At 49.5% G+C, this 141,441-nt stretch overlaps 5 protein-coding genes, 1 long non-coding RNA gene and 1 other non-coding gene across 8 annotated transcripts; 4 read left to right on the top strand and 3 right to left on the bottom strand.

The window, feature by feature from the left end:
* Positions 1-8,684: 8,684 nt before the first annotated feature.
* Positions 8,685-8,822, top strand: LOC119931227. The gene has a single exon (XR_005452081.1). It is a non-coding gene; the product is annotated as a small nucleolar RNA SNORA7 (small nucleolar RNA).
* A 23,970-nt stretch (positions 8,823-32,792) lies between these two features.
* ADORA3 (adenosine A3 receptor) lies at positions 32,793-35,900 on the top strand. The gene is made up of 2 exons (XM_038749543.1): positions 32,793-33,411; positions 35,185-35,900. Exons 1-2 carry the CDS (start codon positions 33,062-33,064, stop codon positions 35,879-35,881), a joined length of 1,047 nt encoding a protein of 348 aa, XP_038605471.1. The 5' UTR covers positions 32,793-33,061; the 3' UTR covers positions 35,882-35,900.
* Positions 35,901-55,742: 19,842 nt separating this feature from the next.
* LOC119930398 lies at positions 55,743-59,180 on the bottom strand. Its single transcript, XR_005451827.1, has 3 exons — positions 59,106-59,180; positions 58,448-58,512; positions 55,743-55,792 (listed from the first exon to the last, which is right to left on the bottom strand). It is a non-coding gene; the product is annotated as an uncharacterized LOC119930398 (long non-coding RNA).
* Positions 59,181-67,852: 8,672 nt separating this feature from the next.
* ATP5PB (ATP synthase peripheral stalk-membrane subunit b) lies at positions 67,853-77,408 on the bottom strand. 2 transcript variants are annotated; one of them, XM_038749653.1, is made up of 7 exons: positions 77,318-77,408; positions 74,803-74,839; positions 73,127-73,272; positions 70,963-71,126; positions 70,445-70,570; positions 69,221-69,400; positions 67,853-68,024 (listed from the first exon to the last, which is right to left on the bottom strand). In XM_038749653.1, exons 1-7 carry the CDS (start codon positions 77,355-77,357, stop codon positions 67,947-67,949), a joined length of 771 nt encoding a protein of 256 aa, XP_038605581.1. In that variant the 5' UTR covers positions 77,358-77,408; the 3' UTR covers positions 67,853-67,946. The 2 variants fall into 2 exon arrangements, with proteins under 2 accessions (XP_038605581.1, XP_038605582.1); XM_038749654.1 differs by having other exon boundaries at positions 74,803-74,840; positions 77,322-77,394.
* Positions 77,409-77,651: 243 nt separating this feature from the next.
* WDR77 (WD repeat domain 77) lies at positions 77,652-91,613 on the top strand. Its single transcript, XM_038749757.1, has 10 exons — positions 77,652-77,823; positions 82,917-83,102; positions 84,819-84,960; positions 85,347-85,396; positions 85,905-85,975; positions 86,790-86,844; positions 87,307-87,378; positions 87,606-87,714; positions 89,782-89,850; positions 90,441-91,613. Exons 1-10 carry the CDS (start codon positions 77,652-77,654, stop codon positions 90,604-90,606), a joined length of 1,092 nt encoding a protein of 363 aa, XP_038605685.1. The 3' UTR covers positions 90,607-91,613.
* A 7,216-nt stretch (positions 91,614-98,829) lies between these two features.
* C7H6orf132 (chromosome 7 C6orf132 homolog) lies at positions 98,830-124,749 on the bottom strand. Its single transcript, XM_038748774.1, has 7 exons — positions 124,408-124,749; positions 113,727-113,833; positions 104,366-104,444; positions 102,850-103,697; positions 102,606-102,735; positions 100,517-102,563; positions 98,830-100,089 (listed from the first exon to the last, which is right to left on the bottom strand). Exons 1-7 carry the CDS (start codon positions 124,553-124,555, stop codon positions 99,972-99,974), a joined length of 3,477 nt encoding a protein of 1,158 aa, XP_038604702.1. The 5' UTR covers positions 124,556-124,749; the 3' UTR covers positions 98,830-99,971.
* A 10,017-nt stretch (positions 124,750-134,766) lies between these two features.
* GUCA1ANB (GUCA1A neighbor) lies at positions 134,767-139,697 on the top strand. The gene is made up of 2 exons (XM_038749818.1): positions 134,767-134,847; positions 139,222-139,697. The coding sequence occupies exons 1-2, from the start codon at positions 134,836-134,838 to the stop codon at positions 139,513-139,515; spliced, it is 306 nt and encodes a 101-aa protein (XP_038605746.1). The 5' UTR covers positions 134,767-134,835; the 3' UTR covers positions 139,516-139,697.
* Positions 139,698-141,441: the final 1,744 nt, after the last annotated feature.

Here is a 141,441-nt window from a genome sequence, read left to right as displayed (position 1 = left end):
TGCATCTTCCAGCTCTGTTATGTTGTACTCTCCCAAGCCCTTAGTATGGTGCTCTGCACACAGTAAGTGCTCAATAAATGTGATTGATTGGCTGATTGATTCTACAGGAACACAACTCCTGCATTCCAGCAGAAGTGACTGTATGTCAATCAGTCGATCAATGGTATTTATTTGAGCATTTCCCTTTTTCAGAGAACTGTACCAAGTTCTTGGTAAAGTACAATACAAGAGTTGGTAGATGTGATGCCTAGCCACAGGGAGCTTACAGTTTTGAGGGGGAGACAGCTATTAAAATTGATTTGGGGTAGAGGAAATAGTGGGAGAGTATGTGTGGGAAAAGAAGAAGAAGAAGAAGGAAGGGAGAGGGTGTTGAAGTGTGTGGTTGCCATCATGCATATCGGAGGCCTGGATCCTCAGTTCCTGCAGCGTACTTCTGGCTATGGCTGTTGGCAGATGTAATCACAGACGGACTTAGCCATTAGACCTAAAATAGCAAATCGACAGGTGAATGGACAAACAGGCCCCAGAATCAATCAATTGTATTTATTGAACTCTTAGTATGTGCAAAGCCCTGTATTAGGTGCTTGGGAGAGTACAGTACAGTGGAGTTGGTAGGTACAAGCAGCATGGCTCAGTGGAAAGAGCACGGGCTTTGGAGTCAGAGTTCATGGGTTCAAATCCCAGCTCCACCAGTTGTCAGCTGTGTGACTTTGGGCAAGTCACCTAACTTCTCAGTGCCTCTCATCTGTAAAATGGGGATTAAGACTGTGAGCGCCCCATAGGACAACCTGATCACCTTGTAACAGCCTCAGCACTTAGAACAGCGCTTTGCACATAGTAAGTGCTTAATACATGCCATCATTATAATCCCTGCCCTCGTGGAGCTTTAATGATTAAAAAATGAACCTTAAATGTTTTGATTAATAATATAAGGTATCTATATATCTATATATATATCTATATATATATATATTTTCAATTTCAAAATACATGAGCACACTGCAGCCCAGAAAGCAACTGGGCAGGATTCCCTTTAGCTCCTCAACACCCCGGAGGTAAACTCATGTCAGCCGGGACACGGCCACCTGTGTGACAGGATGTTTATTTTTATTTTTAATAAAATAATTTTGATAATGACTGTTGGAAGAAAAAGCCAATCGATCAATCAATTATATTTATTGACAGCTTATTGTGTACTAAGTAAGCCCTTGGGAGAGTACAACACAACAGAGTTGGTTAACATGTTCCCAGCCCACAGGGAGCTTACAGTCTAGAGAAAGGTTATGGTTAGGTTATGGGGAGTGCAAAATAACATGAGCTAGGTGAAAAAAGATAGGCAGGATTTGTGGTAGGTAGGTGGGACGTGATGCTGGGTAAGTTTCAAACCAAGTTCAGAGTGAATTAATCATAACACAGTTTAGGATTCCTTATGTAATGTTCAAAAGTTTATCATGTAGAAATTTATCATTCATATAGTTTAGTGCCGATGGGAGGTTCAAACCCCCTAAATACATCTAAGCAGAAATAGAGAAGTTTGCAGGATCTGTTGCATTTGTGATTTCAGTTCTGAACCTGTGAGCCTGTTGTTGGGTAGGGACTGTCTCTATATGTTGCCAACTTGTACTTCCCAAGCGCTTAGTACAGTGCTCTGAGCAAAGTAAGTGCTCAATAAATACGATTGATTGAATGAATGAGCCCTGTACTCTCGGGGAGACAAAGGGAACAATCAGAAGTTTATTCCATGTATAAATTTGACCCATGTCAAATGGATATTTTCTAAGGCTGAAAGGAAGCTCTAGGGAGAGTCATCAACATTTCCTGCCTTCTGAGAGCAAAACCCTTTCTGGACTGAATGCTCAGACGTATCATGGAGAATTTCCAGAGAATGCTGCAACATGAAGAATGGCTGCTGTTAATTGGCCATTTCTCCCCCTCACGCCTCAGTGAGATCCTGAAACCAGCATCCTAGCTCATGGTGGTCCTAAGGAGATGGGGCTGGAAACAAAGAACTGAAATCTAATCTCTTGGCAGATCACACTGGGTCCCAGTTGCCTTGACTACAGAGAATCAAAGAGTGTTGACGATGAGGGGACTGGAGATTGGTCACTGACTCTCCTAGGGAAATAATAACTTTGAAATTTGTTAAGCGCTTTCTATGTGTCAAGCACTGTTCTAAGTGCGGAGGTAAATACACATGCGGCAGTTTGAACATGTTCCCCATCCCTCATGAGACTCATAGTCTAGCAGAAGGAGAAGCAGCAGTGGAAAGAGCAAGGGACTTGGAGTCAGAAGGAGCTGAGTTCTAGTCCCAGCTCTGCCACATGTCTACTGTGTGACCTCGGGCAAGCCGCTTCACTTCTCTGTGCCTCAGTTCCCTCATCTGTAAAATGGAGATTAAGGCTGTGAGACAGGGACTGTGCCAACCTGATTAACTCTTACCTACCCCAGTGTTTAGAACAGTGCATGGCACAGAGTAAGCACTTAACAAGTATCATAATTATTATTAACAGGAATTCAATCCCCATTTTACAGAGGAAGACACTGAAGCTCAGAGAAGTAAAGTGACTTGCTCAAGGTCACCCAACAGGCAAATGGTGAAGCCTGGATTGGAATCCAGGTCCCAGGCCCATGTGCTTTCCACTAGGCCAAAATGGAAGACATTGCTTTCCAGAACCTTAGTCACTTGTCCCTCTGCTTAAGACTTAGTACAGTGCTCAGCACACAGTAAGTACTCTATAAATACTATTGATTGATTGATTGATCCTGGAAAGGATCTGTATACTTGGCCAAGGAGTGAGTCCTGGACAACAGTGAGTGTCCCCTCAGTATCCGGAAGGTTCAAGATAGAAGCTGCCTGTTGGGTTGTGGGAAAAAATTAGGATGGCTTGACCTGGGGGTTTGATGGAAGGGACATGGGATGGTGGGTAAGGGGTGAAAGGGGGTGGGGATCAGCCACTGGCCTTGGCCCCTAACTCTGACCTTACCCCTGCAAAGGAGACCATAACTACATTCAAACATGTGGTGCTTCGATTGAATGAATGATTGCATGAACCCTGAAAACAGGAGGTGTACAAAACTGAAACTGAGCACACTAAAGACTCAAGATATAGTGGCTTTCCACTTGCTCCAAAAGGAAGGAATTCCTTGTTATCATCTATAGCTGCTCCTCCCAGATAGTCTCCATCATAGTGTGTGGAGGCAGCTGCAGCTGGATCCTTAACAATGGTCTTATGGAAGGAGGGTGTGACTAGATAATTTAGTGTCTGAGTCACTGAGTGAGTGAGTGAATGAATGAATGAATACGTTAGTCAGTAATTCAGCCAGAGAGTCAGACAGTTAGTCAGTCAGTCAGTGTCAGCCAGTGGGTCAATCGGTCAGTCAGTCAGCCAGTCAGCCAGTGAGTCAGTCAGTCAATCTGTCAGTGAGTTAATCTGTCAGTCAGTGAGTCAGTCAGTCTTCCAGTCAGTCAATAAGTCAGCAGGTCAGTCAGACAGTGAGTCACTCAGTCAGTCATAGTCAGTCAGTCAGTGAGTCAATCTGTCAGTGACTCAGTCTGTCAGACATTGAATCAGAGAGTCAGGCAGAGAGTTAGTCAGTGAGTCAGTCTGTCGAACCGTCAGTCATTCAGTTAGTGGTCAGAGTGTTGAGGTGGTCGAGTGAACAGTTTGAAGATGTCCCCAGACAGAGGACCCAGGAGGTGCAGGAGGACCCAGAGGACCCTGGGGCTTCAAAGCCAAGAGAACACCACCAGACATGTTAGAAAGGCCCTCTGTTATCCTTTCAGTTGGATCCTCCCATTCTCCTGTCTCCCTGTAAACTAACTGCTCTGTTCTAAGAAAAGTGGAGCTAGGACCTATTGCCTTCTAGACTGGCCAGCTTAAGAGGTTTCCTGCCCTCCGCTATGGAAAATGGACTGAGTAGCTCAAACCCCGATCTGAATGATGGGCCTTCCACTAGCACTTCCTGCAGCCTTAGTGAGGAGAGTCAGTCATCAGAGCCCACGGAAAAGCCCGCTGTCTCCCCCCTCCCCAAATAATAATAATAATAATGGCATTTATTAAGCGCTTACTATGTGCAAAGCACTGTTCTAAGCGCTGGGGAGGATACAAGGTGATCAGCTTGTCCCACGGGGGGCTCACAGTCTTCATCCCCATTTTACAGATGAGGGATCTGAGGCACAGAGAAGTGAAGTGACTTGCCCAAAGTCACACAGCTGACAGTTGGCGGAGCCGGGATTTGGACCCATGACCTCGGACTCCAAAGCCTGTGCTCTTTCCATTGAGCCATGCTGCTTCTCCAAAAGATAGCAGCCCACAGCCTGACTTCTGCTTTGCCCCTACTGCATCAGGACTGTGGCTTTTAATGACTTCCCAAATGCACTAGTCCTACCCATTCACCCATTGTTCCTTCCCTCCCAATGCCTCCTACAGAGGGAGGGAGGGAAGGAAGGAGGGGCGATAGCAGGACCCCCTTACTCTGCAGGAAGCAAGACTCAGACAAGCAGGACAGTGAATTGATGCCTAGGGATCAGCCAGTTTCAGTTAAGTGGGGCAGTCCCGGGCCAAAGACTAGGAGTTCATGCTGTAGTTTTTTGAGAAGATCTTGTTCCATAGATGTCTGAAAGGCGCTCCCAAGTTCACTAACCTGAGGGTTTAAATTTAGAACAGGAAACAGATGCTGGCCCAATGCGGAAGCTCTGCTGAACAAGGCGGGGGCAGTTTCACGGGGACTTGCCAAAGCCGATAAGTGAGTGACAGTTGGGCTGAACTCAAAAAGAGGGGTGGGATTTTCTACACAGTTTTTTCTGGGTGGACCCGGCCTGTTGCTCGATTGCCTGAATTTGGCTCTTCGGATGGCTCCTCCTTTTGATGAGTGGGAGGCGGGGGTGAGGCATTCATTTGATCTTTTTGGTTTCCTATTGGCCTCTGTACTTTCCAGACATAGAAAGAGAGCAGCTTCCTGGAAAGACCAGCTTTATCAGGCAGGCACAAGAGATAATTTTATTGTGGGTGGGATGGGGGCTGACTGGGGCCTCCAGCCAGGGGAAGGATGGGGAGAGGGGAACGGGAAGAAGTGAAAAGTTGGCCTGACCTATCAGCATCAGTAACAGCATCAACGTCTATTGCACCTTATTGGATGAGGTGCCCATATGCTGGAAAATAATTATGGTACTTGTTAAGTGTTTACTATAAGCCGAGCACTGCCCTGAGTGCTAGGGTAGATAAAAGATTATCAAGTCTCAACTCATCATGCCCCATTTAGTCTCCACACCCAAACTATCTTCTCCTGATGACCAAATTGATGTTCTCAACACCACCCTCTCTACTGAACTCAACTCACTAGCACCCCTATTCATTCATTCAATCATATTTATTGACCACTTACTGTATACAGAGCACTGTACTAAGCGCTTTGGAAGTACAAGTTGACAATATATAGAGACGGTCCCTACCCAACAGTGGGCTCACAGTTTAGAAGGGGGAGACGGACAACAAAACAAAACATATTAACAAAATAAAATAAATAGAATAAATATGTACAAATAAAATAGAGTAATAAATATGTACAAACATATATACATATATACAGGTGCTGTGGGGAGGGGAAGGAGGTAAGGCGGGGGGATGGGGAGGGGGAGGAAGGAGAAAGGAAGGAGGGGGTTCAGTCTGGGAAGGCCTCCTGGAGGAGGTGATCCTTTCGTCGTTCTCGTACCACTAACCCACAGCCCGGGATCACCTGCACGGTCCACCTCCTTCACTCTTGTGCTCGTGCCACAGAGAGCTGCAGGAGGAAATCTAAATATCAGGCGGACTTGTCGACTTCAAGTTTATTCTTGTGTGCTTTAACTCTGCCCAGCAAAATTATTTCTCCAACCTTATTGACAACCATTTAACTCCTTCCTCAGGTCCCCTGTCCCCCTGCCTTCCCCAACCCTTGGCCCCAAATTACCTGGCCACCTACTTCATTAAGAAAATTGACATTATCAGGCGTGAGCTCCCTAAAATCGCCCCGCCGCTCCTCAGTCCCTCCCCTTCCGCCCTTTTCTTCAACTCTCCCATCCTTCACAGCAGTATCTCTAGAGATCTCCTGCCTCCTCTCAAAATCGACCCCCTCCAACTTTGCATCTGACCCCATTCCTTCACATCTTATCAAAACTCTTGCTCCCTCCCTTCTTCCCTCCCTAATAGTCGACTTCAACTGTTTTCTCTCCAATGGCTTCTTCCCCACTGCTTTCAAACATGCTCATGTTTCCCCTACCTTAAAAAAACCCACCTTGATCCCATGGCTCCCTCCAGTTATCAATCAATCAATCAATCAATCAATCAATCAATCGTATTTATTGAGCACTTACTGTGTGCAGAGCACTGTACTAAGCGCTTGGGAAGTACAAGTTGACAACATATAGAGATGGTCCCTACCCAACAGTGGGCTCACAGCCATCCTCTCCAAACTCCTTGAGTGAGTTGTCCACACCTGCTGTCTCAAATTCCTCTCCCCCAATTCTCTCCTTGGGGAGAGGACCCCCTCCAAACTGACTTCCATCCCCCTCACTCCACAGAAACCGCTGTTTCAAAGGTCACCAATGATCTCCTTCTTGCCAAATCCAATGTGTCCAAAACAGAACTCTTTGTCTTCCCACCCTGTTCTTCCCTTGACTTTTCTACCACTGTAGATGGCATCACCATCCTTCCTGTCTCAAAGGTCTATAACCTTGGCATTATCCTTGACTCCTCTCTCTTATTGAATCCACATATTCAATCCATCACTAAATCCTGTCAGTCCCATCTTCACAATATTACTAAAGTCCACCCTTTCCTCTCCATCCAAACTGCTACCACATTGATACAATCACTTACCATCTGGATTACTGCCTCCATGCTGACCTCCCAGCCTCCTGTCTTTCCCCACTCCAGTCCATACTTCACCCTGCTGCCCAGATTATTTTTCAGGACATGTCACCCCACTCCTCAGAAAACTCCAGTGGTTGTCCATCCACCTCCACATCAAATAAAAACTCCTCACCATTGACTTTAAAGCACTCCATCACCTTGCCCCCTCCTCCCTCACCTCACTACTCTCCTACTACAACGCAGCCCTCACATTTCACTCTTCTAACTTTCTCACTGTGCCTCGATCTCGCCCATCTCACCACTGACACCTTGCCCAAGTTCTGCCTCTAGCCTGGAACTCCATCCCTCCTCAAATACAACAAATTACTCTCTCCCTCTTCGAAGCCTTATTGAAGGCACATCTCCTCCAAGAGGCCTTCCCTGTCTAAGCACCCCCTTTCCTCTTCTCCCACTCCCTTCTGCATCTCCCTGACTTGCTCCTTTCATTCTCCCCCCCAGCCCTGCAGCACTTATGTACACATTTGTAATTGATTTATTTATATTAATGTCTGCCTCCCCAACTCTAGACTGTAAGCTCGTTGTGGGTAGGGAATGTGTCTGTTTATGGTTGTATTGTACTCTCCCATGCTCTTAGTACAGGGCTCTGCACACGATAAGTGCTCAAGACATACGATTGAATGAATGAATGAAGTTGGACACAGTCTCTCTCCACTTGGGGCTCTCAATCTAAGTAGGAAAGAAAGTAGGTAATGAATTCTCATTTTACAGATGAGGAAATTGAGGCACAGAGTAGTTAAGTGACTTGTCCAAGGTCACACAAGAGACAGACCTGGGATTAGAACCCAGGTCCTCTGATTCCCAGGCCCCTGCTCCTTCCACTTGGTCAACTTGGGAACAGGAAGAAGTAAAGGCATAGTTCCTGCTCTCAAGAGGAGGTATAAATTCTCAAAGATACCACAGTTTACAATGAGGGAAGAGATATAAAGAATTTAGACACATGGCAAAAAAACCTAATAAACAGATGTCTCCATGACTGCTGAGAAGGCTGAGGGGATGATCAGACTGGGAGGGTGGGGGAAACCAATGCCTTGGAATTGCAAGGAATGCCTCCTGGAGAAGAGGGGACCTTTTACGGGACTTTGAAAGAAAGGGGGCTATGGTTTGACCATACTATATTAGGGAGAGGTCCCAAAGAAAGGAAAAGGTGTGTATAGTCTCTAAACCATTAGCTTGTGGTGGGTATCTGTTTTATTGTCATATTATACTCTCCCGAGCACTTAGTACAGTACTCTACACATAGTAAGCACTCAATAAATACAACTGACTGACTGACTGACAATGTCAGAGATGATAAAAGTTGAGGACAAGGGACGCTTCTTAGGGGGTTTGCTCCAGAGGCTCAAAGAGCATGTGCTCGGGTGTAGTGGGAGAATCAATCAACCAATTAATGATATCAAAAAATATCATTATATTTAAATATATGCAGAGTACTGTACTAAGCACTACATATATATATGTTTATATATATACTTATACATAATATCATTATAGTTAGATGTATGCAGAGCACTGTACTAAGCACTATGGAGGGTACAATACAACCGAGTTGGTAGATATGTTTCCTGCCCACAAGCATCTTCCAGTGTAGAGGGGGAGGCAGACATTAAAATAAATTGTGGTTATGTACATTGGTGCTGTGTGGTGTGTGGTTTGGAGTGAATAGACAAGAGAGTGGATAGGTAAGGAGGAACTGGTCAATGGTCAAGAGTTTTTGTTTTATGCAAGAAGCAATGGGGAGCCACTGGAGAATTTTGAGGAGGGTAGTGATGCTAGCCCCTCTCACAGTCACATCTGGAGAGTTTCCGGTATTCTACCAGTCACAACTTTGGGAGGGAGAGTCAAGCAGAGACATACCCATTCCATTCCTAGCTTGGGCAGTGACTAGTAAGTGGAAGGCAATCTGCTACAAGTCAAAATCTACCTGTGCTGGGCAGCAGCGGCATGGGGGAGAGTCAAGGGTGAATACTCAAGTTTATTGCCTGGAAGGAGGCAATGATAAACCATTTCCATATTTTTACCAAGAAAGCTCTGGATACACTGCAGAATGATCGTAGATGGAGTTGGGGTGTTCAGGGAAAGATGTGTCCATTGCATCACTATGGGTTGGAGATGACAGCAAAAGACAAGTGATGTTGAGCATGAAATAAAAATGATAGAAACAGCTTTATGTAAAGAGGGCCCTGCTCCCCAAGACATGTGAGGAGAATGGGCATCAGCAGGACACCCAAACAGCTGCTTCAGGGTGAGCTGAAATATAGCAATAATCGGGGGAACAGAAGAAAAGTTATGTCACACTGAAGCCAAATCTCAAATGTCATGGTGGAGCAGTGATGGGAAAGAGCAGCAGATGAAGATAAATCAGCCTTAGCTTACAGCCATTGGAAATGGGGGGTTTGTCCTGGAGAAGACTCTTCAGAGAGTTTGAGATTCGGAATGAGAGAAACAAGCGTTGCACCAGGCATTCTGGGCAGTGGAGAAATGCAACGGCAGCAAGGAGACACCTATTGCTACATACGATGTTGTGGGAAGGCTTGTCAGCCACACGTTGATTTTGTCAGTCCCACACAAGCAAATCTCATTCTCCACATCATGTGTTTTAACCCATTGTGTGTTATAGCCCAAAAGATAACTAGAGTTGTGAGCTAGGATGGGGAGAGGAGAAGCTAGAGGCTGGAGACCAACAAGGAGCCTGTTATTCTAGTTCATCTGGGAGGTGATGAGGTCATGTATGAAGATGGTGGTGACTGTAAGAGTGGAGAGGAAATATCTCGTTTGATCAGCTGGTAAACATTTGGGAGACTTTCTTCCTGACCTCATCCCCCTTTGTGAGAGGAAGATGAGTGTCATAGGGGAAGAAATCTCTCAATCAGAGACCTCTGCAGAGACTTTGGCCCAAGTGCTGACCTGCTGCTCAGAAGAACGGTCCCCCATCCCCATTAAAAGCAGCATGGCCTCGCGAAAAGAGCTCTGGAAGTCAGAAGACTTGGATTCTAAAATCCGGCTTCATCACTTACTACTACTACTACTAATAATAATAGTAATAATAATTATGGTATTTGTTAAGCACTTAACTATGTGCCAGGCACTGTACCCTAATACGGTACACCTTACACTGGGGTGGAGACAAGCAGATCGGGCTGGACACAGTCCCTGTCTCATGTGGGGCTCACAGTCTCAATCCCCATTTTATGGATGAGGTAACTGAGGGACAGGCCCAAGTGACTTGCCCAAGGCCACATAGTAGACAAGTGGTGGAGCTGGGATTAGAACCCATGACCTTTACCTTCTGTGCCTTAGTTTCCTCATCTGTCAAATGGGAAGTCACTTCCTGATCTCCCTCCCCCTTGGACTGTGTCTGTCCTGCTTACCTTGCATCTACCCAGTGCTTAGTACAGTGCTTGGCACAATCAATCAATCAATCAATCAATCAATCAATCATATTTACTGAGCGCTTACTATGTGCAGAGTACTGTACTAAGCGCTTGGGAAGTACAAATTGGCAACTTATAGAGACAGTCCCTACCCAACATTGGGCTCACAGTCTAAAAGGGGGAGACAGAGAACAAAACCAAACCTACTAACAAAATAAAATAAATAGAATAGATATGTACAAGTAAAATATGTACAAGTAAAATACAGTCTCACACAGTGAGACTGTAAATTCATTGTGGGCAGGTAATATGTCTGTTATATTGTTGCATTCCAAAGCTTTCAGTACTGTGCTCTGCACGCAGTGAGCACTCAATAAATACGACTGACTGACCTTAACAAATACCACAGTTCTAATAAAAGACTGGCAGTGTCTTCTCGGCAGGCCAGAGCAGAGGAAACAAATTCTAGTCAGTGTGTGGTGGGCAACTGCTCTTGGCCAGAGGCTTGGCCTCCTATAGACAGCAGTCCGGGCCAAGTTCCTCAATGAGGGGGAGCACCCTGCCCAGGGACATGCTGAATGGCCGAGGCTCCAGCCCCATCCAGTCCAGGAAGGGTCGGGCAGGGCGTGCACTCAGTATCCTCAAATTGTGTGTGTGAGGATGAATCATGCATTCATCACGTTCTGTTCTCCCCGCGCCAGTGTCCGAGCAGAGTCGGGGGAGGGACTGAGACAGGGAGTAGGAAAACAGGGGGAGGAGGAGGGGGGCTGCCGCCTCTGTGCCCGCCACAGGCATGTAGGCGTTTCCTCTGTTTCCCAAGGGCAAGCACCACCCCCAACCCCTCACCGGCCTGGGCCGATGAAGCCCCCAGGAGAGGCCCCAGAAGGACTTGTCGGCAGATTTCAGTTCCCCGCAGCAGCGAACACTCTGGGCCCAGTTCCCGAGCAGGGCCGCCGAAATGAGGTCAACGGCACCCAACCCTGCCCCACCAGACCCAGCTAGCCTCAGAGACATCTCCTTCAGAGAACTCTCATTCTAAGAAGCTTCCCCACTAAGGGGGAAGCTGGCCAGGAGAGCTGGATTGCCCGCTGCCGAAAACCAAGACGCGATTCTCTGCCTTCACTTTTGGCATAGGCCACAGCCCGGGTTTGGCGGATGTGGTTGGCATTCTTTTCCCCGCCTGGTCTCTGGAGACTAGGGCAGGATAATAAGGCCTTCGGTCAGCGGGTGTCTTCCTGGGCTTCCTTGGCTGGATCCCTGAGAGCCTGGGAGTATTCATAGTTTAAAGGAGGCAAAATGTGAAAGCAGCTGGAAGAGTCAGTTTTTGTGTTAAGGTGGAAATGGGCAGTTGTCCTCGGGCTGCATCCATTATCCTTGGCCAGGCGGGTCCTCCGTTGGAGGGGCCAATGTTAGAGAGGCTTGGGCTCTGGACAGCAGCCCTGTTCCCCGTCTCCGGGTCAGACCTTAAGGAGACTCTTGTCGGTGCTCCTCCAGCGGGTGGATCGGCAGCGGCACGGTTTCTCTGGACTGGTCAGGAGCTGACCTCCCCGGAGAGAACTAGAGGCATCCAGGCTACAGAGAGCCCAGCCCAGCCATGCTCTCACCAGGGCAGGGAGCTAAAAGGTGGAAATCTTGAGACAGAGCATGTATGCATGCACACACACCCACACATGGTCCTCCTCATGCCTCTTATTGCACTCTACCAAGTGCTTAGCACAGTGCCCTGCACACAGTAGGGGTTCAATAAATACCACTGATTGATTGATCGAAGAGTTAATGTGATAACCTGCGTTCACCAGGCAGAGGGAACTGTGGGATGGAAATTAGCACCAACCCCCCAGAAGGCAGGGAAACTGAGCACCAGCCCCCAGGGATGGAGGAGTCTGTGAGCACTGGCCTCCAGGGAGGCAAGGAGACTGTGGGCACCAGCTCCCCAGCAGGCAGGGAGACCGTAAACACCTGACCCCCCAATTGGGGAGGTAGGGAGACTGTTAGCACCAGCTCCCCTGGAGAGATGGGGAGACTCTAAGCATTAGCCTCTGGGAAAGCAGGGAGACTGTGAGCACTGGACTCCTGGGACACTGAGCTCCAGCCCCTTAGAAGGTGGGGAGACTGTGAACACCAGCCCCCAAGAAAGAGGGGAGACTGCGTACTGGCCCCCTGGGAAGGCAGAAAGACTGCACTCTTTGGAACAGATGTCAGAAGGCCTGCCTCCCCAGAAGCCCTGTCCCACTTTGGCTCTGTGGGGGATACACTTTGCCCTCCTCACTGAGCTTCTCAGACTGCCCACTTTGCCTGGCCCAGGCCAGGGAGCCCCCCACGCCCCTCCTCTACCCCCCACCTCCCCCTCACAACCAGGTTTCTGGCAGATGTTTCTGATTTGCAGATCCAGTGGAGTTCACAGCAGTCATTTGTTCCACTCCCTCATCAACAACAGGCGGCATTATGTGCAGGAAGCAGTGGGGGTGCCAACTCCGGGGACAGCACAGAGAGCCCTAGTCATGGGCACGGGGGGATGAGGAGGGGGTGGCCCAACAGCCTCTCGTGGTGCCCGGTGCTGAAGCCCTCAGCTGCAGTCAGGGTCATGGCGTTACTGGCCTCCTCCATCCCAGGGCTGCCCAGGCCCAGGGCACCCAGAGTCATCCTGCCGGCCTGGGAAAGGCAGGGTGAGAAGTGGGCAGCGCCCAAAGCAGGGAGCGGAAATCAGGAAACTTGGTTCTGGGTCTTAACATTGGCATTGACTCATCAAACCTCCGAAAGAACCTTTCCCGCTCTGTGCCTCAGTTTTCCTCTCTGTGAAATGGGAAGAATAATCTTTGTCTCTCGCTGAGACAGGAAAGAGGCTCTCCCCCCTCACTCCCCAAAGACCACCATTAGGGGGTGATACCATCTCTTAATAAATAAAGATGGCAATTGTTAAGCGCTTACTATGTGCAAAGCACTGTTCTAAGCGCTGGGGAGGATACAAGGTGATCAGGTTGTCCCACATGGGGCTCACAGTCTTAATCCCCATTTTACAGATGAGGTAACAGACACAGTGCTGGGGAGGATACAAGGTGATCAGGTTGTCCCACATCGAGCTCACAGTCTTAATAATAATAATAATAATAATGTCATTTATTAAGCACTTACTATGTGCAAACACATGAGGTAACTGAGGCACAGAGAAGTTAAGTGACTTTCCCAAAGTCACACAGCTGACAGGCAGAGGAGCCAGGATTAGAACCCATGACCTCTGACTCCCAAGCCCGTGCTCTTTCCACTGAGCCACGCTGCTTCCCCCAAGCACTTATCTATAGTAACTTCCTGTTGCCAGCCAATCTGGATGCTGGCACAGGTGCCTGTGACTTTACAGAAAAGTATCAGTAAGGGTGAGCAAGCCTGGCTCCTTCATTCTACTCTTGCTCTGATGAGCCCCATCAAATGGGTCTGGGGTCCCCAAAGCCCAAGAATAGGGAGAACTGGCTGAGTCCATTTCCTCCTTTGTCCTCCCCGCCTCCCCAGGACCTGCAGCTTCTCCCACCCGGCTCCCCAAAGCATACTGGCAGCACCAAGATTGTGGGGAGAGAAACCTTTGACAGTCTTCCCCTCACCCATTTCCTAACTTCCAACTGCTCTCTTGAGCCAAAGAGCCCAGACCTGCTGGCACCATCCATTCCTGGCCCCCAGCCCCTGGCCCCCAGCCCACTGGACCAAGGTCAGATGAGTTGATGGGGGGAGGGTTGAGAAGGTCAGTTACTGAGGAAGATGGAGTCAAGGTGGTCAGCTTCCCTCTCCCTAGCCCTGTGGGCTCAGGGCTTGGGATCTGGCAGGTCTGTGCACTGGCTGTGTAATTATAATAATAACAATAATAATATTTGTTAAGCACTTACTGTGTGTCAAGCACCGTTCTAAGCACTGGAGTACATACAAGCTAATCAGGTTGGACACAGTTCCTGTCCCACATGAGGCTCACAGTCTTGATCCCCATTTAATAGATGAGGTAACAGAGGCACAGAGGAGTGAAGTGACTTGCCCAAAGTCACAAAGCAGACAAGAGACCACACAGCAGACAAGTGGCAGAGCTGGGGTTAGAACCCAGGTCCTTCTCACTCCCAGGCCTGTGGTCTATCCTCTAGGCAGGGTCCAGCAGAACCAGGGTTGGAGGAGGGACCCCAAACACCGTAATCTTCCCTCATGCCATGGTGTAGATGGGCTCTGTTTACTCTCCTGATCTTAGATGCTGCTGGACCCTGGAGCCTCTGGGGTTCTGCTCAGTATAGTGAGCACTTAACAAATACCATAATTGTTCATTATTATTATCAACAGGATCAGGAGCGCATACAGGGTTTGGGCTCCTCCATCAGGCCCAGGAATCTCCCCAGCCCCAGCCCCTCTCCTCCATCCTTGGCACCCTACAGCTCCAATACTACCCCCCACATCCCCAACCAACCTCAGCCCCTTCCCCAGTCCCGGTCGCTCCTCCAGCCCTGGGGCTGCCAGGCCTCCATCCCGAGGATGACGAGGGACTTCTGTCTTGCTTCCTCTTCTGAGCCCCACTTGGGACAGGGACTGTGTCCAACCCGATTTGCTTGTATCCACCCGAGCACTCAGTTCAGTGCCCGGCACATAGTAAGTGCTTAACAAATACCATAATTATCATTATTCCTCTTCTCCAATTCCCAAATCCTGACTTTCCCCTGACTGGCCCTGAGCCAGCCATTGTCCAGGCAGCCTCGGGTTGCGGGCGGGCTTTGGAATGGGGCTGGGTTCTGGGCCCCAGGCTCCGGGCTCGGTGGATAGATGAAGACTGAGAAGGTCAGGGTCTGATCTGTGGATCAGGATCTGATCAGAGTCTGTGGAGAAGCAGCGTGGCTCAATGGAAAGAGCATGGGCTTTGGAGTCAGAGGTCATGGGTTCAAATCCTGGCTCCGCCAACTGTCAGCTGGGTGACTTTGGGCAAGTCTGGGCCTCAGTTACCTAATCTGTAAAATGGGGATTAAAATTGTGAGCCCCCCATGTGACAACCTGATCACCTTGTAACCTCCCCAGCGCTTAGAACAGTGCTTTGCACATAGTAAGCGCTTAACAAATACCATCATCATTATTCTTATCTCCTCAACTCAACCTGCTTCTTGCCATCCCTCATCCATTCAGCCTTGCTCTGGGGTAGTAAGATGGGGTCATGGCCAGGGGTTGGGGAGGGCTATGTGGGCGAGAAACCAAGACTTTGGGCAGGTAGGAAATAAGATAATCTTCCCTGACCCCTGGGTCTGACCTACACCAAACATCAGAGTTGGGTACTTACCCTCAAACCTTCCCTCAATCCCCCAGGCAACTGGACACTATTCTATCCCCTTAGCTGTCTCCAGCCAATCCAGGTCTTTCATTCATTCAATCGTATTTATTGAGCTCTTAGTATGTTTAGAGCACTGTACTAAGCCCCAGGGAGGTACAAGTCGGCAACATATAGAGACGGTCCCTACCCAACTACGGGCTCACAGTCTAGAGGGGGAGACAGACAACAAAACAAAACATGTAGACAGGTGTTAAAATCGTCAGAACAAATAGAACTAAAGCTATATGCACATTAACAAAATAAACAGAATAGTAAATATGTACAAGTAAAATAAATAGAGTAATAAATCTGTACAAATATATACAGGTGCTGTGGGGAGGGGAAGGAGGTAGGGCCCGGGGATGGGGAGGAGAAGAGGAAAAAGGGGGCTCAGACTGGGACCTTGCCTCCAGCTTCCCGCTCAGGAATACTGGGATCGAGGAAGGTGTGGCCGGAACGTGATTAAGAGTCACGGTCAGGGAAGGGGACCCGATCAGAAGCTCCTCCCAACTCACAGCGTGGTCAATAAATGGTCATTCAATGGTCATTCATGAATGAGTGGTCCATTAGAAAGGGCATTGGCCCGGGAATCGGAGGACCTGGGTTCTTATCCTGTCTCCACCACTTGTCTGCTTTGTGACCCTGGGCAAGTCACTTCACTTCTCTGTGCCTCAGTTACTTCATCTGTAAAATGGGGATTAAGACTGTGAGCTCCACATAGGACAGGGACTGGGTCCAATCTGATTAGCTACTCTAGTGTTTAGCTGGGCATGTAAAAACTTAAAATATACCAGAATTATTAATTATTATTCTAGTTGGCTGTAATGAGGTCACCTTCTTCAAAAACAGAGCAGGAGGAGACTGAAGTTCTCCCCCAAACCCTGGGGAAAAGGGGACTGTCCTTGTGGATAGAGCATGGGCTAGGAGTCAGAAGGACCTGGGTTCTAATCCCAGCTCCTCTACTTGTCTGCTGTGTGACCTTAAGCAAGTCAGTTCACTTCCCTGGGCCTCAGTTACCTCATCTGTAAAGTGAGGGTTAAAACTGTGAGCCCCATGAGGGACATGGACTGTGTCCAACCTGATAACCTTGTATGTACTGCAGCGTTTAGAACAGTGTTGGACACATTGTAAACCCTAAAGAAATACCGTAGTCATCATCATCATTCATAGTCCCAGTGACTGCCCTGAAGCCCTTCTTGCTGGGGTTTACTGCAAGTCCCTCATTCCCAAACCCCCTCTTCTCACTGATTGAGGCACTGCTGTGTTCCCCCTGCCCAGAGAGGCCACAGAAAGACTAGCTGATAGCTGAGGCTGAAAGGGGCCCGCAACTGGGGCTGGGTGGGCTGCCCCACAAGGGAATTGATAATAATAATAATAATAATGGCATTTATTAAGCGCTTACTATGTGCAAAGCACTGTTCTAAGCGCTGAATTGATGACAGAAGTAGAAACAAAGATAACTGCTCTTGCAGTGTTTCTTCCTTCTTGTTCCACCAAAACTGGCCTGCTGGGTGACCTTGGGCAAATCACTTAACTTTTCTGTGTCTCAGTTTCCTCATCCGTTCAATTAATATCCGTTCTCCCTCCCCATTAGACTGAAAGCCCCTTTAGAGACGGAGACTGGATCTGACTTGATTGCCTCATATCCACGCCAGTGGTTGGTACATTGCTTGGCAAATAGTAAGCACTTAACAGATACCACAACTATTATTAAAGCTGGCAGGAACTGATAACGGAAGGGCTGGTGATAACAAGCTACTCTTTGGCCCCAGTTACCTGGCGGGAATGTCATGTGATAGGAAGATTATCATGCCCAAAGGGGGTTCTGGGGAGGGGCCCCTTCTGCCCACAAGGAGTTCTCAGAGGGTTCCTTCCAACCCCTGCCAGCCACTCTGCCTTTTCTTTCTTGCCTCCAATGGCAACCACTTACTGCCCACCTGCTGAGCAGGGAGAGGGAGAGATCACCGAGTCTCGAATGAACCCTCGAGCGCAGAGCAGTGCAAGGATGGCCTCGTCACCATGAAGGCACTAAACACTTGGCTCCCACACTCCCTCTGCATAGTCAGTGCTGCCTGTTCCTGCTCCATTTTCTGCTCCATCTGGCCTAGGCTTAGCCAACCGCTGGAGGACTGGGCCTTTCTGCCTCCCGCCGCTTTCGTGCAGGGAACTGGAGCAGATCTCAGGGGACCCCAAACAAACCAGAGCTGCCTTTCCCATCAGAGCATTTCTGCGAGCCAGAAAATAGGGTCCTCCTGCCCTAGAAAACACAAGCCACAGATTCTGCGCACCAAGGCCCGGTAGGGCCCAAGAGGGTAGCTCCCCATTTCCAGAGGGCCCCTTCACTTGGTTGGCATGAAGGACTGGTCATCTGCCAGGGCCAGCGGGAGTTCCACATTCCAGGCTCAGGCTGGGAATAGTGCAGGCTCCAGGTGCCACTCTGCAAACCCCTACCAGGAGGCTGGCAGCCTCAGAAACAATCAACAACTTCAAATGGAGAAGCAGCATGGCCCAGTGGGCCTCGGAGTCAGAAGGACCTGGGTTCTAATACCTGCTCTGCCACTTGTCTGCAGTGTGACTTTGGGCCACTCACTTAAATTCTCTATGCCTCAGTTACCTCATCTGTAAAATGGGGATTAAAACTGTGAGCTCCATGTGGGACAGGAACTATGCCCAACCTGAGTAACTTGTATCTACCCAGAGTTTGTACAGTGCCTGGCACATAGTAAGTGCTTAACAAGTACCATCAAAATATATATATATATATAGACTGGGAACCCCTACTGGGATGGAGACTGTGTCTGGACTGATTATCTTGTATCTATCCCAGTGCTTAGTACAGTGCTTGGCACATAGGAAGTGCTTAATAAATTGGTGCCTCAATTGCCCATTGGTGTTGAGATCTCTTCCTAGGACAGTGTCTCCAAATATAGATCAGGGCCAAGCAGCTAGACACCAATCAATCAATCAGTGGTATTTATTGAGAGCTTACTGCACGTAGAGCACTGTAATAATAATAATGATAGTATTTGTTAAGCGCTTACTATGTGCCAAGCACTGTTCTAAGCACTGGGGTAGATACAAGGTAATCAGGTTGTCCCACATGGGGCTCACAGTACTCACTGTACTAAGCACTTGGGAGAGCACACTATAACAGAAGTGGTAAAAACGTTCCTTGCCCACAAGGAGCTTACAGTGCAGAAGGGGAGACAGATATTAATGTAAATAAATAAACTATGGCTCTATCCACAAGTTCTGTGGGGTGGGCAGGGGGAGTAAAGGGTGCTGTTGGAGCAATTCAGTATTTAGCTTTAGCTGCCTCATCCTACACCCAAGTTTCAAGTTGGAGAAATAGCAGGATCCCTGAAAAGTTGGGAATCCAAGTGGTTCAGCTGCAAGCTGCCAAGGGGGGCTCGCAGGCACCCTCACTAAGCAGAAGGGTAAAGGCCCCAAACGGAGGGTAGGAGAAGGTTTGGTAGAGCAGGGTTGCCACGGATCTGCCAAACGACGCAGGGGAAACTGCCCAATCAGCCTCAGATGCTTGAAGAAATGGGGCCAAGTTGGTCCAGGGAGCCCAACTGGTCCAGAGCCATGACCGAGACCCAGCATTGTCCCCGCAGCTCCGCCCACTCAGTTCTGTCCACCCAGAACAGCCCACTCACCATTGCTTACTCAGAACAACATAACAGCAATAGCAATAATCGTAATTGTGGTATTTGTGAAACACTTACTATGTGCCAAGCGCTGTACTAAGCACTGGGGTAAATACAAGCAAATCGGTTGGACACAGTCCCTGTCCCATGTGGGGTTCACAGTCTCCCTCCCCATTTTACAGATGAGGTAACTGAGGCCCAGAGAAGTGAAGTGACTTGCCCAAGGCCACAGAGCAGACAAGTGACGGATCCGAGATTAGAACCCGTAACCATCTGACTCTCAGCCCTGTGCTCTATCCACTACTCTATGCCGCTTCCCCATAATAATAATTATGGTACTCGTTAAGCGCTTACTACTTGCCAAGCAGTGTTCTAATGCAAGTTAGATTGGACACAGCCCCTGTCCCACATGGGGCTCACACTCTTAAACTCATTTTACAAATGAGGGAACTGAGGCCCAGAGAAGTTAAGTGACTTGCCCAAGGTCACACAGCAGACATGAGGCAGAGCCAGGATTAGAACCCGTGACCTTCTGACTCTCAGGCCCAGAATGGCGCATGGCGCACCCAGTTCTGGCCACCCAACTCTGCCCATCTAGCTCTTCCCACTTACTTCTGCTCACCTGGTACTGCCTGCCCAGAACAGCCCACCCCGAAAAGCCCACTCAGCATTGCCCACCCAACACTACTCACCCAGTTCTGTTCACCCGGCACAGCCTGCCCAGAACAGCCCACCCAGAACAGCACATCTGGTTCTGCCCACTCAACTATGCCACCCACAATGGCCCACCCAACTCTGCTCACCAGAACTGCCCACCCAGGTCTGCCTCAGTCTCTTTGTCTGGCTGAAAACTGACTGACTTCAGACAGAGGACTCCAACTGAGAGTCAGTGGAAGTGATTACAGAATTCTGGAGTAAAAGCCGCCCTTCCCTGGGATTGAATTTAGAGTCAGGATGCCCATCATCCCACTCTACTCAACTCTGTGAGTAACTTTCTCCTTCTCGTGCCCAATCAGTCCATCAATCAGTGATATTTATTATGTGCTGAGCACTGTACTAAGCACTTGGAAGAGTACCACAGGATTAGGATGGGATCCTAGATACAAATTAATCAGGTTGGCACAGTCCCTGTCCCACACAGGGCTCACAGACTTAATCCCCACTTCATTCATTCATTCATTCAATCACATTTATTGAGCACTTACTGTGTGCAGAGCGCTGTACTAAGTGCTTGGGAAGTACAAGTTGGCAACATAATAATAATGGCATTTATTAAGTGCTTACTATGTGCAAAGCACTGTTCTAAGCGCTGGGGAGGATACAAGGTAATCAGGTTGTCCCACATGGAGCTCACAGTCTTAACCCCCATTTTACAGATGAGGTAACCGAGGCCCAGAGAAGTGAAGTGACTTGCCCAAAGTCACACAGCTGACAAGTGGCAGAGCCGGGATTTGAACCCATGACCTCTGACTCCAAAGCCCGGGCTCTTTCCACTGAGCCACGCTGCTTCGCTAACATAGAGGGACGGTCCCTACCCAACAGTGGGCACACAGTCTAGAAGGGGGAGACAGACAACAACAAAAAAAACATGTTAACAAAATAAAATAAATAGAATAGTAAATATGTACAAGTGAAATAGAGTAATAAATATGTACAAACATATATACAGGTGCTGTGGGGAGGGGAAGGAGGTAGGGCGAGGGGGATGAGGAGGGGGCGGGGGGAGGGGAAGGAGGGGGCTCAGTCTGGGAAGGCCTCCTGGAGGAGGTGAGCTCTCAGTAGGGCTTTGAAAGGAGGAAGAGAGCTAGCTTGGCAGATGTGTGGAGGGAGGGCATTCCAGGCCAGGGGAAGGACGTGGGCCGGGGGTCGATGGTGGGACAGGCGAGAACGAGGCCCAGTGAGGAGGTGAGCGGCAGAGGAGCGGAGGGTGCGGGCTGGGCTGTAGAAGGAGAGAAGGGAGGTGAGGTAGGAGGAGGCGAGGTGATGGACAGCCTTGAAGCCAAGAGTGAGGAATTTTTGTCTGATGCGTAGGGACGAGGTACAGACAAGGTAACTGAGACACAGAGAAGTAAAGTGACTTGCCCAAGGTCACACAGAAGACAAGTAGCAGACCTGGGATTAGAACCCAGCTCCTTATGACTCCAGTTCCAATTTGATTGATTTCCAATTTGCACTTGGGTTTGCTCCTTTTATTCACCCCTCCCTTTCACCCCTCCTTCAGCCACACAACACTTATGTACATATCTATAATCTATTTATTTATATTAATGTCTGTCTCTCCCTCTAGATTGTAAGCCCATGAGGGCAGAAAACATGCCTACCAACTGTGTTATGTTGTTATATCACACTCCCCCAAGTGCTTAGTACTGTGCTCTGCACACAGTAATTGCACATTAAACACGACTGATTGATTGAATTTGTAGTGGATAGAGAACGGGCCTGGGAATCAAAAGGTCATGGGTTCTAAAGCCGGTTCTGCCATTTGTCTGCTGTGTGACCTTGGTAAGTCACTTAACTTCTCTGTGCCTTAGTTCCCTCATCTGTAAAATGGGGTTTGAGCCTGTGAGTCCCACAGGGGACAGGGACTGTGTCTAACCTGATTTGCTTGTATCCACCCCAGCGCTTAGTACAGTGTCTGGCACATAGTAAGTGCTTAACAAATACCATATTATTATTATTATTATTGTTAATGAATTAGTAAACACATCAGCCCGGTGTAGCGCTAGCCCATGACACTAGCTAATTCCGCTCCTCACTTCTAAGCTGCAAAATTTCAGTGTTTCCCTTTCCTCTGAGCCATCCTCACTTCCCCCAACCCAGATTCTCTCACATAAACCAACCTTCTCCAAGCTACGTGGGAGGGCACCTCTCCCCTCCCCACCTGTCCCCAGAGTCATGCCACACTTCATAATGGAATTCATTTTGCTGGAAAAAGTCACTTCAGCTGGCTCAAGCATGAGGATGGGCACCTAGACATAATAATCACACCCCTGGTTGACCTGGAGGTAGTAGGCCTCTCTGTTTCTGAGTTTCTAGACATTAAGGAAAAACAGTGATGGGTCACACAGCCCCTGAGGCTCCTGGGAGAGGTCGCAGACAAACTTGGAAGCTACAATGAAAACAGATGGGTCATCTTGAACTACCCTTCCTCTGCCCCTTACTCAGCACTTTACTGGTGCCACCCTCCTCTCTGCCCTTTTCAGCGCTTAGAACAGTGTCTGGCATATTGTAAGCACTTAACAAATACCATTATTATCATTCAAGTTTCAAGTATCATTCAATCTCACCGCGCCTCATTCTCGCCTGTCCCGCCGTCGACCCCCGGCCCATGTCATCCCCCTGGCCTGGAATGCCCTCCCTCCTCACATCCACCAAGCTATCTCTCTTCCTCCCTTCAAGACCCTACTGAGAGCTCACCTCCTCCAGGAGGCCTTCCCAGACTGAGCCCCCTCCTTCCTCTCCCCCTCCCCATCCTCCCCACCTTACCTCCTTCCCCTCCCCACAGCACCTGTATATATATATATATGTTTGTACATATTTATTACTCTATTTTATTTGTACATATTTATTCTATCCATTTTGTTAATACGTTTTGTTTTGTTTTCTGTCTCCCCCTTCTAGACTGTGAGCCCACTTTGGGGTAGGGACCATCTCTATATGTTGCCAACTTGTACTTCCCAAGAGCTTAGTACAGTGCTCTGCACACAGTAAGTGCTCAATAAATGCGATTGAATGAATGAATGACGGGATGCTCAAAACCCTCCACTTGTACTTCTCAAGCGCTTAGTACAGTGCTCTGCACACAGTAAGCGCTCAATAAATGCGATTGAATGAATGAACGACGGGATGCTCAAACCCCTCCAGGCTTGCTTCCAATTCCAGAGTTTTGGGACGTTAGAAAACGGACAGCATTTCTGCAACTAATCAAAACATTTCCCCTTAGCTTCCTCCTAGTTCAACCCCTTCGTCAGTCCCGCTGCCCGGGCTAAACAAATACAAAATGTTTTCAGTATGCGGTGTTTTTCAGGGAAAGAGCTGTATGGGTGGAGGTGGAAATGTAGGAGTTCTCTCCCATCTGGTGGCTGATAGCATGCATAGCATTTCTGTTATATCGAGAGATTAGCCTGCAGACTGAAGTTGCCTGTGTTGACAAAGGACGCAGGTACTCTGATGATAACTGTGATATTTGTTAAGTGCTTACTATGGGTCAAGAGCTGTATTAAGCACCAGGGTAGATACAAGGTCGGACCCAGTCCCTGTTTCACCTGGAACTCACAGTTTGAGTAGAAGGGACACCCCCAGCCCACGTCATCCCCCGGGCCTGGAATGCCCTCCCTCCCAACATCCGCCAAGCTAGCTCTCTTCCTCCCTTCAAGGCCCTGCTGAGAGCTCACCTCCTCCAGGAGGCCTTCCCAGACTGAGCCCCTTCCTTCCTCTCCCCCTCGTCCCCCTCTCCATCCCCACCATCTTACCTCCTTCCCTTCCCCACAGCACCTGTATATATGTATATATGTTTGTACATATTTATTACTCTATTTATTTATTTATTTATTTTACTTGTACATATCTATCCTATTTATTTTATTTTGTTAGTATGTTTGGTTTTGTTCTCTGTCTCCCCCTTTTAGACTGTGAGCCCACTGTTGGGTAGAGACTGTTTCTATATGTTGCCAATTTGTACTTCCCAAGCGCTTAGTACAGTGCTCTGCACATAGTAAGCGCTCAATAAATACGATTGATGATGATGATCGTCATCCGTAAAATCCCCATTTTACAGATGAAGGAACTGAAGCACAGAGAAGTGAAGTGACTTGCACAAGGTCATACAATAGGAAAGGGGTGGGATCAGGATTAGAACCCAGGTCCTCTGACTCTTAGATCCGTGCTCTTTCCCCTAAGCCACACAGCTTCTCTAGTTCCCTCGAGCCCTTTCTACAGATGAGGAAATGGAATGTGACCCCCACAGGAAATTCTGCCTTCTGCCTGGGTTTATCAGGGCCAGTGTGTCAATCAATCATTCGTATTAATTGAACACTTACTGTGTGCAGAGCACAGTTCTGAGCACTTGACCTTGAGTCCTTGGTCTCCCGTACCCCGTCCCAATTGACTCTGGGAGTAGCACTGAATCCTTCCAGTAATGTCTGGCTTCTCATTTCACATCCCTTCCTTAATTGTGTCCCATCCTGTCAAACCACTCATAATGGAGGACACCAGTCTCCCCCACCTGCTCCTTCTTCCCCCATTTTCTCCCCTCTCCTGATAATAATAATAATAATAATAATAATAATAATTGGCATTTGTTAAGTGCTTACTATGTGCAAAGCACTGTTCTAAGCGCTGGGGAGGATACAGCGTGATCAGGTTGTCCCACGTGGGGCTCACAGCCTTCATCCCCATTTTACAGATGAGGTAACTGAGGCTCAGAGAAGTTAAGTGACTTGCCCAAGATCACACAGCAGACATGTGGCAGAGCTGGGATTCGAACCCATGACCTCTGACTCCAAAGCCCGGGCTCTTTCCACTGAGCCACGCTGCTTCTCTCAATGGTACTAGTTAAGCGCTTACTATGTGCCAGGCACTATACTAAGCACTGAGGTGGATACAAGCAAATCACGTTGGACACTAAGCACTGAGGTGGATACAAGCAGATCGTGTTGGACACAGTCCCTGTCCCGCATAGGGCTCAAAGTCTTAATCCCCATTTTATAGATGAGGTAACTGAGGCACAGAGAAGTGAAGTGATTCTCTCAAGGCCATACAGCCGACAAGTGACGGAGCCAGAATTAGAACCCATGAACCTCTGACTGCTAGGCCCGTTCTCTATCCAATATGCCTTGATGAGGCCCAGATCTGGGATTCAGCATCTATGAGGAAAGTCCCCCAAAGAGGATGACCCGAAGAGCAGAGTGGCAGCTCTGAGACAGTAGAGGTTCAGCCCTTCCCACTCCCCAGCCATCCTCCAACCTCTTGTTGACATCATGCCTCCCTTCTCTCAGCGACCTGGGCAGTTTGAGTGGGACTCTGACAGAATGAGAAATTACAGGTGCATTTTGCGCTTGTGGGATGACCTTACTCACCCACTCAGCACCCGAAGACATCCTCACATCTACACCCACCCCGCTCCCTTACCGTGGCTTATTTTGCCTCTGCACATTTTTCTCTGAATGCGCAAACTGGGGTGTTGTACAAGTCCAAGGCCTGGGGGAAGCAGAGGTGTGGCAAAGAGGAAGTGAGCAAAATAACCTCTTGCAAATTGCCTCCCATAGATCTGGCAACAAGAGAGTGCAGAGTAATCACTCCCAGGAGCCTCCTGTTGTCACTGGCCAATCTCAGTCCTACTCTTATCTCTGCTGCTCTCTAGAATCTGTCCCCTCTAGGCTGTAAACACCCTCTAGATTCCCATACCCTCTCCCCCGACCAGCTGATCCTGACATTTAACTCCCTTCTCAAACCTCCTGTCCCCCACCCTATCTTTCCCCTAATGACCTGGCTGCCTACTTCTTCAACAAAATTGAAACCATCAGGCGTAATCTCCCTAAAATCTCCCCTGCTCCTCTCAAATCCTTCCCCTCCACCACTCTCTTCGACTCTCCCTATGTTCCCTGCAGTAACTCAAGATGAAATATCTCACCTCCTCTCTAATCTACTCCCTCCACCTGTGATTCTGACCCCATCCCTTCATACCTTTTTAAAACACTCGCCCCCTCCCTTCTTCCCTCCTTGACTGCCACCTCCAACTGTTCACTTTCTAATAACTTCTTCCCCACTGCTTTCAAACATGCCTATGTATCCCCTATTCTAAAAAAAAAAACCAACCTCCCTTGACCCCACGGCTACCTCCAGTTATTGCTCCATCTCCTTCCTATCATTTCTCTCCAAACTTTTTGAAAGAATTGTTTATACTCACTGTCTCCTCTTCCTACCCTCCAATTCTCTCCTAGATCCCCTCCAATCTGGCTTCTGCCCCCTTCACTCCACAGAAACAGAATTCTTCTTTTCACCAAATCTGGGTGCCTCTACTCCATCCTAATCCTCCTCGACCTCTCAGCCTCTCTGACACTGTAGACCATGGTAGAAAAGTTATTCAATTTTGGATTCGCTGACACTGTCCACTCTTGGTTCTCCTCCTAACTCTCTGACAATGCCTTCTCAGTGTCTTTTGCTGGTTTCTTCTCTGCCTCCCACCCTCTGACAGTAGGGGTCCCTTAAGGATCAGTTCTGGTCCCCTTCTTTTCTCCCTCTAAACGCACTCCCGAGGCTTCAGTTACCATCTCTAGGCAGATGATTCCAAATCTACATCTCCAGCCCTGAACTCTCTCCTTCCCTGCAATCTCACATTTCCTCCTCCCTTCAAGACATATCTGCTGGGATGTCCCACCAACACCTCAAACTGTACCCTCCCAAGCACTTAGTACAGCACACAGTAAAGGCTTGATAAATACAATTGATTGATTAAACATGTCCAAAGCTGAACTCCTTAACTTTCCAACCAAACTCTGTCAGCCCTCTGTCTTTCCCATCCCTCTAGACAACACCACTATCCTCTCTACCTCACAAGCCCGTAACCTTGGACTCAATATGTCCAAGACTGAACTCTTTATCTTCCTTCCCAAACCCTGCCCTCTCCCTGACTTTCCCATCACTGTTGACGGCACTACCATCCTTCCCGTCTCACAAGCCTGCAACCTTGGTGTCATCCTCGACTCCGCTCTCTCGTTCACCCCTCACATCCAATCCGTCACCAAAACCTGCCGGTCTCACCTCCGCAACATCACCCAGATCCGCTCTTTCCTCTCCATCCAAACTGCTACCCTGCTGGTTCAATCTCTCATCCTATCCCGACTGGATTACTGCATCAGCCTCCTCTCTGATCTCCCATCCTCCTCTCTCTCCCCACTTCAATCTATACTTCATGCTGCTGCCCGGATTATCTTTGTGCAGAAAGGCTCTGGGCATGTTACTCCCCTCCTCAAAAACCTCCAGTGGCTACCAATCAACCCATGCATCAAGCAAAAACTCCTCACTCTCGGCTTCCAGGCTCACCATCACCTCACCCCCTCCTACCTCTCCTCCCTTCTTTCCTTCTACAGCCCAGCCTGCACCCTCCGCTCCTCTGCCACTAACCTCCTCACTGTGCCTCGTTCTCGCCTGTCCCACCGTCGGCCCCAGCTCACGTCCTCCCCCTGGCTTGGAATGTCCTCCTTCCGCACATCCACCAAGCTAGCTCTCTTCCTCCCTTCAAAGCCCTACTGAGAGCTCACCGCCTCCAGGAGGCCTTCCCAGACTGTGCCCCCTCCTTCCTCTCCCCCTCCTTCCCCTCCCCATCCCCCTCACCCTACCTCCTTCCCCTCCCCACAGCACCTGTATATATGTTTGTACATATTTATTACTCTATTTATTTTACTTGTACATATTTACTATTCTATTTATTTTATTTTGTTAACCTATTTTGTTTTGTTGTCTGTCTCCCCCTTCTAGACTGTGAGCCCACTGTTGGGTAGGGACCGTCTCCATATGTTGCCAACTTGTACTTCCCAAGCGCTTAGTACAGTGCTCTGCACACAGTAAGCGCTCAATAAATATGATTGAATGAATGAATGAATGAACCTTGGTGTTATTCTCAACTCATCTCTCTCATTCACCCCACATGCTCAGTCTGTCACCAAATCCTGCCAGTTCTACCTTCACGGCATTGCTAAAGCCTGCCTTTTCCTCTCCATCCAAACTGCTACCATGCTGAGCCAAGCATTTATCCTATTCCACTTTGACTGCTACCTCTGCCTCCTCAAAGAGCTCCTGGACTCCTCTCTCTCCCAACTTCAATCCATACTTCACTTTGCTGCATGAATCAACAAAAATGCTCAGTTTATGTCTCTCCACTCCTCAAGAACCTCCAATGGCTACCCATCCACCTCTGCAGAAAGTTCTTACCATTGGCTTTAAAGCACTCAATTAGGTCTCCCCACCCTACCTCACCTCACCAATCTCCTACTACAGCCCAGCCCACACACTCTGCCCCTCCAGCACCAATTTACTCACTGATCTCACACCAGATCTCACGACCCCTTTCTCACGTAATCCTGATTGCCAGGAACTCCCTCCTCCTGCATATATGCCAGACCACCACTCTCTCCATCTTCAAAGCATTACAAAGGTCACATCTCTTCCAAGAGGCCTTCCCAGTTAAGCCCTCTTTTCCCTGGCTCACTTTCCCTTCTGCATAATCTATGCACTTAAATCTGTGATCTTTGGACACTTTTTCTCCACTTCATTCATTCAATCGTATTTATTTATTCATTCATTCATTCAATTGTATTTATTGAGCGCTTACTGTGTGCAGAGCCCTGTACTAAGTGCTTGGGAAGTACAAGTCGGCAACATATAGAGACGGTCCCTACGCAACAGCGGGCTCACACTTCCAACCCTACAGCACTTATGTACACATATTTAAATTATACATTATAACATTTATTAATATTAATGTCTGTCACTCCATCTAGATTGTCAGTTTGACCTTCATGACATTGCTAGACTCTGCTGTTTTCTCTCCATCCAAATTGCTACCACGTTAATCCAATCTCTTATCCTATCCCGTCCATCTTGATTACTGTATCAGCCTCCTTGCTGACCTCCCAGCCTCCTGTCGCTTCCCACTCCAGCCCATACATCACTCTGCTGTCTGGATCATTTTTCTACAAAAACATTCAGGTCACGTTTCTCCTCTCCTCAAGAACCTCTGGTGGTTACCCATTCACCTCTCTGCACCAAACAGAAATACCTCACTATTGGCTTAAAGCAATCAATCACCTTGCCCCTCCCTAGGTCACCTCACTACTCTCCTACTACAACCCAGCCTGTACACCTGACTCCTCTAATGCACCTTGAGCTCATCTATCTCGCTGCCAACGTCTCGCCACATCCTGCCTCTGGCCTGGAATACCCTTCCTCCTCATATCTGATAGACAATTAGTCTTCCCCGCTTCAAAGCCTTATTGAAGGCACTGCTCCTCCAGGAGGCCTTCCCTAAGCCCTCATTTCCTTTTCTCCCATTCCCTTCTGCATCACTCTGACTTGTTCCCTTTATTCATCCCTCGTCCCAGTCCCACAGCACTTATGTACACATCTGTAACATTTATATTAATGTCTTTCTCCCCCTCTAGAGTGTAAGTTTGTTGTGGGCAGGGAATGTGTCTGTTTATTGGTTATGTCGTACTCTCCCAAGCACTTAATACAGTGCTCTGCACGCAGTAAACACTCAATAAATACAGTTCATTGACTAACTAGACTGCAAGCTCATTATGGCCGGGAACGTATCTGCTACTTCTGTTATATTGTACTCTCCCTCCCAAGTGCTTAGTACAGCGCTCTGCACTAAGTGCTAAATAAACACAATTGATTGATTGATTGTAATTTTCTTTTAGCCAGGGTTCATGTCTACCTGCTTTGTTAAATTGTATGCTCCTAAGGGGTTAACATGGTGCTCTGCACACAGTAAGTGCCCAGTAATTATCATCGATTTTTTGATTGTCCCCCAAGTCCCCAGCTAGCCTCCTTCCCTTCAGCCCACCCTCCTGCCTGCCCACAGTCCTATGGGCTCTTTGCCAGGGCTTGGGAGCTTCTGCATGGTTACTTTCAATCTGACCACACACTATTTCCTAACCGCTCTGTAACCCTCTGCCAGCAGAGAGGAAACACGCCAGAAGACGGTAGCAGCTCCAGCAGTGAATGGCGAAGGTCCAGTTGGAGCAGATTCAAGGGACAAAGGCCCTGCCTCAGTCCAGAAAGTGCTGGTGGTGGGGGAAGGCCCTGCCTCAGTTGGGACAAGGGTTGGTTGGTGGGGGAACCTGCACAATTCGCTCCTATAGTTCCAGACTTGTTCACTGTGCCTCGATCTCATCTAGCTCACTACCGATCCCTCTCCCACATCCTTCTTCTGGCTCGGAATGCCCCCTCCAAAATCGCCAGACAACCACTCTCCCCACCTTCAAAGCCTTATTAAGGTCACAATTCCTCCAAAAGGCCTAACCCAATTAATCCCTCTTTTTGGCTCTCTCTCCCTTCTGCATTGCCTATGTGCTACACTTAAAACAGTTGACATTCAGCTCACCCTCAGCCCCACAGCATTTATGTACATATCTGTAATTTATTGTATTAATAATAATAATAATGGCATTTGCTAAGCACTTACTATGTGTGAAGCACTGTTCTAAGTGCTGGGGAGGATACAAGGTGATCAGGTTGTCCCACATGGGGCTCACAGTCTTAATCCCCATTTTACAGATGAGGTCACTGAGGCACAGAGAAGTTAAGTGACTTGCCCAAAGTCACACAGCTGACAAGTGGTGGAGCCGGGATTAGAACCCATGACCTCTGGCTCCCAAGCCCGTGCTCTTTCCATTGAGCCATGCTGCTTAGTGTCTGTCTTCACCTCTAAGCTCCCTGTGGGCAGGGAATGTGTCTACCAATTCTGCTATATTGTACTCTCCCAAGCACTTAGTTCAGTGCACTACACACCTAGTAAGCAATCAGTAAATACCATTACTTGATTGATTGATCCTTTTCAAACTGCTCACATGGATTGTAGAGATTGACTGTCTCCACTTCCTCTCCTCCAGCTCCCTTCTTGACCTTATGCAATCTGATTTTCCCCTCTTGCCTTTACTCGCTCTCCAAGGTCACCGATGGCTTCCTCCTCACCAAATCTATGGGTCTGTACTCCATCATAATCCTCCTCTACCTCTTGACTGTTTTTAACGGCACGGACCACCCTCTTCTCCCAGGTTTACTGTCTAACTTTATTATTCTTCACCTCTTTTGCTGGCTTTTCCTCTGTTTGCCAATCCCTGACTAGCTGTATCTTAAAGTTCTGCTCTGAGTCCCCTTTTCTTCTCAAATTACACTCACTCCCTTGGGAGCTTCATTTGCCTCCATGGCTTCAACTACCACCTCTATTCCATGACTCCAAGTTCCACCTCTCCAGTTCTGACCCCTCTCTTTTTCTGCAATCTCACATTTCCTCTGGCCCCTCAGGAAGCCTCTCTTCCTGTATGTCCAATTGGTACCTCAATAAATAAAAATTATTATTATGATATTTGTAAGTGATTACTATGTGTCAAGCACTGTTCTAAGCGCTGGGGTAAATTCAAGTTAATCAGATCAGACACAGTCCCTATTCCACATGGGGTTCACAGTCTTAAGTAGAGCGAATTGGTACTGAATCCCTATTTTATGGGTGAGGAAACTGAGGCCTGGAACAGTTAAGTGACATCTCCAAGGAAGGTCACATAGCAAGCAAGTGGCAGAGACAGTGGTCCTCTGTCTCCCATGACCGTGATCTTTCCACTAAGCCATGCTTCTCCTCATTATGTCCAAAACTGAACTCATCTTCCCTTAATCAATCAACCAGTTAATGGTATTTATTGAGATACCATTCCAGACTTCCCAGACTGAGCCCCTCCTGCCTCTCCCCCTCCCCATCCCCCCTGCCCTACCTCCTTCCCTTCCCCACGCACCTGCATACATGTTTGTACAGATTTATTACTCTATTTTACTTGTGCGTATTTACTATTCTATTTACTTTATTTTGTTAATATGTTTTGTTTCGTTGTCTGTCTCCCCCTTCTAGACTGTGAGCCTGTTGTTGGGTAGGGACCGTCTCTGTATGTTGCCAACTTGTACTTCCCAAGAGCTTAGTACAGTGCTATGAACACAGTAAGTGCTCAATAAATACGACTGAATGAAGTAATCAATGAATTGAGAGCTTACTGTGTACAGAACACTATATTAAGAGCTTGAGAGAATACAAAAGAGTTGGTAGTACCTGCTCTTGGGAGCTTACAAGCTAAATCCCCTGCTCCATCCATCTTTCCCACTATAGTTGACAATGCTACCATCTTCCCCTTTCCGAGGCCTGCAAATTCATCATTATCCTTGACTCTTTCTTCTCTTTCATCTTCCGCATTGTCTGCTACGAAATCCTGTCCAATCTTCCTCCACCACACTTTCAGAATCCGTTCCCCTCTTCTCCATCCAAAGTTATGACACAAGTTTGCGTCATAATTCAGCTTCACTACTGCATCGGCCTTCTTGCCGATTTCTGCCTCCAGCTTCTCCCCCTCTCCAGGCCATACTTCACTCTCCTGTCTGGATTATTTTTCTAAAATGTCATTTTGTGCACGTCTCCCTGTTCCCTAAAAACCTTCAATAGTTGCTTATTTTTCGACTTGGAAAGTCCTGACCATAATGCTTTAAGGCCCTCAACCAGCTCTCTCCCTCCTATTTATGCACTCTCTTCTCCACGCCATTTTTTCCCTCCCCTTTGGCTCTTCCTTCTGAGAACTTACTCAGCTCTGAACTTCCTCTCAGCCATCTCACTTCCTGAAAACCATATACAGAGTCTGAGTATGTAGCTTATCTCGATGATAGAGGGCTCAGGAAAGAGCAGGGGACTGCTGAAGGCAGAAGCCTTGAGACCAGGAAGTGGACAGCAGTGCCTTGGATTCTCCAGGCCCTTTGGTTGTTTGGGGTTTGGCCTTTCACTTCTAAGCAGAATCTCTGGGCTCCAACTGTGGAACAGCACAGAGATCGGATGAGTTCAGGAAGTGGTTTCTTGGCATGGGTACGTTTTGAATCGATGGGGACTCTTTGAGCTAGGAACTAATACCCTCCGGTCGGAGGAAACCTCACCGGAGAAGGGACGAACTGACCCTCAGGGCGATCTTTGCAGAACCAACGCTCACCGGCAGACAGAGACCAGAACGACTGCCCCGGCTCCTCCGTCATCTCCCCGCTCCCTTCCTGAGCCTTTGAAGGATGTCTGAGAACAGCACAGCCCTGAGTGTCCAAGATGCTGTGTACATTGCTGTGGAGACTGCCATCGGCTTCTGCTCCATCGTGGGCAATGCCTTAGTCATCTGGGTGGTGTGGCTGAACCCGAGCCTGCAGAACTCCACTTTTTACTTCATCATCTCCTTGGCCTTGGCTGACATCGCCGTGGGTATCCTGGTCATTCCTCTGGCTATCGTGGTTAGCCTCGGGGTCCCCAGCTACTTCTACAACTGCCTCTTCATGTCCTGCCTTCTGCTGGTCTTCACCCATGCCTCCATCATGTCCCTGCTGGCCATCGCCGTGGACCGCTACCTGAGGGTCAAGCTTACTATCAGGTAACCCCACCTTCCCTCCTGCCCGTCTGCATGGCTGTCTAAAGAGGGATGGGCAAGGGGCAGGGGTGGCATCCCTGAGGAGCTCTGATCCAGAATTAGCTTCCCCTTTCCATAAATTATTTTAATGCTTGTCTCTCCCACTAAACCGTAGACTCCTTGAGGGCAGTGATTGTGGTTACAAACTCTAATGTATTTAGAACAGGCTTTGGCACACAGTAAGCCATCAATAAATACTATGGGTTGATTGATTAATTGATTGATTGATTTAGAGAGGAGGAGTCTGAGAGATGTCTCCCAAACTGGGGGCAGGGAGTGTCCCATTGAATTTTAGCCCTGAGCCTTTCCAGAAAAGGCTGGACAGGAAAATAACCCATATCCTAGGGAAACGGAACTAACAGAAACTGATGGCCACCACAAAGGAACTTTGATTTATTTTTATGGTATTTGTTAAGCACTTATTTTGTGTCCAACACTGTTCTAAGCACTGGGTAGATACAAATTAATTAGGTCGGGCACAATCCCTGTCCTGCATGGGGTTCACAGTCTAAGTAGGAAGGAGAACAGGTATCCTCATTTTACAGTTAAGGAAACTGAGGCTCAGAGAAGTTAAGTGACCTGCTTAAGGTCACACAGCAAGCAATTGGCAGAACTGGGGTTAGAAGCCAGGTTGTTTTGACTCCCAGGCTCAGGATCTCTTTACTAGGTCACATTGCCTGATACCTCTGAAGTAGCACCTAATAAAACCCAGACTATTAGAGCAAAATTATCTTGATATTTGAAAGCCAAAGGCAGGAAAGCACCTTAGGGGTGAGGGGCTCAGGATCAGAGAGGGGGTCCACCTTGTAATTTTTTAGTCACTATGTGGCCAAATTCAGCGTCAAATAAAGAAATGGGTTTAGGCTGAAGTCTTACCTCAGCAGTGTCTTCAAGATGTTTTTTGGGTAAAGAGGTAAGTTTTCCTCCTGGCAGGTACTTGCTGCAGCTGAACGGGCACACCCAGTGAAGAGAAGAGGCCACGAACAGGAAGTCACCGGAGCTGCTGTTATCGGATCCCATCTCCTCCTTTCCCCCTTCCTCCCTGATGCTTCTGACAGTCTGACCAGGCCTCTGCAGCCTCCTTCTGCAGATGAAACCAGAGAGGAGGGAGGAGAAACCTCCTGGCAACGTCTTTTCAATCATACGTCCAGCCCAGATTAGCAGATCTGGAGGTCCTTGAGGTGCCCATTCCACCAAATGAGAGCCACCTTGGGCTACGACCTAGAAAAGTCACCTCACGACTCCTCTGCTGCTAGGCAGGTCTGGACTTAAGTCATCCCAGACTGCCTGAAATCAGAGACCTACAGGGAAAGAAGTTTCTGAGTCCTTACCCAATCGCCACCTGCCTCAAATCCTGAAGAGAAGCAATGCTCTTCCTATTCTTTTCCCCACACTGCTCAATCCAGTGGAGGCAACAGAGAAGTGGCTCTGATGCTTGCCCACTGTGTGACCTTGGGCAAATCGATTAACTTATCTGGGCTTCAGTTTCCTCATCTGTCGAATGGGGATTCAATACCTGTTATCCGTCCCCCTTTGACGCTGTCTACTGTGTGAGGCAGGGACTGGGCCCAACCTGAAGATCTTCTATATACCCCAGTACTTGGCACAGAGTAAGCACTTAACAAATACCACAATTTCTTCCTAGGCAGAGAAGGAGTGTTCCTTTTTCCTTTCCCTTTCCCTCTTCATCTCACACATCCTGAACTGAAACTATTTTATTTTTTCCCCTCCAAACAGGTATAAAAGAATCACCACTCACAAACGAATCTGGATGGCTTTGATATTTTGCTGGCTGATATCTTTCCTGGTGGGCTTGGTCCCCATGTTTGGCTGGAACATGAAACTTTCCCCAGGTGGCCCAGGAAACTCGAGCCACCTGCCATGCAAATTCCTCAGTGTCGTGAGCATGGATTACATGGTATATTTCAGCTTTTTTGCCTGGATCCTCATTCCCTTGATCATCATGTGCGTTATCTACATGGATATCTTTTACATCATCCGGACCAAGCTAAGTCAGAACATGTCTGGTTCCAAGGAGGCAGGCACTTTCTACAGGAAAGAGTTCAAGACAGCCAAATCCCTGGCTTTGATACTGTTCTTGTTTGCTGTGTCCTGGCTGCCGCTGTCCATCATCAACTGTGTTTTGTATTTCTTCCCCCAGAGCAAGCCACCCACTCAGGTGATCTACCTGGGCATCCTGCTGTCCCATGCCAACTCCATGATGAACCCCATTGTTTATGCTTGCAAGATCAAGAAGTTCAAGGAAACCTACCTCCTGATCTTAAGATCCTACATCCTATGCCAGTCTTCCAAATCCACAGTGCCCAGTGTGTACCCCACAGCCTATCGGCCCCCTCGGGAGCTAACAGTGCTGCAGAGGTCAAGCACGACGACCGTTACACCTGCTTCCCTTAATGGACACTGCAGACAATAGCTCCTTTAGTTCTGTGCCCTACCCGAACAGCAGTTTCCCACCTCCGCTCTGGAAAGTGATGGAATTATCCAAGGAACCTGGAAGCGTTCTCTGATTTCAGTCAGTTTCCACTGGTTTCAAATGGCCCTGCCTTGGGTTGAATGTGTGAGGACAGCGGTTGGAGTGAGGAGATTGCCTTAGTTGACTCACCTCAAAATGGGAGAGACTCCAGCTGGTCACTGACACAAGCCTGGCACCAATCAGGCTCTGCTCTGTGGCCCCTTCCCGGCCTGAGTCCCTGGGGTCTGATGAGCGAGAATGGAGAATGAATTGGATGTAGCCATTGCTTGAACTGTTGCTGCATTGGCATGTGAATGCAACTGAGCAAATAAAAAGGTGACACCTACTCATGGCCAGCCACTTCCTGCCAGGGTCTGGGTCCCTGTGGACATACACATACCTAGCCTGGGATCCTGGTGGTCCTGGGTGGTTTCCTGCAGGGGGCTGTGTAGAATTGCCCCCTGCACCCATGTGACACATCTTGCCCTCCTCTAGCAGGCACCATATTGCTCAAGTTCGACCTTTTAGACTGTGAGCCCACTGTTGGGTAGGAACTGTCTCTATATGTTGCCAATTTGTACTTCTCAAGTGCTTAGTACAGTGCTCTGCACATAGTAAGCGCTCAATAAATACGACTGATGATGATGATGACCTGCCCATAACCTCACTGACCTCTGCAGAGCCAAAGAAGGGTAACGGTCAGGGAAGGGCAGGAACCTGAGAGAATGTAGACTTGTAAACTCCTCCTGGACAGGGAATGTGTCTGCTCTCCTAAGTGCTGAGTAGCGTGCTTTGCACACAGTAAGTGCTCAATAAATACAATTGAATGAATGAATAGGAACAGAGCAGAGCATGGAAGGGAAGAAGGGAAGGGCGGGAAGTTTCTTCTACTCTCCCCTTCAAGGACAGCTGCATCAGCGCGACTCCTGAAGGAAACTGTGCCTTTGAAAGGGCTGAATGGCCAGACAATATTTATTCCTTGAGAACTTATCCCTGGGTGGTGTGGTGTGACTGTTAGAGAATCCTTGAAAGCAAGGTTGCTCAAGAGGAATGATTTATAACCCAGAGTGCTAGCACAAAAGGAGCCAGAAAGGGAGAATGGTTGGCAAGGGCCCTAAAACAGGTCTGACTCAGATTAGAAAAATGAAGTGAGAGCCCGAGGTGAGAAAACGAAAGCATTCAGGTGCTAATCTTTCCAATCCAGCATCCCTCCCCAGTATCCAATTCATACCTCCCGGGCAACTCAATTAGTGAATGAGGCCACGCAGTCAAATCCACCAACGCAAGCACTTTCATGGTGGGACAATTCTTAAAGAAAAAAATATTAAACATTCAAGGAGACAGAGTTAAACAGGGAGCCATAACTTACTCAGCAAGCAGAAGTTTTTTCCAGTTTCATTATGGCCATGCCCTGGAAAGAAACAGAGATTTGTTTCACGTGGCTCCTGAACGGTTTGCAAGCCATCAAAGTTCTTTGGAAACTTCTCTGCCTTTCCAGGAGGGTTTTGTTTCTGTATAATGATGAAGCTTTTTGTGGTGATTAGGTTGACCATCTTCATAGGTAAAGAGACCGAGCCTCAGTATTCCCAACCCAACCTTGCCCCATCACCTTGCCCTCTCCTATTTCACCTCGCTTCTCTTCTTGTACAACCCAGCCCCCACACTTTGCTCCTCTGGTGCTAACCTTCTCTCTGTCCCTCGATTTCACCTGTCTCGCTGCCGACTCCTTGCCCATGTCCACCTCCGGCCTGGAACGCCATCCCTCCTCAAATCCGCCAGACAACTACTCTCCCCCACTTCAAAGCCGTACTGGAGGCATATCTCCTCCAAGAGGCCTTCCCAGACTAAGTCCCACTTTTCCTCATCTCCCATTCCCTTGTGAGTCATCCTGACATGCTCCCTTTGCTTTCCCCCCCATCCCTGCCCCACAGCACTTATGTACATATCTGCAATTTAATGATTGATATTAACATCTGCCTTCCCACTCTAGACCGTAAGCTCGTTGTGAGTAGGGAACGTGTCTACCAATTCTGATGTACTGTACTTTCCCAAGCGCTTAGTACAGTGCTCTGCACGCAGTAAGCACTTAATAAATATGATTGAATGAATGAACCTTACCCAGCCCAACTGTAGATTATACTGTGGCTGATTATCCAGGGTGTGGATCATGCAGATCCCTGCCTTCTGCTTCTCCTTCTCCTGCTCATTGTTGGTCTCTTCTCTTTTGCAAAGCCACATGAGGGTGATGTAGCTACCTAAACAGAAGCAGCAGCATGAGAAGCAGTGTGGCTCAGTGGAAAGAGGATGGGCTTTGAAGTCAGAGGTCATGGGTTCAAATCCCAGCTCCACCACTTGTCAGCTGTGTGACTCTGGGCAAGTCACTTAACTCCTCTGGACCTCAGTTACCTCATCTGTAAAATGGGGATTATGATTGTGAGTCCCCTTGGGACAACCTGATCACCTTGTAACCTCCCCAGCACTTAGAACAGTGCTTTGCACATAGTAAGCACTTAATAAATGCCATTATTATTATCATTATTATTATTATTATTATTAAACAAGAGGAGCCCAAATTCCATTGAAATCTATTGGCTAAAGTGAAAGCTTTAGACTCTCTGTTGATCTCAATTATCCAGGCTCCCCCTGACAAATGACCAATTAATAAATCAATCAATGCTATTTGATTGGCATCTGCACACTGAAGAATGCTATACCATGTGCTTGGGAGAGTTCAATACATCAAAATCGTTCCCTGTTCACAAAGAGCTTACAGTCTAGAGTGGGAAGGAAGATATTAATATCAATCATTAAATTACAGATATGTGCATAAGTGCTGTGGGGCTGAGAGTTGGGTGAATACCAACTACTCAAAGGGTAGGGATCCAAATACGTAGACAACACAGAAGGGAATTATGGAAAGGAGGGCTTACATCAGGGAAGGCCTCTTGAAGATGTGACCTAAATCACGCTTGGAAGATGGGGAGAGTGGTGGTCTGGCATATGTGGAGGAGGAGGGAGTTGCACGCGGAGAAAGGAAGTGGGAAAGGGATTGGATGCCTGTCTACTTGTTTTGTTTTGTTGTCTGTTTCCACCTTCTAGACTGTGAGCCCGTTGTTGGGTAGGGATTGTCTCTGTTGCTGAATTGTACTTTCCCAGTGCTTAGTATAGTGCTTTGCACACAGTTAGCGCTCAATAAATACGATTGAATGAATGAAAGAATGACAAGATCTAAGTACACTGAGCAAGCTGGTACTAGGGAAAGCAAGTGAGAAGGCAGGGCTATAGTAGGAGATCAATGAGGTAAGGTAGGAGGGAACAAGGTGATTGAATGCTTTAAAGCCCAAGGTAAGGAGTTTCTATTTGATAAGGAGGTGGATGGGCAATGACTGGAAGTTGTAAGGAATGGGGAGATGTGGACTGAAAGCTTTTTTTTTTATAAAAATAATCTGGGCAGCAGTGGGATGTATGTACTGGAGTGGGGAGAGACAGGAGGCAGGGGGTTTCAATGAGGAGGCAGATACAGTAGTCAAGGCATAAATGCTTGGATCAGCATGGTAGCAGTTTGGATAGAGGAAAGGGTGGATTTCAGCGATGTTGCGAAGGTATAACAGACAAGATTTGCTGACGGAGTGGGTATGTGGGTTGTATGAGTTGAGGGTAATGCCTATGGTGTGGGTTTGTGAGATATGGTATGGGAGGATAGTGGTATTGTCCAGAGTGATGAAAAAGACAGGGAGAAGACAGGATTTGGGTGGGAAGATGAGTAGTTCTGTTATGAAAAAGACAGGGAGGGGACAGGATTTGGGTGGGAAGATGAGTAGTTCTGTTTTGGACTTGTTTAGTTTAAGGTGTCAGCAGAACATACAGATAGCGATGTCCTGAAGGCAGGATAAAATGTGAGACTGCAAAGGAGAGAGATCAGGACTGAAGAGGAAAATTTGGGAGTCATCAGCAGAGAGATGGTAGTTGAAGCCATGGGATCAAATGAGTTGTCCAATGGAAATGAACCCCAAAAACTGGGGAAGAGGAGCAATAGCTGTAGTAGCAGTTTAGGAAAGGAGTGGAGTAGTAGAAAGAGGAGTAATAGTAGAACTATAGTAGTAATAGAGGTAACGGTGATAGAAACAGTAGCAATAGTGATAATAATAGTAATGATGGTATTTGTTAATAAGCGCTTATTATGTGCCAATGACTGTTCTAAGTGCTAGGGCAGATACAAGGTAATCAAGTTGTCCCATGTGGGGCTCACAGTCTTAATCCCCTTTTTACATATGAGGTAACTGAGGCACAGAGAAGTTAAGTGACTTGCCCAAAATCACACAGCTGACAAGTGGCAGAGCTGGGATTAGAACCCACGACGTTTGACTCCCAAGCCCATGCTCTTTCCACTAACCATGCTGCTTCTCTTAAATAACAATGATGGTATTTGTTAAGCACTTACCATGTGCCAAGCACTGTTCTAAGCACTGGGGTAGATACAAGGTAATCAGGTAGTCCCACGTGGGGCTCACAGTCTTAATCCCCCTTTTACAGATGAGGTAACTGAGGCAAAGAGAAGTTAAGTGGCTTGCCCCAAATCACCCATCTGACAAGTGGCAGAGCTGGGATTAGACTTCTGACTAATGAGTCCTTCTGACTCATTTCTGAAGGAAATGGTTTTTTTATGGTATTTGTTATGGTATTTGTTATGCTCTTTCCACTAAACCACACCACTTAGAAGAAATGTGGTAGTAATAGTAGTAGCAGAAATAGCAACAGTAGTAATAGTTGTAGTATAAATGTAGAAGTAATAGTAATAGCAGAAATACTAACATTAGTAATAGAAGTAGAAATGTAGTAGTAATAGTAGGAGCAACAATAGTAGGTGTAGTAGAAATGTAGTAATAATGCAATTAGTAGTAATAGCAGCAATATTCATTAATTCGTTCAATTCATTCAATCGCATTTACTGAGCGCTTACTGTGTGCAGAGCACTGTACTAAGTGCTTGGAAAGTACAATTTGGCAACAGATAGAGACAATCCCTACCAAACAACGGGCTCACAGTCTAGAAGGGGGAGACAGACAGCTAAACAAAACAAGTAGACAGACATCCATCTCCAGCAGGTTGCACCAATTCTGGCAAAGGCAGACCTCCTGAGGAGGGAGTTGGGGTCCATAGTGGGGAAAGGAGGGCTTCAGAGCTAAAGCAGAGGTCCTGGGCCCCTGATGGGGAGAGTGGGTTAATGGACCTGGAATCAGGAGTCAAAAGACACCTGATCAAGGGCTGGCACTCCTGGAGAGCTGCCTGGAAGAAAAGGAGGGCTCCAATAGGAGGCTCTTTTCTTCAGCTCTTCTTTCCTGTCCACTCGAGAGCAAGGGGGCCTTGAATATGAATGGAGAAAAACATCATGGGAGCTGGAAACCATAGCCATCTGAGGAGACCCACTGAAAAGGTGGAATGGAGGGACATTTTCTGCCCCCTGGGATCTTGAAGCAAGGTCCTGGAAATGTTTTTTTTTATGGTATTTGTTAAGCGCTTACCATGTGCCCGGCACTGTTCTAAGCCCTGGGGTAGATACAAGGTAACCAGGTTGGACACAGTCCACGTCCTACATGGGGCTCAGAGTCTTAATCCTCACTTTACAGATGAGGTAACTGAGGCCCAGAGAAGTTAAGTGACTTGCCCAAGGTGTCACAGCAGACAAATGGCAGAACTCGAATTAGAACCCAGGTCCTCCGTCCCCCAGGCCTGTGGGGGAGTTGAAGCCCAAGCAGTGGAGGCCAGACTAGAGAGAGGGTGAAGGCTGCTGAGTCAGAGACCCACGGCAGCCCACAGAGGGATAGAGGAGGACGAACGACACACCAAAACCATGGAAGGAGTAATTTAAGGGCCAGAGCTGCACTAACCTGACTTAGCCAATGGTCCTGCCACTGGGTGGTAGGAGTCAGAAACACATTAAAAATGCAAAGTATATATATGGTATTTATTAAGTGATTACTGTGTGCAGAGCACTGTACCAAGTTCTTGAGAGAGTACAATTCAACAGAATTGGTGCATTCAAGGAGCTTACAATCTCACTCTCTAGATATAGATACATGTACATATACAAATATACAAGTGTACACACACACACACACACTAGTGCATACACTACTACTAAACACGGTCCTTTAAACACTTTCAATTGTTGAAATGGTTGGTTATGCTGCCTGTCCCATCTACAGGCTCTAGGTTTTGTTGGCAACCAATTTTTTCTAAGTTTAATTCTCTGTACTGATCAACTTTAAAGCCTTACATTTATACTTAATTTTCTTTTCTAGAGATGAATTTCAGCTATTACCCATAAGTAAAATATCCTATAACGGAAAGTTACTGGTACAGTGGTTATTGTACTGCCACACAAGCTGAAGGAATAGTTTTGCTCAGTGTACCCCCAATCTGAGAAAAGTGGGTCTCTGTTCCTTCCCCTTCACTCAAGCAAAGCAAAATGTAACTCTGGCATTTCCCTTTCCGGAAAAAAAAATGATGTTTGTTAATTTAGCAAACTGCTTCAGATTGGCCAATTGAGGCTACTAGTACTTAAGCTAGTAACAGGAGTAGAAAAGTATGACTGCATTTACTGAGCTCCCACAAGGTGCAGTGCACTATGCTAAGTGCTTCCCAGAAGGAAGTCCCAGGAGTCCTGAAGAAAAATGCTCCAGGAGTAAATACATTTTTGGGGGGTTTGGGGTTCTTTTTTTGGTATTTGTTAAGCATTTACTATGTTCCAGGCACTGTACTAAGTGCCGGGGTAGATACAGGCTAATCAGGTTGGATGGAGTCCATGTCCCACATAGGGCTCACAGTTTTAAACCCCCATTTTACAGATGAGGTAACCGAGGCTCAGAGAAGTGAAGAAGTGATTTGCCCAAGGTCACACAGCAGGCAATTGGTGGAGCAGGGAATAGAACCCAAATCCTGACTCCCAGCCCTATTCTCTATCCACTATGTGATGCTTCTACAAAATCTGGACCCCGTTTCTCAGAAACTTTAAGGACAATGGTACTTAAAAATACAAGGGACTAGAAAAAGAAGTAGGAATAATAACAATGATAATATAAGGGCTTACTATAATAATAATGGTATTTGTTCAGCACTTACTATGTGCCAAGCACTGTTCTAAGCACTGGAGTAGATACAAGCTAATCAGGTTGTCCCACATGGGGCTCACAGTCTTAATCCCCATTTTACAGATGAGGTAACTGAGGCACTGAGAAGCTAAGTGACTTGTCCAAAATCACACAGCTATGTAGCAAACAATGTACTAAGTGTTGAGGTTACCAGTTAATCAGGTTGGACACAGTCCTGGTCCCATAGGTGGCTCACAGTTTAAGTAAGAGGGAGTAGGATTTAATTTCCATTTTACAGATGAGGTAATTGGGGCCCAGAGAACCTAAGTGACTTGCCCAAGGTCACACAGCAGACTAGAGGCAGAGCTGGGATTGGAACCCAGGTCCTCTGATTCCCAGGCCGGTGCTCTTTCCAGTAGATCATGCAGTTTCTCTAAAAAGAGAGTCATGGCTGAGGGGGGAAACAGAAATCAGTTCTAGAAAGAAAATTCCAAGCTGAGTCAGTAGAAAACAAGGCCTTCCTAATTTCACTTTCTTTAGTCATCCAATAGCTACCATTAAAAAAAGTCATTTCAAGAACTGGAATCTGCCCTTATCTCTTGTTTCCCTGAAGCAAATGTAAATGTAACTACAGATACCCAGGAGAGTTAAGGTTTCTTTTCTGAACCTCAGCACCCTTCAATAAGTCCCAGAACAGCACTGATTTCAAGTAAGTTTGGGGCTCATGCATATTTAGGACTCTTTCAATGATACTAGAAACTAGGGGTGCCCAAAATGAGTTTGTTAGAGGAAGTGGAGGCTAGCAGTAATTATTATTATTATTATCATCATCATCGTATTTGTTAATAATAATAATAATAATAATGGCATTTATTAAGTGCTTACTCTGTGCAAAGCACTGTTCTAAGCGCTGGGGAGTTTACAAGGTGATCAGGTTGTCCCACGTGGGGCTTACAGTCTTAATCCCCATTTTACAGATGAGGGAACTGAGGCACAGAGAAGTTAAGTGACTTGCCCAAAGTCACACAGCTGACAAGTGGCGGAGCCGGGATTTGAACCCATGGCTTCTGACTTCAAAGCCCAAGCTCTTTCCACTGAGCCACACTGCTTCCCCATTACACTTGGATCTGTGACCTTTGGGTATTAGATGTTCACCCCATCTTCAACCCCACAGCTGTTATGTACATACTTTAAAATTATATATGATAAATCACTTATTTATACTAACCTCTGTCTCCCCCTCTAGACTGTAGGCTTGTTATGGCCAGGGGAGGTATCTGCTCTAGAATCTGCCCTTTCCTCTTCAAACTGCAACTATGCCTTGACTATTGCATCAGTCTCCTTGCTGTCCTTCCTGCCTCCTGCCTCTTCCCATTCCACTCCATACTTCACTCTGCTGCCCAGATCATTTTTCTAGAAAACTGTTTAGTCCATGTTTCTGCACTTCTCAAGAACCTCCAGTGGTTGTCCATCCACTTCCACTTCAAAAAGACGCTCACTCTTCTCTCCCCGACCTACCTTTCACTTATCTCCTACAACCAAACCAGCACACTTTGTTCCTCTAACACCAACTTATACTCTGTACTTCTATCTCGTCTAACTCACCTTTGACCCACTTGTCCATGTCGTCCTTCTGGCCCAGAACTCCTTTTCCCTTCAGCTTAGTACAGTGCTCTGCACATAGTAAGCGCTCAATAAATGCGATTGATGATGATATCCAACAGATCTCCACTTTCCTCATCTTCAAAGCCCTCCAAAAATCACATCTCCTCCAAGAGACCTTCCATGACTAGACCCTTATTTTCCCTACCCTTTCTCCCCTCTGTGTCCACTTAGTTCTGGACCCCTTAAGTACTTGGTAGTCACACCACCCTCAGCCCCACAGCACTTTGTATATATTCTTACACTCTGGCATTTCCCATATCTGTAATTTATTTTAATGCCTGTGTCCTCCTGCTAGACTGTAACCAACTTGTAGGCAGGGATCATGTGTTTCAATCAGTGGTATTTATTGAGTACTTACTGTGTGCAGGGCACTGTATCAAGCTCTTGGGAGAGTACAACACAACAGAGTTGATATACACATTCCCTGCCTACAAGGAGGTTACAGCCTAGACTCTATTGTCTTCTACTCTCCCAAGGGCTTAATAGAGTGCTCTGCACACATTAAGCAGTCAATAAATACCATTGCCCACTCGACTCCTGAGCATGGTTGGTGGCATTTCTCTCTCTCATCCTGAGGATATTGTCCTGCTTGGGAGCTCCCCAGGCCCTTTTACCCCCAGGGACCAAAGACCCATTGAAATAAATGATTTACATTTGACCCCATGGCCATTAGGGTCATCTTTCCCCCTAGGTCCCACCCTATTATCTGGAAGAAGAACTGACATCCATCTCACTTCTCTATTCTACAGCAGGATGTGAAAGAGGCAATGTTATTTTAAATTGCTGAAGCAGAGGGAGTGAAAGATGTTGGGAGAGGAGGGCAGACCCGAAAAGAATCCACTCTTCTCAGAACGTTCAGCAAATCTTGATTTGGGGAGCATCCCAAGCCCAGTCTTGATAGAAACTCATTTTACAATTGGGAAAATTCAGGTCCTGACCCAGGCCCACAAGCCGGTGACTAAGTGCAAGAGAATCCTCCATTTCTGACCCCTTGTTTTCAGTGAGGAAAGACTCATCCTAGACAACAGCTAACAAGCCCTAGGATCATCTGGAATCTCAGAGCCTTTGTAACCTGCAGGCGCAATCATTGTGGACCAAAGAGTCAAGGAAGTATTTGGTCTAGACAATTGGGTCACTGCAATTATGATCCATATTACAAAGACTTGACCAAGTACTGGGGCAAAGACTACTAACGTGCCTACTGCTGTATTACTTCCACCACACCGCACAGCACTGGGAGAAAATGGGAGTAGATCACAGTTACTCTAAGATGTTTGACCAAGGAGGTTGCCGGTTGATCCTGGTAGGGCATTCAGGGAGACAAGGCCAGGGGTCTCACGGATTTCATGAAGCTGCCTGTGTCTGTTGGGAGAGTCACACCAGGAGGCAAAAGAGGGAACAGCTGAGGGCTGGATTGACAATCCTGGAAGAATGTTGCCTGAAAGACCCTCATTGCTGCTGATGCACTAAGGGGAGTTATAACCATCATAGATTCTGATGTGGCAGTATCTTTCAGAGTTCAACTCACCTGTCTCTCTGCCTCAAGTCAGGATGGCCCTTTCCCAGTCTGGGAATTGACTGAGGGAAGGGATAGAATCATCCTTGCCAAGTTTTGGAGCATGGAAGAAAAACATTTACTGGACACTGGGGCCTCCAACTCTTTGGGAGTCTGTAAACTTTTTCTTACACCAAGCTTGGATAGTCATGGATCTGTGAAAGTTGTTCACTAAATGGAAGAAGATGGGGAACTAGAGAGTCAATCCAGAGGCCTCTAGGGGAAAGATTGAAAAGAAAACTTTCTCAAGGCTCAGCTTCTCAAGGGAGCCTTTTTCAGGTAGGGAGAAGGGACCCACAACCACATCCAAGACTGCCAGATCTCCCAGTTCTGACAGCTCCCTGTTCTGCCTGAGATTCCTTCTAGAGTGGCCACTGTGCCTTTCTTCAACCTGTCAGCAGGAAGAGAGTTCGCTGTTGAGGCTGTGCTGTTTCTCAGAAAGAAGAGGAACTAAAAATTCAGCAGGGATAAGTCTCAGTGAGATGAGAGGGGAGGGGAGTAGAGCGAAAACAGCAGTGAAAACAAAGAGCCGGGCAGGCATCAGCCCCATTGCAGCCTGGATATGTAGATCAGATCCAGCCTGTCCAAAGTTGGGAAACAGGGGAAGCATCAGTGAGGAGACTATCCTCCAGGGTCTTCAGATGAGGGAATGGCACAATCCTAGCCAGGCTTTAGGTACAAGATTCCCCCAGGTGACAGGCCTTCTTGGTGCAGAGGCTGCTGAGGGAATCGGTGTCTTGGGTATGAGAGGCTGCTGAGGGAATACGCACCCTGGGTCTGACAGAGACTGATGAGAGAATCCACACTGGGTCTGACAGGATGCTTAGAAAGTCTGCAGCCTGGGTCCGACAGGGGCTGCTGAGAGAATCAGTGTCCTGGGTCGACAGAAGCTGCTGAGGGAATCTGCGGCCTGGGTATGATAGAGACTGCTGAGGGAATCTGCGGCCTGGGTATGATAGAGACTGCTGAGGGAATCTGCGGCCTGGGTCAGGCAGAGGCTACTGAGGAAATTGGTGCCCCAGGTCAGGCAGAGGCTGCTGAGAGAATCAGTGCTCTGGGAAAGGCAGAAGCTGCTGAGGAAGTCGGTGGCCCGGGTCAGGCAGAGGCTGCTGAGGGAATCTGTGCCTTAGGTCAGGCAGAGGCTGCTGAGGGAATCCACATCATGGGTCAGACAGAGGGAATTCCTGCTGAGGAAATCTGCGCTGCTGAGGAAATCTGTGCCCTGGGTCCAACAGAGCCTCCTGAGGGAATCTGTACGCTGGGTCAGGCAGAGGCTGCTGAGGGAATCTGTTCCCTAAGTCTTACAGAGCCTATTGAGATAATCCTGCATCCTGGGTCTAAAAAACTGCTGAGGGAATCTGTTCCCTGAGTTAGGCAGAGGCCTTGTTCTTAATCTTCAGAGATAAGGTTATAGGCGCAGAGGTCTTTCCAGCTCTGGGAGCTTTGGGGTTTCCTGACAAACCAACCCAGCAGGAGGTTGGTCATTGTAAGCTTCCTAAAGAGGCTGGTCAAGGGTGACACAGGAGAAGATGTCTACAAATTGCTGCAATTCACATATCCATGACCAATGGTGACCTAGAAGCTAAGGCAAACTCTTCAGAGTTGTTGTCCCCAGGACCCCTGAGTCTTCAAGCTCCCTTGGACTGGCTGCTTCTATAGAAACAGGCCCAATCAGAGGCTAGGAATGTCACCTGGGAGCTTCCCCTGGGATTGCCCATGTGGCTGATCAGTTTCCTGGTTGGTCGCGCCCAGCTCCAGGGTCCTCAGTTACTCTACCTTGCAGCAGAGTGTAGGTATGGCTGTAAACATTCTTGCCTTCCCCTGCTCTCTCCACCAGGACCTGGGCAAAGACCAGGTTAGACCCCCAAAGGCCTTATATAGTTCATCATTCTTTTCTCCCCACACTATGGACAGGACACACAACAGTGTGTTACAATGGTGTGCTCAGCCAAGAAAGGGCAGGACTAGCAACAGAACCCTAGAGAACCGATTCCCTGCCCAGAACCCCTCAAAGGGAGTGTGAGGGATGGAACCCAGTGAAGTTTCCTCATGAGACCCCAGGAGGGAAGGCAGAAGCTATCTCCCTGGGCCAGGCCGGGTTAAACCAGATACGACAAACCGGAAGGAGATAAAGGGAAAATAAAACAGCCACATTGCAGGACCTGTTTACAAAAAAACAGGACGCAGCTAACCGAAAAACAGGATGCAGGTTAAACCGCAAGGCCACTGTCAGCCTTGTATGTGAGCGCGTGTTGGGTGCTAGCTGTCGCGATTAAATTGTACGCCCTAAGTATCCAGACAATGGAGAAAAGGGATAGTCGGTGGGAGGAAGAGGATGCGTTAGGGCTACAAAAATCGGCTTCGTACAATCAACAAGCGCACTCCCCGGCTGATGCTGTTTGAGCGACGGGGGTAGTGCCCTTTCTCATGAGAAAGAATAAAGACTCTTTCTGATCCTGACCCGGACTCTGATTTGGTGGGTAGAGGGAGCCGCTATCCCACACAGGAGTACACTGGATAACACTGGAACTGTAGAATCTGGTGGGGAAGGATCAAAAATTTCCCTGCTGGTTCAAGCTTCTTTTCCCTGTATGCTCCTCTGTAGATTGTAAACTCCTTATGGACAGGGAACATGCCTTCTGACTCTGTTGTATAGTACTCTCCCAAATGCTTAGTAGTGTACTCTGCACACAGTAAATGCTCAATAAATACCATTGATTGATTGAGTGACTGAGGTGTGGTTTTTGGTTCCCCTCACCTACTCCAAGTTGTGCCTCAGTTCCCTTTTCTGCCCTCCCTCTGGTTTTAAACCCTCAAACAGCCAGCTCTCTTGGGCTAGGAGATCTGGATGGAGGGAAAAGACTATTGTAGTCCCAACACTTTTCCCAGGAGGATGTAAGGATTACCTATAGATTACCCCGGCCCACGTCATCCCCCTGGCCTGGAATGCCCTCCCTCTACCCATCTGCCAAGTTAGCTCTCTTCCTCCAAGGCCCTACAGAGAGCTCACCTCCTCCAGGAGGCCTTCCCAGACTGAGCCCCCTCCTTCCTCTCCCCCTCGTCCCCCTCTCCATCCCTCTCGTCTTACCTCCTTCCCTTCCCCACAGCACCTGTATATATGTATATATGTTTATACATATTTATTACTCTATTTATTTATTTTACTTGTACATATCTATTCTATTTATTTTATTTTGTTAATATGTTTGGTTTTGTTCTCTGTCTCCCCCTTCTAGACTGTGAGCCCACTGTTGTGTAGGGACTGTCTCTATATGTTGCCAACTTGTACTTCCCAAGCGCTTAGTACAGTGCTCGGCACACAGTAAGCATTCAATAAATATGATTGATTGATTGATTGATTGATTTAGAGAAACACTCCTGCATGAGGCCCCCAAGCTAGGAGTTGCTGTGGTTCCAATCTTGGTTTAGAAAAGCCCTGTACATGGTTCTCTTTATTCAGATTAGCATCTTCCAAACTCTCAATAAATACTATTCATTGACTGATTGATACTCTCCCAAGCACTTAATAGCAGTGTGTCCTAGAGGAAAGAGCTCAGGCCTGGGAGTCAGAGGACCTGGGTGCTAATCCTGGCTCTGCCACTTACCTGCTGTGTGACCTTGGGCAAGTCACTTAACTTTTCTGAGCCTCAGTTACCTCATCTGCAAAATGGGGATTCAAACCTTTTCTTCCTCTTACTTAGCTACTAAGCCCCATGTGGAACCTGATTATCTTGTATCTACCTCAGTGCTTAGTACGGTGCTTGGGACATAGTAAGCATTTAACAGATACCATTATTATTACAATACTCTACATGTAGTAAGTGCTCAATAAATACCACTGTTTAATATTTTGATCAATTGATTAAGTGCATGGGAGAGGCAATAGGGAGGGAAAATTGCCCTAGCTTTCCAGCCCAAGGCTCCTGTCCTACAGATTTTTTAAAGTACTCAGTCACTTTGGCCCCCTCCTACCTCCCCTCGCTACTCTTCTACTACAACCCAGCCCACGCACTTTGCTCCTCAAATGCTAACCTTCTCACTGTATCTTAATCTCACCTATGTCGCCATAGACCTCTCGCCCACATCCTGCCTCTGGCCCGGAAAGTCCTCCCTCCTCATGTCCAACAGACAATGTCTCTCCCCAACTTCAAAGCCTTATTGAAGGCACATCTCCTCCAATAGGTCCTCCCTAAGTCCTCCTTTCTTCTTCTCCCACTCTTCTGTCACACTCGCTTCCTTTATTAATCCTCCACCCCAGTCCCACATACACATCTGTAATTCATTTATTTAATATTAATGTCTGTCTTCCCCTCTAGACTGCAAGCTCATTGTGGGCAGGGAATGTGTCTGTTTATTTTTGTACTGTATTCGCCCAAGCACTTAGTACATTGTTCTGCTCACAGTAAGTGCTCAATAAATATGATTGACTGACTGACTGATTGGCGAGGAAGCCAACTGACTCCACATAACCAAACTCACCTTCTGTCCTGACTTTTCCAGGGAGGCCTCAAGGGACAGTGCAAGAGCTGGATGCATGCAGTCTCACACAAACCCTAATTGGCCAGGGGTAATCTCTCTAGGCTTTCAACTGGCCCCCAGTTTTTCCTCTTCAACACAGGAGGTGTCTCTGTGAACCTTGCGTGGACTGTCAGACTCTACAGGAAAAGGTCTGTAAACAGATGGTAATCTGAGACTTTCTTTACACAACCCTTCCACCCTCGCCCAAAGTTAAGGGGCAGATATTGATCTTGGTTCTTTTATGGGTGCCTGCAGGCAGTTAGGACCGGAGGGGTGAGGAAGTGCTCCTGTCCAGCCTGACCCAGAGAAGTAAAATGACTTGCCCAAGGTCACACGGCAGATAGGTGGAGAAACCAGGATTAAAACCCAGGTCCTTCTGGCTCCCAGGCCTGTGTTCTTTCCAGCGTGTTGCTAGAGAGAAAGAGGGAGGAAGGGAGGGAAGGATGGAGGAAGGAGAGAAGGAGGGAGGGAGGAATGGAAGGAGGGGAGAAGGGGGAAAGATGGATGGATGGGTAGATGGATGAAGAAAAGAGGAATGGAGGGAGGGAGAGGCAAAGGGAGGGAGGGAGAGAAGGGGTGGGGGAAGGGGCTTCAAGGCTGTCCATCACCTCTCCCCCTCCTACCTCACCTCCCTTCTCTCCTTCTACAGCCCAGCCCGCACCCTCCGCTCCTCCGCCGCTAATCTCCTCACCGTACCTTGTTCTCGCCTGTCCCGCCATCGACCCCCGGCCCACGTCATCCCCCGGGCCTGGAATGCCCTCCCTCTGCCCATCCGCCAAGCTAGCTCTCTTCCTCCCTTCAAGGCCCTATTGAGAGCTCACCTCCTCCAGGAGGCCTTCCCAGACTGAGCCCCTTCCTTCCTCTCCCCCTCATCCCCCTCTCCATCCCCCGCTTCTTTCCTCTTTCCCTTCCCCACAGCACCTGCACCTGTATATATGTATATATGTTTGTACATATTTATTACTCTATTTATTTATTTATTTATTTTACTTGTACATATCTATTCTATTTATTTTATTTTGTTAGTATGTTTGGTTTTGTTCTCTGTCTTCCCCTTTTAGACTGTGAGCCCACTGTTGGGTAGGGACTGTCTCTATATGTTGTCAATTTGTACTTCCCAAGCGCTTAGTACAGTGCTCTGCACATAGTAAGCGCTCAATAAATACGATTGATGATGATGATGATGACAGGTGAAAGGAGGAAGGGATGGATGGGAGGGAGGGAAAAGCCATTGAAGGCCAGTGGCAGCCAGGGGGATAGACAGATGGACAGACTGATAGGCTGGAGCTGGGCTGCTGATGCTGACTGACACACGTATGGAGGTGGCTGGGGCTCACACCCCCACCCCAAGTGGCCCCCCGGGGGTCTCTGCCACACTGCCTGGGGGCCCCGTCAAGGTCCTGACTCTACTCCCCCTCCCCACTCCTGAGTTCTGTCGTCCACCCCAGAGAAACGGAGTCCCTACCTATGTGGGAAAGAGATTGTGTCCAACCTGCTTATCTTGTGTCAACCCCAGCGCTTAGTACAGTGCTTGACACAGAGTAAGGGCTTAACAAATATCACTATTATTATTTAAAGTGCTTACTCTGTGCCACGCACTGTACTAAGCACAGGAGTGGATACAAGCAAATTGGGTTGGATGTAGTCCCTATCCCATGTGGGGCTCACAGTTCGTTTCGTAGTTCTTCAAGAGCTGTCTCCAAGGCTCTGTCCCGGAATAGTTAAGCCATCATGGATTCCAGCCCAAGTGATCCAGCGGTGGCCGAGGAACCTGAAAACATCTGTGGGAAACCTTGCAACTACTGTGCAGAGAACCCTATCGAGGCTTGTGGTGGGGACAGAATAAACCACCTACCACAAAAGCAACTCAAGGGGAAGGTCTTCCAACCCTCTATACTCTAAACTCCCTCTAGACTGTAAGCTCCTTGATGATGATGATGGTATTTGTTAAGCACTTACTATGTGCCAAGCACTGTTCTAAACACTGGGGGAGATACAAGGTAATCAGGTTGCCCCACTTGGGGCTCACGGTCTTAATCCCCATTTTCCAGATGAGGTAACTGAGGCACAGAGAATTGAAGTGACTTGCCCAAAGTCACACAGCTGACAAGTGGCGGAGCCAGGATTAGAACCCACGACCGCTGACTCCCAAGCCCGCGGTCTTTCCACTGAGCCATGTATGCTCACAGTGGGCAGGAAACATGACTACCAACTCTGTTACAGTGTACTCTCCAAACTCTTGGTACGGTACTCTGCACGTAGTAAGCACTCAATAAACATGATTAATTGATGCTAAGATATACCTTTTCTCCCTATCTGTTGGAGTCTGAACCATACTGCAAATTAGAACAATTATGGTCTTTGTTAAACTCTTACTATGTGCCAAGCACTGTACTAAGCACTGGGGTAGATACAAGATAATCAGGTCCCACATTGGACTCGCAGCCTCAACAGAAGGGAGAACAGTTATTGAATCCTCATCTTGCAGATGAGGTAACCGAGGCACAGAGAAGTCAAATGACTTTACCCAACTCACGCAGCAGACAAGTGGTGGAGTCGCCATTAGAACCCAGGTCCTCTGATTCCCAGCCTGAGCTCTTTCCACTAGGCTACGCTGCCTCTCTACTCCCCCAAGATGGCAAGGGCCTGGACAGGGGCCTCAGTGAATTTCTGCATCCCCCACCCAGCCTCACGGCACTCATATACATATCTGTAATTTATTTATATTAATGTCTGCCTCCTCCTCTAGACCATAAGCTCGCTGAGGGCAGGCAATGTATCTGTTATATTGTTATATCGTAGTCTCCAAAGAGCTTAATACAGTGCTCTGCACACAATAAGCGCTCAACAAAAACGACTGACTCTCCCAACAGCCCTCCCACACCCAGCTATAATCCCTCTGCCCCTAGTCTCTCCAAGCTCTTCAATTATTTAACAGAGGGCTCTTTCCAATTCTCTGCTGACATCAAGGGGCCAGCTGGGCTACCTAATGCAAAAGGAAGCAATGTGGTTTAGTGGATAGAGCATGGGCGTAGGAGTCAGAAGGATCTGGGTTCTAATCCCCGCTCCACCGTTTGTCTTTGGGAAGTCACTTCACTTCTCTGTGTCTCAGTTACCTCACCTGTAAAATGGGGATTAAGACCGTGAACCCCACGTGGGACGGGGACTGTGTCCAACCTGATTAACTTGTACCTACCCCAGCGCTTAGTAGAGTGCCTGGCACATAGTAAGCATGTAACAATTACCATAAAAAAGGAGGGCTTGCCTCTTTAGTGACTCCTTTCCTTAGCTGACTGTCTCAGTTAAGGGTTGGGCAGGAATGAGGATGGCATTTGAGTGAAAAGGCCAGGGGTTGGGTTGGGGAGGAGGGTGGTGAGAGGCCAGGACTGCAAGGGGTTTGGCTAAAGGATTTCTGGGGACACCAAACACTCTCCCAAGTGCTTAGTATAGTGCTCTTAACACAGTAACTGCAAATAAATACCATAAATTGATTGGACCGAGGAATTATGGCGACAATGGGGGAAAGTAGGAGGAATTTGGAGCCCTCTGGAGAAGTCAATGGTCAGAGACTGAAGGGGGCAGGGGGCAAGAGGCAGGCTCTTTAGAGGTGCTCCAAACCTGATTTCCCTGAGACAGCTTCATCTCCCCACCTGCTGAGTGATGGTGGAGCAAGACGATCCAAACTTCTCTCCCCTCTCAATCTCCAGTTTGTTCTCCTTTTCTTTCTCTCTCTCTCCTCCCCCTGCCCCTCTATGCCCTTCCCCCTCTACCTCCTTCCCAGGTTGGCTTCTGGTTCTCCTTTCAAGCCAGCAGCAGCTTTGGCCAGGATGGCTAATCCCCTTTGGTTCCTCGGGAAAAGAGTGCTGGGCTCACGACCCTACCAGATGGCGATCAGGGGTCAGGTATATGTGAAGCACTTCGTTCAGTGCTCTGCACAAACTGAGTGCTCAGTAATTTCCTTTGGTCAATTGATTTGATAGTTGGAAACTAAGGCAGAGACAAGTTGGACAAAGGTTTCTTTATTGAAAGGCCACTGACAGCCTCTCAGCCCTCCATTCCCTGGGTTCAGGACCACCTGTCCAGTCACTTTCACTGACAGCTTATGAAGTCCACACTTCAGTCCACTGCCCAGATCGTCTTTCTACAAAAACATTCAGGACATGTCACCCTTCTCCTCAAAAATATCCAGCGGTTGCCTAGCCACCTCCATATCAAACAAAAACTCTTCACCATTGGCTTTAAAGCATTCCATCACCTTGCCTCCTCCTATCTCACCTCGCTTCTCTCCTTCCACAACTCAGCCCACACATTTCACTTCTCTAGTGCTAACCTTCTCACCATGCCTCGATCTCGCCTGTCTCGCCGATGACCCCTGGCCCACATCCTGCCTCTGGCCTGAAACGTCCTCCCTCCTCAAATCCGATAGACAATTACTCTTCCCCACTTTCAAAACCTTATCGAAGGCACATCTCCTTCAAGAAGCCTTGCCAGACTAAGCCCCACTTTTATTCTTCTCCCACGCCCTCCTGCCTCACCTTGACTTGCTCCCTTTTCTCTCCCCGCCAGCCCCATAGCACTTATGTGTATAGCTGTAATTTTATTTATTTGTATTGATATATATCTCCCCCTCTCTAGACTTCAAGCTCATTGTGGGCAGGGATGGTCACTATTTATTGTTGTATTGTTCTTTCCCAAGCGCTTAGTACAGTACACAGTAAGTGCTTAATAAAAATGATTGAATGAATGAATGAAGGAGCCATCAGGCTTATGGGGGGCAAGCAGCAGGGTCCCCTACACACCTCTTCATAGCGAAGGGACCAGAAATCTGGGCCAGGGAAGACATAGGTTGCCGGTGGGATAAGGCTGGAGGTGGCTGGGATGGTGCTTCTTCTCTCCCAAGGGAATGTGGGGTCAGGATCTTGCTCCAACTTCTGTGTACACCACAGAGTCCAGATCTTTAGAATTGTGGGGCTGGCTTTCTCCCAGAGGGAATCTGGGTGTTACAGTGGAATAGGTCGGGGCATCGTCAGGGCTGGGAGAAAGCTGAGGAGAGACAGAACGGGAAGTTGCAGCACAAGGTGATTTCCATTTCAGCTCTGGAGTCTGCTCCCACCACTCAAAAAAAACCTTCTGGAAAGCAGGGCGAGGAGCAAGAGCCGACCCAAAAGTAGAGTTCTGGTTTGGGGAGTTGGGGTGACCGATGAGAGCCAGGGAAGATATTCTTTTTAACTTCTGTCTTCAACCACTCACTCTACACTGGTTCCTTCCCCTCTGCCTTCAAATATGCCCACATCTCCCCATCCTAAAAAAACTCTCTCTTGACCCCACTGCCCTTTCTAATTATTGCCCTGTCTCCCTCCTACCCTTCCTTTCCAAACTCCTAGAACGAGTTGTCTACACTCGCTGCCTCGAATTCAACTCCAACTCTCTCCTAGACCCCCTCCAATCTGGCTTTTGTTCCCTACACTCCACCGAAACTGCCCTCTCACAGGTCACCAATGACCTCCTTCTTGCCAAATCCAATGGATTCTACTCTATCCTAATCCTCCTCGACCTCTCAGCTGCTTTCGACACTGTGGACCACCCCCTTCTCCTCAACACGCTATCCAAACTTGGCTTCACAGATTACATCCCCTCCTGGTTCTCCTCTTATCTCTCTGGCCGTTCATTCTCAGTCTCCTTCGCGGGCTCTTCCTCCCCCTCCCATCCCCTTACTGTAAGGGTTCCTCAAGGGTCAGTTCTCTATCTATACTCACTCCCATGGTGAACTCATTCACTCCCATGGCTTCAACTAGCATTTCTACACTGATGACACCCAACTCTGCATCTCCGCTCCTGCTCCGTCTCTCTCCCTCCAGGCTCGCATCTCCTCTTGACTTCAGGACATCTCCATCTGGATGTCTGCCCGCCATCTAAAACTCAATATGTCCAAGACTGAGCTCCTTATCTTCCCTCCCAAACCCTGTCCTCTCCCGGACTTTCCCATCATTGTAGACGGCACTACCATCATTCCCATCTCACAAGCCTGCAAACTTGGTGTCATCCTCGACTCCGCTCTCTCATTCACCCCACACATCCAATCCATCGCCAAAACCTGCCGGTCTCACCTCTACAACATCGCCAAGATCCGCACTTTCATCTCCATCCAAACCTCTACCTTGTTGATTCAATCTCTCATCCTATCCCGACTAGATTACTGCATCGGCCTCCTCTCTGATCTCCCATCCTTCTGTCTCTCCCTGCTTCAGTCTATACTTCACTCTGCTGCCTGGATTATCTTTGTACAGAAACGCTCTGGGCACATCACTGCCCTCCACAAAAATCACCAGTGGTTGCCCACCAACCTTCACATGACACAAAAACTCCTCACTATTGGCTTCAAAGCTCTCCATCACCTTGCCCCCTCCTACCTCACCTCCCTTCTCTCCTTCTTCAGCCCAGCCTGCACCCTCCACTCCTCTGCCGCTAACCTCCTCACTGTGCCTTGTTCTCGCCTGTTCCACTGTCGACCCCCGGCCCACATCCTTCCTCTGGCCTGGACTGCCCTCCCTCCACACATTCACCAAACTAGCTCTCTTCCTCCCTTCGAAGCCCTACTGAGAGCTCACCTCCTCCAGGAGGCCTTCCCAGACAGAGCCCCCTTTTTCCTCTCCTCCTCCCCATCGCCCCCCCGCCATACCTCCTTCCCCTACCCCTAGCACTTGTATACATTTGTACAGATTTATTACTCCATTTTACTTGTACATATTTACTACTGTATTTATTTTTTTAAGGATGTGCATATACCTTTAATTCTATTTATTCTGACGGCTTTGACACCTGTCTACATTTTTTGTTGTCTGCCTCCCCCTTTTAGACTGTAAGCCCATTGTTGGGTAGGGACCATCTCTATATGTTGCCGACTTGTACTTCCCAAGTACTTAGTAGTAATAATAATAATAATAATAGTATTTGTTAAGCGCTATGTGCCAAGCACTGTTCTAAACACTGGGGGAGTTATAAGGTAATCAGGTTGTCCCGAGTGGGGCTCACAGTCTTCATCCCCATTTGACAGATGAGGGAACTGAGGCACAGAGAAGTGAAGTGACTTGCCCAAAGTCATACAGCTGATAAGTGGCGGAGCCGGGATTAGAACCCATGACCTCTGACTCCCAAGCCCGGCTCTTTCCGTTGAGCCACACTGCTTCTCTAGTGCTCTGCATACAGTAAGCTTTCAATAGAGAAGCAGCGTGGCTCAGTGGAGAAGAGCCCGGGCTTTGGAGTCAGAGGTCATGGGTTCAAATCCCGGCTCTGCCAAATGTCAGCTGTGTGACTTTGGGCAAGTCACTTAACTTCTCTGGGCCTCAGTTCCCTCATCTGTAAAATGGGGATGAAGACTGTGAGCCCCCTGTGGGGCAACCTGATCACCTTGTAACCTCCCCAGCACTTAGAACAGTGCTTTGCACATAGTAAGCGCTTAATAAATGCCATTATTATTATTATTATTAATAATAATAAATATGACTGAATGAATGAATATTCAGTTTCTGTTCCCTCTGAGCAAAATGGAGCAAGAGAAGGAACTGCTGGCCATTACCCAAAGCTCCCCAGAGCTGGCTAGTGGGATGCAGATTTGAGTGTTTGGTGAAATCTACGGAGTGATTTGGAAGTGGCCTGAAAGTATCAAAGGAATGTCAGAGAGAGGAGAACGGTCCTTACCTTGGGAGAAGCAGGTGGGAGAAGATCCAAGGCCTGGGCAGCCACTCTTTTGGAGTCTGGGTGGTCTGTAGCCATCACAAAGGCAGAAGGATATGTCACAGGGAGAGCCTGGGGGTAGTGGGGGAATGGGAGGGGATTCCCTTCATTCTGCGGGGAAAAGGGATCCCAAATGTGGAAATGACTCCAGGCTAAGCGGAGGGTTTCAAGTCTGAGGTCTGTGGAATGACCCTGGGAAGCAGCATTTCCTAGTGGATAGAGCACGGGCCTGGGGGTCAGAAGGACCTGGGTTCTAATCCCAGCTCCGCCACTGGTCTGTTGTGTGACCCTGGGCAGTCACTTCACATCTCTGTGCCTGTTACCTCATCTGTAAAATGAGGATTAAGACTGGGAGCCCCATGTGGGACAGGGACTGTATTCGACCTGCTTAACTTGTAATCTACCTCAGCACTTAGAACAGGGTTTGACCCATAGTAAGTGCTTAACAAATACCATCATTAGTAAATGAGAATTATCTTTGGGAGGTGGATACGTACACCACTCCCCCCGCCCCCCCCGCCCATACACACACATCACTACCATCACTCTCCCCACCCCCAACAGACTCTCTGGTTTGAGGAGGAAACAGGGCACCTACACAACTCTTTTGGGAGCTACTTACATTTCCTCATCCTCCTCCTGATAAGATAGATGATGGCAACTGTTAGAAGAGTCAGCAACACACCAGTAACGAAGGCCAGTGATAAATAGAGGACCATGGAGCTGTTTGGGCAGAGGGAAGAGAGAAGAGGCAAATGATCCCTTGATACACAGGCTTGGGAAAGATGATGATGATGATATTTGTTAAGTGCTTACTACCCCACTTTTCTAAGCACTGGGGTAGATACAGGGTAATCAGGTTGCCCCACATGGGGCTCACAGTTAATCCCCATTTTACAGATGAGGTAACTGAGGCCCAGAGAAGTGAAGTGACTTGCCCAAAGTCACACAGCCGATAAGTGGCGGAGCCGGGGTTAGAACTCACGACCTCTGACTCCCAAGCCCGGGATCTTTCCACTGAGCCAGGCTGCTTCTTAATGCCTGTTGAGCTCTTGTCTGCTCTGATATTTCAAAAGTCAGAAATGGTTTTCCCCTTTGTCTTTTGGCCTCACCCCAATCAGCTTGAAGCGGTGTGGCCTAGGGGATAGAGCACAGGCCTAGGAGTCAGGACCTGGGTTCTAATGCCAGCTCTGCCTCTTGTCTGCTGGCTTGCCTTGGGCAAGTCACTGAACTTCTCTGTGCCTCAGTGACCTCATCTGCAAACTGGGGATGAAGTCTGTGAAGCCCCACGTGGTACAGGGACTGCATCAAACCTGATAACTTTGTATCTACCCTAGCGCTTAGAACAGCGCTTGGCACAGAGTAAGCACTTAAACACCATCATCATCAAAGTCATCGATCATCACGAACCTTAGATTTTCAAACCGTAAAATACTCAAATCCAAAAATTAACTTAGAGATCGTTCTAAGGCGTCCAGGGTTGGGTAGCAGCAGTAACACTTTGGCTCACGTAAGAGGCTATAAGATCTCCTGGATTCAAAAATGAATATCCAACTCCATTACACCCTGGTCTTCCAAAATGTAGGTTTTTACCACGGGTTTTGAGAGGGAACATTAGGAACATTCTCCCAACCCAGCGCGTCCATCTGGGTAGCGCCTGATTGCGGTGTTGGAAGACTGAGTTGGATGCACAGGTGCGTACTACAATGTGGGATTTCCTATATGTAGGTTTCATCGAGAACATACGTCCACATTGCAGGGGACCTAAGCATATTAAGATAAAGATTCATTCATCCCAAACATAGTCCCTCCGGCTGCCAGTGCAAACCGCAGGCTATTCAGAAACAGCACAGAATCACTACTGCAAAGTTTAGAAAATAAAATAAAAATAATGTCTCTGCCTGAAATACCTGGGAAATTAAATTTCCACTCTCAGGTGAATAATAATAATAATAATAATAATAATAATAATAATAATAATGATAATAATAATTGTGGCATTTGTTAAGCGCTATGTGCCAAGCCCTGTTCTAAGCACTGGGGTAGATTTCTAGACTGTGAGCCCATTGTTGGGTAGGGACCATCTCTATATGTTTCCAACTTGTACTTCCCAAGCGCTTAGTACAGTGCTCTGCAAAAAGAACCGCTCAATAAATATGACTGACTGAATGAATGAATGAATACAGGGTAATCAGGTTGTCGCAAGTGGGGCTCACACTTTTAATCCCCATTTTACATGAGGTAACTGAGGCACAGAGAAGTTAAGTGACTTGCCTGAGGTCACACAGAAGACCAGCGGTGGAGCCAGGATTAGAATCCACGTCCTCTGACTCCCAAGCCCGTGCTCTTTCCACTACGCCATGCCGCTTCTCTAATGATAATAAAAATAATAATAATGGCATGTGTTTAGCACTTACTATGTGTCAAGCACTGTAGTATGCACTGCGGGCCAGGGTAGGCACAAAATAATCAGGTCGGACACAGTCCCACAGTCTAAGTAGGAGGAGCAACAGGTATTGAATCCCCATTTTACAGATGAGGAAACTGAGGCACAGAGAATTAAGTGATTTGCCCGAGGTCACACAACAGGCAAGTGGCAGAGGCGGGATTAAAAAAAAAAAACCAGGTCCTGACACCCAGGCTTGTGAGCTTTCCATTAGGCCATGCAGAAATCAACAGTACCAAGTTCTGAAGGCACTACCCCTCCAGACAGTGGCTTAATAGTGACCGCTCCCTCCCTCTCTCCCTCCACCTCTCCCACTGCTGCCAACACAAAATTAAAATCAAGCTGGCATAAGGTATGGCAGGCCCTGTAGTTCGCATTTGTACTTCCCAAGCGCTTAGTACGGTGCTCTGCACACAGTAAGCGCTCAATAAATACGATTGATTGATTGATTTACTTCTCAAGATGAGGCGAGACACAGTTTGGGGAGCCAGGAGCTGGGCTTTGTGAAGTCTTGGGGTCCGCTGCTTCTACAATGAAAACCAAAAGGAGGATGAATGCATCTGCCAATGTGAAAGACCCCTCTTTAAAAAAAAATGCTATTAAGCACTTACTATGTGCCAGACATTGCTCTAAGTGCTGGGGCAGATACAAACTAACTTGGATGCAGTCCATGTCCTACATGGGGCTCACAGTCTTAATCCCCATTTTACAGATGAGGTAACTGAGAAACGGAGAAGTTAAGTGACTTGTTCAAGGTCACCCAGCAGATCAGTTCTTAATTGGCACCAATATCAATCTCCTCATCCTGCTACTGGAACACTGACATTGTACTCCCCCAAGCCCTTAGTACAGTGCTTTGCACACAGTAAGTGCTCAAGAAATTTGGTTGAATAAATGTATGAATGAACTGAGAAGCTTTAGAGTTCAACACTTGAGACGAGCATCAATTCACCCTGTTTGAACACAGGCGCTGACATCTGGAAAGTCCCGATGTTATTACCGTATTACGCAAAATAGGGAGACGAATTAGCCAACCATTCCCTCCACTTCCCCCTACCCCTCCTGGCAACTGAGGAAAGGATATTCCGGATAGCATCCAAGGTCAGTGGACAAGGAAGGTCCACCCCTTGGTTTTCGGACCACACTTCGTCGTGGGGCTGAACTATTTCCCATTCAGAGGCAGAAATCATAGAGTCTCCCACCCCACTTTTTGATCAAGAGTTAAACACTGCAGCTAATGCCGGAGGTTGCAGAAGAGCCATGATTGGCTAAAAATAACCCATTTCAGGCACCAAACTCACCGGAGGTCTTTGTGGGACTGGGGGCGTTATTTCCCATTCTCTTCTCTGGGAATAAAGAAATATTCCAATTAGAAAAATAGTCAGGTGTGGCAGCCTGAGCCACTGGGATACAGGATGATGACATCTATTTAGGAATTATTGTTGTTATTATGGTATTTGTGAAGTGCTTATTTTGTGCCAAGCACTGTTCTAAGCTCTGGGGTAGATTCAGGTTAATCAGGTTGGACAGTCTCTGTCCCACATGGAGGTTTGTACATATTTGTTACTCTATTTATTTATTTATTTATTTTACTTGTACATATCTATTCTATTTTATTTTGTTAGTATGTTTGGTTTTGTTCTCTGTCCCCCCTTTTAGACTGTGAGCCCACTGTTGGGTAGGGACTGTCTCTATATGTTGCCAACTTGCACTTCCCAAGCGCTTAGTACAGTGCTCTGCACACAGTAAGCGCTCAATAAATACGATTGATGTTGATGATGTAGAAGGGAAAACAGGCATTAAATCCCCATTTTAATATTAATAATAGCAACAATAATAATTGTGGTATTTGTTAATGAATACTATGTGCCAGGCACTGTACTAAGCGCTGCGGTAGATGAAAGATAATCGGGTTGGACTCAGTCCCTGTCCCACATAGGGCTTCCAGTCTCAAGCCCCATTTTACAGAGGAGATAACTGAGGCATAGAAGTGAAACGACTTGCCCAAGGTCACACAGCAGATAAGTGGAGGAGCTGGGATTAGAACTCAGGTCTTTTGATTCCCAGGCCCACACTCTTTCCACTTGGGACTGGAACCATAAAACACTCACAGACTTCGGGGGCTAAGCCCCAGCACTTACTCTAAGTCTTGACACAATGAGCATTTACCAAATGCTACTACTATTATTTTTTAATGGTATTTAGGCACTTACTATGTGCTACATGCTGCATTAAGCACTGCACTATTATTATTATTATTATTAAGTAAATTAGGAGTGGAGTCCTAGTCTAGATCTGACCCTCATCTTACTCAGGTTAGGCTCAAGTGAACAAAAGATTCTTAGAAAGCATGTAGGAGTAACAGGAGATCATCAATGGTATTTACTGAGCCCTTCCTAGATGAAGAGCACTGTACTAAGCACTTGGGAAAGTACAATGTACAAAGTACAACGAAAGAACAGTGCTTGGCACCTAGTAAGCACTTAACAAATACCATCATTATTCTTATTATTACACTACAAAAGAACTGGCAGACACATTCCCTGCCCACAATGAGTCCAGTCTAGAGGGAGAACACAAAATGGAGGTAATCTCTGTTGCATTCACTGGCCGAAAAAGGATTGGGAATATATTTGGTGAGCAAAAAATAGGGATGTTACTAAAATCTTAACATTTTAATCTAATCCTGAAGCACAAATGCAACTATTTTAATGTCTTAGAAACTCATCCAAAGTACAGACTAGCTACCAAAGTGCCACTCTCTTCCCTATAAAAGCTAGTTTAATATCACTGAAAATCTTCACCCACCTGAACCTGAAACTACCAATTAGCTATTTTCTTTGGAAACATGCATTTAGGACAAGAAAAAAAGAAAAACAATTTACCTTTAACAACAGGCACTCCAGTAAGCTTGAGCGTTTGTAGAGACGTTTAGACTTCTTTATTCTTGTAGTCTATGTGACTCATTTTTGCAGCAGTGATGAAATTCAGGACATTGCTAATTTTAACATAAAGCTATGTGTCGTAAAGGGTTCCTGATGAGGGAACTTGGGCAAGTCGCAACTTCTTTGGGCCTCAAATTTCAACTATAAAATGGGGATGTAATATTTGTCCTCCTTCCTACTTCTGTCCTACACAGTTATCTTGTATCTACACCAGCGCTTTGCCCATTGTAACTGCTAAATACAATTATTTGTCTGTAGTAGTGCTACTGTTGGTCAAGTGGAAAGAAGACTGTTCTGGGACTTGAAGGAGAGCAGTGGTTACCGTCCAAATAATAATAATAATAATAATAATAATAATGATAATAATAATAATAATACCTCCTGAGGATTCACAGTTGAGGAGGCTCAGCCAAGAAGCCCGCTATGGCTTCCTACCTCAGGAAACAGGTTCCTTGCAGCAATCCTGAAAAATAGCTGGCTATTGTGGGCAACCAAGACTGAAGTGGCTACCAAGGCAACTGGCTGCCAGGTCACATTTATTCATATTAATACGTTCCCCTTTCTAGACTGTATAAAACTCATTATGAGCAGGCAACGTAACTGCTAATTCTGTTGTCTGTTGTACTGTACTCTCCCAAGCACTTAGTACAGTGCTCTGCGCACAGTAAGTGCTCAATAAAGCCCATAGAGGTGCTGCAGAAAGTCAGGAAGCTGACCAAGGTGACTGATCCACCTGCCCCCGTATCCTCAGAATCCAGCAGAATCGCCTCCGTACAACCTCGTCTTCCAAACCAGCGCGCAGAGATGCTTCTCCTGCATTCTCAGGGTATCCCCACATCTGGGGGCTCCTTGGGCCGGGGTCTCCCACCCCCACAGAGGGACCGCCTAGCAGGCCGGAAACCGGACAAGTGGCCTCCGGACTAAACCCAGTGCTCCCGGTTTGGCATCCCGGTCTTCACCAGAAAGGTGATTTAAGCAGTTCAGCCCTGCTGTGAGACAGGTGCTCAGCTAGGTCTAGTTCATCATCATCATCATCAATCGTATTTATTGAGCGCTTACTATGTGCAGAGCACTGTACTAAGCGCTTGGGAAGTACAAATTTGCAACATATAGAGACAGTCCCTACCCAACAGTGGGCTCGCAGTCTAAAAGGGGGAGACAGAGAACAAAACCAAACATACTAACAAAATAAAATAAATAGAATAGATATGTACAAATAAAATATAGTTCCCAGCGCTTCGTTCAGTGCTTGGCACACGCCCAGCCCGCACACTCCGCTCTTCTGGCACTAACCTTCTCACCGTGCCTCGATTTTGCCTGTCCTATTGTCGACCCCTGGCCCACACCCTACCTCTGTCCCAGAATGCTCTCCCTCCCCAAATCCATCAAAAGATCACTCTTCCCCCCTTCAAAGCTCTGCTGAAGGCTCACCTCCTCCGAGAGGCCTTCCCAGACTAAGCCCCCCTTTCCCTCAGCTAGCCCTCCAGTCCGCATCACCTCAACACACTCCCTTTGCTCGTCCCCCCCCACCACACAGCACTTACGCATTTATGTATATATGTATAATTCTACTTATTTATGCTTGTTTTGATGTGTACGTATCTATAATTTTATTTATTTATATTGATGCCTGCTTACTTGTTTTGTCCGTCTTCCCCCTTCTAGACTGTAAGCCCTCTGTGGGCAGGGATTGTCTCTCCTAAATGCTGAATTGTAGTTTCCAAGCGCTTAGTACAGTGCTCTGCACACAATAAGCGCTCAATAAATATGATTGACATAGTCACTGCATTGGCGATCTTATTCTGACATAAACCGACCTGGCTCCTAAAAGGCCTTTGTGTGCACTTTGCAACATGCTACATCCTTCCCTGCTTTCAAACTTTCCCTACTAGGAAAAGTGGCCAGCAGAGAGGAGAGAGCCAGTGGCACTGAGCAAATCACCAGCACTATGATCCTTCAGCCTACGTTCTCGGGTTTGAATCAATCAATCAATCAATCGTATTTATTGAGCGCTTACTATGTGCAGAGCACTGTACTAAGCGCTTGGGAAGTACAAATTGGCATCACATAGAGACAGTCCCTACCCAACAGTGGGCTCACAGTCTAAAAGGGGGAGACAGAGAACAGAACCAAACATACCAACAAAATAAAATAAGTAGGATAGAAATGTACAAGTAAAATAAATAAATAAATAAATAAATAGAGTAATAAATATGTACAACCATATATACATATATACAGGTGCTGTGGGGAAGGGAAGAAGGTAAGACGGGGGGATGGAGAGGGGGACGAGGGGGAGAGGAAAGAAGGGGCTCAGTCTGGGAAGGCCTCCTGGAGGAGGTGAGCTCTCAGCAGGGCCTTGAAGGGAGGAAGAGAGCTAGCTTGGCGGATGGGCAGAGGGAGGGCATTCCAGGCCCGGGGGATGACGTGGGCCGGGGGTCGATGGCGGGACAGGCGAGAGCGAGGTACAGTGAGGAGATTAGTGGTGGAGGAGCGGAGGGTGCGGGCTGGGCAGTAGAAGGAGAGAAGGGAGGTGAGGTAGGAGGGGGCGAGGTGATGGACAGCCTTGAAGCCCAGGGTGAGGAGTTTCTGCTTGATGCGCAGATTGATCGGTAGCCATTGGAGGTTTTTGAGGAGGGGAGTAATATGTCCAGAGCGTTTCTGGACAAAGATAATCCGGGCAGCAGCATGAAGTATGGATTGAAGTGGAGAGAGACACGAGGATGGGAGATCAGAGAGAAGGCTAGTGCAGTAGTCCAGACGGGATAGGATGAGAGCTTGAATTAGCAGGGTAGCGGTTTGGATGGAGAGGAAAGGGCGGATCTTGGCAATGTTGCGGAGCTGAGACCGGCAGGTTTTGGGTTTGAAGCCTCAGGACCGAAGCTTGCCTCTCACTCCGGTCACCATCATTGATCTTTCCTGGCAGTGACGAAGCAGTGCGGTGTAATGGGTAGGGCAGGGGTCTGATTTCACCACTTCTCTGCTGGGTGGCCTTGGGCAAGTCAACTTCATTTCTTTAGGCCTGTTATCTTATCTGTAAAATGAGACTGAGCCCCATGCAGAACAGGGATTACCTCTCTTTATTGCTGCATCGTACTTTCCCAAGCACTTAGTACAGTACTCTGCACACAGTAAGTGCTCAGTAAGTATGAATGAATGAATGAATGGCAGGGACTGTTTTCAATCCGATTTGCTTGTATCCATCCCAGCACTTAATACAGTGCCTGGCACATAGTGGGCGCTTAATTATTTAAGACTAGAAAGTGTTACTTTAGTTCAGAGACTGGAACACACAACCTGTGTCATCTTGTTCGATCCCACTACTGGTTATCTAAAGCCAGAAAGATAACATTCCAGTGATGAAATCTCCCAAGTCAGCTGCATAGCGCTCAGCCGACTGAGAATACTCACACTGTGACGACGCAGGTGTTTTCAGGTACCTGAAGATTATTTCCTAAGACTGAAATCGGAAGCATTCTTCCACATCTCTAGAAGATGAAGTACCAACGACAGAGTTTGCAGTCAGGTGAATCGGAGGAGCCTTGGCCCCTGGGTTCGAGGACCAAGGCCCCGTACTGAAGATTTGAGGACAACTGAGTGACAGCTTGGACATTGCCGCTAATCCTGGTCCCTCCCAGCCCATCAGGTTCCCGCTGGGGCTTGGAGAGGAGAGCAGGAGAAAAGCACGTTGCAAAGGGTGTGTGTGACCTTCGTCCACCCCAGCTTCAGGAGGAACCAGGATCAGTACAGTGCACCGCACGCAGTAAGTGCTCAATAAATACGATTGAATGAATGATTAGAACCCAGGTCTCCTGATGCCCAGTCAGGCAGTGGTACCACCGGATGACTAGCTCATGGTGGGCAGCGAACGTGCCTACCAACTCTATTATATTGTACTCTCCCAAGCACTTAGTATAGTGTGCTGCACACAGTAAGCGCTCAATAAATACGACTGATTGATTGGGTAGCAACACAAAGTGGTCAGAGAAACAATTTATTAAGGGATATAGAAGATTCTGTTTCCAACGGCTAATGAAATGAGCTCCGCCGGGTCAGTCAGGAGGAGAGGTGTTCACACAATTGGCTGGGCTTGGGCCTTCTTGGCTAGCAGCTTTAGGTCTGCAATGCATTGGGCAATTGTCTCTTTCTCCTGCAACACAGAAACACTTTGTTAGTCTTCCTCAAAACACACCAGAGAAAAAGGCAGCAAGACTTACGGGCAGGCTTAAAAGGAAATACCATTTAGAAAAACCTGCTGAAAATCCAACTGAATGGTCTGATCTGAGTTTTTTTTTTTTTTTTTGCAATGTAGGAATCTTCCAGAAGTATGAACTAGCACAGTATGCTGCTACTTAGGAATATCAGATTTTTGTTGTAAGTTTACTACACGGTGGTTTTTTTTTACTGTTTGATGGGAAAATTGGATAGGAAGTGCAAATGAGAGATGACAGATCGTTCAGGCCAATCAAGTGATGATCATACGCCAGGATGCGGGGTGGTTGCCTCTGAAAGGAAGGAAGCAGCGTGGCTCAGTGGAAAGAGCATGGGCTTTGGAGTCAGAGGTCATGGGTTCAAATCCCAACTCTGCCACGTCTGCTGGGTGACCTTGGGCAAGTCACTTAACTTCTCCGAGCCTCAGTTACCTCATCTGTAAAATGGAGATTACGACTGTGAGCCCCACATGGGACAATTTGATCACCATGTGTCCCCCCAGCGCTTAGAACAGTGCTCTGCACATAGTAAGCGCTTAACAAATGCCATCAAAAAAAAAAAAAAAACCTCAAGGAGCAGTACACTGCCTTACTCAAGACTAGAGCACAGGCTGCAACGCAGCGTGGCCTGATAGAAAAAGCACGGGCCTTGGAGTCAGAGAACTTGGATTCTAATCCCAGATCTGCCACTTGTTGGCTGCGTGACCCTGGGCAAGTCACTTAACTTCTCTGTGACTCCGGTTCCTCACTTGTAAACTGGGGATTAAATCCTACTTCCTTCTCCTAATACCGTGACTGCCCTGTATCTACCCAGCTGCTTAGAGAAGCAGCATGGCTTGATGGAAATGGTATGGGCCTGGGTTCTAATCCCACGTCCACCACCTATCTGCTGTGTGACCTTGAGCATGTCACGTGACTTCACTGTGCCTTTGTTCCCTCCTCTGCAAAATGGGGGCTGAATATCTGTTCTCTCTCCATTTATACTGTGAGCCCCTCGTGGGGCCTATCTTCTACCTCAGTATAGTGCTTGGCACACAGTAAATGCTTAAAAAATACCATTGTTAGCTCAAATGGTTCAAGACTCAGCATGGGAGAGAACACTGGCAGTAGATACAGCCCCACCCTGAGCAAATACCTGTTGAGCAGAGATGCTCTGCACAACGTGCTTCTCCACCCAGTTGATCATGTGATCTTGCTCCTTCCGTCGCATCATGTTCTGCACGGAGAGCTGATAGTCCAGGCGATTCTTCACTTCAGTGTACACTCGGTGTAGCCTCTCTCGATAATAGAGCTCCAGGGTCATGGCAATGTTATTCTGGGGAGAGGGTGGGGGACCAAGTCAACCAATCCATCTTTTGGGCATTAGCCTTTCTCCCCTGCCCGGCTCCCAGGTAAAAATGTCATCTGCTCCCTAGGAATTCATGCTGAAAGAAAATTTTGACTAATCCCATTTTCTGTTTGGGTGCAGGGTGGCCAATATTGAGACCCTGTTTGTGGCTTGAAATAGGCTGCATAAAACAATGAGGGAGAAAGGACATATTTGAGGCGAGGAGGGGAAATCATCCTGTGTCTAGTATTCATCCGTACTGCGTTGCACAATAAGGATTATCGCTTCATTATGCCACTGGCATTTAATTTAGGCAAAAAAGCCAAACAAGATCTCTATCCTGGACCATCCTGTAGAAAATAGACACCTCACTAAGGCCACTTTTGGGCACAATGAATAAATCAACCTATAATTGTCATTTTTTGGGACCTACCTAGCAGCATGGCCTAGTGGCCTGGAAGTCAGAGGACCTGGGTTCTGATCCTGGTTCCGCCTTGTGTCTGTTGTGTGATTTTGGGCTAGTCGCTTAATTTTTCAGTGCCTCAGTTCCCTCATCTGCAAAATGGGGATTCAATACCTGTGCTCTTTCCTATTAAGAATGAGAGCCCCATATGTGGGAGTTTAGTATTTACCTTAGTGCTTAGTACAGGACTTGGCATTTAGTAAGTGCTTAATACTACAATCACAGCTATTTTCTAGGCAAGTAGGACTCTGCATCCTAGAAACTAGTCTCATCTACCTTATTTACCCTATCGCTCATCCACTCTAAATCCACTTGAGTGTCTGCCTCCCTCTAAAGACTGTAAACTCCTTGTGGGCATGGATCATGTCTATCAACTCTGTTGTAATATAGTTTCCCAAGTGCTTAGTACAGCACACAGTAACCACTCAATAAATACCACTGATTCACTGACTGATAATCCTGGCTCTATTCTGATGATCTACCTAAAACTTTCATCTTCAGAGCTTGCTCTTTTCAACACCTTGCAACCGGAGGAGGAGGGATTCTTTTCACCTTCCAAAAAGCCTTACCCTCTGGACGTCAAATAGATAGTGGCGTTTTCCAACTAGGGCCTGTTGAGCTTTTTCCACCTCAATTGCATCCTGGATGTGTTTGACTGATGCCTGTTTCACCTCTTCCATGTGGGCAATTTGGTCCTGTAATAAGTTGCACAGAAAACGGACAGCCTATGACTTTAGGGAAAACAAAAGCATTTTAAAAATTGTCAGTTACCTTTCTCACCAAAATGACAACTAGATAGAACATAGGAAGAAAATGTACACAATTCATGGGATTCCCACAGCTAAAAAAGCTATGGTCTAATCAGAAACAGGAGAGACCATTAGGTTAAAATATGGTTCTTGGCACACCACTTACTCAGACCACTGATGGCCTCTACCATGTAGCCACTCTGACCCCAGAAAAAATAGGAAGAGCTGGATTTTGAAAACCCAATGCTGGCTAGTGATTATCAACAGTACCTGATGCCTGCAAATTCCTAAAATGTTCAGCTATTGTCTACCTTACACATCTTGTTTTCTAGTCATACCGCATTTAGTTTATCTGCAAACGCCGCCACAGAAGGACCGTATTTTTTAATTCCATAGATGATGAGGCTCAGCAAGGCTATGGATGAGACGGTCTCTGTGGTGATAACATAGATCTCTTTGGAGAGAAGATACAGGACAAGCCCAGTGCCCAATACATAAGGACCTGAAAAGGAAAACAAAACTACAGTTACCCAACAGTTCAGACCAGTAAGGCGTTGAGAGGATGATTTTCAGAACCATTTTAACATTGGTTCAACAGAAGACTGAGCAGTACAGTCTTCCTCATCTAAGAAATTCTGCTCTATCCAGGAAAAATAAATGGGAGGCATTCAGGAACCTGCAGCAGAACTGAGGAAGCAATGCAGAGAACAGGACTGCCTGAAATGCCACCACCGTGACAAGATGTGTGTCCCATCTCCACCCAGCCCACGGCCCAGGCAGAGAGGAGGTGGTGGCTGGGGCTCATTAGGTCTCTCCCCCTCCTATTCCTGCCCCTGGGGAGGGTGGAACTTCAGCTGTAGCTATTTGAGACACAGAAATCTGGTCTTCGAGATTGGAATCATCGGGCCACAAGCTGCTACTTCTAAAGCTCCGAGGCCTCAGGTTCACACCTAGGGCATGAGAGGCGGGAGGAAGCACACTAGGCAAGATCCCATCAGATGAGTTTAAGGCAATCCCAATCACCAGCTCCACATATGACACACACAAAAGAGTCTAAATATCACCTAAGCATGCTAGATCTATCTAAACCCTCCTTCAAAGGCTTTGTTCCACAGCACCCTAGAGATTGAAGAATGCTTAGAGAACAGAAAAACTCAAAAACTCAAATGGGATAAGAACAGCTCTGATAGTGAAACAGCTCTAGCCCATGGGAATCAAAGGGAGTGACAAAATGCATAGTTTCGCCCCCCAAATTGCTTCCCAAACTAAAACCTCAATCAGATATCAGCCTGAAACATTTCAGAAAGAATGTCTTTTGCAAGCAGATAAGTTGGCTGCTTGCTCGTTTCCTAAAAATCTCCTCAAAAATCTCCAATGGCTACCAATTAATCTGCGCATCAGGCAAAAACTCCTCACCCTGGGCTTCAAGGCTGTCCATCACCTCACCCCCTCCTACCTCACCTCCTTTCTCTCCTTCTACAGCCCAGCTCGCACCCTCCGCTCCTCTGCCGCTAATCTCCTCACCGTACCTCGTTCTCGCCTGTCCCGCCATCGACCCCCGGCCCACGTCATCCCCCGGGCCTGGAATGCCCTCCCTCTGCCCATCTGCCAAGCTAGCTCTCTTCCTCCCTTCAAGGCCCTACTGAGAGCTCACCTCCTAAAGGAGGCCTTCCCAGACTGAGCCCCTTCCTTCCTCTCCCCCCTCGTCCCCCTCTCCATCCCATCTTACCTCCTTCCCTTCCCCACAGCACCTGTATATATGTATATGTGTTCGTACATATTTATTACTCTATTTATTTTTTTTACTTGTACATATCAATTCTATTTATTTTACTTTGTTAGTATGTTTGGTTTTGTTCTCTGTCTCCCCCTTTTAGACTGAGAGCCCACTGTTGGGTAGGGACTGTCTCTATATGTTGCCAACTTGGACTTCCCAAGCGCTTAGTACAGTGCTCTGCACATAGTAAGCGCTCAATAAATACCATTGATTGATTGATTCCTAATACGGCCCTGCCCACACACTTCGCTCTTTTAGAGCCAGCTTGCTCACTGTGCCTCAATCTCATCTATCTTGCCACCGACCTCTTTCCCACACCCTCCCTCTGGCCTGGAACTTCTTCCCCTTCCATATATGCCAGACCACCACTCTCTCCACCTTCAAAACCTTTTATAAGTCACATTTCCCCCAAGAGGCCTTCACCAACTAAGCCCTCTTTTTCCCAACTCACTCCTTCTCTGGCATCTATGCACTTGGACCCGTACCCTTTGGCCACTTGGTATTCACTTCACCCTCAGCCCCACGGCACTTTATGTACATATCCATAATTTATTTATATTACTGTCTGTCTCACCCTCTAGACTGTAAGCTCGTTGTGGGCAGGGAACACATCTACCCACTCTGTTGCACAGTACCCCTTTCACAGTAAGCCCTCAAATACCACTGACTGAAAGTTAACAAATGAAGGTAGGTCATTCAGAGATCTAAAAACTACTCCTGCTCACCTGTGACTCCAGTTTTAGGGTACAGAAACTGGAAAAACTCCTCAGGAATCAACCCAAAACGAACTTTTCCTCCATGCTCAGGAAGAGGTGGTAATGGAGCCAAACGTGGCTGTCCTGTGTGAAAGATCCTTGATGCTTGCAAAACCCTACAAGTAATCAAAGGGTAAAAACATTCTCCTTTTAGTGGGGGGGGAAAGGTGGGGGAGGCTCCCTTTGGTCTAGCTGCCTGATCCCTGCTAGCCAGGGAGCACACTGTATTTGACTAGTGTGAAAGACTGGTTTCTGAACAACCTAAAAAGAGGGTCTACAGGGGTTGAAGGGGTGGACTGCAACAAGAACACCACTGTCACAAGCCATTTCAACCCTCATGCTTCTCTTTTTATTAGACACATCTCCACGGAGAGGTTAAGCAGTGATCCTGACTGGACAAAGCAAAGAGAAGAGTGTGTTAGAGCCACAACCAAAAATATTCACCCGAAGATTTAAAGTCACAGTTAACAGGAACAAGCAGATCGGAGAGAGAGAGGGGTAAACACAAGTAGAAGGTGCACTAAGGCAATTATCAAAAAATCCATCATAGTCCTGGTACGAACCCATACAAACTAGGACATATTTCCTCTGCACTTCGTGCTGGTAGGGTCCTTATGAGTGAGGGATGTAGACAAATTGGGAGACGGTTTGGAAAAAGAATAAAAAATAGTTAAAGGAGTCTAGGTTATTTAGAGAGGAAGAGGTCAATGGGTAAAAGTGTTGCAAGCCTAGGGGTCCAGGCCTTGAGGATGATGGAGGGGACTGGCCCTCATAGCTTTTTGTGCCGGATTCTTGCTTACCCCAGAAAAAGACGCATATGATGGCTTTCTGGCCTATTAGTTTTGTGAAGCCTGGCCTTTTCCAGTACCCACTGGGTGGCAAGAACTGGGAGCTGGGATTGGAAAGACTTGGGTTCTATCCCAGCTCTGCCGCTTGCCTGCGGTGTGATCCTGGGCAAGCCACTTAACTTCTCTGTACCTCCAACTCCTCCTCGGCGAAACTGAGGCTAAACGCCTGTTCTCCCTCCAATTAAATTGTGATCCCTGTGTGGGACAGGGAGGGTGTGCAACCTGATGAACCTGTATCTAGTCCAGTACTTGGTACAGTGCTTGGCACATAGTAAGTGCTTAATATCACAATTTTAGGAGGTGTGGGAGCCTCCTAAAACCCCTGCCCTACTTTCTCCATGCCCAAAATGAAAACTTGCAGCTATGGCTTCATGCATATACGGGGGCTTTACGGGCGGGATGTTGGTAGCTCCCTATACCCACTGAGGGCCTGACAAAAGTAAACTGGCTTAAAATTAAAACCGGAGAGATTCTGGTTGGACATCTTAAAACTGCTTGTATTAGGTTAATAAATGCTGGAGTAGTTTACCAAAGGAGATGGAGACTTCACTCGCAGAGCTTTCTAAGGAATCAGTAGACACCTACCTGACCTGGGCGGTTTAGTCATGGTGAAGTGAAATTCTAAGTTTAGCAGTACAGCCCTGGTCTGGGCTGTGGCATCTGTGGGGCATCTGATGTTGCCCCTTACCCCAGGTGCTGCATAGGTAGCTGCAGGGCCCAGAGGCCTGGCTGAGCCCAGAGTCGAGTGAGATATTAAGCCAAGATTTCTGTGAGAAAGAGGGGTCGTGAGAGGCTTACCCTGGTCCCAGAAGGGCTGCATTCTTCAGGGCAGGAGCTGAGGAGACACAGGGACCAAGTGAACATGGGCCAAACTTCACCTCCCTGACCCGCTGGCTGCACATAACATGTCCTTTCCAAATTCTTGGGCTTCCCCCTTGCGCCCATCCTCCTCAGTTCCCAGGGTCTCATGTCCCTCTCTGCCTGGCCTCGACTAACCCCCCGGGCTCCTCCGACCCCCACAAACCCCGCTGACCCTCAGGGACCTTTACTGACCTCAGAAATCTGCCAAGACCCAATGCGGACATGCTGACCTTCACCAGGGCCTTAGAGCCCTCAGGCCTCCTCCTCATCCTCCTCCTCACTGTGAACCTGCACCCTGCCGGCCCCCGCGACCCCAACCTCTAGCCCCTCACCCCCATTGCCCTCTCCCGCTCCCTTTCCTCTCGACCTTGCCCCCCAGGACCCCCCTGAGCCCTCTCCTGTACCCCTTCCCCTCGTCCTTGCCCTCCGGTACCCCCCGCAATTTCCCTCTCCCGTTTCCCCTTCCTCTCATCCTTGTCCCCCCAGGATTCCCCCAATACCCCTATCCAATTGCCCTTCCTTTCACCCTTACCCCCCCGGGATTCCCCAATTTGCCTCTCCTGTTCCCCTTCCTCTCATCCTTGCTCCCAGGAACCCCCAAAATTTCCCTCTCCTCTTCCCCTTCCTCTTGTCCTTGCCCCTCAGGGACCCCCCAATTTCCCTCTCCTGTTGCCCTTCCTCTTGTCCTTGCCTCCCAGGACCCCCCCGAACTGCCCTCTCTTGTTCCCCTTCCTCTCGTCCTTGCCCCCCGGGCCCCCCCACCAATTTCCCTCTCCTGTTTCCCCTTCCTCTCGTCCTTGCCCCCCAACCCCCCCATTTCCCTTTCCTCTCGTCCTTGCCCCCCAGGGACCTCCCACAAATTTCCCTCTCCTGCTAACCTTCCTCTCGTCCTTGCCTCCAGGGACCCCCCCCCCAATTTCCCTCTCCCTTTCCCCTTCCTTTCGTCTTTGCCCCCAGGACTCCCCAAATTTCCCTCTCCAGTTTCCCCTTCCTCTCGTCCTTGCCCCCGGGGATCCCCCAAATTTCCCTCTCTTGTTCCCCTTCCTCTCGTCCTTGACCCCGGGATGCCCCCAATTTCCCTCTCCTGTTTCCCCTTCCTTTTGTCCTTGCCCCCCAGGACCCCCCAATTTCCCTCTTCTGCTCCCCTTCAACTTGCCCTTGCCCCCCGGGACTCCCCCAATTTCCCTCTCCTGTTCCCCTTCCTCTCGTCCTCGCCCCCCAGGGCCCCCCAATTTCCCTCTCCTGTTTCCCCTTCCTCTCGTCTTTGCCCCCCAAACTCCCTTTCCTCTCGTCCTTGCCCCCCCAGGGACCCCCCAAATTTCCCTCCTCCAGGGACCCCCCAAAATTTCCCTCTCCTGTTCCCCTTCCTCTCGTCTTTGCCCCCCAGATTTCCCTCTCTTGTTTCCCTTCAACTCGCCCTTGCGCTCCGGGACTCCCCCCTAAATTTCCCTCCCCTGTTGCCCTTCCTCATGTCTTTGCCCCCTAAAGCCCCCAATTTCCCTCTCCTGTTGCCCTTCCTCACGTCCTTGCCCCCCAGGGCCTCCAAATTTCCCTCTCCTTTTGCCCTTCCTCACGTCCTTGCCCCCCAAACCCCCCAATTTCCCTCTCCTGTTGCCCATCCTCTCGTCCTCGTCCCCCAGGACCCCCCAATTTCCCTCTCCTGTTTCCCCTTCCTCTCGTCCTTGCCCCCCGAACCCCCCAATTTCCCTCTCCTGGTTTCCCCTTCCTCTCGTCGTCCTTGCCCCCCAATTTCCCTCTCCTATTCCCCTTCTTCTCGTCCTTACCCCCCGGGCCCCCGCAATTTCCCTCTCCTGTCTCCCCTTCCTCTCATCCTTGCCCCCCGAACCCCCCCCCCCCAATTTCCCTTTCCTCTCGTCCTTGCCCCCCGGGGACCCCCCCCCCAAAATTCCCTTTCCGCCTCCCCTTCCTCTCGTCTTTGCCCCGCCAGATTTCCCTCTCTTGTTCCCCTTCAACTTGCCCTTGCCCCCCGGGGCCCCCCCTCAATTTCTCTCACCTGTTTCCCCTTCCTTTCGTCCCTGCCCCCCAGGGACCCCCCCAAATTTCCCTCTCCCGTTAACCTTCCTCTCGTCCTTGTCCCCCGGGGCCCCCCCTCAATTTCTCTCTCCTGTTTCCCCTTCCTCACGTCCTTACCCCCCAGGGACCCCCCAATTTCCCTCTCCTGTTTCCCCTTCCTCACGCCCTCGCCCCCCAGGGACCCCCCAATTTCCCTCTCCTGTTTCCCCTTCCTCACGTCCTCGCCCCCCGGGACACCCCCCCCCCCCAATTTCCCTGTCCTGTTGCCCTTCCTCACGTCCTTGCCCCCCCAAGGGACCCCCCCCCCCCCATTTTCCTGTCGCCCTTGCCCCCAGGTCCCCCCTCAGGGACCCCCCCCAAAACTGCCCAGGGGACGGCGGAAGCCCAGCCTCGGTCTCCTCCTCCTCCTCCTCCTCACCGGCGGCGGCGGCGGCGGCCAGCACGGCCCGGGACAGCATCGCCGCGGCGCCTCAGCCTCCCCGTGACCCCGCGGAGAAAGACGGCGGAGCGGCGGCCGCCCTAAGATGGCGGCGGCGGCGAAACCTCGCGAGAACCGGCCCGACCCCTGGGTGGGGGGCGGGGGGGGGGCGAAAGGACGAGACTGCGGGGAGACATCTCGCGAGAAGCCGTAGTCCCCGTTCCGGGGAGGGGGCGGGTCTCGCGAGACGTCGTCGGGGGGCGGGGCGGGCGCGAGCGGCACGTGGGGAGTGGGAAGGGGGAGAGGCGCGCGCGGCGCGGGAACGGCCGCCGGGATGCGGGAGGAGACCCCGCCGCCGCCGGCTCCTCCTCAGCCGCCTCCGCCTCCTCCTCAGCCTCCTCCGCCTCCTCCTCCTGCTCCTCCGCCGCCGCCCAACGACTGGAACCTGCCGCCCAACGCCCCCGCCTGCATGGAGCGGCAGCTGGAGGCGGCCCGCTACCGGCCCGGTGAGCCGGACTCCGACTCGCACGCTGCCCTGCCCGGCCCTCCCCTCCCCCCTCCACACGAGGCTCGGGACCCAAAACCCTCACATTCATTCACTCATTCACTCATTCATTCATACACACACACCCCGCACGAGGCTCGGGACCGAAACCCTTCACATTCATTCATTCATCCATCCATCCATCCATCCATCCATTCCCCCCCCCCCCCCCCCACACACACACGAGGCTCGGGTCCGAAACCCCTCACATTCATTCATTTATTCACACACACACACACACACACACACACACACACACACCCCGCACGAGGCTCGGGTCCGAAACCCCTCACATTCATTCATTCACACACACACCCCGCACGAGGCTCGAGTCCGAAACCCCTCACATTCATTCATTCATTCGTACACACACACACACACACACACACACACACCCGCACGAGGCTCGGGACCGAAACCCTTCACATTCATTCATTTATTCATCCATCCATCCATCCCCCCCCCCCCCCACACACACACACACACGAGGCTCGGGTCTGAAACCCCTCACATTCATTCATTCATTCACACTCTCTCACACACAAACACACACACTCCGCACGAGGCTCGAGTCCGAAACCCCTCACATTCATTCATTCATTCATTCACACACACACACCCCGCACGAGGCTCGGGACCGAAACCCCTCACATTCATTCATTCATCCATTCCCCCCCACACACACGAGGCTCGAGTCCGAAACCCCTCACATTCATTCATTCATTCATTCACCCACACACACACACACCCCCCGCATGAGGCTCGAGTCCGAAACCCCTCACATTCATTCATTCATTCATTCACACACACACACACACACACACACACACACCCGCACGAGGCTCGAGTCTGAAACCCCTCACATTCATTAATTCATTCATTCATTCACTCACTCATTCACACACACACACACACACACACACCCCGCACGAGGCTCGGGACCGAAACCCCTCACATTCATTCATTCGTTCATCCATCCATCCCCCCCTCCCGCACAAGGCTCGGGACCGAAACCCCTCACATTCACTCATTCATTCATTCACACACACATCAACCCCCCCCCCCCCCCCCCCCCGCACGAGGCTCGGACAGAAACCCCTCACATTCATTCAGTCATTCATTCAGTCGTATCTGTTAATAATAATAATCTCCCCCTCTCCATCCCCCCGTCTTACCTCCTTCCCTTCCCCACAGCACCTGTATATATGTATAATAATAATGGCATTTATTAAGCGCTTACTCTGTGCAAAGCACTGTTCTAAGCGCTGGGGAGGTTACAAGGTGTATATAGGTATATATGTTTGTACATATTTATCACTCTATTATACTTGTACATATCCTATTTATTTTATTTTGTTAATATGTTTGGTTTTGTTCTCTGCCTCCCCCTTCTAGACTGTGAGCCCACTGTTGGGTAGGGACTGTCTCTGTATGTTGCCAACTTGTATTTATTCACACACACATTCCCCCCCCCCCCCCCCCCCCCCCGCACGAGGCTCAGGACCGAACCTCCTCACATTCATTCAATCATTCATTCAGTCGTATCTGTTAATAATAATAATCTTCCCCTCTCCACCCCCCCCGTCTTACCTCCTTCCCTTCCCCACAGCACCTGTATATATGTATAATAATAATAATGATATTTATTAAGCGCTTACTCTGTGCAAAGCACTGTTCTAAGCGCTGGGGAGGTTACAAGGTGATCAGGTTGTCCCACGGGGGGCTCACAGTCTCCATCCCCATTTTACAGATGAGGGAACTGAGGCACAGAGAAGCTAAGTGAGTTGCCCAAAGTCACACAGCTGACAATTGGTGGAGCCGTCGGGATTTGAACCCCTGACCTCTGACTTTCTACACTGAGCCACGCTGCCTCAATATGTACATACAAATATGTTTGTACATATTTATTACTCTATTTTATTTTGTTAATATGTTTGGTTTTGTTCTCTGTCTTCCCCTTCTAGACTGTGAGCCCACTGTTGGGTAGAGACTGTCTCTATATGTTGCCAACTTGTACTTCCCAAGCGCTTAGTACAGTGCTCCGCACACAGTAAGCGCTCAATAATGCGATTGATTGATTCAGTCGTATCTATTAATAATAATAATCTCCCCCTCTCCATCCCCCCGTCTTACCTCCTTCCCTTCCCCACAGCACCTGTATATATATATATTTGTACATATTTATTACTCTATTTATTTTATTTGTACATATCTATTCTATTTATTTTATTTTGTTAATATGTTTGGTTTTGTTCTCTGCCTCCCCCTTCTAGACTGTGAGCCCGCTGTTGGGTAGGGACTGTTTCTATATGTTGCCAACTTGTACTTCCCAAGCGCTTACTGCAGTGCTCTGCACACAGTAAGCGCTCAATAAATACGATTGATTGAATGAAATAATAATAATAATGATGGCATTTGTTAAGCACTTACCATGTGCAAAGCACTGTTCTAAGCGCTGGGGGGATACAAGCTGATCAGGTTGTCCCACGGGGGGCTCACAGTCTTAATTCCCATTTTACAGATGAGGTAACTGAGGTCCAGAGAAGTGAAGTGACTTGCCCAAGGTCACACAGCAGATGTGTGGCGGAGCCGGCATTCGAACCCCTGACCTCTGACTCCAAAGCCCGAGCTCTTTCCACTGAGCCATGTGAGCGCTTACTGTGTGCACAGCACTGTGACCTTGGGCAAGTCACTTCTCTGTGCCTCAGTTCCCTCGCCTGTAAAATGGAGATAATAATAATGATGATGGTATTCATTAAGCGCTTACTGTGTGCCAGCCGCTGGGGAGGTTACAAGGTGATCAAGTTGTCCCATGAGGGGCTCACAGTCTTCATCCCCATTTGACAGATGAGGGAACTGAGGCTCAGAGAAGTTATTAAGTGATTACCATGTGCAAAGTAGTGTTCTAAGCACTGGGGAGGTTACACAGTGATCACGTTGTCCCACGGGGGGCTCGCAGTCTTCATCCCCATTTGACAGATGAGGGAACTGAGGCTCAGAGAAGTTAAGTGCTTACTATGTGCAAAGTACTGTTCTGAGCACTGGGGAGGTTACATAGTGATCAGGTTGTCCCATCGGGGGCTCGCAGTCTTCATCCCCATTTGACAGATGAGGGAACTGAGGCTCAGAGAAGTTAAATGACTTGCCCAAGGTCACGCAGCAGCACTGTTCTAAGCGCTAGGGTAGATAATAATGATATTTATTAAGTGCTTACTATGTGCAAAGTACTGTTCTAAGCGCTGGGGAGGTTACAAAGTGATCAGTCTCTCCCACGGGGGGCTCACTCTGTCTTCATCCCCATTTTACAGATGAGGGAACTGAGGCCCAGAGAAGTGAAGTCACTTGCCCAAAGCCACACAGCTGACAGTTGGCAGAGCTGGGATCTGAACCCATGACCTGTGACTCCAAAGCCTGGGCTCTTTCCACTGAGCCATGCTGCTTCTCAGTCAGGGGATGAAAAATTGTGAGCCCCACGTGAGACCATCTGATTATCTTGTATCTCCCCCAGCGCTTAGAACAGTGCTTAGCACATAGCGTCTAACAAATACCAACATTATCATTCTTACCAAGTGCTTGGGAAGTACAATTCAATCTTATTTATTGAGTGCTTACTGTGTGCAGAGCACTGGACTAAGCGCTTGGGGAAGTACGAGAAGCAGCATGGCTCAGTGGAAAGAGGCTTGGAAGTCAGAGGTCGTGGGTTCTCATCCCGCCTCTGCCACTTGTCAGCTGTGTGACTTTGGGCAAGTCACTCCACTGTGCCTCAGTTCTCTCATCTGTAAAATGGGGATTAAGACTGAGCCCCACGTGGGACCACCTGATCACCTTGTATCCCCCCAGCGCTTAGAACAGTGCTTTGCACATAGTAAGTACTTCACAAATGCCATCATTATTATTAATACAATTTGGCAACATAGAGACACTTCCTAACCAACAGTGGGGTCACTGTCAGATCCCCCTCTCCATCCTCGCCCCAGCCCCTCCCTTCCTATCATTTATTTTGGGGGTCATTCATTCATTCAATTGTATTTTTTGAGTGCTTACTGTGTGCAGAGCACTGGACTAAGCGCTTGGGAAGTACAAATCGGTAATATACAGAGACAGTCCCTACCCAAAAACGGGCTCACAGTCTAGAAGGGGGAGACAGACAACAACACAAAACAAGTAGACAGGTGTCAATACCATCAGAATAAAATCGCCTCTCCCGCTAGACTACAACTCCCTCGAGGGCAGGTGATGGGTCTCCTACCTCTGTTGGGCTCTCCCAAGCACTTAGAACAGTGTGAGGCACGTTAATGGTGGTGGTATTTGCTCAGCACTTACTATGTGCCAAGCGCTGGGGTAGATACAAGGTAACCGGGTTGTCCCTCGTGGGGCTTACAGTCGTAATCCCCATTTTACAGATGAGGGAACTGAGGCACAGAGAAGTTAGCCCAATGTGCCAAGCACTGGGGTAGATACAAGGTAACCAGGTTGTCTCACGTGGGGCTCACAGTCTTAATCCCCATTTTACAGATGAGGGAACTGAGGCGCAGAGAAGTTAGCCCAAAATCATGCAGTTGACAAGTGGTGGAGGCAATATTAGAATCCACGACCTCTGACTCCCAATTTCTTGCTCTTTCCACTAAGCCACACGAACTCCTGATCCCCCGGTCTCAGACTCTCGAATTCCCAGCATATCTCTCCTTAAAATACATCCATGTCCCCGACTATGATAGCATTCCACCCTCCCACCTCTAAATTCCCCTTGCCCGCACGTCACGCCATCCCATTCTATGCCTGAATTAGCCCAGGTTGCCTCCCCAAGCCCTGACACCCCAAATTTTCCACCCTACTCTGTGCCTGCCAGACTTATTGTACCTGAACCACCAGCCCCACCGGCCTCCATGTTAGGAGAACATTCCAAGTTTCCCCTCTCCCTTTCATCCCAAACTCCTTTTGGTTCCCTGGGTAACCCTCTCTAACTCTGAGCTCTCCAGATCCCCATCCACCACTCTCAGAGACCCGTCCCTACCCTGTGCTGGAGCTGACGGGCCGTTTGGTCTCCCCTTGCAGATGGCACCCTGCTCCTGGGGGCGTCCAGCCTGAGTGGCCGCTGCTGGACCGGCTCCCTGTGGGTGTTCAAGGATCCCTGTGCAGCCCCCAACGAAGGCTTCTGCTCGGCTGGTGTCCAGACAGAAGCGGGGCTGTCCGACCTCACGTGGGTGGCTGACAGAGGCATCTTGGTGGCTTCTGATTCTGGTGAGTTGCCCCCAGCAGGAGAGGGAACTGGAAACATGGGCTGAGGGTCTAGACTGGGGTCAGACCCCGGGTTTGAATCCTTACAGGTTCCCTACCGTCTCACCCCACCTACCTGAGTTGCAGCCTCTGGCCATTTGCCCTACTTTAGGATTGGAATGATGAGATCCTCTAGACTGTAAGCTTGTTGTGGACAGGGAACGCATCTACCAACTCTGTTGTACTCACCTAATCGCTTTGTATAGTGCTCTGTATGCAGCAGGTGCTCAATAAGTACCGTAGATTGATGAAGAGGTGGCCTGAAAAGTCATCTTATCCATTCCCCTGCCTCAAGGTTCATTCTTTTCCTCCTTTTCCACCTCTGCCCTGATGCCAATCATAATTTGTTTTTTGCTGAATTTTGTAATTGTAAGTTGCCCAGTCCTTATTCTAAAGGAATGGAGTGGTGTGAAATGAAGACCCATCTTAAAACAGATGTGTCCCACCAAAACCTTGGCTTACAAACAGATCACTAGCCTAGCATACACAATTCTTTTTCCAAGCCTGTGAGTGGCTGTGTGCAAGGCTGCTTAGATGAGTATGGAACTTACGCTGAGGTGGGTGCCATTCTGAACATCCAGTAGCCCCTGCTCTTCTAGAAGCAGGTTCTAGAACAACCTAGCTCTTTTTTACTCTTCATGTAACTCAGATTTCCGCTTTCCGCAGCCCCTTGGCTAAGGAGTCCCCCGGAGGGATTGTTTAGCGGGGATTGGCAGCCTGTGGCTCTAGAATCACATTTCACCACCGACTCCTTTCCCACATCCTCCCACTAGTCTGGAACTCCCTCCCTCTCCATATATGCGAGACTTCCATTTCACATCTCTTCCAAGAGGCCTTCTCCATTTAAGCCCTCTTTTTCCCTGACTCACTCTCCTTTCTGCGTTGTCTAAGCACTTCAATCTGTAACCTTTGAACATTTGCTATGCATCCCACTCCCAACCCCAAAGCACTTATATGCATGTCCTTAAATTATATATTGTAAATTATTTATACATAGTAATCTCCGTCTCCCCCTCTAGACTCTAAGCTTGTTCAGGGCAGGGAATGCACCTGCTAATTCTGTTGTATCATGCTCTCCCAAGCGACTAATACATTGATTGATTGATTGAAATGATCTGATTCTTCTTGGAGTTATGAGACTCAAACTGGGCCTCGGGCTAAGGGGCCTGGCAGACACCCTGAAATGCTACACCCACAACCTACCCAAAAGCCACGTGACAGGTGGCGTGGGGTAGTAGTGTTGGTAGTAGTAATAATAATAATAATAATAATAGTATTGATTAAGTACTTACTGTGTGCAGAGCACCGTACTAAGTGTTGGGAGATAATGCATAGGTGGAATTAGATGTAGTCCCTGTCCATTTGGAAACTCACAATCTAAAAGAGAGCACACTCCATCCAGCCCGTTGCTGCTGGCAGTTGTGGAGGAACACCAGGGAGAGTCAGCCAAAGACAACCCTTCAGAGCAACTGCCACAGAGCACCCAGGACCCTTTTGTGGAAGGGCAGCTGTGGTATCACATTGTGCTCACGGAGGTCGAGAGCATAATTTGCATGCCTCTTGGTGTCCCATTAGCTCAAAAGTTTCCTTTTGTTTGGCTTTTATGTACAGAGGTGGCCCACCGGGCCCCTGAATCTCTTTGCCCCTGCTCTCCCCTTGCCCCACTCTTCTGCCCCCCAGGTGCAGTGGAGCTGTGGGAATTGGACGAGAACGAGACGCTTATTGTCAGCAAGTTCTGTAAATATGAGCACGATGATATCGTCACATCCGTCAGCACCCTCACCCCCAGCCTGCAGGCGGTCAGTGGCAGCAAAGACTTCTGGTGAGTCGGCCCCTCTCTGCCCTCCTTTTCTTTTTCTCCCTCCTTCCCCCCTTTTCCGTAGCCATCGTGGAGCCCCCTAATTGTGGTCTCCTTCACCAGACCCTAACAAATACAGATTGGGAGTGGGGCTCCCTTCTGGATGTGCAGGTTGTCCTGGGATTACTGGGAGCTGGGCCCAGACTTCAGGGGAGAAGCTATAGCAGTGCTCCAGCTGTGGTGTCTCCTTTTCCTCTCCAGGCCCCTGAAACCCCTAAAACGGAGGCGGGGGGCTGGAAGGAGTTTCTGAACTTGATCGGAACACAATTAGTTTTGACACTGCTGCCCCAACCCAGCCTCCCCGGCTGAGGATCACACTAAACGCACTTCGATTTCTCTTTGCTCTTCAGTGTGAAGGTTTGGGACTTGGTTCAACAGACAGTACTAAACACGTACCGAGGTGAGACCACCCCCCCCACCCCCCCCCCCGACCTCTTTCCCCATTTCTCCCCTTACGGTCCCCCTCTCGCCATATCACCCACTCTCTTTGTATGTCTTTTCCTTGGGCCAGTTTTGGGCACTGGGACCCTGCCTACTTGGGGAGGGTGTCTACCCAGTGGCTAAGATGGCTCTTTGCTTCTTAATTCACAGCCAAATTTGAAAACCTCAGGTGGAAGGGATTTAAAGAGGTCAACCAGTCTATCCCCCTGCCTTTGGTTAGAACTGTACCTAGGCAGATTGCTGCTCTCGCTTTCCTTAAAGATCCACAAGAAAAAAGGCTCCACAGCTGCCGTAGGTTCTGTCAGCCTTGGGAGACCTTGCCTGAATTGCCACAGCTCCCCCCGCCCCCCAGGCCGTTTCATCCTGGGGGTTTCAGCCCCATTTGGAGGCCAAGAAGGCCTTTTGCTTAATGCCAGGCTTGAGCATCCACATGCCCTGGCCCCCTCTGTTATCTGTATTCTGTGTAGCGCACTCCGGCCAGGTGACGTGTGTGGCCGCTTCTCCCCACAAGGATGCTGTGTTTCTGTCGTGCAGTGAGGTGAGCGGCACCCCCAACCCCCACTATTCCTGACCCCCATCCCCATATCCTAGAGTAAGCTCGGATCCTCAAACTCGAGGAGAAATTGAAAATAAAGCCCGTGGTAGAGGCCCGAAGCTCCTCATTCAATCCGTCGGTCAGCAGTATTTGTGAAACGCCTGCTGTGTAACAAGAGTGGTACTTGCCAAGCACTTACTATTTGTCAAGTACTGTACTAAGTGCTGGGGGGAGATACAGGGTGGACACAGTCCCTGTCCCACATGGAACTCCCAGTCTAAGTATGAGGTAGTAGGATTTAATCCCCATTTTACAGCCAAGGAAACCGAGGCACAGAGAAGTTAAATGACTTGACCAGGGTCCCAGCAGACAAGCGGCAGAGCTGAATTTGGAACCTGAGTCCCCTGATTCCCAGGTGTGTGTTCTTTCCACTAGGCAGTGCTGCTTCTCTGTGTGCAGAACCTGGTACTGTGCACTTGGGAGAGTCCAGTGAAATTAGTAGCCACGATCCCTGCCCTCAAGGAGCTTACAGTCTATTAGGAGAGACAGGCCCCAAAATAAGTTTACACATAGGAGGAAATAATAGAATGTAAAGATACGTACATAAATGCAACCGGGGATTGTAAGACCTTAAATACCGAAGTGGTAATTTGTGGGACTATCACCTAGCAAAATCTAGAAATAAATCAGGGAAGGCCTTGTAGAGGAGATGTGATTTCAGAAGAGCTTCGGAGATGGGGAGAGCTGTGGTCTGCCGGATATGAAAGAGGAGGGTGGGTGCGAGTAAGAGGTTGGGCCTTAATTCTTTCCCTTTCAGGACAACAGGATCTTACTGTGGGATACTCGGTGTCCGAAGCCTGCAGCTCGGCTCAGTGAGTCTGATGGAGTGGGAAGGGGGCGGGAATTAGTAATAGTATTTTTTAAGTGCGTACTGTATGCAGAGCACTGAACTAAGTATGAACGAATGGGACTTAGGCACAGACCCTGTCCCTCACAGGGAGGAGTATCTCTCTTTCATGTCCTTACTTCTTACTCTACTGTTTATTCCTAGCCCTCTCCCAGCTTCCCTGTCCTAAGGTTTGACTTCCCAAGCCTGGCAGCTCAGGGGTCCCCTCTGCTCTCTCCTTGCTGGTGATTTCTGGAGCAGAAGTCCTGGGTGGGTGGTCCAGGGCCCTTCTCTCAGTGAGAGAGCCTGAGTCTCACTTGTTGCCTTAGATCCCGTGGGTTTGGATCAGGTGCTCCACGGGTTAAGCTCTGGTTCTTTCCCGGCCCAGTCTCCGTCCCTCGCCCGGCCATTATCCTCAGTTCAGGCCTTGTTCCTCCCCTCTCTGCAGACTGTGGGGCCCCTGGTGTCCTTCCTACTTCCCTGGCCTGGCACCCTGAGCAGAGTGACTCCTTTGTTTTTGGTAAGGACTTTTGATGTCGGATCCCGTCCCAACCACGTCTATGAATGCCGTTTCCCTCAGCGGCCGGGTAGGGGGTGGGAGCAACCCGGAGGGAGGGATCGTGTGACCTTTTGAGTGTCCGGTGGCCAGGGGATGAGAGCGACCCAAAGGGAAGGATTGTGTGATGCTCAGTGGGATGTCTGGCGGCCGGGACCGTGGCTTTTGCCCCCTGACTGCCCTTCCTACAGGCGATGAGAATGGTACTGTCTCCCTGGTGGACACGAAGAGCCCCGGCTCCTCCCTGACCTCGACCGTTCACTCCCAGAGCATCACAAGGCTGGTCTTCTCCTCACACAGGTACCACTCTCTGACCTCCTCATCTCAGCTCTTCTCCGGCCCCACCCCACCCTCGAAGCCGCTCCCTTCTCTACCCCTTTGAGACGAGGCAAGGGATTCCCTGCTGCAGCTCAGGAGCCGAGGTCTGGCTGCTGGGCCTGAGATTCCAGTCAAACCACATCTCTCAGGTCCCTAGTTCTCGAAGGTTTGGGGTCCTGTTGCACCCTTTATTCACCCATCCCTCAGCCCCAGAGCACTTATGTACATATCTGTAATTTATTTATTTATATTAATGTCTGTCGCCCCCCTCTAGGCTGTAAGCCTGTTATGGGCAGGGAACGTATCTACCAATTCTGTTATATTGTGTTCTCCCAAGTGTTCAGTAAAGTGTTCTGCACACAGTAAGCTCTCAATAAATATGATTGAATAAGAAGGGAAGTGAGACAGGGAAGGAACAGCCAATAAACAGTGAGATTGCATCAGATAGACTGGAACTGTTATCATGTGTAGGGCCGTTCATTTGTGGAATTTTCCCTTTTTTCCTGGTTCTGATTCATGCTTATTGATTTTCCCTGGGGCCCAGGACCTGTGGCTGAAACTATCCATGGATCCATCCTGGAGCCTAGAAATTCCTGTTCCCCTATAACATGGGGGTTGCATTTTTCTATGGCATTTGTTAAGCACCTACTGTGTGCCAGGCACTCTACTAAGCTCTGGGGTAGATACAAACCAAGGGATTGGACACAGTCTGTGTCCCACATGGGGCTCACAGTCATAATCCCTATTTTACCGATGAGGTAACTGAGGCACAGAGGAGTGAAGTGACTTGCCCAGGGTCACACAGCAGCTAAATGACAGGGCTGGGATTAGAACCCAGGACTTAGGCCTGTGCTCTATCCACTACGGCGTGCTGCTTCTCACATTCCCCTATAATGCGGGAGTTGCATTCTTGAGGAAAACTTGTGCTGTTTTACACACCCACCCACGCAGACAACTTCTCCCATAGAAGTTGACTGTCTTAACCAAGAAGATTTGCATCGTCAGATGAACTTTCCCTAATTCCCTACCAGCATTAGTGTGAATTAGTGTGAACTGAGAAGCACCACGGCTTAGTGGAAAGAGCACAGGCTTGGGAGTCAGAGGATGTGGGTTCTAATCCCCGCCTCACCGCTTGTCTGCTGTGTGATCCACTTCTCTGTGCCTCAGTTACCTCATTTGCAAAATGAGGATTAAGACTGCGAGCCCCATGTGGGACAACCTGATTGCCTTGTATCTACCCCAGTGCTTAGAACAGTGCTTGGCACATATTAAGCACTTCTACAGATACCATCCGTCGTCATCATCATCAACCTTCAAACCATACTTTTTGCTGGAAACGTTTTACGGCAGGACTGAGAGTGTACAATGCTCCACAACTTATAAGCACTTAATAAGTCTGATGGATTTGGGAGATGTATAGAGCATACTTTTGCTTGATCCTAACCCAAAATGAGGCTGTACGGGAACTGTAGCAAAGTAGTAGTAGTAATGGTGGAGCACCCACTTGGTGCAGTGTACTGTATTAGGCTCTTGGGAAGTTCCCTGCCCGCAAACAGCTTACATCATCCTATTCCTCCTGACCTCCCTTTTCCCTCCCTGCATTGCCAGCTTCCAATTTAAAATTCCAAGGAGCCCTGGGTCTCCTAGTCTTGTGGTTAGCGCCCAGACATTGGAAGCTACCCAAACCCCCAGTGCTGCACATGCTCCAAGCCCTGAACCGGAAAGCTCAAGTGCTTTTGGCTCTCAGCTGGGCAATTCCCTGTGCGAGTCAAAGGGTTATGGATTGTACGGAAAGAATGCTTTCCAGGTATCCTGGCCCCCTCCCCCTTCCTCCAGCTGTTGACTTTAGGCAGCAATTTTTCTGCCAAGGAAATGGTCTGGATTTACTTACATAGGGTCTTCTCTCTCTGCAGCTGTCTCGTTGATCCGCTGGACCCGGGTGGGGAGTGGTTGGGCAGGGTGGGGAATGGAAGACTGGAGAACAGGGTTTCTTCCTGGTCTTTATAAGCCTCTACTGAACAGCTTTGATCTCTCTCCTTCCCGCTTCAGCTCTCCCTTTCTCGCCTCTGTCAGCGAAGATTGTTCGGTAGCTGTACTGGACCCCAGCCTCTCAGTGGCGTAAGTGATGCCCAAATGGGTGGTGTTAGAAGCTCTTGGAGGGGATGGATGAATGGATGGGCAGATTGGTGGGCACGATGGAGACAGGGTTTGTACTTTTCCAAACAGAAAGAGGGCAAACTCCTCGGGGCTTTTGCTCGTTGAGGGATGAGGTGGGAGGAGGTTGGGGTTTTGCAGAGGCTAAGAACGGTTCTCTCCTGGACTTCCTGTAATGATCCAGTCCTGTCCTTAGGCGTGTGAGCAACTGGTACCTTCGCTGCATGGAGATTTTTATTTTATTTTATTTATTTTTGTGTTAAGCTCTTGATATGTGCCAGGCACGGTATCAGCCCCTGGGGTAGATACAAACTAAGGTTGGACACAGCCCATGTCCCACATGGAGCTCAGAGTCTTAATTCCCATTTCACAGATGAGGAAACTGAGGCAAAGAGAAGTGAAGTGACTTGGCCAAGGTCACAGAGCAGAAAAGAGGAAGAGCTAGGGTTTGAACCCAGGCCCCCACTCTTATCTTCTAGGCTACGCTGCTTCTCAGATTGTACAGGTGCCATATCCTGGGGCCCCGCCCCACCAGTCTCTCTCCTTCCTTCCAGGTTCAGAAGCCACGCGCACAGGGACTTTGTGCGAGACGCCACCTGGTCCCCCCTGAATCCCAACCTGCTCACCACAGTCGGCTGGGACCACCGGGTCATCCACCACACCGTGCCTCTGGATCCCGCCCCACGCCCCGCTCCCGAGGCCAACAGCATTAGCGAGTAGCTGGTCAGGGGCCCCGGACTCCTGGGTCCCCCGTGAGCAGAGGGAGAGAGCCATTTAGCTTTATTTTTGTCTCTTGTTTTCTCCCTCGCCGGAGTCCAACTGACCAAAACGAGACCCAGAAAGACCGTCTCCAACCAAGAGATCCAGCAGCATCCCAGAAATGGAAGGATGGGGGCTCAGTTGATGCTGGAGTTGGGAGTCCCTGGCAGCCGTCCCCACGAGGAGCTGGACGGAGCCGGGGAGCCACTGGGACATTGGCTCTCCATCCCCTTTCTTCCCTTCTGGTCCAGTCCAGTCTGGTCCTCCAACAGGGAAGTTCTCCCCCACTCCACCTTTAAGAGTCTGGTGCTGGGAGCCTCTCCCCCTTCCACCCGCTCTTATACCTAGTGTTATTTTGAATTGGGTCAGGATCCATCTGTTACTTCCCAGGAACCAGCGGTTAAGACGGCCAAGCAAATGGGGAAGGGGAGACGGGGGAACCCCCTTTACTTTTAGGCCCAGGTCCAAGTTCCAGGGAATGGAGAGAGGAGACGGGGTGGGCTAATCCCCCATCAAGTGTGAAGTCTGTGATGTTCCCTCAGACATTTCTGGTTTGCTGTCTGTGTTGGATCGAGCTCGTGTTCTTAGGAGGGAGTTTTGATTAATAAAAATAAAGAGCAGGTCCAGACAGACTTTTTGGCAGAGGCTCCTGGGGAGACTCGGCCACGCCCTGCTACAGTCTCTTCCCCGGGTGTCTGGGGCAATCTCCTCAAAGGGGCTTTGTCACTCACATGCAGGAGCTTTAAGAACCCCTCTAGCCCTTACCGGTTCCCAAAAGCTGAGCCATTCGAAACTGTCTCCATGGCCCTTGAGCTTGGTGGCCTGACTGAGCTGAGGTTGTTGATAAGACTTGGCAGAGACTGCTAATGGAGAATCCAAAGTTGTGTTTATTGAAATAAAAAACTTGGGTTTTTTTTGGTGGGGGAGGAGGGGGGTGGTCCTTCCTCCCCTCCCCCAACTGAAAAATTCCTTGTGTTGAGTGTGTCCTCTGTGGGACAGGGGGATATGAGGTAAAGCACACCTGTGTAGGAGGTGGGGAGAGTGTTCTCACCAGTCACCCAGGGGTGCTCTTACCCTTCTGTGCTCAACTCTAAAGCGAAAGACATCCAGGATGGAGCAGCAGTGGAGGTGGGGAGAGGGGTGAAATGGACCCAAACTACAAAGAAAGGGGACAGGAAAGGCCAGAACGCAAGAGGTGGTGGATTTGAAAGGCAGTTGCTGTTTCATGGACTGAAGTCTGAGCTCACATGATCTATCCAGGAGAGGGGATGTGAGGAATGAATGACTCAGATTAGCCCTTTAGGTGGGGCTGAAGTTCTTCAGTGGGGAACAGTGGAAGCTGATTTGAGCCAAGACCCTGGCCAGGTTAACACCCAGCTGGGACCTAGTTTACTTGCCTGACCCCAGTAGGGTCCAGCCAAAACGAATTATGACATAGTTTGAATGGATAACACCACTGGCTGAATCAGACGCTAACATTTGAGAAATCAGCATTTCCCTGAAGTCTGAATCCAGGCTTCAGGGACAGAGGGGTAAAGCAGGTTCTCTCTGACTATACCTGTTTTCCAACAGGGGGCCAAAACTCCTCTCCTAACTCACTGCAATAGTCTGAGGGTCATTTAGAAGTTTCAAAGGGTCTTTTGGTTTGGTTTGGTTTTTCAAAATGGTACTTAAGCACTCACTGGATGTTAAGCACTATTTTAAAGGTAGCTACAAGTTAATCAGGTCAGACATAGTCCCTGTCCTGCATGGGGCCCAAAGTGTAAATAGGAGGGAGAACAAGTACTTCATCTCCATTTTACTGTTAAGGTAACTGAGGGGCAGCGTAAGTGACCTGCCCAAGGCAGGCAAGTGGAGCCAGGATTGGAACCCAGGTTCTCTGACTCCCAGCCCCATGTTCTTTCCAGTAGGCCAAGCTGCTCTCCGTTTTTGTGGGTGGCACCCTTCCCCAGCTGTGACAGAAACCGTGGGGAAAAGGAAAGTGTTGAATTAATAATGGGATTTATTAAGTGCTTACTATGTGCAAAGCACTGTTCTAAGCACTGGGGAGGTTACAAGGTAATCAGGTTGTCCCACAGGGGGCTCACAGTCTTGATCCCCATTTTACAGATGAGGGAACTGAGGCTCAGAGAAGTTAAGTGACTTGCCAAAGGTCACACAGCAGACGTGGCAGAGCCGGGATTCAAACCCATGACCTCTGACTCCAAAGCCCGGGCTCTTTCCACTGAGCCACGCTGCTTCCCTTGAAGGGTTATAAGGATGTAAATAGCTACTCAGTGCACCTCTTCCTGGCTCTGAGCCAAGATCTCCCATCCCAGCACCTGCTTGGATTTCCCCTGCAGGCCACAAAGTAGATCCTTTGACCAAACAAATCCCCATGGGCTACATTTGTGAATTCAGCGTCTTATCCTACCGCCTTCATTTCCTCCCCACCAACTCTTCGATTCACTTAGCCAGGTTTTTTTTAGTTAACCGAGGCCATGTTCACTAAAGTCGCCAGTGACCTTAGAGCTAAGTCCAAAGGGTTATACTCTGTGTTGATCCTCCCTGACATTTCAACTGCTTTTGATACAGAACCGCTCCCTCCTCGAAACATACTCTGGCCTTGGTTTTTGCTGACACAATACTTTGTTCTCCTCCCACCTTTCTGCTCATTCTCAGTTTCGTTTGTCTCCTCCGCCTTCTATCCTACAGGGCTCTTTTCCCACCCCCACGCCTGCTCCTCCCTCACTCTTGGGAGCTCACCCGTTCACATGGTTTCAATTACCATCTCTGTGTAATAGACTCCCAAATTTATCTCTAGCCCTGACCTCTCGTGACCTGCAATCCCACATCCCCTGCTCCCAGAATGTGACCACTTGGTTGGATAACCAGCACGCCAAACACAAGGAGTCTAAAGCAGAACTCATTTTTCCCTTTTAAACCCACTCTTCCTCGTAACTCTCACATCTCAGTCACCACCCCTACCATCACCCTGTCCCAGAAGCCTGCAGCCTCGATGTCACCTCCGACTCCTCACTCTCCTTCCGTGATTACATTCAGTGGCGGTCCTTTAGCCTGTAAGCTCACAGTGGGCAGAGTCTACCAACTCTGTTATACTGTACTCTCCCAAGCACTTAGTACAGTGTTCTGCATACAGTAAGCACTCAATAAATGCCTTCGATTGATTCTTCCTACACATCTCCCAGATGTTCCACTTCCTTCTCACACAAGCAGCAACACCTCGATACAACATCTGGTCATACTATGGCTCGACTGCTGACTCCACGTGGGCCTCCCAGCCTCCGGGCTCTCCTCCCTCCACTTATGCTGCTGTGTGGATCGTCTTCTTGAAATGCCTCTCTGAATACATCTTTCTTCTCCTCAAAACCTCTACTAGCTTCTTGTAATTCCCCACATCAAATGAAAACTCAAAATCAGCTTCAAGGCTCTCCACTAACTGGCCCCTTCTCCTTACCTTTCCACCTGGCTTCACCTGCTACCTCCCAGCCCACTCTCTTCATTCCTCCCAAGTCAACCAAGCTGTACTTCATCCTTAACTCCCGTTTCAATCCCCTCACACATCCTGTTCCCCTGGCTTAGACTTTCTCAAATTTGACAGACTAATAAAACTATCCCAGCATTCAAAGTCCTGCAATCCCACCTCCTCCAAAAGCCAATCCTGATTAATTTCCAGCACTAGCTGTTTCTAGTGCCCATGAATATATTTATACCCATCCTCAGTACTTTTGTATTCAATTACTTATCATGACCTCTATTAGTAAATGCTTTTATGTAGGTTTTCCCAGTTAAAGGGAAGGCTCCTTGTGAGCAGAGAATGTGTCACTTGTCTTGTAGTTTCTCAAGCGCTTAATACATTGCATTACATCTATTGGGTACACCAGGAGAAGCAGCGTGGATAGAGTACGGGCTTGGGAGTTAGAAGGACCTGGGTTCTAATCCTGGTTCCACCACTTGTCTGCTGTGTGACCTTGGGCAAGTCACTTAATTTCTCTGCGCCTCAGTTCCTTCTCATCCAGACTTTAAGCTCGTTATGGTCATCATCATCATCAATCGTATTTATTGAGCGCTTACTATGTGCAGAGCACTGTACTAAGCGCTTGGGAAGTACAAATTGGCAACAATTGGTCAGGCCACGGGTCCACTAATTTTTTTGTACTGTACTCTCCCAAGCGCTTACTACAGTGCTCTGCACATAGTGAATGCTCAATAAATACCAACCCTACTACCACGTGAGGATTAATTGGTGCAGAGTATCTGTATCCTCTCTGTCTTCTTCCCCTGTTGGAGCATGGACCAGGCCCAGAATTGGGCTGAGGTGTAATTAGATGAGCTTGGGGTTTGAGATGAAAAGAGCCTGCCTCTGTTTCCTGTTGGCTGGCAGGCACAGGCAAGCCCATTCCACAACCACTAGGCAAAGAGGCGGCTTTCTGCCATTCCTCCCCTCTCAGCCATTCCCTTCCAATGGCCCTTGTCTCTCCATCCTCCAGTTTCAGTGTCCCCCTTCCCCTTCTTTACACTCTCTCCCAGCTCCTCTCCCTCTAGACTGTAAGCTTGTTATGGGCAGGGAACGAGTCGGCCAACTCTGTTGTACTGTCTTCACTCTTCCAAATGCTTAGGATCAGATCACTGCTCCCACCCCCAGCCTCTGCCGTCAAAAATCACAAGAGATTAGACTGGTTTGGGAACTGGGAGCTCTACCAGGACGAAATTCCCTCTTCCCTCAACCCACACACGTGGCCGAAGCAGAGACTCCCACCCTTCCTTCGCAATCGGGCCAGGCAAGGTAACAGTGATAAAGAGACCCAAAATTTAACACCCATGTTAGAGAAGCAGCATGGCTCAGTGGAAAAAGCATGGGCTTGGGAGTCAGAGGTCATAGGTTCGAATCCTGGCTCCACCACTTAAAAAAAAATAAAATAAATGATGGCATTTATTAAGCGCTTACTATGTGCAAAGCACTGTTCTAAGCGCTGGGGAGGTTACAAGGGGATCAGGTTGTCCCACGTGGGGCTCACAGTCTTCATCCCCATTTTACAGATGAGGGAACTGAGGCCCAGAGAAGTGAAGTGACTTGCCCAAAGCCACACAGCTGACAATTGGCGGAGCCGGGGTTTGAACCCATGACCTCTGACTCCAAAGCCCATGCTCTTTTCCACTGAGCCACGCTGCTTCTCTTGTCAGCTGTGTGACCTTGGGCAAGCCACTTCACTTCTCTGGGCCTCAGTTCCCTCATCTGTCAAATGGGGATTAAGACTGTGAGCCCCCCGTGGGACAACCTGATCACCTTGTATCCCCCCAGCGCTTAGAACGGTGCTTTGAACATAGTAAGCGCTTAACAAATACCATCATCATCATCATAGTGCTCTGTGCACAATGATGATGGCGCTAGGCCAAAAATGCTTCCAGCACCCCTTCTGAGGCTCCCATGCCTGGAAAACTCTCAATTATCCCTATGCCTCACAACTCTCCTACCCATCCCCCTGCCTTTAGCCATTCCCTTGGCACCTTCCACCCAGAATAGAGGGCAAAGAGCAGGGTAGACGATTTGACTTTACCCCTTCTGTCTCTGCACCCTCCTGGCAGAGGAGCTGGGAGAAAGAAGAGAGATCTCCGGCGCCTCTTTCTCTCTCTCCCTGCGGCCGACCCAAACCTTCAGTGACGCTTCCACCGCTGTGAGGAGGAGCGGGACAGATGGAAGGGTGGGATCTATGGTTAGGACCCCGTAGGTCGGCTGCTTTCACCGTTATTCTCCACACTGAACTCTCACTGGCTCCGCTGTTGCTGCCACCGTATCTGACCAACTCTGCCAGAAACACCACGGCCTAGTGGAAAGAGCACAGGCTTTGGAGTCAGAAGGACCTGGATTCTCATCCCGGCTCTGCCACTTGTCAGCTGTGTGACCTTGGGCAAGCCACGTCACTTATCTGTGCCTCAGTTATCTGTAAAATGGGGGTTAAGACTGTGAACTCCATGTGGGACATGGACTGGGTCCATCCTGATTATCTTGTATCTTCTCCAGTGCTTACTACAGTGCCTGGCACAGAGTAAGAACTTTACAGATATCATAAAAAAAAAAAAGCTTTTGCAGGGTGGACCCGGCCCTGGCTGCTAGGCGTGTTCCTGAGCACGAAGATGCTGTCAGCTGAGCTTCGGGAAGCCAAAGTGAAGCCTCTCTAGTCAGCCAGGCAATCATAATACGATTGAATGAATTGAACGATTATTGTGTGCACAGCACTATATTATGCGCTTGGGAGAGTACAATATAACAATATTGTAAGCTCATTATAGGCCAGGAATGAGTCTACCATCTCTGTTGCAGTGTACTTTCCCAGGCCCTTAGTACAGTGCTCTGCACACTATAAGCTGTCAATAACCACTGGTTGATTGATTCACTTTAATTTCACATTTCCTCCCTTGCACAATGTCCTGGCTCAGAAAGGATCAATCTATCAATCAATCAATCAGTTGTATTTATTGGGCATTTACTGTGTGCACAGCACTGTACTAATGGATAAGCAAGCCTCCCCCAGCATCCTTTTCAAATTGGAGGGGCAAGATCACTTTGGCCTAAGGGACAAGAAATCCCAACAACGCCCACAGTTGGGTTTCCAGTAGAATCCACACTTGCCTCTGTGCCATCGGTAGCGACAGCTTAGCCCTTGGCTCAGCCCATCCCGGGCATGACCCCACTGCTGGGGAAACTTGTGTAACTGGTCCCTGCTCTGCCTGAGTGCCGAGTGGGTGTTGGCACCAGGAAGAGGTGAGGGTGTGAGGGGCAATAAAGGCTGTTGAAACCAGTGGAAATATTTTGCATTCCTCATTCCAGGATCCCACTGATGCACAGAGTTTCTACCGTCGGGGTCTGGATGAAATAACACAAACATCCTGGACTTGGCCACTCCCCACGGAGCCTAGAGCCGGCACCTTGCCTTTCTTTTCCGGGGAAGACACCTCCAAAATTTCCTCTCCCAACCCACCATTCCTGTAAACTCGTTGTGGGCAGGGAATGTGTCCGTTTATTGTTATATTGTCCTCTCCCAAATGCATACGGTAAGTAAATACAATTGAATTCGTCCATTCGTTCAACCGTATTTATTAAGCACTGCACTGTACTAAGCGCTTGGGAAAATACAATACAACAATTCTCTGCCCACAATGAGCTCAGAGCCTAGAGGATGAATGGGTGTCTCAAGCCGGGGCACCCAGACGGCTGTTACTGGAGGACCGAGCCACTGGTCAACAGCTGGCATGGCCTAGTGGAAACAGCCACTAAAACTGGGATTAAATCCTTGTTGTCCCTCCCTCCTGGATTGTATCCAGCTATAATTCTATTTATTCTGAAGGTATTGACACCTGTCTACTTGTTTCGTTTTGTTGTCTGTCTCCCCTTTCTAGACTGTGAGCCCTTCGTTGGGTAGGGACTGTCTCTATAGGTTACCGATTTGTACTTTCCAAGTGCTTAGTACAGTGCTCTGCACACAGTAAGCGCTCAATAAATGATTGAATGAATGAATGAATGATGAACCCCATATGGAACAGGGATTGGGTCCAGTGTGATTGTCTTGTCTCTATCCCAGTGCTTGGGACTGGGTAAATATTTAACAAAATCCACAATTCTTATTATTGCTAGCTGGCGCATGAGAACAAGCCCAAACCAGGCCAGTTTATTTCAAAAGCCAAAGCTGCAACCTCCCCCCAGCCAATAGTGTACAGTCTGCACACTCATGACCCAGCTCCCCTGCTGCAGATTCCTGCTTTCAGAGTGTATAAATTAATAAACTTCTATAAAACATTGTACAGATAAAATACATGCGTATCTATAGAGCCACATGCTTGGGTCCACAACATGCTTGTTCAGCCCCCACATCGCATTGACTTTCCTCTTTTCCCTTCACTTCCCCTCAATAGCCAGCTCATGAAGGAGTCTAACAAAGTTATCGGGGCTCACTTCCTCTTCCCTCCCTTCATCCTCCTTCTCTCTGTTCTCTGTCTCCTTTTTCTTTCTCTTTGCTTCCCTTCTTTATCTCTCTCGCTCTCTCTCTCTCGCTCTCTCTCTCAACTTCTTGCCCCAACTCTCTAAAGCTTCTCAGTTGTCTTTAACTCCTTCTCTGAAGGGAAGTGCTCTCCAGACACCCCAAAATGACCCAGTGGCTTCTCCTACACTCAGAAAGGCCACTGGGAGAGCCTGCTCCAGGGAAGTGCCAGGCTCCAGAACCTGAAACTCAGGCCTAGAGATGCCCTCTTGAGACTGACATCGTGCCAGCCAGGTAGGTGATGGGGGAGAGGAGGAAGGGAAGAATAAAACAAGGTGATTTGGGAGACAGCAGGAGGCCTGCTTCATCACCTCCAACCCCCTCTCCCCACCAAATACTGGGGGCTATTTCCTGTAAAAGGGAATTATTATTTGCCCCTGTGGCACCAGGGTCCACAACCCTGCTCAGCTCCTCTCTGGTCAACTGCCTGTCCCAGAATCCCTTTCCTGAGCTACACAGCCTTGAGACTGGGCCCGGGGGAGCTGGGGGTTAGTAGGGGTTTGAGAGCGGAGGCAGAGGATGAGGAATTACTCCACTCCTCACCAATGCAAAGAGATTAAAAGTGCTTCCGTTGCAAATACGAATCTCAAAGTGCTTTTGGGCTCCCCCTGTGAGATGGGCAGCATTTTTGGTCTTGGCATTTGCACAATTAGCTCAGGAAGTGCCGGAGAGCTTCGGAAGCAAACTGTTTTATGAAGAGAGAGGGCTGAGTCCTCAGGGTCTGTGGCTCCAGTACTTACTGTCTTCCTGTGGCAGAAAGGCAGCAGCTCTGCTGGGGTCCAGCCCAGTTGGGGCCCCAGAGCCCCTGCTGCTCCTCCCCCAGGGCTCCTCCACAGCGCAAGGTTACCCCCTGCCCTGGCCCCCTCTGTCTTCCTGCGGCCAGGCAGGCAGGTCCAGGGGAGGCCAGTCGAAGCGTGATGCCGGGTATCTGCCCAAGAGGGGCGGCTTCATCTTTAAAGTTAAAAACTCCTTAAATAAGTTGAAGGGACCAACTAGCCAGAAGTCCCTGGAAGAGACCCTGGGCACTAGTTAGGAAAATCCCCTTTGTCTTCAAACAAACTAAAGTGGAGAGCAGTGCTACTATGTAACAACCATAAAAACATCCGGGCGGAGGCTTGGCCCCATCGAGGCCTCTTGCCTCGCCCTGACCCTTCCTCCTTGGCCTCTTGGGAAGCTCAGGCTCCTTCGGAGAGTTGGGAGAGGGGGAGACCCCTCCTGCCTTGCCCTCGAGGGGGCATGGCCCGGGACACCCCCCTTCTCCCCAACAGGCGCGGCAGCAAGGGCCAGGGCTCAAGACACAGGCTTGCGTGGGCCCCCCTGGTAGGCGTAGGAGATGGGCTGGTGGGTCCCCGGGCGGACTGTGAAGGTGTTGGCCGGGCTGGTGAATGGAGAACTGCCGTGGGAGGGCCTGTGGAGACAAACAGTGGGGTCGTGGGGTCAGAAAAGCACCGGCAGAAGGAACCAGCCTAAATCAGCGCTTCTCCCCTCTGCCCCGGCTGGGAGTCGTTGTCCCAGACCGCCCTGAACCAGCCCTGCGGGGGCTGCTTCTGGGGATTGTGTGGTGTCTGCCAGGCCAGCCACCGCTCTCGGGGCCACAGTCCCTGCCCTGCCCTTGGCCCACGATGGGGAAGGGAGGGGAGGATTGGCTTGGCTCCCAGAGCAGGACAGGGGCCAAAGGTCAGAGTAGGAACTTGGCATCTGTTAGCCAATAGGGGGAGAGAAATGTCCCCCAAGCCAAATCCTGGGTCTCCGTGCCAGTCCCAAATGGGCTTGCCCCGTCCCGGCCCTCCTCTTCCTCCCCATGCTCCCACCCACCCACGTCCCCTCACACCCACCTGCTGCCAGCTGGGACGCAGGTGCAATCTGGGCCGGGGGAGGCTTTGTACTTGCCATCCCCAGAGAGGCCACCACCACTGGTCACATAGGCCGAGCCCCGTCCGGAGCCCTCCAGAGACAACCGGCGTCCATGGCCGCCTCGGCTGGCCACGCTGATCCTTCGCAGCTCCGCGCTGCCCGCGGCGCCTTGCAGGAAGGCGTTTGGGGTACTGTGGCTGCGGGATGCCAGGCAGCCCGGACCCTTCCGGAGGCCGGGGCTCCTGGGGGTCTCGTTGACATAGAGGCGCTTCTTGATCAGGGAGCGGCCGCCACCGGAGAAGCGGTCCAGCCCCGCACCGGAGTAGTGGGTGCTGGGGTAGTAGTGGTGGGGGGTGCCGCCCACTGGGGAGCCCATCTGGGGCCGTTCGTACACCAGGGGCCCGAAGTCCAGCCGCTGCCCGTAGTCGAAGCTGCTGCGGAGCGAGGAGCCCCTCCCGCCAAAGGAGGTGGGGGGCACGGTTTGGAGGTCCACCTCGTTACTGAACTCCGGGGGTGGAGGGATGAGGTCGTAGCCAAACTGTTGCTCCTCAGCCTTGCGGGTCGGGGAGGGGGGTGAGGAGAAGGATGCAGGGGCCGAGCAACCCAGGGGGACCCGCACATGGTCACGGGATTCCTCCTGCCGCCGGCCAGACCAGAGGGTCAGCGGGGAGCCTTCAGGACGCTTGGCCTCGTGTGGCCGGACCTGTGCATCCTGGGCCTGGGCCCGGGCCTGGCCAGGAGGGCCCGGGAGCTCCGGCCGGGCCTCCCTGATGGGCCTGGGCACCACGGTGAAAGAGTTGGGGCGGCCCTCGTTGTAGATGATGCTGTTGGAGTTGGGCTCCTCCAGGCCGTTACTCCGCCTCCGCCCTGCCAGCCCCAACCCGGCTCCGCTGGCCCGACCCTTCTGGGCCCTCTGCCTGGCAGCCAGCAGCAGGGCCATGGGGGAGCCGGGCTCCACCATCTCTCCAGTCACAGGGTGCAGCAGGGCTTCCCCTTCAGGCTTGGAGGCTGGGGACTGGGTGGGAGTGGGTGAGCCGGACCCCTCAACCTCACTCACCCTTGGGGCTGGGTCGGGGGTCTCCACGGAGACGTCACGAGCGGGGCTGACCTGGCCCCGGTGGGGTTTGTACAATACCTGGGGGTCCTCTTGGGGTGGGGGAGCCGGCGAGGAGGGAGCAGCCAGTCCGTTGAGTTTCCGGGCTGGAGCAGGGGAGCCCCCGGAGTCAGGGGGAGAAGAGGGAAGGGGAAGGGGACTGGGCGGCCAGTGTTGGTTCTCTGTTGGCAGCTTCCGTCCCAGTCCGTTGCTTCTGGGGGACGGGACTCCAGTTTCTCGCTCAGCCTCCTGGGGCAGAAGAGGCAACTTCTTGGCCAGGGGCTTTGGTGATATGGGGCCTTCCGGGCCCTCAGCCGCTCTGATGGCCCCGGAAGCCAGCTTGGGTTTGCGGGTTCCACCTGCCTTTCCCGGCGGGGCAAACAAAGCCTCCAGCTCACTTCGGATCTCCTGCACACTGCGCGTGGGAGGGTCCGAGGGTGCATAATCGGCAGGAGGAAGGGTGAGGAGACTGGCAGATTCCTTCTCGGGGACCCGGGTCTTCTGCCTCTGCTCCCCATCCACTGGGGGCTGGGCCAGGGGCTGCTGGGAAGGCTCAGCCCCACTGCAAGGGGGTCCCCGCTCTGCAGCCGGGGGCTCGGCCGCAGGGCTCCTGGCCGGGCTGGCCTTGGGGTGGAGGGGTTGGGGGGCTCGTCTCTGTCCGCACAGGTAAGCCGAGAGCTCGTTCCGCAGCTGGTCCATTTGGCTGGGTTGTCTCCAGGTATCATCATCGTTGTCCTCATCCTCATTGTCAGCCAAGGAACTGGCAGGAACTGCTGGGCTTGCTTTGGGTTTGAGGACAGGAAACTCCCTTGGTGGTTTGGGGCTGGGGAGCCCAGGTTTGGGGCTGGGGAGCCCAGGTTTGGGGCTGGGGAACCCAGGTTTGGGGCTGGGGAGCCCAGGTTTGGGGAAGGAAAGCCCAGGTTTGGGGCTGGGGAGCCCATCTTTGGGGCTGGGGAGCCCAGGTTTGGGGCTGGGGAACTGGGGTTTGGAAATCTCCCCAGCTACACCAGCCCGCGGCAATGAGGTCTTTTCTGCTACTGGCAGAGGAGGAGCTGGAGGAGGCAGAGGAGGGGCTGGAGGAGGCAGAGAAGAGGCAGGGGGAGACAGAGAAGGGGCAGGGGGAGGCAGAGGAGGAGCTGGGGGAGGCGGAGGAGGGGCTGGGGGAGGCAGAGAAGGGGCTGGGAGTGGCAGAGGAGGGGCTGGGGGAGGCAGAGAAGGGGCTGGAGGTGGGGGGTCTGCTGTGCCATTCACTCCGCTTCTCTGTTGGCCAGGCCAGGGGCTGGCTGGGGCCCCCTGGGCCCCTGACCATTCTTGCCCATCTCTTCTAGGCTGCACATCGGGGTACACCTGAGCCGCAGGGCGGACACTGAAGCTGGGGGGCAGTGGGAGCCGGCTGGGGGGCCTCCTGGCAGGCGGCCGCTCCTCTGGGTTAGGGCCATCCTGCTCCAGTGCTGGGATGGAAGAGGTGCGGACGGGGGTGGGTGGGGGGACCTTGAAGGAGCGGGGAAAAGTGAGATGGGAGTCGGGTCTGGCCCCTGGCTGGTGGCCCCTGGGCTCTGGAGAAGGGGGAGCAGCCGAGCCCATAGGGAGACCAGTCCCCTCTAGGGCCTCCGATTGGGGGTCATTGAGCCCCAGCTCTGATTTCCACTTGGAAACCCCACTGGGAGGGAAAAGCTGAGCTCCAGCAGGGGTGTGAGGGGAGCTGGGTGTTGGGGTGGCGGCTGCAGAGGTCAGAAAGGCCAACGGGGTTGGGGGGATGAAATCGGGGGGAGTGGGAGTTCCTGGAGAAGAAAGGCCGGATGGTGGGGAGAGGACAACGGGGGGCGGAGGTGGGGCCATGCTGGGTGGGGGCGGGGGGGGAGGTGCCATGGCTGGAGGGGGCGGGGGAGGCTCCAGCAGCAGGGAAGGGTCAAGGAAAGCGGTCCCTGGAGGGGGTGGGGGAGGAGCCGGCCCCACCGGTGGGGGTGGGATGAGGGCATCTCCCCCATAGTCATCCCTGAGGTGGTCACGCCTCAGGTCTCCCACCGAGCTGTACAGCCGAATATTTCCATTCATGTGAGGGCCAATGCCTGGGAGAAAGGGAGGAAAAAAAGACAAGGTCGACATGGGAGCAGGCAGTGGACTGGAGACCCTCACCCTCACTCTCCCTGCTGCCCACGCTGCTCTCTCCACTGCCCATCCTGCTCTCCCCACCACACATTTCACTCTGTCCATTGTATCCCACTCTCTCCACCACAAACCCACTCTGCCCACTGCATACCCGCTCTCTCCATCACACATCCCTCACCCTTTCACACCCACCCACTGTCCCTGTCACCCACCCCACTCTGCTCGTCACACACCCCACTTTGCTCATCACACACCCCACACTCACCGTCACACACCTCCTCTCCATCACACACCCACTCTGTCCAAGCACACCCCATTCTGCCCATCACACACCCAGTCCCTCTGGGCAAACGGCAGCAGAACCAATAGAGTGAAAAGAAGGAAATGTCAGACAGCTTAATGCCGGGGACTCCTCCCTTAACAGTCTGGCTAGGAGACCCTCAGCAGAGACGCTTCCCACTTCCTGGCTCCCGACCGACGAGCCACCAGGCCCACTCATTGGTTTATGGTTTTCGGGGAAGCCCCCCACACCCCCATCCACAGCTGGTTTAGGGAAAATGCTGCCAATCCCTGGGTAGAAAGGGGCCGATGAGCCCTCGATGAGCTGGCAGCAGAAATCCTTGCTTACCCTGAGCTTCTTCAGTCTTGGCAAAATCCTCGGGGACTGAGGGAGTTGGCACAGCCAGGCCATGGTTCTCCTGGGCACTCTGGGAGAGAATTAATAGCAGGTCAGAGATTAGGACAGTAGGAGGGATTCAGGTCAGACATTAGGAAAATCAGTAAGACCCTTGTGGACAGGAATCACAATTTTGTTGTTGTACTCACCTGAGCACTTAGTGCAATGCTCTACACATAGAAATTACTCAAAAAATATGACTGATTAATTGAACTTTGACTAAAGACCATACTCCCCCGAGAGGATGGGGAATTTCTTTCTGGGGATATTTGAGGGGACACCATGCTTTTTTTGGACTAGGTGAAGACAGCCCTACCTAGAAGCAGAATCTCACGGTCATTCCCAAGCCTTTGGGCACCCCTTAAGATGGAGACCACGTATGAGGCAAACCAGTTCCTCGACTTTGCTTGTAACCGGGAGTGCTGACGCAGACAGTGATGATGCTTCCTAATATCCAACTCTGTGTGCTCCCCATCCACGCCCTCCTCCCAAGGCCCTGCCACAGAAATACAGCTGCCTCTGGGATCAAACAGGTAAGATACACTGTATCCTGAACCTTCACAGTGAGGCATTTCACCTTCTCAAGGAAGCCTTCCTGGAATGAGCAGAAATCATCTCACCCATCTACTTACCCCCCAACCCATTCCCCATTCCTATCCCCATTCCCACCCTCCTTAATAATAATGATGATATTATGGAGAAGCAGCGTGGCTCAGTGCAAGGAGCCTGGGCTTTGGGGTCAGAGGTCATGGGTTCAAATCCTGGCTCTTCCAACTGTCAGCTGTGCGACTTTGGGCAAGTCACTTCACTGGGCCTCAGTTCCCTCATCTGTAAAATGGGGATTAAGACTGTGAGCCCCTCGTGGGACAACTGATCTCCTTGTAACCTCCCCAGAGCTTAGAACAGTGCTTTGCACATAGTAAGCACTTAATAAATGCCATCGTCATCATCATATCTGATAAGTGTTATGTGCCAAGCACTGCACTAAACACTGAGGAAAAGCATCCTAGTGGGTAGAATACGGGCCTGGGAATCAGAAGGACCTGGGTTCTAATCACAGCTCTGCTACTAGTCTGCTGTGTGACCATGGGCAAATCACTAATTTATCTGGGCTTTGGTTACCTCATCTATGAAATGGGGATTAAGACTGCGAGCGCCACATGAGCCATGACTGCGTCTAGCCTGATTATCTTGTATCTACCCCAGCACTTAGTACAGTCCCTGGCACAAAGTAAGTGCTTAGCAAATGCCATTTTAAAAAAATGGTGGACACAAGCTAATCAAGTCAGACACGGTCTCTGTCCTACCTGGGGCTCAGAGTCTAGTGGGAGAAGAGAGGATTCCTTCTGCAAGGCTGGATCGGCCCAAGCGGTTTTTGATGATTCAGACTCCCACAGCAGACCTTCGTTTCAGCTGTGCAGCTGGCTTCCTGGTGTGGACTCAGCTTGTGTGTGTGTGTGTTTCCATGTGTTGCTGGGGTAGCCATGTGTTTAGCTGGGCACGCCTGGCTGGGCCTGGTATGATTTAGCAATAGGCCTCCTGGGATGGTGCTTGTCATTAAAGTTTAAGACTGTGCTCTTGTATGGCCACTTCATTCCACCCAGAGGTCCTTCAGATCTTATGCTCCCCAATAATAATAATAACAATGGTATTTGTTAAGTACTTACTATGTGTCAGGCACCGTACTAAGCACTGGGGTGGATATAAGCAGATTGGGTTGGACACAGTCCCTGTCCCACGTGGGGCTCACAGTCTCAATCCCCATTTTATAGATGTGGTAACTGAGGCCCGAGAAGTGAAGTGACGTGCCCAAGGTCATGCAGCAGACAAGTGGTGGAGCTGGGAACAGAACCCATGATAATAAGAAGAATAATTGAGGTATTTATTAGATACTCAGTGCCAAGCACTGTGGTATATACAAAGTACTCAGGTCAGACACAATCCCTGCCCCAGATGGGGCCCACACTTTAATTAGGAGGGAGAACAGGTACTGAATCCCCGTTTTAGAGATGAGGAAAAAGAGGTTACAGAGAAGTGCTTTGCCCAAGGTCACACAGAAGACAAATGAGAGAGCCGGGGTTGGAATCCAGGTCCACTGACTCCCAGCCCAGTGCTCTTTACATTAGACCAGGCTGCCTCAGCTGGTCTGCAGCAAGGCCAGTGGGGACAGGAGGACACGGGAAAATGCTTGAGGAGGTGGTTTTGTGGGGTCCCTCTGTTTTGTTACTGAGTTTCTGCCTCCCCTAAGCAATCAACTGCACTTACTGAGTGCTTACTATGTGTAGAGCACTGTACTAAGAGCTTGGGAGAGCATAACAGAGTTGGTAGATATATTCCCTGCTCACAGGAGCTTACAGTCTCGAGGATAGCAGTTGCACAGGGTGGTCCCTGCTGCCCTAGCATTCATTCATTCATTCAATCAATCGTATTTATTGGGCGCTTACTGTGTGCAGAGTACTGTACTAAGTGCTTGGGAAGTACAAATCAGCAACATATAGAGACGGTCCCTACCCACAACGGGCTCACAGTCTAGCAGGGGGAGACAGGCAACAAAACAAGTAGACAGGTGTCAATACCATCAGAATAAATAGAATTATAGCTGTATACACATTAATAGAATATATATAGAGAGTAATAAATATGTACAAATATATACAGTGCTGCGGGGAGGGGAAGGGGGTTGGGCTGGGGGGTGATGGGGGGAGGAGGAGGAGAGGAAAAAAGGGGGGCTCAGTCTGGGAAGGCCTCCTGGAGGAGGAGAGCTCTCAATAGGGCTTTAAAGGGAGTTAGATAGCTAGTTTGGCAGATGTGTGAAAGGAGGGTGTTCCAGGCCAGAGGTAGGACATGGGCCAGGGGTCGACGGCAGGACAGGTGAGAACGAGGCACAGTGAGGAGGTTAGTGGCAGAGGAGCGGAGGGTGTGGGCTGGGCTGTAGAAGGAGAGAAGGGAGGTGAGGTAGGAGGGGGTGAGGTGATGGAGAGCTTTGAAGCCAATAGTGAGGAGTTTTTGCATCATGTGAAGGTTGATGGGCAACTACTGGAGATTTTTGAGGAGGGAAGTGACATGCTCATATCGTTTCTGTACAAAGATAATCCGGGCAGCAGCATGAAGTATAGACTGAAGCAGGGAGAGACAGGAGGATGGGAGATCAGAAAGGAGGCCGATGCAGTAATCCAGTTTGGATAGGATGAGAGATTGAACCAGCAAGGTAGTGGTTTGGATGGACGGGAAAGGGCACATCTTGACGACGTTGTGGAGGTGAGACTGGCAGGTTTTGTTGATGGATTGGGCATCAGCTGGGGTCTTGCAGGGAGGGTCTCCTTATGTCAGAAAATGGGGAGGGGTGAGAGACGCCGCCATCAGGCATCAGGACCACAGGACGCCTGGGCCTCTGGCAGTCCAAGCCTGGGCACACTGGCTCAACAACCCCTTGCTTTGCAGCTCTGGCTTCAGCGCCCCTCCCACATTTGAGAAAGTTAGAGCACAGAGTCACCTGGACACGCTGGGAAGCTGCTGCATCACACTCTCTGAGGGACAGGGACCTTCCAAGCTCATCCCAACCCTCTCCCTGCAGAACCACCCTCACCCAGCAAGTAGTCCATCAACGGTATTTGTTGGGTGCTTACAGTGTGCAGAGCACTGTACTAAGGAAGAGTCTACGCACACACTCTCTGCCCACAGAGAACTGGTCACTGAGGTTCTCGCCTCTACTCATCTCCAGTTTGCCCCCCTGATCCTTGCCCTCCTCAGCCCTAGCGACGGGCATGGGGGCTCCCAGACAGGTCTCACTCCAGAGGTTCTTACATCCTTGGTTGTTTATAGGTGTTAAATGTGTTCAGCATCTACTAAGTCCAAGAGGACTGGCCCTAATGGGGAAAAATTTCCAAGCTCCAAATAAGGTGGTGGGGTTTTTTTTGTTGTTTTGGCTTTTTTAAAAAATTGTATTTGTTAAGTACTTACTATGTGCCAGGCACTGTAGTAAGAGCTGAGGTAGATACAAGCTAATCTGGTTGGACATAATCCATGTCCCACCTGGGGCTCACACTCTTAATCCCCATTTTACAGATAAGAGAACTGAGGCACACAAAAGTGACTCGCCCAAGGTCACACAACAGACAAGTGGCAGAGTCAGGATAAGAACCCAGGTCATCTAACTCCCAGGTCTGTGCTCTTTCCACCAGGCTATGCTGTTTCTCAAATTCTGCTTTCAGGTCAAAGCAGGATCTACAGGTGGAGCAGGCAGAAGAGGCCAGGGAGAGGAAGAGGAAAGGGGTCATTTTTAAGTCCAAGGACTAACTTGAACATTGGGGCTAAGGCTGCTGAGAAATGAGCAAAAAACACGTTTAAACCATGGAGTCTGCTGCAGGGTCCGGCGGCAGAGCCTTGTTGCTCAGAGTCCATGACCCGGGGGTGCAGTGGATGCAAGTGTCCGGTTTTCTACTGGGAAATTGGGTTTTCAGCTTGTCCATTGTTTGGCACAAAAGTACCATAATGATTAAGATCTTCCCCCCAGAAGCACTCTAGCTTCGGGTGCCACAGAACAGCAATTATGACATCAATCATATTTATTGAGCGCTTACTGTGTGCAGAGCACTGTACTAAGCGCTTGGGAAGTACAAGTTGGCAACATATAGAGACGGTCCCTACCCAACAGTGGGCTCACAGTCTAGAAGGGGGCTCACAGTCACCACCTCAATACTGGGTGCCTTGTGAAACATGTATGATGTCATGCATCTTCTCCTGTCCAGATTCTGTGAGGACCATCAGCATTGTCCCTACTGGGCTCATAAGGAGAAAGAGTTAATCTTCTTCCCTCACTTTACTGATACTCCTCATCACCTGCTGAGGTGCTCAACTTCACCTAGGGGCGGGACAAAGATGAGAGGGGTTAGGTTTTGCAGTACCCCATTTTGGGGGGTGGTGGTGGGTGGACAGGAGAGAAGAGGTTGTTGGCCAGAGAAGCAGCATGACAAAGTGGATAGAGCACAGGCTGGGAGTCAGAAGCACCTGGGTTCTAATCCCAGCTCTGCCACTTGTCAGCTGTGTGGCCTTGGGCAAGTCACAACTTCTCTGAGCTTCAGTTACCTCATCTGTAAAATTGGGATTAAGACAGGGTGCTCCATGTGGGACTGGGACTGCGCCCAACCTGATTTACTTGGATCCTCCCCAGTGCTTAGTACAGTGCCTGGAACATAGTAAGCACTTAAATACCATAATTATTATTATTAACCCCTAGTGCCCTCTGAGATGACCTTACTGTTGGCTGGATGCATTTCCTAACACAGGTCTGCACTCCATCCAGGCTCTCTCTACAATCAAAAACTGCCTGGATCATTCAATTGGAGGTGTTTTTTTGGCCCATAACATTCCTTCACTCATTCAATCGTATTTATTGAGCGCTTACTGTGTGCAGAGAAACATCTAGATCTACCTTGAGTGACTGACAGATAGTGTCCTTGGGTTACAGTACGTCAGAGCCCCCACCCCCCCATTAGTTAGGAGGGGTGAACCCCAGGCAGAGTTAGCCGCCAGTCACAAAGTCAAGCCTCTGCCACGGAGATCCGCCACCTCCACCCTCCTGTGGACCTTCCGTGGCTTACATGCTTGAAATTCCTGACCCAGCCCAGTCATTGAGGAAGGAGGTTCAGAGCTAAGTTTGCTTAAGAGACTCGGCCTGACTTGATGAACAGTAATGCCCCTGCTGCCAATTCAGGGAGTGTCTGCTAAGGCATCCTGGGGGTCTTTGGAGGGTGGCCAGAGCCAGCACTGGCCTTGGACCCACAGGGGACATTATTGGCTAGACTGGGAACTGGGGGAGGCAGTGAGGATCGCGGAGGGGCAGGGGGTGGGAAGAGACAGAGGCCTACGTAAGTCCCCAAACTGCCACTTGACCCCGCGCCGGCCACAGCTAGGCAGAGACTGACCAGCTCCTCCTCTGGGTAGGCTGCTCAGCTGGAGCTGCACTGGTGCAATTTCACATGAAATGAGTGACATGTAGTTGAGCAGCTGCTGCAGCATCATGAGTCAACCTCTCAGGCACTTCGGGGGCTCAGCCTGCAGCCCTACTTCAGTCCAGTTCCTTAACAGAGAGAAAGGCCTGGGTAGGCTGCCCTCCCCCCCCTTCCTGAGGAAACACTGCCTGACTGCCCTCCCCTACAAGGCCAGCAGCACCAGCCAGCAAGATTCCCCAGTCGCTGATTTTGCCAGCGGTCCAGGGACTCCCAGCTGGAGCAAGTGGGATGCTGCTGGTCAGAGGGGAGCCAGCAGGGTCATCTCCCATGGTTTCTCTCTGGCTTCCCGCCCAGAGAGCAGCCCCGCTTTGGAGGAGGCGCAGGCCAGCCCCAACCTGACTCAGAGGGCGGGGTGAGGCACTCTCAGCGCCCGGGGCATTCCACAGCAGGAGCAAAGCTGGGGTGGGGAGGGGGGCAGGGGGGACTGGCAAGGCCAGTTTCCTCAAACTTGGCTTGTCTTGTCAGATTTTATTTGGCTTCATGTGCACCTTTCCCAGGAGGGGCGGCAGCACTGGGTGCATCCTTCCCATTTGCTGTAGACATGGGGCATACATGTGGCCCCATGCCCCACGTCCTCAGACCCCCTACCTGTGGTGACACGCTCTGCACCAGAGGGCAAGGGGAGGCCAGTCATTGTGCGAGGCTCAATACTGCCCTTGAGCCACACGCTGCGTCCCTCTCCTCCCTGCAACTCGGGTCCAGCGAGGAGGAGGAACTCCGGGTAAGCTAGGCTTGGCACCCAACCCAGGACGGAATTCCATTTCCCAGCACTGGAGTTTCCCCAGCTGTGAGTGGGAGGTGGGCAGCTGATTGTCTGGTCCAGGTGCCAGGCTTCCCACATCGGAGCCCTACACTTGCCACAGTCCTGGGGTCTGGGCCATACTGATGCCTCAGTATGGTGTCCAAGGAACCCCCAAGCCTTCTTCCAACCCCCAGGCCTGCCTAGGCTGGCAGAGACCAGGGGTTGGGGGTGTGCCCACAGGATGGCCCAGGGGAAGGGGAGAGGAGAGGGGGGAAGGGGAAAAAGGAGAGCATCTTTTCTTCTGTCCTTCCCACCCAACACCCTGTGTCTGCTCACTGGCTTCTTGCCCTGAGTTGCAGCTGAAGGAAGGAGGGAGGGCAAGCTGGCCAGGCCAGAGTTTGGAGCCTCCCCTCCCCACTTTCTGTGGTCTGAGGGAGTGCCTCCAGCATGACAGCTCCCTCTCATCCCCCCAGAAAAGACAGAAAGGAGGGGCTGGGTGAGGCCTCTTTTGGGTGACTGCCCTGAACAACTGGTGCCATACCAGCACCTGGGTGAGGGATCTTGCTCAGTTTGACTGTGAGAATGGAATGGAATGGCGATGAATGGAATAGTCTGTTTCCCTCATTAAAGGGTAAGCTGCTTGTGGGCAAGGAACGAGGCACCTGCTTGACTTGCATTTCCCAAACCCTTGGTGCAGTACATTGGGCTCAGCAAGTGCTCAATAACTACCACTACTGGACACTGCTCTCCGACTAGTGAGACGTCCCAGGATGCAGGCTCCTCTCATCCTTGAGGGCTTATCTGAATTCCCTCATCAGGCCTTGCTATATTCTCAGCCAAAGACTGCAGGTGTCAGCAGAAAAGATGGGAAACAGCATGGCCGTGGAGTCAGAGGACCTGGGTTCTAATCCCAGAATGACCTCATGCATGATCTGTAACCTTGGGCAAATCACTTTGCTTCTCTGTGCCAGTTTCCTCAACTTAAAATGAGGATTCAATGCCTATTCTCCCTCCTATTTAGACTGTGAGCCCTGTGTGGGACAGGGATTGTGTCTGACTTGATTAATTTATATCCACCCAGCACTTAGAACAGAGATTGACATATAGTAAGCACTTAAGTATCATTTTAAAAAAATAATAATCCCAGCATCACCACCACACATTTCAGTCAGATCAGTTTGGGATTGCAAGGGGAAGTGGGAGAGTGTGTGAACAGCCAAGATTCTTGAAAATAATTTAACACAGCAGCGGGTCTACACTAGAGGAAATGAGTAGCTGTATAATTCAACTCACTTAAAGTTACAGCCTCCCCACCGTGAAGGAGAAGCAGGGTCAATCAATCATTTATTGAGCACTTACTGTGTGCAGAACACTGTACTAAGTGCTTGGGAAGTACAAGTTGGCAACATATAGAGACAGTCCCTACCAAACAGTGGGCTCACAGTCTAGAAGGGGGAGACAGAGAACAAAACCAAACATACTAACAAAATAAAATAGAATAGATATGTACAAGTAAAATAGAGTAATAAATATGTACAAACATATATAATATATACAGGTGCTGTGGGGAAGGCAAGGAGGTAAGATGGGGGGGATGGGAAGGGGGGCAAGGGGGAGAGGAAGGAAGGGGCTCAGTCTGGGAAGGCCTGAGTTCTAATCCTGGTGCTGCCATTTATCTGAGTTACCTTGGGCAAATCACTTCTGTGCCTCAGTTACCTCATATGTAAAATGGAGATTAATTTATCTTCCTGCAGAGTTTGGGACCCCATGTGGGATAGGGACTATGTCCAATCTGATTATCTTGTATCTACTCTAGTGTTTAGGACAGCAACTGGTGCAGAGTAAGCCATTAAGAAACAGACACTTTGTGTGATTTACCAATGATTTTGTCTACTATTCCTCAAAATACACACTTTTCTGGTTCTGATCCCTTCCACATCCCCGCTGATCTTGTGCTGACCACTCACAGGGCTGGATGCATGGCTCCAGCCCATTGGTCCTCTCTCTCTCTTCCATCTACCCATCCCACCCCTCCCCAGGTGACCTCCCCTCATTCTCAGCCCTCTCATGTTCTCCAAACACGAGCAGGCAGAGGCTTGAGAAGCAGTGTGTCCCGGTGGAAAGAGCACAGGCCTAGGAATCAGAGAACCTAGGTTCTAATCCCAGTTCCCCCTGTTTGTCTGTGGTGTGCCCTGGGGCAAGGCACTTCACTGTGCCTCTGTTTCTCCATCTGGAAAACAGGGATTCAGTACATGTTCTCTCTACTTCCTAGACTATGAGCGACCTGGTTATCTTGTATCTACCCCAGAGCTAAGGACAGTGCTTGGTATATAGTAAGTGCTTAACAAACACCACAGTCTTTTTTATTATTATTATTATTAGGTGTGACTGTCTCCAGCTGTACAGGAGCCATGTGTCTGTCCCATCTCACCCCCCGAGGCTGGTGATGGCCCACGCGCCAGGCAGATGCATACATACACGTGCACACACACGGGAGAGTTGTTGGGGCATTGGGGGGAGAAAAGAGGGAGAGGAACAAGGTGTGGGAGCCAGTACTCACCAGAGGCAAGAAAGTAAGTAAAGGGCGGACTCGTGGTCGAGCTTTCAGTGTCGCCGTGCCAGACTCGCTCACCGTGTTAAACCGATTGTCTCCGTAATAAATTCCATCTGAGAGATAAGCGAGAGGGAGAATGAGTAGTCAAGATGAATGGCACCTGAAGCGCAAGTGGGTTTTTCTTCCGTTGGCAAGAGTCGACTTGGGCTTTTTACTACTCCAACTTCCCCGGAAAAAGCTTCAAAGTTGCTTCCTGTACATCCTTTGAAGCATCTTTATAACAAACCTGAAATCACCCGAACAGTGAAATTCCAAAGCTGGGGGCAGGGAGGGGAATTGTCAGGCAGTTGGGGGGTTAGCTCCATCTTTGCCAATGACTCCATGAGCACCATGGGGGGGTGGGGAAGAGAGAGAGAGAGAGAGAGAGAGAGAGAGAGAGAGAGAGAGAGAGAGAGAGAGAGAGAGAGAGAGAGAGAGAGAGAGAGAGAGAGAGAGAGAGAGAGAGAGAGAGAGAGAGAGAGAGAGAGAGAGAGAGAGAGAGAGAGAGAGAGAGAGAGAGAGAGAGAGAGAGAGAGAGAGAGAGAGAGAGAGAGAGAGAGAGAGAGAGAGAGAGAGAGAGAGAGAGAGAGAGAGAGAGAGAGAGAGAGAGAGAGAGAGAGAGAGAGAGAGAGAGAGAGAGAGAGAGAGAGAGAGAGAGAGAGAGAGAGAGAGAGAGAGAGAGAGAGAGAGAGAGAGAGAGAGAGAGAGAGAGAGAGAGAGAGAGAGAGAGAGAGAGAGAGAGAGAGAGAGAGAAAAAATATTTATTGTAGGAGGGCAGGAGTGCCGAGGTGGTTGTGCCTTTACCAGGTGGAGAAAAGACTTGTTGATGCCAATCCCCTCCCCCTGAGTAGTAGCTCTTAGTTTAATCTCACTTCTTTCAAGGCAAAAAGAGGCCTTGGCAGGTAGAAGGGTGGAAAAAAAAAAAAAACCCAACAAAAAAACAAAACATTCCAGTCCCTGTGTGTTGGTCCTCACCCCAAGGGAGCCTGGGCAGGCCCCTCGAGGCCCAGACACAGGCCACATGCAAAGTACAGCCAAACCAGACCCGGACCTCACACTCCACATTTGCATCTGCAAGATTAGAACCAAATCCACTGCACCCAGGAGCCCCCACCACTCTTCCCCTTTTATGTCAGAGAGCTCAGTCCAGGGGAGACACCCACCCACCCTCCCACCCCTTAACTAGCTACGCTACTGAGCAGAAGAACGGACAAGATAACCTCTGCCCCCAGTGCTCCTGGCATTTCTACCAGACTGCACCCTTCCCCTCCATGCAAGGGACATTTTCCCTACCATTCTTCATTCCCATGGGCCTACTGAAGGCCCCCCTCCCAAATCTCTCCCTTCAGAAAAACAACCCAGTGAGGAAGTGTCCAGAGAGCAGATTAAATTGTTTCCCCCCCCCCCAGCTGTCCTGGAGAGCCCTGGGGAAAGTCAGAGGTGCCAGGGGTCGGGGGAGAATAGGAGCGGGCAGGGAATGTGTCTGCTTATTGTTGTACTGTACTCTCCCAAGAGAGTAGTACAGTGCTCTGCACACAATAAGCACTCAAATACAATTGAATGAATGAGTCCCCTGAGCATCCCCTTCAGGGAGAAAGACTCACTCCATGTCTTTAAGTTAGATTTGTTTGGGGTGAGGGTCCCTGTACAAAACTCATTTAAGATACTAATTGCATTTGTTAAGTGCTTGCTATGTGCCAAGCACTGTACTAAGCAATGGGGTTGATACAAGATCATCAGGTTGGACGGTCCCAGAGTCTAAGTGGGAGGGAGAGCAGCTATGGAATCCCCATTTTACAGATGTGGAAACTGAGGCCTAAAGAAGTGAAGTGAGTTGACCCAGGCCAAAGCAGGAAAATAGTGGAGCCGGGATTTGAAGCCAGGTCCTCTGATTTCCAGGCCCATGCTCTTCCCACTGGGTCAAAGGTGTTGGCTTTGAGGTAAAAGATGAGCGCTAGAGGGTGAAAAAGAAACCAGGATGCTGGGTTGCCTCATTTCTACAGGATCACCCCAGACTCGGACCAAATCCCGGTCATCCTGCCAGGACAGGCCTGGCGCTGGGGCACACAAAAGGCTCAGAGATTGCTGAACTCACACAAGGACTACTTCAGTCCAAGCCTGGTTGGATCTTCATGGAACCCTCACCAGGACAGTCAGATTCAAGACACCCAGGCTGGGGATGACTCCTATGGGTCTGAGCTCAGGCAGAGTCATGATTCAGGAGAACATATGTTCTCCCCCTCATATGTTCTCTGCTCATGAAAATGCATATAGAAGAGGCTTCGTGCAAGGTCTTAGGTAGCCAATAGTTTTATACATGGAGAAGGAAAAATCCTTCACTTGTTCGATTCTGGGGCCTCTGTGACATCAAAATCCAGTACAGCAAATTTTTATAAATCAGGAACTGGCATAAACCCCAAATTCAGAATGTTGATGGTAGTATTGATTTTACAGCCACCCCCTGACCCTACCCAAGCTGACACACCCTCTGGGAGTGAGCAAGATAATGGGAAAGGACCCTGGTCCCTGCAGGAGGAGGGACAGGAGATATGGGAACAGGGGACTTTCCTTGCAGCTCGTGTGTGGAATTGACTCCAGCAGATGTATCGATCTTACTAATTGGGTGCTTTCTGTGGGCAGAACACTGTATTAAGTGCTTGGGAGAGTACAACAATATAACAGACATTCCCTACCCACAAGTTTACAGACTAAAGGATGGGAAACTTGAAGACTGGGTAGAAGGCACAGGGTGATCAACCACCTCAGGTGCCTTTCTGAGGTCCACTTCCTGAATCCTACTCCCAAAGAATATCTTCGGGGCAGAGCACAGATGGCTGACCCTCAGGCCTGTTTCCTAGCAGGACATGGAAAGCATAAGTTCAGCAGTCTCCTGAAAATGAGTTAGCCAGCTTCCCCAGGCTGAGGCTTGACTGCCCATTCCCCAGAACTTTCCCAGCCTTTCCATCCCCTCAGAGGCTGCTCCTCCATGGCTTGGGGTTAAGAGCATGGGGGAGACAGGTATGCACTGATGGCCAAGGGAAGGTAGCTTGCCTCCAGCTCTACAGGCAGCATGGATTTGCTGGAATGGCAGCAGCTCTTCCAAGTTCTGTCTCCATCCTTAGCCTTCTTCTTGCTCCTTTCCCTGCTTGGGATAGTGCTCTGCATGCAGTAAGAGCTCAATAAGTATCACCGATTGGCTGACTGATAGATTCTGCTCCTTAGGGGGGGCTCATAGGAGAGAGCTGGGGGTGTAACGGGTTCTGGGGGTCCCTGGAGCTTACTGCTATTGAATGCACTGCCATCTTCGTTAGAGATCCCGTTACTTGGAAGTTAGAGGGAACAGGAAGTCAGACATGAGTTAGTGTCCAGCTTTAAGGTGGAGAGAAGGTCAGCATGAGAAGACCCAGGCCAGCTGATGCTCCCTCTCCACTGCCCCACACCAAGCCTCCTCAGCCCACAGTCCCTGCACCCAAATCCTTTGCCTGACCAGGCTTCTCCCTTCCTCCTCTTCTGGGAGTAGTGGCAATTATTGCTCTTGGCTGGCTGCTTCTGGCCAGAAAGACATTCATTCAGTCAACTGTACTTATTAAGCACTTATCGTGTTCAGAGCACTGTACTAAGTGCTTGGGAAAGTACAACATTAAAAAGTGACAATCCCTGACCACGAGCTCACAGTCTAGAGGGGGCAGTTTCCCTTAGCTCCTCCTGCAGAAGATGGGCAGGGAACAAGAGTCAAAGACCTACCTTCCACTTTGCTCTCTTGGATTTGCAGGCAAGGGAAGAATTGATGACCATCCCCAAAATGCAGAGGTTTAATGGGAACCAGTTACCAGCAGAGGTAACATTAGACAGACCTAGGGCAGGTCACTTCCACTGGGACCCGAAAACAATTGAGAAGGGCCGGAGAGCAGAATTACTTGCCAGAAGAAAAGTTGTATTCCTTAAACAGTCTCATACGGGACCTTCTATTGCCAAGGATCTTTTCTTAATCAGTCTCTCAACCCTTCCCCCAGCCCCATGGTCAAGACCCCCTGCCCCTTCCTGAGGCTGACAGTCCTCAGAACCCCTCTGCCCACAAGGACCACCTCCCACTGCACAGAAGAATCAGGAGAGGCCCAGACCCACTCATTGAGCTGCTTAGCTTTGTCCAGCTTGAGCTAAAGTATCATTAGTGCTTGCCTGGAAGTTGCCATGGCTCTATTCCTTATCACCCAGATCTCCAGCTCGGATCCCTTACAGCAGCAGGTTGTGGGGAAGGAGATCAACAAGGCCTTAAGAAGCCAAACTGAGCCCCAGTATGGAGATTTCTAGTCTAATGGAAACCATCCTGGTTTGGTGGTAAAGCCTCACTGGCAAACCAGGTCATCCTGCTCTCCTCCCTCCTTCCCTGTGCCCACTCTCTGACCCTGCTAACTCTGATACTGTCACTTATCAAGAGGGCTTCTCCTTGGGTCAGACCAGAAAGATGGGGGAGGAGAGGGTAGGTGTGTCTGTGAAAAGGCAGGGCTAAAAATATAGCCCATAATTTGCTTTAATGAGCCTGTTCCTGCTTATTAACTGATAGAACTGACAAAAGCTAGGAAGTCCAGCCTGTCCTAGACAGTCTTCAGGGGAATCAGCAGCCAGAAGAAAGTGGTGAAAAACACTCCCAAAGAGCAGTGGGGGCAGCCTCCTGGGGGTTCAAGGGCCCAGGCTGGCCCTTCCACTCCATTCCAGGAAATGCTCCAACCTGCAGGACATGGACCACAATCCCAGCCTCCAAGACTTAGCTAAAGAGGATCTATGGATTGCATGACCCAAGTAAGCACATTAGTGGGCTAAGTGATAAGGGAGCTGGGTCTCCAAGTCCCACAGTACTGAGTTAAAACTCTTGCAAGTCATGCATAATCACACTACAAAGATTTCCAGGCAAATTAATTTGGGAGACAGCTTGCCTGCTAGAATTTCTGGCTGGAAAGCTAAGCCAAACCCCAAGAAATGTTCATCCATTTTACCAGTCAAGGCCCAGTAGGATTGGGATGAGGGAGTTTAAGCAGTTTCTTCCCTAAAATGAAAGAACCCTCAGAAGGAGAACCAGGCTTTGCCAGGGAAGAAGCTTAAAAGCAGCTTGGTCTAATGGGGAGGGGAACAACAAACAAAAAAACCCAAACCAAACCAAAACCACAGGCCTGGCAGTCAGAGGACCTGGGTTCTAATACCTGCTCTGCCACTTGTCTGCTGGATGACCGTGGGCAAGTTATTTAATTTTTCTGTGCCTCAGTTACCTCACCTGTAAAATTCATTCAATTGTATTTATTGAGCGCTTACTGTGTGCAGAGCACTGTACTACAATGAGCCCCATATGGGGAATAGGTTATAGCCAACCTGATTATGTTGAATCTATCCCAGCACTTAGCACAGTGTCTAGCACATAGTAAGCACTTAAATATTTTTTTTTTCCAATGGAGATAATCCACTGCTGAAAACACAAAGGCAGGAGAGCTAGACTCTAAATGGATTACAAACCTTGTCAGATAGAAGCACTCAAGCCAAAGGCCGATGTGCTGGTAGGAACCGGCAGTTCTGCTGTTTGCAAATTGTCCTGTTCCATTCCCTACCATCTTTTGTGACTGTTCAATGGAAGGTTTTAAAACGGGGTTGCTTTAACTTCCCCATCTTAACATTACCTTTCCGCCTTCACAGAATCAGCTTTTTAGACCAAGTCCCAGACTAATAAAAATAATAATGCTGTTTGCTAAGGGCTAGTATAGACATAAGATAATCAAGTACAGTCCCCGTCCCACACAAGGCTCACAGTTTAAGTAGGAGGGAGAACAGGTATTGAATCCCCATTTTACAAGTGTTTCTCTGGGCCTCAATTAAGTGACTTGCCAAAGGTCACACAGCAGGCAAGTGGTAAAGCCAGGATTAGAACTCAGGTTCCCTCACTTCCAGCCCTGTGTTCTTTCCACCGTACCAGGCTGCTTCTAGAAGCTGAGGACTCTTGTCCTAGTCTGAATGGTCCACTTCTCTGAATCACAAGAATTTCTGTCCTAGCCGCAGCTCCCCACTGACTTTTAATTGCATATTTGTCCTTGTCCCTTAGACTGTTTTAGTGTTTCATTGCTCCTACTGTATGTTTACAGATTGTAGGCCCCTTGAGAGACAGGGCCCACCTCTAGTTCCCACCTGCAAACTCTTTCCTAGCACTTAGTGCTTTGCTCACAGTAAGCACTTAATTATGATCATTACTCCAGGCCTCATTTTCACCAGCCAAGGAGTCAGGAGAACAATGCTCACAGGGCCATCAGAAGGAAGAGAAAAGAAGCAGTGAGAGATGGAAATAACCTGGCTATTCTGACCCGCTTGTCTGCTCGCCCTCCCCCAAATCTTGTTCCAAAAGTGGAGATGCAGTTGCCCCTCCCACCTATTCCGAACACCTCCAATGTTTCCTGGGTGTTCCCCATCTTGGAGCGCTGACAACCGGGCGCACTTCATTTTCCACCTAAGCATGTGCCGGGGCGAGTCCGAGCTGTGAGGGTGAGTCAGCCCCATGCCCGTGCCCAGCCCTGAGGACTGGGAGCCAGGCAGCTGAGCAGCTCCCACAGAACCCCCCTCCACCCCACTAGGAAGGAGGCTGCTTCCCTAGCCCCCTGCTCTCCCTAATGCTCACCTGGGATCTAAGGTTTGCAGGGGAGGAGGGGGACTGCGATGGAGCCTTAAAAAAAATGAAAATGATTAGAGGGAAAAGTCCTAGGAATCCCCCTTCCCTGAAGCCCCCGCCCTCGGAGCCAACACCCCAGCCAAGCCTACAGCCCAGCCCAATGTTCAGAGTGAGCTGCAGGGAGGAGAGAAGCTTCCTGCCCAACCTTCTTGCCCGTTGACTGGGCAGCGTCACTAGGTCAGCAGAGAGGCCAGGGAGGGGCACATCTGAGCTATGCCTGGCCTGCACCCCCAGAGTGCCCAGATGGGCCCTGGGCTCTAAGTGCTCCTTGTTTTAAGTTTTTCCAGAGCTGACCCCACCCTCCAGCCCTTCCACTGCCACCCTGTTGGCTAACTGCACCTCACCCCTCTGCCTGTACTGAATGTAAATGCAACAGAAAATAATAGTAATAATAATAATATAATTTGTTAAGCACTTACTACGTGCAAAGTACTGTTATAAGCACTGAGGTAGATACAAGGTAATCAAGGTGTACCACGTAGGGTTCACTGACTTCATCCCCATTTTACAAATGAGGGAACTGAGGCCCAGAGAAGTGACTTGCCCAAAGTCATACAGCTGACAAGTGGCAGAAGCGGCATTAGAACCCATGACCTCGGACTCCCAAGCCTGGGCTCTTTCCACTAAGCTTCACTTGTTTCTTCAAAATGGGCTGAGTAAGCTAGGTCTCAGCTAGTCCAGATAACAGTCCGCTGCCATAGCCAAAATAGAAAGGAGCGTAACCAATTAGCTTCAGTTTCTGGCTATTTTGTTTCCCCAGACCATCTGGCATAGTCTTCTGTACTTTGACCATCTTCGGTCTATGCCTGTGTGGTCCAACTGAGCTCCCAGAGGGGAGCGTTGCCTGTTGCCAGTTATAGAAAGGCTGTTAGCATGGGTGCTGGGAGGCAGGGGTGGTGAGCTTCAGCTAGGCAGCCAGGGTTCAGGGGGAACGGGAGAGCGTGGGGCACTTAAGCTCTCTCCAAAATGAGGCACTGGGGACACCTTAGTAGAGAGCTGGCAAGGGGCTTCACAACTCCTCACTATTGGCTTCAAAGCTCTCCATCACCTTGCCCCCTCCTACCTTACCTCCCAGCCTGCATGTCTGCTCCTCTCCTGCTAGCCTCCTCACTGTGCCTCGTTCTCGGCTGTCCCATATCCTACCTCTTGCCTGAAATGCCCTCCCTCCTCACATCAACCTAGCACACTTCCCCCCTTCAAATCCCTATTGAAAGCTCACCTCCTCCAGGAGACCTTCCCAGACTAAGCCCCTCTTTTCCTCTGCTTCCCCTCCCCAACGTATTGACTTGTTCCCTTTATCTTCTACCCCTTCCACAGCATTTTGGCTCAGTGGAAAGAGCACGGGCTTTGGAGTCAGACGTCATGGGTTCAAATCCCAACTCTGCCACATGTCTGCTGTGTGACCTTGGGCAAGTCACTTAACTTCTCTGAGCCTCAGTTACCTCATCTGTAAAATGGGGATTAAGACTGTGAGCCCCACATGGGACAATTTGATCACCTTGTATCCCCCCCAGTGCTTAGAACAGTGCTCTGCACATAGTAAGCGCTTAACAAATGCCATCATTATTATTATTATTCTAGACTGTGAGCCCACTGTTGGGTAGGGACCGTCTCTATATGCTGCCAACTTGTACTTCAAGCGCTTAGTACAGTGCTCTGCACACAGTAAGCGCTCAATACGATTGAATTTATGTATATGAACATATTTATAATTCTTTTTATTCATGATGTGTATATCTATAACTCTATTTATAACGATGCCACTGATACCTGTCTACTTGTTTTGATGCCTGTCTCCCCCTTTCTAGACAATGAGCCCATTGTGGGCAGGGACCATCTCTGTTGCTGAACTGTACTTTCCAAGCGCTTAGTACAGTGCTCTGTACACAGTAAGCATTCAATAAATATGATCGAATGAACAAAAAGGGGTATGCTCTTCTCATCCCCTCATGTTACAGGGGGAGGTTGGGCTGCTGCAGTAGGGGAAACAGGACACACCCCCCCCCCCCCCCGGAGCCAGATATTGCCCTCAAGTCTGCAATTCCCTCTTCCAATGCTGCCCACTCCCAGCATCTGACGAGCTGACCAGGGACCAGCTCAACCTCCTGCTTTCAGACACTTTCCTTCCCCCTCCCCATCCTCCCCAGGTGCCCTTCCTCCCCTGGGCCCAGGGCCCCCGAGGGGCATCCCCCGAGCCGAGCCCTGCCCCCGACGAACAGGGGACTTCTGTATACATTTATTTTGATTCATTCAATCATTTATTGAGCACTTACTGTGTGCCGGGCACTGTATTAAGCACTTGAGAAGTACAAGTTGGCAACATATAGAGATGGTCCCTACCCAACAACAGGCTCACAGTCTAGAAGGGGGAGACAGACAACAAAACATGTGGTCAGGTGTCAAGTCATCAGAGTAAATAGAAGTAAAGCTAGGTGCACATCATTGACAAAATAGAATATTTATGTTGTCAACTAGTACTTCCCAAGCGCTTAGTACTGTGTGCAAAGCACTGTAAGTGTCCAATAAATACGATTGAATGAATAGAATAGTAAATAGAATACTTGTTTTGTTTTCTGTCTCCCCCCTTCTAGACTGTGAGCCCGTTGTTGGGCAGGGAGTGTCTGTTGCTGAACTGTACTTTCCAAGCGTTTAGTACAGTGCTCTGCACACTAAATGCTCAGTAAATACGACTCAATGAATGACTGCCCGGGGGTCAGTGACTCACCGGCACCCACGGAGGCGGCGGGGCAGCCTGCCCAGCCCGCGTCCATTTCCCTGGGCCCCAGCCCCTCACCCACCGCAGATGCCAAGCCAAGGTGACAGTGGGGGCGACGGGCAAAGCAGCCCCCAGCGCTGGGCCAGGCCCTAAGCGCTCTTTACCCCTGCGGGCCAAAGAAAGACAACGTGGCAAACCGGGCAGGAGATCCCGGGGCCTGGCCGGGGAAACAGGCAGGAGTCTTGTGGAGAGGGAGAACTGCCACCCACCCTCCCCGGGCCTGCCCTCTTAGGAATGCCAAGCAACCTCAGCCTCCGGGGTTGGCTGAGGTGCCACCCGGGGGGTGCCACTGAGCAGGCTCAGGGGAAGCGACCCTGGGACGCAACATGGCTTCAAACGACGCGGGGTGGGCACAACCCCCAAACACCCATACACACACATTCGTGGGCAACCAGGGGCCTCCAGCACTATTCCGAAACAACACGGCAAGAACCCGGGCTTGGGAGTAGGAGGACATGGGTTCTAATCCCGACTCCACCACTTGTCTGCTATGTGACCTTGGGCAAATCACTTCTGGGCCTCAGTTATCTCATCCGTAAAATGGGGATGAGGTTGCACACGGGACGGCCTATCTTCTATCTACCCCCAGCGCTTAGAGTGGCTCGGTGGAAAGAACCCAGGCTTTGGAGTCAGAGGTCATGGGCTCAAATCTCGGCCCTGCCAACTGTCAGCTGTGTGACTTAGGACAAGTCACTTAACTTCTCTAGGCCTCAATTACCTCATCTGTAAAAATGGGGATTAAGACTGTGAGCCCCCTGTGGGCCAACCTGATCACCTTGTAATCTCCCCAGTGCCGAGAACAGTGCTTTACACACAGTAAGCGCTTAATAAATGCCATCATCATCATTATTATTATTAACAAATGCCAAAGTTATTATTCAGACTGACTCCAGTGCGAAGCAGAGAAGCCACAGTCGGAGGAGTGTAATTTCTCGGAAAGGGGGGACTTTCCCAAGACCAGGCATCCCCTGCCCGGCTTCCAGGCCCCCTCCTCTCCTGGACAGGGTTGCGGGCTTGCCAGCAGGCAGGTTGCAACTTCTCCAGGCTGAGTCCCTCCCAGACGGTGGAATGAGTAAGAGAGCCTATCCCAGTGGGACCGGCTCCTTTTCTAATCCACCTCCCTCCCTCTCCCAGGGACCCCCATCCCCAACCCCTGCAGAGAAACTCACCGAAAGCCCGTGCCCCCTCGGCCGGAGTCTCCTGGGTGAAGATCCAGGGTGGGTTGGTGGCATAGAGCGAGGTGGTGGTGCCCCCGCTGGAGTGTTTCTTCCCAAACAGTTTGCTAAAAGTCCCCTGCGCAGCCTGGCTCTTCTTCATCTTCTCCCCAATCCTCTGGGGTCCCGGGAGTGGGGGGCGATCAGCCTGGCCCCACCGGCCTCCTGTTGTGGGGGAGAGGGGTCAAGGCTACCAAGCCATGGCAGGCATCGTGCGGTCGACTCCCCTTCCAGCTGCAACAGGTGCTGCGCCTCCCGCTGACCTGCCTTTTGGGGCGGCTGGAAGTGGAATCACCTGAGCAGGTAAAGGGCTGGTCCCCGGCCCCGCCCCCGTCCCAGCAAAGCAACTCCCCGGATCACATTCCTTCCTGCCTGCTGCCTACAACAAGCTTTTGTTACGCTAGCTGGGGTCACCCTGGCTAGCGACCCGCTTTCTCCCCGGGTCCTGGGCCTTGCCGCTCCCCTGCTCCACTCCCCCCCGACCATCCTGGGGGCTGGGACCACCTCTCCAAACTGCTCAGGAGCAGGCTTGAGTGGGTTGCAGTTTTACCCGCTTATTAGGAAACCACCTGGGAAAAAGCTGCCCCATCGGCCTTGACCCAGGAAAGCGGAGGGTACCGTGGACCCCCTGCGCCTGGGCAGGAAGATTAAATATTAGCTCTGGGCCTGTTTGATCCGGGTCCAGGGTGAGAGGGGTGGTTAGAAGGGGCTGTCCGCTACTTCAGCAGTGAGAGTGATTATCTGGAGAGCTCAGGCCCAAGAGGGTAGGTTTTTCCTTCAGAATTAGGTGCATAACAACTTGCTGGCTCCTCTTGACTCCGTAGGTATTTGAGCCATGAATGCACATAGTGCATTCAATGCCAAAGAGAACAGTGAGGGCTCCCCTTCTAGCCTGTAAACTCCTTGAGGCAGGGAGCATGTCTACCTCCCCCATTGTTTTATACTCTCCCATAAGCTTAGTGCTCTGCACACAGTAAAGACTCGGAAAATACAAATGATTGACTGAAAAGTGGGTGAATGCATTTCAGGTTACTTGGAATTATCCCCCTGTGGTAGTGCAGGAATCACTCCGAGTGGACAAAACCAGGGATTCATTCATTCAATTGTATTTATTGAGCACTTACTGTGTGCAGAGCACTGTACTAAGCACTCGGGAAGTACAAGTTGGCAACATATAGAGACAGTCCCTACCCAACAGCGGGCTCACAGTCTAGAAGGGGTAGACAGACAACAAAACAAAACATATTAACAAAATAAAATAAATAGAATAAATATGGGTCTGCCCCAGGCCCCGCCCCCACCCAATAAGTAGTGCCCAGAAGCTGGTAGTGGTTGCCAAGGAGCCTACCTTATTCAGTTAACACTGAGACTCCAATCAATGAATGATATTTATTGCGTGGCTTCTGTATGCAGAGCCCCGAGCTGAGTTCGTAGGAGAGTATAGTAGAAATAAAAAACTCAATTTCTGCCTTCATGGAGTGTGCAATCTAATGGGGATGATGGATGCTATCTGACTTACAGACTGGAGGAAGGAAAAACTGGCAATAGATATGTGGTGAAGTGTGCAAATTGAAATGTACATAAGAACAGCAGGAAGTGGGAGTGGTCCCCAGCATTAGAGGCAGTCGAGGGGAATTAAGATAGAGTAGACTCCATTAGATTTGACAAACAGGTCATGCAGAATAATCATAATTTTGGTATTTAAGTGCTTACTCTGTGCCAAGCACTATATTAAGCACTGAAATAGATTCAAGGTATTCAGGTCAGGCACAGTCTCTGTCCCACATGGTTCTCTCTGTTTAAGTAGGCGGGAGAACAGGCATTTTATTTCTGCTTTGTAAATGAAGAAACTGAGGCACAAAGAAGTTAAGTGACTTACCCAGGGTCACACAGCAAGTAAGCAGCAGAGAGGGGATCGGAACCCAAGTCTTCTGAGTCCCATACCCTTTCCACTAAGCCACGCTGTTTCTCAGAATCACAGACTGGGCTTCACTCTTCCTGCAGCCTCCTCTCACAATCCCCAACGGCCTCTTACTTTACCATTGGGCTGATATTTCCTTTTCTAGTCCAGATTTGTGAGCCAGCTGGCAGGGAATAATTTTAGGGGGCCATTTGCTTGCTCCACATTCTTCCCCTCCCTCTAAACTGCTGCAGCACCTGTGAATACTGGGGTTTCTTCCTCTTCTTCTAGTCACCTCGCTCTGGTTTGTAAAGAGCTATTGAAAGGAAGGCTATGGAAGGGAGTATATTTGAATCTTGCTTCCTATGAAGTCGCAGTCACCACTGCCCTTTCCTGGAAATTTATTTCCTTGATAATCTGAAAGTTATGCTCATTTTACAGTTAAAGAACTGAGTCATGGAGAATTATTCAATGATTTGAATCCAGGTGGTTGGGAAGTGCAGAACAAAGTTGACTCAATCAATTGTATTCATTGAACACTTACTGTGTGCAAAGCACTGTACTAAGCACTTGGGAAAGCGCACTATTAACAATAAACAGACACATTTCCTGCTCAAAATGAGGTGTCACGTTCCCTTCCCACAAGGAGTTTATGCTGTGATGTGGGGAGACGCACATCGATATCTTTACAATTTGAGTGGTCAGGGTAAATAATTGATACATGCACATGCATGAGTGCTATAGAGGAGAGCTAGAGTTGGCTGAAGGGATGACATGGCTCAGGGTGCTGGGAAATCAAAAGGTGGGATTTTAGGAGGGATATGAATGTGGAGAGGTGTGATATGATGTGGGGAGGGGCAACACGAGTTAGGGGTGTGAGTCCACTGTTGGGTTGGAACTGTCTCTATATGTTGCCAACTTGTACTTCCCAAGCGCTTAGTACAGTGCTCTGCACACAGTAAGCGCTCAATAAATATGATTGATTGATTGATTGACGGGTGGGGGTAGGAGAATAAAGAGTGAGGTAGCTCCCTTAACCCTGCTCTCTCCAATTCCACCTTTTCCTGAGTTATTGCCTGGTCACTGAGGGTCACCAGGCCTAATTCTATTTTCAGCCCAGTCTTTTGTTGAGCCTCGGCACCTCCCCCAAACGTCACCCTGCTAATCATGACCAACACCTGCTGCCCAAGTAAAAGAAACAGCCAAATGACAGGGCTCCCATTGAAAAAGACAAAAGCACCATTCCTGTAATTAAGTCACAGCCCCATAATTTCCTATAACCAGGGCAAGCAAACTTTATTGGAGGGAATCTCCAATTCCAGATGGAAGATGTAGCCCAGAATCGACACTCCCTTCCCAAAGCCTTCCCATTTTTGCCAAAGTCATTCATTCAATCATCTTTATTGAGCGCTTACTCTGTGCAGAGCACTGTACTAAGTGCTTGGGAAGTACAATTTGGCAACAAAGTCCCACTCAGATCTCCTCAGGGTTTCTCTAAAGAGTGGTTGGGTGGTCACTGCTCCTTCTTTTAAAAAAAGGTCAAGTTTTTGGCCAAGTGTTCACCTTGAGGGATGGTTCTCTGAGAGGGAAGGGAGGCAAAAGGAACGCAAGGGCCACATGGTGGGGATGCTGGAAGCAGGTGGTCAGCCTGGTGATCTGTGGGAGTCCGAGGGGGAATCTGACCTGTTTGGAGTAGGGCTAGTGAGGTGTGAAGGATTTGGGATGGAAAAAAGATCTTTAAAATGACCCATTCCAGATAGTAAGTTCAACCATGGTGAGCGAAAGCAGCCATCTAGGGCTCTGTCTCCATGGCCTCTCTTCTGACTCTGCCAAGGGACTGGTCATTCCTTGGCCTTGGGAGGGTGGTATTGGGCAAGAGGGACAGACAAGAGGGGTGGGAGAAACCACTGTTTTGCCCACCAAGGTCACCAATTTCTGGGAAGACCAGAAAAATTGGGAGAAAAAAATCTTATATTAGTAGTAGAATTTATTGAGCACTCACTGGGGGCAGGTGGACTGAACTCTCCTAAGTGCTCTGCGTACAGTAAGTGCTCAATAAATGTGATTGATTGATTGTACGAGAACTTGAGAAGTACAAAATTAGCAAATGACACATTCCCATGCAGCCACAAGGAAGTTACACTCTATGGAGGAGAAAGACATAAAAATATTTACAGAGTAATGCAGGAGCTGCGGAAGTGAAAAGCCTTTTCCGGGGAGGTTTGAGTTGTGGATCAACCTGTACTGGCAAGTAGCTCCACTCCTTAACCACCACCCTCCTTGGTGGAAGCGAGGCCCAGGTGGATGTGATCTAAGAGCCTCTGAATAGGTCTCAGAAAATCTGCTAGCTCTTTGAAGTCTGACTACTATTTCCAATCCCATCCCGCTGGCACTGCCACCCCAAAAGCTCTGACTCCACGGTAAGCGCTCAATAAATACCATTGGTTGATTAATTGTACACCCCCCCCCAACACACCTATTTCAAAATCCTCTGGACTGTAAAATCCTTGTCTGTTTATTGTTGTATTGTAGTCTCTCAAGCACTTAGTACAGTGTTCTGCACACAATAAGCACTCAATAATAATAATAATGGCATTTATTAAGCACTTACTATGTGCAAAGCACTGTTCTAAGCGCTGGGGAGGTTACAAGGTGATCAGGTTGTCCCACATGGAGCTCACAGTCTTAATCCCCATTTTACAGATGAGGGAACTGAGGCACAGAGAAGTTAAGTGACTTGCCCAAATTCACACAGCTGACAATTGGCAGAGCCAGGATTCGAACCCATGACCTCTGACTCCAAAGCCCGTGCTCTTTCCACAGAGCCACGCTGCTTCTCGGGTGAGTGAATGAAAAATGGCACTTATACCTGTCTGGAGACCCTCCAGGAAGAGCAGAATGTAATGACAGGATATTGACCCGATAGGAGGATGGGTTATAAAAGTCCTTAATTTTCCCCACCACCGACTCCCCTACCTGCCTAGTGACCCTCCTGGGGCTCCCACTTGCCCAGCGTCAGTCCTGTGATATTGGCCTCCTCTCTATGAAGGAGCAAGAAAAGGCAGAGGCGGCCTGCCTCTTGCCTCTTCCCCCAGGGGAAGGTGTTAATACCTCCAAATGGCTCTTGAGTGCACTGGTCATAGGGGAGTGAAAAAACAGCCCAATGAGTATTATTTTTCTCCTTCTTGTTATTGCTTCCTCCTCCCACCCCTCCACTTGCTCTGTCATTATGGGCTCGTTACCAACAGGAGGCAAGATATGGGATTGAACACAAGTCACAAACACCTTAACCCCACACCTGCCCAGCCCTGGAGGCCCAAACCTCACAATCCCTCTTCTCCCCCTCCATCCTCTGACCAACACTCCTGGCCCACCAAGAAAGTAAATAAATAAATACAAATTTCCCTGCCCAGGGCAAGCCCGGAATCTTTTTAGGTTATGAAATTGCAGGCTTCCTTCTGTCTGGCTTGATGTTTTCTCCCCTCCCCCAGACATTTTGATGTGTCACTAACATAGTTTGGATTCCAGTTGAGAGGCTGTGGATTCCTCATTATATTTCTCCTCTGAGAATGATGAAGGGGCATGGTGGCCTAAAGGAAAGAGCATGGGCTTGGAAGTCTGCGGACTTGGGTTCTCATCTCTGCCCCTTGCCAGCTTTGTGACCCCGGGCAAGACACCATTTCTCTGTGCCTCTGTTCCCTCATCAATTACTCTCCCCCACTTTCAAAGTCTTATTGAAAGCACAACTCTTCCAAGAGGCCTTCCCTGACTAAGCCCCCCATTCCTCTTCTCCCTCCTGCTTTTGTGTCGCCCTGACTTGCTCCCTCTGTTCATCCTCCCTCCCAGCCCCAAAGCACTTATGTACATATATGTAACTTATCCATTTATATTATCTGTCTCCCCCGACTCCCACTAGACTTTAAGCTTGTTGTGGGCAGGGTACGTATCGGTTTATTGTTGTACTGTACTTGCCCAAGTGGTTAGTACAGTGCTCTGCACATAGTAAATGCTCAATAAACATGATAAACTGATTGATTGACCAGCATTGGGTCCAACTTGATAGGTAAGTACATAGCATATAGTAAGCGCTTAATAAATACCACAATGATTAAGTCTGGAATTGGAGCTTGGTTAAGGGTCACTGAGTTTGTGAAAACTAACGGAGCTGCAGGAGAGGATGTAGGCCCAGGGAGAAGACAGAGAGCAGAGGGGGTGGGAAGACTTCCCCTCCAACTTTTGAGATGATGGGGTCAGATGATGCTTAAGGCAGCATGGGGAAGCAGTAAGCATGAGATGGCATCTGAGCCAGGGAGCTCGCCAGGGTGTGGGTATGTGGGCAGGGAGGGGCTTTTCTTTTCATATTAGCCCCAAATCTAGTAGTAGTATTAGTAGTAGAGTGGCTTCACTGACACTGTCCTCTCCTGATTCTCCTTCTATCCCTCGGACCTCTCATAGTCTCTTTCGCAGGCTCCTCCTCTGCCTCCCACCCTCTAACTGTAGTAGTGCTTAAAGACTCAGTTCTGGATCCCCCCACTATATACTTTGCCCCAATGACTTCAGCTACCATCTCTATGCGGATGATTCCCGAATCTACGTCTCCAGCCCTGATCTCTCTCCCTATCTGCAATCTCACATTTCCTCCTGCCTTCAGGACAGCCCTATCAAGGCACCTTAAACTCAGCATGTCCAAGATAGAACTTCTCTTATTCCCACCAAAACCCTGTCTTCCCCCTGACGTTAGCATCACTGCAGACAGCACAACCATCCTCCCCGTCTCACAAGCTTGTAATCTTAGGTATTGTCCTCGATTCATCTCAACCCACACATTCAGTCTGTCACCAAATCCTTTCAGTTCAACCTTCACAACATTGCTAAAATCTTTTCTTTCTTTACCATCCAAACTGCTACCATGTTTATCCAAGCACTTATTCTATCCCTCCTTGATTACTGTATCAGTCTCCTTTGCTGACTTCCCTTCTTTCTGTCGCTCCCCACTCCTGTCCATACTTCACTCTGCTGCCTGGATTGCTTTTCTACAAAACTATTCAGTCCATGTTTTCCCACTTCTCAAGAACCTCCAGTGGTTGCCCCATCCATCTCCAAATCAAACAGATCCTTACCTTTGGCTTTAAAACACTCAATCACCTTGCCTCCTCCTGCCTTACCTCTCTGATTTCTTACTACAATCCAGCCAACTCACTTCGCTCCTCTAATGTCAACCTACTCACTGTACCTCAACCTCATCAATCTTGCCATCGACCCATGTCCTTTTGCACTGGACCTCTCTCCCTCTTCATATTCAACAAGATGATCATTCTCCCCAACCTCAAAGCCTTATTAAAACCACATCTCCTTGATGAAGCCAACTAAGCCCTCATGTCTTCTCCCATTCACTACCTTCTGTATCTCCCTTGCACTTGGATTTGCATCCTCTATTCATCCCTCCCTCAACCACAGCACTTATGTATATATCTGTAATAATGTATTTATATTAATGTCCATCTCCCTTTCTGGACTGTATGTTCACTGTGGGCAGGGAACATGTCTACCAACTCTGTTACATTGTACTCTCCCAAGAGCTAAGTACAGTGATCTGCATACAGTGAGTACTCAGAAAATACTATTAATTGATTGATAGTGTATTTATGTATAGTATAATATGTATGTGTGTATATGTGTGTGTGTGTGTGTGTGTGTGTGTGTGTGTGTGTGTGTGTGTGTGTGTGTAGGTATTTGTTAAGTGCTTTCTATGTGCCAAGGATTGTACTAAGTGCTGGGGTGAGTATAAGCAAATCAGGTTGTACTCAGTCTCTGTCCTATATGGAGCTCACAGTCTTAATCCCCATTTTACAGATGAGAAAACTGAGGCACAGAGAAGTTAAGTGCCTTGCCCAAGGTCACACAGCATGCAAGTGGCTGAGCCAGTATTAGAACCCAGGTTCTTCTGACTCCCATGCCCATGCTCAATCCATTAGCCCACACTGCTTCTCAGTGTAGTTGTAGTATTAGTATTGTTTAGTACAGTGTGCTGCACACAGTAACTGCTCAATAAATACCATTTTTTATGGTATTTGTTAGGTGCGTACTGTGTGTAAGACCCACAGCACTTATGTGCATATCAGTAATTTATTCATATTAATGTATGTCTCCCCCTCTAGTTTGTAAGCCTGTTGTGGGCAGGGAATGTGCCTATTTATTGTAATATTGCACTTTCCCAAGCACTTAGTACAGTGATTTAATAATAATAATAATAATAATAATAATAATAATGGTATCTATTAAGTACTTACTATGTGACAAGCACTGTTCTAAGCACTGGGATAGATATAAGGTAATCAGGTTGCCCCACTTAGGCTCACAGTCTTAATCCCCATTTTATAGATGAGGTAACTGAGGCAAAGAGAAGTTAAGTGACATGCCCAAAGTAACAAAGCTGATAATTGGTGGAGCCAGGATTAGAACCCATGACCTCTGACTCCCAAGCCTTTGCTCTTTCCACTAAGCCACGCTACTTCACAATAAGTGGTCAATAAATAGTTGAACAAATGAATGAAAGAATGAATGAGTCAAGCATTGTTTTAAGCACTGAGGTAGATACAAATGAATAAGTTGATTGATTAATATTGCTATTTATTGAGCAGCTAATGAACATCGTGCATTAAATATTTGGAAAGGTCTCTATTGCTAAATTGTACCTTCCAAGTGCTTAGTACAGTGCTCTGCACTCAGTAAGTGCTCAATAAATATGATTGAACAGAACATACCCTGTCTACAGGGGGAGATGTAAATGTATGTACACACAGTGAAATCTGAATAATAAACTGAATATTCAGTCAAGATGTTCAGTAAACACAAGTGCTGAGGATGGGACATAGGTGCAAGAGACTGCTGCTGTGGTAATATGATTATTAATGAGGATAATTAATGAGGGAAAACTAATTGGGAAGGTGGGATTTAAGGAGAACGTTGAAAGAAGGAGAACTGAAATCTGGTGGATTTGTGGGGAAAGGAATTCCTGGCCAGGGGAATAGTGTTCTTCAGGTATTGGAGGCTGACAAGGTGAGAGCAAGGTACAGATAGGAAGGAGGCTTGGGTGTGACCTTGGGAAAGTCACTTCTCTGAGCCTCAGTTAGCTCATCTGTAAAATGGGGATTAAGACTGTGAGCCCCACGTGGGACAACGTGTTCACCTTGTATCCTCCCCCAGGACTTAGAACAGTGATTTGCACATAGTAAGTGCTTAACAAATGCCATCAAAAAAAAAGAGCAAAGTGTGAGGTGGGGACTAATGTGTGAGGAGAGAGGGGAGATGAAAGGTAAGAAGGGGTAAGGAATTTTTGTCTAATTTAGAAGGAGCAAGGGAGAGAGGCTGGAGGTAGGAAGACCAGCAAGGAGGCTGATGCAGTTGTGTAAGCATGGTGTGAAGAGGGGCGAACCAAGGTGGTGACAATTTGGGTGGCAAGGAAAAGGCAGAGCAGCCGAAGCTCTTTGAAGGAAGAATCATCCAAATCGTGTAACTCCACGCCTAGAACTGACCCCAACCCTAGTCTAGAACCAATAGTGGTGGTATTGCTGTGTGCCAAACTCTGTACTAAGGGCTGGGGTAGATACAAAATAGTCAGTTCAGACACAGTCTGTCCCACATGGGGTCCACAGTCTAAGAGGGAGGGAGAACAGTTACCGAATCCCCATTTTTACAGATGAGGAGCCTAAGACCCAGGGAAATTAAGTGACCTGCCTAAAGTCACAAATCAAATGAATTTCATAGCCAGGATTATTACCAGGTCTTCTGATTCCCAGACCTCTGTTCTTTCTACCGGGCCAAACTGCTTCAGTTGCAAAGTGTGAGTCAGGGAGGATTTCCCCAGGTCTCCAGTCAGTCCCAGGTGAGAACCAAACACACTGTTCCCAGATGTAGAAACAGTCCCAGATTTAAAATTAAATGGGATCCTTCAGGTTCTTGGAGAAGCAGTGTGGCTTAGTGGATAGAGCACAGGCCTGGGAGACAGAAGGACCTGGGTTCTAATGCCAGCTTTGCCACTTGTCTGCAAGTTACTTAACTTCTCTGTGCTTTCATTACATCATCTAATAGGGGTTAATATTGTGAGCCCTTATGGAACATGGACTGCGTCCAACCCGATTATCTTGTACCTACCCCAGCATTTAGTAGAGTGCCTGGCACAGAGTAAGGACTTAACAAACATTAAAAAAAAAAAGACAACAGAATGGGTCCCCAGAACAAGAGGGCTTGGGCCTGAGGAGACTTCACATGAGGGTCCCAGGAAAGTGCTCCTCTGGCAGTGCCCAGGCTGGTTGCCAACCGGGCCTCCAGTAGAATTGGAGGAAGACAATGAATGATGCTGCTGGAGAGTCACAATGTCCCTGGCCCCACCCAGGCTCAGCTAATCCCTGGGGATCCTTCTAGATCAGATCCTCTCCTTCGGTGCCAAGGCCCTGACACAGCAGGAGGACCTGCCTGCAAGGATGCCCCACTCGGTATGGCATCGCCCGGGAGGCAGCTCAGTGTGGCAGGGAAGGAGCAGGGTGACATCACAGACCCTGCCTCTGCCAACTGGCTGGCAGAGTAGGGAGGTGCAGACTGCTTGCCAAGGGCCAGGGGAGCCATTTTATACTCCCTCTCTCAGCTATAACCTTCCCTAGGCACCAGTTAGAACAGGGGGTCAAGGGATGGCTCCAGTCCATCTCTGATCCCCCAAGACTCACCTCTATCCAGTCAGAAGCCTTCCCACTCTCCCCTCTCAGCCCGTCCCCCCGCACCAGTTCATTAATTCATTCAGTAGTATTTATTGAGCACTTACTGTGTGCAGAGCACTATACTAAGCGCTTGGGAAGTACAAGTCGGCAACATATAGAGATGGTCCCTACCCAACAGCGGTCTAGAAGGGGGAGACAGACAACAAAACAAAACCTGTAGACAGGTGTCAAAACCATCAGAATAAATAGAATTGTAGCTATATGCACATCATTAATAAAATAGAGTAGTAAATATGTACAAGTAAAATAAATAGAGTAATAAGTATGTACAAATATATACAAGTGCTGTGGGAAGGGGAAGGAGGTAGGGTGGGGGGCGATGGGGAGAGGAGGGGAGGAGGAGAGGGAAAAGGAGGCTCAGTCTGGGAAAACCTCCTGGAGGAGGTGAGCTCTCAGTAGGGCTTTGAAGGGAGGAAGAGAGCTAGTTTGGCGGATGTGTGGAGGGAGGGCATTCCAGGCCAGGGGAAGGACGTGGGCCAGGGGTCGACGGCAGAAAAATATAAGTTCTCCCACTCCCAAGTCTCCCACTCCATCCCTGAGCTGCCCCAGTATGCCTGGGGAACCTGGTCCCACAGGGAAAAGAATTGGCAGGAGAGGGGAGTACAGAAGGAGAGCATTAGGACTGGGCCAGAGCAGCCACTTAGTCTGTGGTCACCCTGTTGTTCCCTCTTATTCCCAGCACTTCCTTCAAGCCCTTAATCCCTGCCTGCCTCGGTATTCCTATGTTCCCCAAGCCTGTTTTCCCAGTAGTTCTGAATGCTGTGCGATTCCCTGCTTCTTTGATGAAGCTGTGTCCATCCTGGCTCCTCCGGACTATGTTGGCGCAGCTGGGGTCTATCTCTCGGTTTCTCTGTGGAGTCCGGCCCATGAAGCAGTGTGGCCTAGTGGGTAGAGGACTGGCCTAGGAATCAGAAGGACCTGGGTTCTAGTGCCAGCTCTGCCACTTGTCTGCTGTGTGACCTTGGGCAAATCACTCCACTTCTCTGGGCCTTAGTTCCCTAATCTGTAAAACAGGGATTGAGACTGTGAGCCCCATATGGGCCAGGGACTGTGTCCAAACTAATTTGCTTTTATCCACCCCAGCACTTAGTACAGTGCCTGGCACATAGTAATTGCTTAACAAATACCACAATTACTATTTTTATAATTGTTATTGTGCAGAGGGGTGTCTTGGTAGTCTTAGAAGTCTTGTGTTGAGGGGGGTGTCTCTGAAGTCTGAAGCCAGATCTTCATGGTTCACCAGTCAGGCCCTGGAGCAGTGGAAACATGAAGGGTTCCAAGATAGCGGTGGACATTGGAGCCATTTCCCCCTACATTTCTTTCTTTCTCTCCTTGGTGGATTAAAGAATTAAATGGCTCCCCCTCTCCTCATCCCCTCCTCACCCTTTCCTGACAAAAGGGTTTTGTTCAGGTGCCTGCTGTAGCGGGTGGGGAAAGGGTTAATGAAACCTGCTGGGTAACCTGGAAAATATGTGGCATGAAGGGCACACCCACCCTATCCAGCCCCAGCCCTGCTCCAGGACAGCTGGGCCTCAGAGCTGGTCTCTCCCAGCTTTAGTCATCCGTGGGGGCCACTGGACTTTGGCAAGGAATGAGGCAGGGCCAAGCCCATGGCCCTGCTGTGGGCTACTTTCTTTGCCACAGTCCCCAGCTCCTCCCCTCCCCACCTCCTTCCCTTCCACCTCAGTCGTTATCTCCACCCCAGTTTCAAGGTAGAGAGCGAAGAGCAAGAGTCAGCCGCCTGGTCTCCCTGGAAAAGCCTCCTGGGCTGGGAATCAGAACTCTTAGGGTTGCTCTCTAGACACCCCCTCCCCAGGCTCATGGGGAAACCCATGAGTCTGTCCCTTCCTGGGCCTCTTTTTTTTCTTTCTTTTTTCTTTTGTGACAGGCACTGTACTAAGTACTGGGTAGATGCAAGATAATCAGGTTGTAGACTGTTCATGTCCCATATGGGGCTCATGGTCTTAAATCCCCGTTTTACAGATGAGGTAACTGAAGCGCAGAAATGTTAAGTGATTTACCCAAGGTCACACAGCAGACAAGTGGCAGAGGCGAGGTTAGAACCCAGCTCCTTCTGATTCTCAGGCCTGTGCTCTATCCAGTGGGCATGCTACTCTACTTAGTCAATCAATCAATGGTATTTATTGAGCACTTATTATGTGCTTGGGAGAGTACAATACAGTAGAATTAGTGGACGCACTTCCTGCCCATAACAAGCTTACAGTCAAGAGGGGGAGAGATAAGTTTCCTCTCTCTCCCTCCCCTTCTTCCTCCTGAGCAGGTTAGCAGCATTAATTCAACTAAAATCAAGAAATATATTGCTCACCCAGCCATGCAAATCCTTTTCAAAAATCATTAAGCCAAAGTATGTTCATCTGCTCCACCCAAATTCCCAGATGCCCCTTTCTCCCTTGGCCTCTCCCATCTTTTGCCCCTTGCTACTTCCTGGGTTCAGATATTTCCAGAGTATCACTCTGCCTGCCACAACCAAACTCAGATAGCTCAGACCCTGGGCCCCACAGACTCCAACATGAAGGTGAGAGTCTGCAGAACTAGAAGGTGTTTAATTGGCTTGCTCCCTTGTTTTCTTTTATGCCCACTGTCTGATTTCTCTCAGGCCCTGACACCCAGCTGTCAGGTGGGTTTGGCTTCATTGGAGACAAACATTAATTAGGCACAAAGTGCAGTATGATAGTAACCTTCGTGATTGTTTACTCAAATTAGTCCCCTGGGCAAGAAGGCCTGGGTCTGTGGCGGGGTCCTTTGGGGTCGCTCCATAGTCTGCAGGGTCTCTCCCCATTCTTCCCTCCGTGCCCTCATCCCATCCACCCTGGGAGCCAGAGCAGAGCCAGGTGGAGATGTGGTGGCCAGGGAGGGCCCTATCTAGATTAGTGAGGTCCCTTCTCCCCACCGCCAATCCCTCATCCCTCCTTTCATGACTAAGAGGGTTAGGCCTGCAGGTCAGAGCAAAAATAGACAGCCCCAGCAGGGTACTGCGGGGCAGGGGGATGTCAGAGGGGCCGGTCAGTGGCTCACGGGAGGACGGCCGTCCTCTCCACAGGCAGGAAGGCAGGCAGGCGTGGCTGTCCACAGGCAGCTCCGAAACAAACTGGAAAAATCAGAGCCTGGTGGTGAGCCAGCAATTAACCTGGTAGTTCCAGGGCCAGCACCCCCATTCCACCCCGCCCCACAAGTCTGCAAGGCATGGGGTGTGGAGGGGGAGAGAGGCACCTAGGGGTTGGCTCCAACCTCACTAGATCCCCACCCTTCTTACCCCCCGTCACCCTCCTCACTGCCCCCTGGTTAATCAGGGCTGAGGCCCAGGCTGGGCCCAACCCCTCCCGGGCCCAACCCCTCCAGTTTCTAGGCAGAGCCAGCTTGACCTGATCCTACTGGGTCGCGAGGGGCAAGGTTGAAGGATGGATCTCTGCATTTTGACATGATTAACATGCACATACTCTGGAGCGCCATCCCTGCCAATTCCTAGTGCCACTGGTCCTGTGTTAGATGTGGCCAGATGTTGGGGAGAAGAGATCAAATGCTAACACAGCTCTCTCTCCCACAGTCAGTCAATCAATCAATCGTATTTATTGAGCGCTTACTGTGTGCAGAGCACTGTACTAAGCGCTTGGGAAGTACAAGCTGGCAACATATAGAGACGGTCCCTACCCAACAGTGGGCTCACAGTCTAGAAGGGGGAGACAGAGAACAAAACCAAACATACTAACAAAATAAAATAAATAGAATAGATAGGTACAAGTAAAATAAATAAATAAATGGAGTAATAAATATGTACAAACATATATACATATATACAGGTGCTGTGGGGAAGGGAAGGAGGTAAGATGCAGGGGATGGAGAGGGGGACGAGGGAGAGAGGAAGGAAGGGACTCAGTCTGGGAAGGCCTCCTGGAGGAGATGAGCTCTCAGTAGGGCCTTGAAGGGAGGAAGAGAGCTAGCTCTCGCTAGTCCTCTTAGCTTAACCCCTCTCCTTCCAAGCCTCAGAGCTTAACAATTTCTCTCTCTCTCTCTCTCTCTCTCTCTCTCTCTCTCTCTCTCTGTCCCCTTCCCTCCTGCCTCTGGACCACCCCCCAGAGAAATCCAATGGCCAGGCAGGTTCTAGAACTATCCCTGCAGGGGCAACAGAGACGTTCCGTGGCCTTTGACTATGTGCCCGTGGTGGTGGACCCCGGATCCCAGAAGCCTGAATCCATCAAGTTCCATTTCTACAGTCAACAATATTCCAATTCCTTCATGCCATTCTACACAGTGCAGAAACCCACCTGTGGCTACCTGTACCATCGGGACATGGACCACACCCGCAAGAAACTGAACGTCCCCTACTTCAACATCGTTAAGTGGAGTTCCCACCTCCCAGTTGAGCACTAAGCCCTTCCCCTCCTCTTCCCCACAGTGGATTGATTGCCCCATGGACCACCTGGGCCACCCCACTCCAGGCCCTGAGAGGAGCAACCATTTGCTGGGGGAGTAGGCCTAGTCTGCAGTAGGCTAGTTAAGTGAGCAAAGCTAGATGTGACAAACAGATAAATAAATCTAGTTTGTCTTCCCTGGCCCCTGTGGAGTCACGGTTTGAATTCCAAACCCTCCTTTGGTTAGCAGGGATTACCTAGATGTCAGATAAACGGAAGTTGGGGGCCCAGAGGCAGGAGATGAGAACAGGATCCTGGTGCCTTTCTCTCCTACTCCATTCCTTAGGTCCCCTGCTATTCCTGTGTCACTTTGTCCTCCCCCAGGAGGGGAGTGGGAGGAAAGGAGATCCAGAGGAAAAGAACTGAGTAAGTCTCAGGCCAGCTGAGAAGTTCCCCCATTCCTTCTGGCCTGGTTACAGATGTAGCCGGGATCAAGGGCAAATTGTCCAGAACCCCTAGTTTGGAGGGCTTTCTTTCCCTAGAGCCCCCTCAAACCCAGCCCGTCTCTCCTTGCTGGGTAAATTGGGTAGAAGGGGGAATCTCAAGAGTTTGGGGGAGCTGGGATCTTAGAGTCTCAGATTGTAAGCATGAGAATCTCCCCAATTCTCCTACCCTTCTTAATACCAATTCCCCAAAGGTTCAGTTGGTTCTTGCTGGACACTCATTGCCCAATAGGTCAATTTATGGAGCGTCAACAAGAAGGTAGCAGCCTGTGGAGCCTCCCTCTGCTGGGAGGCAGGTGGGCAGAGAGAAATGCCTGGGCAGCAAAAGGGTCAGGATGCCAAAACCAGGAGCATCCGAGAGCAACTTCAAGCACAGAGCAGCTCAGGACAGGTCATACCAGTTTGGTTAGGGGAGTGGGGCTGGGGGTGACTCCCTACAGCTCCTCCCTCCTCTTTTGGGCACAGGTCGATCCTGGCTCAGGCCAGCTCAGCAGAAACTCAAGCCACTTGGCCAGGCAGACTGGGAACAACCCCCTTGTGGCCAGGCTGGGCTCCCTCCCCAACTCCCAGGGTTTGGATTCGAATGCTACCTACAATCCCTTTCTAGGGCAGAAAGCTGGTGAGGGAGCTGAAGGGTTCGAACTACTGGGGTGCCTAGTCCTAAATTGGCAGCCGCCCTCTGGCAGATTGCCCTTTCTCAGCAGCTGTTTGTCCTGAACTGAACTGGGCCAAGGAACCCAAGACCTCCTCCAGATGATTCCTCTCCTGCTTGCCCCTTCCCCACCAGGTCCTGGGATGTGTTGGGAGTCCCCAGCTATCAGAGAGGAGAGGGGCAGGAAGAGCAGGTGCTCCTGAGGGGAGGAAACCTCCTTGAAGAAGCTCTAGGGGCTGAAGGAGTAGGGGAGAGGGGAAAGAGAGGGGCAGGGTGAAGGCACTGAAAGTGGAGTTGGAATTGCTGTTCCATAAGGAACTCACAGCCCCGTGCAGGGATCTGATGACTCACAGATGTGGGTTCCCCCCAGAAATCTGGCTCTGAGCCCAAGGTCCCTCCCACCGCCATCCGCCCATGGTCCCTTCCACCCCCATCCGCTGGACTCTGTGCTTCAGCCTATTGCCTTCCCCCTTCAATTAGGGGTGCATTTTCCTGTTCGCTAAGGTACTTCATCACCACTACCAGAACCATCCTCATCATCACCAGTATTGTTGACCAGACTTAGAAATATGACATGCAAAATACCTTGAGAGATCATGTTACTTAATTCCCTGACTCTAGTTGGGGCTATTTCAGGCAGCTGTTGAAAAAATTCATTCTGTTTCCCAGAATCGTCTTTCCAGATCCACCCTCAGTCATCCATTCAAGCATGGAAGAACCCAGAAATTTCTTCCTGATGTGTAAACTAGCTTCCTCCTGCTGTAGTTTGAACCCATCTTATTTCTCCTCA

The sequence above is a fragment of the Tachyglossus aculeatus genome, chromosome 7 (assembly GCF_015852505.1).
Source record: "Tachyglossus aculeatus isolate mTacAcu1 chromosome 7, mTacAcu1.pri, whole genome shotgun sequence".
Classification (NCBI taxonomy): Eukaryota; Metazoa; Chordata; class Mammalia; order Monotremata; family Tachyglossidae; genus Tachyglossus; species Tachyglossus aculeatus.
The sequence above is the reverse complement of the archived record's forward strand: the minus strand, read 5'-3'. Positions and strand labels throughout refer to the sequence as shown.

Excerpts from the sequence above, each read along its gene's own strand:
- WDR77 (XM_038749757.1), top strand. The coding sequence starts at position 77,652 with ATGCGGGAGGAGACCCCGCCGCCGCCGGCTCCTCCTCAGCCGCCTCCG. Across the intron at positions 83,103-84,818 it reads CTTGGTGGCTTCTGATTCTG|GTGCAGTGGAGCTGTGGGAA; the intron begins GTGAGTTGCCCC and ends TCTGCCCCCCAG. Across the intron at positions 89,851-90,440 it reads GACCCCAGCCTCTCAGTGGC|GTTCAGAAGCCACGCGCACA; the intron begins GTAAGTGATGCC and ends CCTTCCTTCCAG.
- ADORA3 (XM_038749543.1), top strand. The coding sequence starts at position 33,062 with ATGTCTGAGAACAGCACAGCCCTGAGTGTCCAAGATGCTGTGTACATT. Across the intron at positions 33,412-35,184 it reads AGGGTCAAGCTTACTATCAG|GTATAAAAGAATCACCACTC; the intron begins GTAACCCCACCT and ends CCCTCCAAACAG.
- ATP5PB (XM_038749653.1), bottom strand. The coding sequence starts at position 77,357 with ATGCTGTCCCGGGCCGTGCTGGCCGCCGCCGCCGCCGCCG. Across the intron at positions 70,571-70,962 it reads TTGCAGATAAACTAAATGCG|GACCAAATTGCCCACATGGA; the intron begins GTATGACTAGAA and ends AACTTATTACAG. Across the intron at positions 68,025-69,220 it reads AGAGCATCTCTGCTCAACAG|GAGAAAGAGACAATTGCCCA; the intron begins GTATTTGCTCAG and ends TCTGTGTTGCAG.
- C7H6orf132 (XM_038748774.1), bottom strand. The coding sequence starts at position 124,555 with ATGAAGAAGAGCCAGGCTGCGCAGGGGACTTTTAGCAAACTGTTTGGG. Across the intron at positions 102,564-102,605 it reads GGAGATTTCCAAACCCCAGT|TCCCCAGCCCCAAACCTGGG; the intron begins TCCCCAGCCCCA and ends CCAAAGATGGGC. Across the intron at positions 100,090-100,516 it reads TGCGTCCCAGCTGGCAGCAG|GCCCTCCCACGGCAGTTCTC; the intron begins GTGGGTGTGAGG and ends TTGTCTCCACAG.